The 141543-nt window shown below is 43.4% G+C and overlaps 1 protein-coding gene across 1 annotated transcript; it reads left to right on the forward strand.

Annotated features, from left to right (window-relative positions):
* Window positions 1-28290: 28290 nt before the first annotated feature.
* On the forward strand, window positions 28291-119907 carry DPYSL4 (dihydropyrimidinase like 4). Its single transcript, XM_082266720.1, has 14 exons — window positions 28291-28630; window positions 52782-52870; window positions 54858-55042; window positions 63624-63788; window positions 69570-69631; window positions 71084-71164; window positions 75615-75683; window positions 75767-75887; window positions 77302-77458; window positions 88879-89020; window positions 93279-93449; window positions 100297-100476; window positions 114585-114756; window positions 119405-119907. The coding sequence occupies exons 1-14, from the start codon at window positions 28592-28594 to the stop codon at window positions 119494-119496; spliced, it is 1725 nt and encodes a 574-aa protein (XP_082122846.1). The 5' UTR covers window positions 28291-28591; the 3' UTR covers window positions 119497-119907.
* Window positions 119908-141543: the final 21636 nt, after the last annotated feature.

Consider the following 141543-nt stretch of genomic DNA (forward strand, 5'->3'; position numbering starts at 1 on the left):
GGCTGGACAGTGCACCTGTGCCTCCTGCCTGCTCAAAAATGCCAGAATCTAATGCACTGGGGCTAAAGTGTGCATGCAGTGAGCATGAGGCCTAAGTAGAATGTGGAATGGTCATGATTTCAGTGCTCCCTGTATCCCTACTTGGGAAATTTACATGAATTTCCTGTCACACAGATGCAATAGAAAGTGATAGGAAATCTTTCCAATACAGGTGGCAATAAAAATCTGACTGAGGTTTTAAAGCAGTTGTAATCCTAAAATAAAAAAATAAAAAAAAGATCCTGTTCCTTTAAAGCATGAATAACATCACACTGTGCTGTGTAAATTGCCCCTTTAATCTAAAATACCTGATTGATCTTGTCTAGTGCTGCCCTCCCCTCTATAAACTGACCACGTTTATCATGGCTGTAGATCAATGATACCGTGGTCAGTTTACATGCCTCTGTCAGCCTGCTGTCTCTTCTCTCTCCCCCTCCCTCTTTGCCTGTCAGCTAGTCTCAGTGCTGATCTGCTTTCCGCCCTTCCTCTCCTGCTGCTTTAATACTAGATACTGCTAAAAAAAAACTTTCTTTTATTCCTAGAATCCCCTGTGTTAGATTAAGTTATGTGCTCCAGTGTATGCGCTTTAAAAAAATTCTAAAGCTTCAAACTTTATTACAGAGCGCCGCTCAACGGTCACGTGACCGCCCGCTGCTCTCCTCCACCTCCTCCCGGCTGACTTCAGCAGGGGATTCTCAGCCCCTCCCACTGTAGTTCTCCAATTGGGGGAGGAGATCGGTGGGCGGTCACGTGAGTACTGAGTGTCACTCTGTAATAAGGTATGAAGCTACACATACACTGGGGCACATAACTTAATCTAACACAGGGGATTCTAGCAATAAAACAAAGTGGTTTTACAACCACTTTAACCTTCCCCCACTTTATACAAAACTAAAAAAAAAAGTTTCAGAGTTACATTTTAGTAGGAGCATTCTAATTTCCCCTATAGTACTTGGAAGCGATCTGGAAAATATTTCCTGGTGGTAGCCAGCAAGGATCAGAATTGAAAAGCAGTGCCTCATATCATACAAAACATAAAGCCAAAAAGTAGGCCTACTTTATTTCATTTTATATCTTGATTGGTCACTAAAAACACCAATAATGTATGCAGTACATTTCTTCCTGCATCAGGGATCTTGTCAGCTAAGGTAACAGTAAAAAAAGGAGTGAAGTTATAAAGCATCTGTATGTATATAATGGATGAACAATATGTGGTCAGTCACCACTTAGATAGCATCAAATGAACATTTTCAGCTTCTTCTCATTATGTATTTCTGTGAATACCTGTCACATTGCTGGATCCAATGAAAGATGATTGCAGTCGGATGTTTTGGAAAAATCTAATGATCACTATTGACTGTTGCTTACAGAGACCCTATCAAGCACCAAAGAGCAAATGGAACTCCCTTGCAATAGAAAAGGTATTTTACTCCCTTTTCTGGTGGCCAGTATCTCTTACCATTACCATTACTGTACCTACCGTACAGTGTTTGTATTTTCTGACTTCTATATCAATACAGAGCCTAGGGGTCGAAGAAAGAACCTTTAGAACACAGTGAAGGACACAGACTTCCAAACTTCCCAGAAGTGTCAAAAGTCAAAGACTCTTATGTTAGCTACAGTGCTGAAATTTAGGAGAGGTAGGGGACACAACCCACCAGAAAGCTTAGTGCAATATGGAAGTTCCATTTTTTTTTTTTTTTTTTTTTGTTTAGGGACCTGACAGGGTTTTCCTAATACATTTGTTTTATAATAACACTTTCCTTTACCCCAAAGTCATACCAGCTAGTCAGATCACTCCATCATGATAACCACCCAGCCCCACTGAGACAAAAATCCCCTTGACTCGCATCTACCCTCACCCCACTTAAAATCAGTTCAGACATTTTTATATTGTAAAAAAGGAAAATAAGCGCTAGAAGATTGGAGGAAGGCATTAACATGACAATACCAACTTGTGATAACATGGTGTAAAAAAAACAAATAATGATTTAAATAAGTCCCATGTCAAAAAAATTTCCATACAGAAAGAAAAAAAGTCCCATGAGTGTGATGAATCTTGACGGTGAACACAATATATCTTTAAAATGAAAGAAGATATCCCATCACCAGATAAAACCAAATGAATTGGGTGCTCACCAGATCAAATGGGTCTACATTACCATATAGCAAGCAGACCAAATGGGCTTTTAAAGATGATCCAGATTCCTCCTAAGATACGACCATGGATGTAATTTCAGGCTCATGAAGTGGTTTGTAGAGGGATGTAGATCTCTCATAGCCAGGTTACATAAAAGCCAGAAAGAAGAGTGCACATAGCGTAATATTGCTAAAAAAACCTTTTAATAAAAAAAGACTTGCACTTACAATGTTCGCATGGTAACAGGCAATAAAACATGTAGATAAAAGTTCTTATGGTGAGCTCCTGACGCGTATCGTCCGCATAGACATCATCAGAGGAATTTTTATATTGTATCTGAGGGTGCTTCATAATTCATTCTTCATAATCTAATTGAAGAATATAGAATTATAAAATACATTTTTTTAGATATATTCCCTTTTAAGGAGATTTACCACTGGCCCTCCTCAGATAGAGAACAGGGCTTTGACCTAAACACGATGGACAGAGAGTAGAGCCATGATTGTAATGCTCCATACAGAGAGCGGAGGCCTCATCTCACTGCTCCAGACAGAACAGAGCCCCAAATACAATACTCAAGGACGAAAACAGAGCCCTAAGCTTACTGTACATTCCAGACAGGGAGCAGAGCCCTGAGCTCACACTCCAAACAGTGGAACCCTGAATTCAAAATTCAAAGGGGGGACCTTATCCTGATTTCCTCTCCTTTTTCATTTTATTCCCTGCCATTTAATTGAAATTGGAGTAACCCTAGGGCTACACCTAGAAGGGGACTGAGGCGGATGGTGACAGGATAAGGTCCCATAGTGACCAAACAAGCACTATTGACTCCTCTTGCTGTACAGTAAGGGGGCCACTGGCATCCGGTGAGTGCGGTGCATATCACGAGAGCAGGTGGTGGATACGCATCTTGGCATGTGTGTTTTTCAATACATCTATCCTCCTGGAAAGCCTAGGAAAAGTTTACTAAAGTAAGAGGTGAACTGCAGTGATCCTGTCTTAGGACACTGATAGCCTAAGGCAAGCCAGAGCCCTCTGGATGAGTACTAATAACCCAGGGAAGGAGAGAGACTGAGAAAAGGGACGATAGCATGATAGAGATGTGCTGTGTGCTGCTTTCACGTGTGGCTGCTGCAGATTGCCTACTGTATGTGATTGACAAAGTACTGTCAAGTGAACCCAGGATAGTATGTCTATGTAATGTGATTGCAAATGCCATCTTGAAGTAACATCAGTAAAGTGTAGCAACTCTGTCTTTTCATGTGGACATTCCTTTCTTTAGGATATCAAGTCTAATGGCCGGGAATGTTGTGGGAAAGCCTCTGGCATGGAGATGGATATATGGTGGAGGATTAAGGCTTTAGTACTATAGACAGAGTGCAGAACCCTACTCAATACTGCAGACAGAGAGCAGAACCCTGAGCTCAGTACTATAGACAGAGAGCAGAACCCTGAGGTCAATACTGCAGACAGAGTGCAGAACCTTGAGCTCAATACTATAGACAGAGTGCAGAACCCTGAGCTCAATACTATAGACAGAGTGCAGAACCCTGAGCTCAGTACGACAGAGTGCAGAACCCGGAGCTCAGTACTATAGACAGAGTGCAGAACCCTGAGCTCAGTACTATAGACAGAGTGCAGAACCCTGAGCTCAGTACTATAGACAGAGAGCAGAACCCTGAGCTCATGTAGCACTGCCCCCTTGGGGGTTGCTTGAAATTGCATGTTCTTCTGTGCTTTCTTGACCCTGTGAACCTTCCAGCCCCCCTGACACTCTCGGTTCAGGCATGTTGTGTATACCTTTAAAAAACACATTGACACAATGCAGATTGTTTTAGACCTCTCAGATTTACTTAATCAAAAGAAGAGATTTAAAAGAGTATTAGTCAGCCAAGTCCTGGATAAACAGCCAAGACTCGGTTGAAATAGTTCTTGAAGCAGTTAAATGACAATTAGCAATGACAAGTAAATGATACCAATGTACACAATAACAGACAGTAAGTAAATGGATCTCTCAAGCAGGCTATTGGTTGCTGTACGCAACACTACTAATAAAGGAGAACCCCAGGCCGGACTATAATACCTATATCCTAATGAGAGATGAAGTAATATAGATACCAATAGCATGTCCCCTTTAAAGAGGAAGTAAATGCACATAAAAAAACGAGAAAAAAAAGAACCTGTAAAGACAAAGGCATAATGAGCTAGTATGCATCGCATATTAGCTCATTATGAAATACTTACCTAAAAACGAAGCCCCCACAGTGTCGCCCACTCAGCAACAGGGCGACCGGCATTTCCGGCTGCCCTGCTTCCTTGTTCGCGTCCTCCGGCCATCTGATTGGCCGGAGGCGCGATTACATCACTCCCGTGCATGCGCGCGGGAGCCGCTGTTCACGGCATAGGTTTCTGAAGGAACGGCACGGGTGGCTGTTCCTTCAGAGCGCAAGCACCGATGACATCATCGGCTGCATGCACTGTAAATATCTCCTAAACGGTGCATGTTTAGGAGATATTCATAGCACCTATAGGTAAGCCTTAATATAGGCTTACCTATAGGCAAATGTCAAAAGCGTGGGTTTACAACCTCTTTAAGAGCAATAAAATAGCACTGTACAGAATGGCCTTGCAATTATCTTCACTTGCAGTTGGAGCTCAAAGAAACAAAGAATTCCTAAGTATGACAGAGTGATAAGCAATCAAGGCAGGGCAGCTTGTTCTGACTAGTGGCAATCCTTTTAGCAATCCAGATATAAGGTTTCTGTATACAGTGTTCAGAGCAATGTATTAGTGGCTTGTAACTGGATTTTGGACAAGTGCCCTTTCACCAATCCTAAGAACCTTTATTGCTTCTTGATGAATGATCCAAGTCACCTCTCCGTACTGCAAACTGGCTGAGATGTCTGTAGTCTGCTGATTCAGTGAGTCACCTCACTCTGATGCGATCAGCAATGTTGCTGGGGGTACCTCTGGTGTAGCGAGCGACGTCTGTCCCGCCTGGGCTGGAGCTGCAAATGCTGTAAGTCGCATGGTAGGCTGCGATCCTCTCACACAGGGGCAAACTGGTGCACACACAGGGGCAAACTGGTGCATACTGGATGGATCCCGGGAAGAAAGAGAACGTGGGTCTGGTCAGCAGATCCTTTTGTAGCCTCTCCCACAATTCAGCCCTAGAGCATATGGCTTTCTGGGAGGTGTAGTTCAGTGATGTCTGGTGAGGAGACTACAGTTCCCACAATGCTCTACTCTATGCTCAGGAGTATGATGCATGCAAACCGAGCCTAGCACTAGGGGAATATAGAGGCAGTCTGGGAAGGCAGAGGACAAGTCTGCAGTGTCAGATAATTGTAGTCCGCTCCTGGCTACACTCAATACTACAGACGAAGAGCAAAACCTTGAGCTCAATACTACAAACAGCAGAATGCTGAGCTCAGTACTATAGACAGAGTGCAGAACCCTGAGCTCACATTTCAGATAAAGGACTGAGCCCTAAGTTTACATTTTAGACAGAAATCAGAGTCCAGAGGACAATGATAAAGACAGAGAAGGGTGCCCTGAGCTCACACTCAAGACCTACAGAGCAGAGTACCAGTGCTCTACCCGAAAAGCACAGTGACCTGAGTTCAATGCTCCACTCTGGGAGCAGAACACTAAACGTAACACTTCAGAAAGCAGAATCCCAATTTCAAAACTCCAGCAAGAGAGCATAGGCCCAAGCTCAAAGCTCCAGGTGGAGTGCAGAACCCTGGACCAAACATGCACAACACTGCCAATAGTGTAAAATATGATGGCACACTATAAACTAAAAATAATCTGAACAGATTCCCTTCAGTGCTGCCCTTACAATAAAGACCCCAGGTATTTTGTCATGTGATCTGGCAATGTTTGACCATTCTACCAGAAGCGCATTTATGAGGTTAGGCACTGATGTGGACGAGCAGGCCTGACTCACAGTCTCCACTCTAATTCATCCCAAAGATGTTCTATCGGGTTGAGGTCAGGACTCTGTGCAGGACAGTCAAGTTCCTCCAGCTCAAATCTCGCTCATCCATGTCTTTATGGACCTTGCTTTGTGCACTGGTGCACAGTCATGTTGGAACAGGAAGGGGCCATCCCCAAACTGTTCCTACAAAGTTGGGAGCATGAAAGTGTCCAAAATGTCTTGGTATGCTGACGCCTTAAGAGTTCCCTTCACTGGAACTAAGGGGTCAAGCCCAACCCCTAATAAACAACCCCAGACCATAATCACCTCCATCAAATGATTTGGACCAGTGCACAAAGCAAGGTCCATAAAGACATGGATGAGCAACTTTGGGGTGGAGGAACTTGACTGGCCAGCACCAGTCCTGACCTCAACCCGATAGAACACCATCCCATATAGAGATTGGCCATAGAGGCCCCATATCTCCGGAGATAGCAGTCCCCGTCAAACATAAAAAAATTATGTGTCAACAAATATTTTAGGCCACACAAGATAAATTCCTGAAGGAGCAGGGAATACTCTCCCGATCTTTTAAGGAAAAAAGACACAGCTTGAAGGCCTAAATCATGGGGGATATCTGAATAAAGACTCACTACATCACAAGTAATCAATCTACATTCTTCATTCCACTCAAAATCTCTCAACTTTATCAAAAGCTGCTTTGTATCTCTATGAAAACCTTGTACATTTAAGACCAAGGGCTATAACTGGTAGTCAATCCATTCACCAAATTGCTCGTTGAGTGACACTATGCCCGCAACTATAGGTCTGCCCATAAGGGGGTCTAATCCCTTATGGACCTTAGGGAGGTGGTGGAACACAGGCATAATAGGGAACCCCGTGATAAAAATACTACTTCTGAGTGAAGATTCCTACTGATCCAACAAAGCAGATAATTCCTTTTTAAAGGATGATGTGGAGTTGCCCTTGAGTTTGACATACTTATTAATATCTGATAGCTGACGCAAATCCTTGCATGTGTAAGCTTCAGAGTCAAGGACCACCACGGAACCTCCCTTATCCGCATTCATTATGACTATACTTGCGTCACTACTAAGGTGCTGTGTCATTGACCCTACATTAGGGGTTAATCTTGATCATCTCTGATTGCTTTGGCAGCCTGGGTTTTTGTTCATCTGGAGTGCACCTGATCGGATTCAGGATGATTGTGCATACCATTTGGTATTTTACATCTATATATATCATGAGTTTGGCCATGTGCACTGTAGCTATGATTAAGCACTGACACAAGTGTGAAACGCGTCAGCTGTTTTTGTTCCTGTAACTCTGCTATGCTGTACGGATTTTATCCATCCCAATAAATAGGAATTGCATCGGAGTGCAGCCATCCAGACATCTTCTGTTTTCATATGTCATGCATGCAGAGCCAGCACCCTTTTTCTGTGCTCAGACAAGGCTAATTGGAGGAGCTTTCACCTTGAGCATTTTTCTCTCTGTTTGTTCCTGGATTCATGCATCGTTTACCTGCCCGGTTTTATCCATCCCAATAAACGTGAGTTGCATCAGAGTGCGGCCGTCTTCTGCTTTCCCCCTTTCAGTGTAAAGTTCTTCTACGATTCCAAAACAGTATGCGTTAAAAACAGGGGTTTAGGTAGCACACATTTGCAAATACATGTAAGCTGCAGAGGCCGTGACATTAGCACCCAATGAGTATCCGCAGTCCTAACTCTATACATTTTTGAGAGAAGCACATGCATCATAGTGGATAGGCAGAGGGCAGGTGAGCCTGAAGGAAGCCCACCCCTCCTTAATAACACAGGCATGCACTGGACACCCAGCACAAAGCACAATGGCAGCAAAGGTGTCCACTGCGCCCCTCACCAGTATTCCAACAGTACAAACAAATGGCCTCTGCTCTCACCCATAACTGGCAAGGAGCACATAGAAGGGCGACGCACGTCAAACAAAACCAAAGAAAATTCCCAGCTCAACTCGCCAGCCAGTTTATGTTAAAAACATGGGTTTAGTAAATAATAATAATATTAATAATGGGGTGCTTTGTCGTGGCCTCCGCAGCTTATGCAGCAATTTGCAAATGTGTGAAAACAGTGGCGGCTGGTGCTCCATGGGCCGGGGGGGGGCGGCAGACGGACCACACCCTACCCCCCCTTCCCGGACAACACCAGCCCGCACACCATACCCCCCCCAGTTGCCGGCTCACTCACCTGAACATGTGGAGGGCAGCAGCAGCAGCGGCAGCGGCTTCTCCTCAGACTCCTGCGTCTCCTCCCTCCTCCTTGGCCAATGGCATGGCTTTTCTTTTCAGCCAATCGGGAAATGGATCTCAAGACCCGCTTTCTGATTGGCCAGGAGGAGGATCGGTGTGACAATAGCAAATATTCATACGCTATTGTAACACAACTGGGTGAGCTCAAGGCGCAGTGCTCTGCGCCCCAAGCCCACCCTTTCTTGAAGCCTTTTAGAGCCTCTGGCTCTAATCACGTGCTTAAAAAAAAAAAAAACCCCATTGGAATCCATGCGTCCTGCGCCCCGCATATAGATTATGGGGCTGGACGCATGGATGGGGGGGGGGGCGGATGGACAAGCCGCCACTGTGAGAAAACGAAACCCCTGTTTCTAATGTATACTGTTAGACAGGATAATTCGTTTGGTAGCAGATTGGTTGGTGAGTTGAGCTGGGAATTTTCTTTGGTTTTGTTTGACATGCATCGCCCTTCCATGTGCTCCTTGCTGCGAAGGCCAGTTATACGAGGGGGCAGTGGCCATTTTTTTTTTTTGCTTCTACGATTCTACATGTAAAATTGAACATTTTTTGGCCTGAAGACTCCCTCTCCTCACCACCACCTTCCCCAGGATACCCCTACCTTGACATAGTGTAGATGGTTTGGGTGGTCAAATGGTCCTGAGATCTATATCAGCTGTCAGTAAGGCCACTAATGTTAAAAATGTCACTTGTCATCCCCTCCTTGTTATAAGAAGGAGAAGGTGATGCACTCGGCAGCATGTTTAAGAAAGGAGAACATGTCTCCAATACGTGTCATGTGACTAGGCTGTTCACACACTCCTTTTCTGTTATGTGATCATGTGAGTGCATTTATGTTCTGTGGTTATGTCAGCCAAATAAAAGGTTTTATTGCGCTAGGTTCTGGTAGTTTTGGTGCAGGGGGTAGTGCAGGTCCCATGGGGTTTCCTTAATTTGCAGGGATTTCCTCTCACTTCCTATTTTGAATATGGGACAGGAAGTAAAGATAAATCTCCCTAGTGGGGCACAGGTGGCTCTTGCTATAGGTATAGGCCATTTACAAACCTCATGAAGCCTGGCTGGAAAACCCCCAGGACATTGCTAAGATACTCCCAGCTGTTACTGTTTGTCGTTACCATCACAGGAGTAAGCTCTCAAACGCTGAGCTCAGAGATACTGCATCAGGGGAGGAAAAACGCAAGTGAGGGGGTTTACCTTAAAGAAAGTGTGCACTCCCGTGATGGTGAAGGTGAACAGTAACAGCCGGGCCTCTCTTATCAACATCCCTTAAGCAGCATTGTAGGAGTTTTCCAGTCAGGCTTCATAAGGTACATAAATATCCTACACCTATAGTAAGGGCATCATTAAATTGTGGTCAAAGTTGTACAGCTTGGTTTTACCTACAGACATCCCCTTATTTACCTAGGCAGTTTTTGGTAAGGGTGAACTATGCCTTTAACTCAAAAAGTCCCTTTCCTTTGCTCTCAGCCTACTGAAAATCTTCAAATTCCTTTTTCTTTTTTTGTTACTGTGATTCAACTTCCTGTTAGGCTAGAGCAGGGGTCTTCAAACTACGGCCCTCCAGTTGTCCAAGAACTACAATTCCCATCATGCCTAGTAATATATGTGTGTAGCGGACCCCCAGAACCCCCTAGGGCCTAGTGATGACCTTCAGAGGCAGAGAGGGGCTACATACCTCCTGTGGGTGTGGATTGTCAGGCATGGTGGGTAGTGATGCAGGTAAAATAAATGCTGGGCGCCAGTCACTTTTATGCTGAAGTAAAAGAATAGTTTATTTCTTCTCAACAGGACAAGAATAAACTGGGGGAGAGAGGGGTAGGGTCCAGGACACCCTTTAAGAACAGTCTATTAGGCAGACTCCTATTGCAAAAGACAGGTTATTCAGACAGCAGTACAGGATAGCAGACCTTGAGAATTATTAGGTATCCCTGAGCTTCAGATTGATCTGGGAGACATCTTCTCTCCACTAGACACAATCCCTTTTTTGTGGTCTGTACTGTCTGGACAGCTGTCCTCCATAAGAAACAAGCAGGTTACTCACACAGGTTGCTGGATGTCTGTGGATGATCTTTCCCATGTGGGTCGCTGGCTCTCCTCAGCAGAATCCCAGGTATCTGACCAGGCCTCAGGCTTCAGGCCTAGTCAGCAGCAAACAGCAGCACACACCCTCCCCCAAGGGGGGTCCGGGCGGGAAGAGACCGATCATTGGACCTCCCATCCTTTAAATAAGATCCCCCACAATGCCGTAGTGACACTGTGATTGGCTAAGGGACACATGAACATTAACAGTTTGTTTAACTGTAATTCTCACTCTAGTGCCAGAGGCTACAGTGCCACCTACTGACGGAAGGGAGAAACACAGTCAAACCAGGTCAAGAAGGGAAGTCCAATTAATCACAGAATAATTACAACCAAGCTAGTTAAGGCTCAGCAAACTAAATTTAACAGCAACCTTGCATAAAGACAAGGGTGCTACATGTGAATATCAGAGTTTTACAATGCCTCATGGGATGTGTAGTTCCACAACAGCTGGAGGGCCGTAGTTTGTGGATCCCTGGACTAGAGGCAGGGGCAGACTGTCAACTTTTGGCCCAGGGGGCAAATACAAGCCAGAGGCCCATGGTGCAGCGACTCGGCCCTCCTCCCACTTTCCCTCACCCCCCTTCCCACTCTCCAAATCCTCCTCCTGACCCCCATTCTAAGCTAAAGCTCTGCTCCAGATACTCTCCTATTTACTGGCTGAATCTTGGTTTCCCGACCTGGCCAGCAGGGGGTGGTTGGGGGAGCTGGGACAGTTTGGTTGAGACTGGCCAGGACAGAAGAGTCTCCAGTGGAGCATGGAACCGGCCTCTGCTCAGACACAGTTTACACCATCACTGCTGGGGGGGGGGGGGGGGTCTGCGCTTTGTCCTTGTCTTCAACCAGCACTCAGTAGGTCAGCAGTGGGGACTTCTCTTCACCAGGAATTCTTTAGGCATGTCTGTGGCAGAAGCAGTGCAGCCTTTTTATGGGGCATCAGAGCGGCCCAGGGGGCAATTGCCCCCCTGCCCCCTGGTCCAGTCCTCCCCTGACTAGAGGGTGGTTGTGCTCATTCTCCTTAGTCCCACTGTATGTAGGAATGTGGCCAACCTCTCTTACTCACTATAATGATGGACTATGGGATTTGTAGTGTTCATAGAGCAATGTGCGTAACCGCAACTGTTCTAAACCAACAGAAGTGAAGCGGAAACGGAGAGGTTTGGGAGCTTGAGGCAGAAATACACAGTAGAAAGCAGTTTTATGAAAAATACATTGCAGGGCCATTAAATAATGGTTGTATATGAAATTGTTTTGGAGAATAAGCATATCTTTTTTTTTTCTTTTATTATTCACTTGACCTCCGGAAGGTTTACCCCCCTTCCTATCCAGGCCATTTTTTTGCGATACGGCACTGCGTTACTTTAACTGACAATTGTGCAGTCATTTGCCCCCCTTAAAGCGGAGTTCCCTCGCAAGTTTGGCCCCCTCCTCCTTCCCCTGCCACCGAGCCAATCCGAATGCGCAGCACGCTTCGCGCATGCACAGTAGGGACCCGCCCGTGAAGCCGCAAGGCTTCACTGCCCGGTTCCCTTACCGACAATGTCGGCGGCAGCACCCATCACTGGACTCCAGGACAGGTAAGTGCCCTAATAAAAGTAATTATAAACAGTATGTGTAGCTGCTGACTTTTAATTTTTGGAGGGGGGGGGGGGCAGAGCTCGTTTTTTTTTTTTTTTTTGTGATTTGGCACTGCATTATTTAATGAAAAATTGCGCGGTCCTGTGACACTTCACCAAAATAAAATTGATGTCCTTTTTTTCCCCACAAATAGAGCTTTCTTTTGGTGGTATTTGATCACCTCTGTGATTTTTATTTTTTGCGCTATAAACAAAAAAAGAGCGACAATTGTGAAAAAAAAAAAACAATATTTTTCACATTCTGCTACAGTGCCTTGCGAAAGTATTCGGCCCCCTTGAACTTTGCAACCTTTTGCCACATTTCAGGCTTCAAACATAAAGATATAAAACTGTAATTTTTTGTGAAGAATCAACAACAAGTGGGACACAATCATGAAGTGGAACAAAATTTATTGGATATTTCTAACTTTCTTAACGAATAAAAAACTGAAAAATTGGGCGTGCAAAATTATTCAGCCCCTTTACTTTCAGTGCAGCAAACTCTCTCCAGAAGTTCAGTGAGGATCTCTGAATGATCCAATGTTGACCTAAATGACTAATGATGATAAATAGAATCCACCTGTGTGTAATCAAGTCTCCGTATAAATGCACCTGCACTGTGATAGTCTCAGAGGTCCGTTTAAAACGCAGAGAGCATCATGAAGAACAAGGAACACACCAGGCAGGTCCGAGATACTGTTGTGGAGAAGTTTAAAGCCGAATTTGGATACAAAAAGATTTCCCAAGCTTTAAACATCCCAAGGAGCACTCTGCAAGCGATAATATTGAAATGGAAGGAGTATCAGACCACTGAAAATCTACGAAGACCTGGCCGTCCCTCTAAACTTTCAGCTCATACAAGGAGAAGACTGATCAGAGATGCAGCCAAGAGGCCCATGATCACTCTGGATGAACTGCAGAGATCTAAAGCTGAGGTGGGAGACTCTGTCCATAGGACAACAATCAGTCGTATACTGCACAAATCTGGCCTTTATGGAAGAGTGGCAAGAAGAAAGCCATTTCTTAAAGATATCCATAAAAAGTGTCGTTTAAAGTTTGCCACAAGCCACCTGGGAGACACACCAAACATGTGGAAGAAGGTGCTCTGGTCAGATGAAACCAAAATCAAACTTTTTGGCAACAATGCAAAACGTTATGTTTGGCGTAAAAGCAACACAGCTCATCACCCTGAACACACCATCCCCACTGTCAAACATGGTGGTGGCAGCATCATGGGTTGGGCCTGTTTTTCTTCAGCAGGGACAGGGAAGATGGTTAAAATTGATGGGAAGATGGATGGAGCCAAATACAGGACCATTCTGGAAGAAAACCTGATGGAGTCTGCAAAAGACATGAGACTGGGGCGGAGATTTGTCTTCCAACAAGACAATGATCCAAAACATAAAGCAAAATCTACAATGGAATGGTTCACAAATAAACATATCCAGGTGTTAGAATGGCCAAGGCAAAGTCCAGACCTGAATCCAATCGAGAATCTGTGGAAAGAACTGAAAACTGCTGTTCACAAACGCTCTCCATCCAACCTCACTGAGCTTGAGCTGTTTTGCAAGGAGGAATGGGCAAAAATTTCAGTCTCTCGATGTGCAAATTGATAGAGACATACCCCAAGGGACTTACAGCTGTAATCGCAGCAAAAGGTGGCGCTACAAAGTATTAACTTAAGGGGGCTGAATAATTTTGCACGCCAAATTTTTCAGTTTTTTATTTGTTAAAAAAGTTTGAAATATCCAATAAATTTCGTCCCACTTCATGATTGTGTCCCACTTGTTGTTGATTCTTCACAAAAAATTACAGTCTTATATCTTTATGTTTGAAGCCTGAAATGTGGCAAAAGGTTGAAAAGTTCAAGGGGGCCGAATACTTTCGCAAGGCACTGTATATAACATTCCCCCCCCCCCCCCAAAAATATATATAAAAATTAAAAGTTTTCATCCTTTGGTAAAAAAAAATAGCAATAAGCGTATTTTGATTGGTTTGCGCAAAAGGTATCACGTCTACAAACCAGGGGAAAGATTTATGTCTTTTTTATTTATTTATTTTTTTACTAGTAATGGCGGCGATCAGCGATTTTTAGCGGGACTGCGACATTGCGGCGGACAGATTTTGGGGGGACCAGTGACATTACTACAGTAATCAGTGCTAAAAATATCGACTGTTACTGTAATAATGACACTGACAGGGAAGGGGTTAACCCAGGGGTGATCAAAGGGTTAAGTGTGAGCCTGGGGGAGTGTTTTCTAACTGTATGGGGGATGGACTTATGAAATGACCACAGTGACCCGTGTTCCTATATAGAAGGATCACAAGCGCTCTGTGATCATTTCAGAGAGAAGAACGGTCAGCTGTGTTTACAACAGCTGACCGTCCTTCTCTCTCAGTGGGGAGTGATCGCGGGTGCCCGGCACCACACGCGCGGCTGATGTAGGGCTACATCGTTTCGCGCAGCTGAGCCAGCCTGCCTCAGTAAAACTATGGCGGGCAGTCGGCAAGTGGTTAATATCAGTGTGTTTTGGCAGAAAATTACTTATAGCCCCAAAACATTATACACTGGGAAAAAATGGTGATCGTTGCAATTCTATATGTCATATGGTATTTGTATTTGCGCAGCGGTTTTGCAAACACTATTTATTTATTTTTTTTAATACACTTTAATTAATTAAAAAATATATATATATTTACCACAATTTTCTTTAGTAAAATGTAAAAGATGATGTTACGCTGAGTAAATAGATAGCTAACATGTCACACTATAAAATTGCACACGCTCATGAAATGGCGACAAACTTTAATATTTAAAAATCTCCATAGGCAAAGCTTTAAACACGTTTACAGGTTACCAGTTTAGGGTTACAGAGGAGGTCTAGCATTAGAATTATTGCTCTCCCTCTAATGTTCGCATCAACACCTCACATGTGTTGTGCGAATCCTGTTTACATATGCGTGCATGACTTATGTATGCATTCGCTTCTGCACACGAGCACGGAGGAATGATAGCGCTTTAAATTTTTCTTTCTTATTTATTTTTCTTTTTTATTTTACTTTATTTTTTTTACATTTTTTAAATCACTTTTATTTCTATTTAAAGGGATGTAAAAGTTCCTTGTAATAGAAAAAAGGATGACCGGTCCTCTTTATAGAGATATCTGGGGTCAAAAAAACCTCTTTAAAAGTAAAAGTTGAAAAGAAAAAAAAAAATGTAACTGTCGCTTAAAAAAAATAAATAAAAAAAAATTGCTTTCCAGCCTGGACCAGAAGTGATGTCGCTCCAGCCCTGCAAAGCCATAGAGTCGATCAAAGAGTATCTACATTTCTATTTCCTATGGGAGCAACCGGCCTCACCTTCAGATCTTTTCTCAGGCGAACTGGGGGAAACGGTAAGCCCAAGAAACATGGGCGAGCGATGGAGGGGGGGGCGCCCCCTCCCACCACTTCGAAAAGCATTCCAGCAGCTTATGAGCCGCTCTGAATGCTTTCATATGAAAGCCAACTACCAAAAAAAACTATACAAAAAAACTATACAGTAAAACCTTGGATTGCGAGCATAATTTGTTCGGGAAACATGCTTGTAATCCAAAGCACTCTTATATCAAAGCAAATTTTCCCATAAGAAATAATGGAAACTCAGATGATTCGTTCCACAACCATTTATTCATAAGTCTTTCAGTTTATATATACAAAGATTATATCAATGTGATAGGTTGTGTAACCATAAAATATCCATCCACAAATGGCGCCTCCACAAGGGGATTAGAAGCAAAATCCAGCAGGAGATACAGAGTATAAAAGAGAAGAGAGGAGCCTCTAAGTGTAGCAGTATGGGGACATTTAATGAAGGTACAACATTTAGCAACTCACATGGTTGATGAATAAACAGGCCCATCTAAGTATGCACGCATCCGGGGTAAAGCTGTCCACATAGACTATCTTCTGAGCCACTGGCTCTCACCGATGTCAGTCTGCAATTGTGATTGGGAAGACTACCCTGCAGTAGAGTGATCTGAAAGTGAGACTTTGAATCGCTGGTGGAGCGCAGCGTGGAAGGGTGTGATGAAGATGGCAGTGCGGAGGACAGTCTATGTGGACAGCTTTACCCCGGATGCCTGCATACTTAGATGTGCCTATTTTAATCATCAACCATGTGAGCTGCTAAATATTGAACCTTCATTAAATGTAACAATATTGCTACACTTAGAGGCGCCTCTCTTCTCTTTTATACTCAGTTGTGACATAATGCTACTTGTATATCAAGTCAAAGTTTATTTTAAAAATTTGCTTGTCTTGCAAAGCGCTCTCAAACCAAGTTACTCTCAAACCAAGGTTTTACTGTACTGGGAATATGGCTGATATCTTCAGCCATAATCCAGGTAAATCACTTCCAAACCGCAATTTGTTAGTCAAGTCCATCTAAATCTGCGAGTGCATCTAACACTACTTTCTCCCCAGACGGACAATGCTGTTGTCCAAGAATGGCTCCAGCACTCCTCCATCCGGAGTGGAAACACCCTAAGACAAGAAGTGTGTTACTGGTGGCTGGATCACCTGGTGTAAATAAAGAAAGGCAAAAAATAAATAAATAAAAATAAAACGAATGTAGCCTCCACATCTAAGGATTGGTAAAATACAATATATAAACTTGGGTTTATTATAGTTTTAAATAGAAGATCATTTTTTTCCATGAAAACAATTTTAGCACAGAAACCTAGGAGATGCATTTCTATTTTCCTAATGTTAAAGTATTAGAAAAACAATACTAACAAGGGGCGGAGCCGGCTAGCGAGGCTGATGGAAGCGTGAGCCAGAAGCTCCTCGCTAAACAGACACACCGGAGCAATTATAACACGGAGGGTCAACTCAAAACCATTCAGCTATACACCGGACATTCCCGGGCATCACCTGGACATGCCACCGAAGCGCAAGGACCGCTGCAAACCCGGTAAGATGATAAACTTCTTCTCACCTCATACCAGACCGCTCGGCCAAGATGGAGCCGGCCCGCCACGAGCACCCAGCACTCAGTCACAGAAGCCTTCTGGCTCGGCACAGAGGGGATCCTCCCCGAGCTCCCTGGCTGACCCCGTGAACCTTTCACAGCATTCGGCTGCAGAATCACAGTCCAACAGTCCTGTGAAGTCTAAACAAAAGACCTTCCATGAACTGTCTCCCCCTCACCGCAGTATCTCTTTGGATGACACCCTGGAGTTTCAGGACACACTAGCAACCATCCCTGCTGGGGATCATCCTGTGATGGCATCAATGTTTAAAGATGTAATGCTGTCTTTGAGGTCAGCTATCCATTCGGATATGCTGCAACTAGTGTCACAATGCAGCTCAGCAGTCACAGCAGTAACTGACAGGGTCTCCACCATAGAAAACAAGATGGGGGAATTTGCAGACACTTTTAATAATATGGTGGACGCTCACAATGAACATGATGATGATCTGGTCTGGCTCAAATCAAAGGTGGCTGATCTTGAGGACCGTTCCCGAAGGAATAATGTCAAGATCAGAGGCATCCCTGAGACAGTTAAACCACCAGACCTGGCAGCATTCCTTACATCTATTATGCAGGAACTTCTTCCTAACACTGCTTTGGGTGATCTGGCCATTGACAGGATCCACAGGCTGCCGAAGCCCAAGCACATCCCAGACAAATATCCTAGAGATGCCATAGCTAGGATTCATTTCTACACAGTTAAGGAGCAACTTATGGCGAAAGTGCGGAAAGCGGTGGATCTCCCACCTAGTATGCAGGGCCTGTCTTTTTATGCAGACCTTTCAGCTCACACTATGAACCGGAGGAGAAATCTAGTGACTATCACCAAACCCCTTAGAAATCATCATATCCAGTATCGCTGGAACTACCCTGCAACCCTCATTATTACTAGAGGGGATAAGGAATTTAAAGTTTCTACCCTGGAACGGGGCATTGAGCTCCTTCGACAGTGGGACATTCTGGAAACAACAGACCCTCCGGGGGCTCAAACGTCTACCTGGGATCCTGAGCTACCTGCTTCAAATGGATTTAAATAATTTTTCTGGAACCTCACTGATCCCTTGGAGTTGACCCTCCATATGACCCAACACTCGGCCCTACCGTCTCCGACAGTTCTGTTCGGCTACTCTCTTGTTTGTGTTCTATAAAGTTCCCCGGATTAGCAGTACCAACACTGCTCAGATTTCCATTTGGATATCGCCTCATTTTTAATAGTTGGCGCGGTCCACATACCTGTGCCTATATACGGTTATTTACCGTTTGTTGGCAGGGCTCTGCATACACAGGGATCTACGTTAGACTGTTGATAAATTTACCCCTGCTGTTTCTTTTTATCTTTCTCTTGTTTTTGACCCACGGCAGTATCTCTCCAGTCCTACAGTGTTCCACCAAGCCATCCTGAACTCTACAGCTTCACGGCAGGACCTCCTGGACTACCAGAGTCACCGCCACTACCGTAACAACGGATTGGGGTAGGATCTCTTGGACATTGTTATTTGTTCCACACTGGGACCTTGTTTTTTTATTTCTTTCCCACATTTTTGTCTTCTTGATCGAACTCTCACTGCTCATACCACACCATGGCATTTAAGCTGACTTCCCTCAATGTTCATGGGTTGAACAGCCCGTTTAAACGACACATGCTCTGGAGAGAAATAAAGTCTCAAAAATGTGATATTATGCTACTTCAGGAGACTCATTTTTGTGCCACAGATCCTCCTAGACTCACTAATAAGCAATTTCCACACATATACTACGCAAATGGCCCCAAAAAGAAGGGAGGTGTGGCCATTATCATCAAAGATTCTGTGCCTTACCGATACCATGCCCATATCTCGGACCCGGACGGTCGCTATATACTCTTACACTGTGAACTTAACAATGTTGAATATACCATCCTCAACATATATGCCCCAAATGTGAGGCAAATTTCATACCTTACTAAATTGTGGAAACACCTCCAACCGAGCATTAGGGGATATGTGATCCTGGGAGGTGACATGAACTTAGTGGCGAACATTCGCCAGGACATCTCTAGCGGTGCCCGAACATGCCCCCGTAGATCGGATCTCTCTAACCTTTTGAAATCTACGGGCCTACAGGATGTATGGCGGTGTCATCACTCTACGGAGCGAGATTACTCCTTTTTCTCAAAAGTTCATGCCTCATACTCGAGGATAGACATGTTCTTTACGGACAAATTTCTGCTACAAAAAATTGTGGATTCTTCCATTGGACAGATCACATGGTCAGACCACGCCCCCGTGTCCATTACGGTTGGCCCACGGGTGTTTTCCACGAGGGCTAATAGGTGGAGAAATGACACAAGTGTATTCTGCGATTCGGGGTCTTCATCTGAGGTCCGTGAGGCCTTGGAGGAATTCTTCCGAACAAATGAAAAGGGGGACGTTTGCCCACTGATTGTATGGAATGCTCATAAGGCTTTTATGCGTGGTTTTCTTATATCTAAGAGTGCTGCATTGAGGAGGCAGAGGAGGCAGCGCCTGGATGATCTTTTGAAAAAGATCCAAAATTTAGAAACACTAAATAAACGCACTCCCCTTCCAGACATTTGCGACCAATTATCGAATGCACAACATGAGCTCCGATCTCTGCTGATTGGGCAGCACCAGGCCCATGTACGCAGACTGAAGGCCACCTCTTTTGCGCATGGCAACAAGGCTGGCAAATTATTAGCGAATCAATTAAAGGACAAACAGACCCGGCAACGTATATCTAATTTGACGCACCACTCCACGAAACAGAACTTGACCAACCCTAAAGATATTGCCGACGCCTTTAGCCACTACTATGGTGAGCTATATAACTTACAGGATGACGTGTCCACCCCGCAACCATCACCAGAAGACATTGACAAATTTCTCGCCTCAATTTCCTTACCCAAATTATGTCCCACAGACTTAACGAAACTGAACCTTCCTATAACAGACCTTGAAATCAGTAAAGTCATTCAGTCTCTGCCCCTTAATAAAGCTCCTGGCCCTGATGGGTTCTCTTCGGAGTACTACAAGCAGTATACGCACATTCTAACCCCAAAACTCCGGGGGGTATTCCAAAAGGCTGCCACCTCTGCCTCCTTCCCTCCTGAGATGTTGGAGGCCACTGTGGTTACACTACCTAAACCGGGGAAACCCCCGGATTGCGCAAAGAACTTCAGGCCCATTTCTTTGTTAAACGTGGACCTGAAGGTCTACGCAAAAATCCTGGCAAACAGAATCTCAAAATTCCTGCCTGGCCTTATCAAACAGGATCAGGTAGGGTTTGTAATGGGCCGTCAGGCCACCGATGCTACGAGAAGAATGCTGAATCTCATCCACCATGCCGAGTCCACTCGTACTCCCACTGTGTTCCTGTCCCTTGATGCCGAAAAGGCCTTTGACAGGATACACTGGGGTTACCTTCATAAAGTCCTGCAACGATTCGGCATGGAGGGTGAGATTTTAGACGCAGTGCTAGCACTATACACGGCACCTTCAGCCTATGTATACACAGAAGGACTGTTCTCCACTAAATTTAACATAACAAATGGCACTCGCCAGGGGTGCCCATTATCCCCATTGATGTTTGTTTTATTAATGGAACCCTTTGCAGAAAAGATTAGAAGCCACCCGGGAATTAGGGGACTAGATATTAAGAGATTCAACAACAAGATTTCGTTGTTTGCAGACGACGTCATCTTATCCGTGACATCTCCCCGGTCCTCTTTAGTGGCAGTCCAGGAGGTGCTCAAAGAATTTAGCTCGGTTTCATATTACAAGGTAAATGACACCAAGTCAAACATGCTGGGCATAGCAATTCCCGAACACCTGGCGAAAGAGATTCAAAGCAGGGTCCCTTTTCAATGGGGCATTGGACATATCGACTACTTAGGCATCAAGCTTACTAGCAAGGCTGGGGACCTTTTCAAGACAAACTTTGCACCATTTCTTAACATCCTCACACAGGAGTTATCTAGACTAGGCAAATTCTGCCTGACTTGGTCAGGCAGGAATGCAGCGTTTAAAATGCTGACATTCCCAAAGCTCCTATATCTGTTTAGAGCACTCGCCATCAAGATTCCCTTAGCGTTTTATAGATCAGTACAATCTCTGATATCTAAATTTCTATGGGGTGGTAAAAAACCTCGCTGCTCTCATATGCATCTGATTAAACACCCCCTCATGGGGGGTATGGGTGTCCCGGATGTGCGGGACTATCATATGGCTGCTATACTTACCCAATCCGTCCACTGGCTGAAGCATACCCAGTCGCCTAGCTGGAAGTCCATTGAGCAGGCGGTAGTAACACAAGGCACTCTAGCGGACCTCATTCTCAGTATTCCATTATCTAATGGCAACTATCCGATGGCGCACCCCACTATCATGCCCACAATACAGGCATGGCGTTATTTTTACGCTCACAGTGCCAAACGTTCTAAAAGAGTGGATGTCCCTATTCCCTTGACTGCGCTCTCTTTCATCTCCCCAGACCTACATTTAGTGCACTGGTCCACTTATGGTCTCCACACGCTTAGAGATATCACGCACAATCCGGGAGGTTTTTCCTTCTCTGGATGGTGTGGCCGCTACCCATTGTTTGCTAAGGAATTTTTCACGTACTCCAGAGTGTCCCACTTGATTTCCAAGGTATCCTCAGTTGACATCCCTTTTCCTGAATCGATTCACATGTTGTGCTTCGGAGACAATCATCACACGAAGGGAATAGGTAAATTTTATGTTTCCCTACATGACAAGAAGTCATTTGTGAAACACACCTATCATATAAAGTGGGAGGGGGACCTAGGCCAGGAATTTACAGAAGTTCAGTGGCTGCGTTCATATACCCATACAGCTACCCATACTAGATGTCAGGGCCGCTGATAGGGCAGTACAACCAGCCCTGTTGTACCGGGCCCGGGCTCCATCAGCTCTACAAGGGGCCCGGGCAGCATCACAGTTAATGTCTGCATGTTCAAAAAAAAATCGTTTTTTCTAAACCTTTTCCTAATTTGTAATTTCTTGGGGTGTAATTACATTTTCCTGGGCCCTATAATGACAGCAGAAGGGCCCAGGAGGTGAGTGCAGTGGCGGGACTTTTTTTCCATTTTCGGGTCGCATGTATACATGGGATTTAGTTCCATGGTGATTTGCTGCCATATAGTCCTGGCTGCTGCTGTCCACTGCCTTGCCTGGCGGAGGGATACAATAATTCTCTGCTCAGCCCCGCCTCCCCTTACTCAAGTGCAGAGTGTGATCATGTACGGAGGCAGATTGCTCAGCAGCTGACAGGGAACAGCAGGAGGACAGCGTGGCTGGATTGGACACAGTGAGTGAAGAACAGATAGAGTCCTCACTGTGTCCTATGATCTCAGCATAAAAATCACACAGGCTGCTGGTGCCCTGTCACATTGTCACATGAATTCTGGGGATGCTGACTTTAAGCTATGACTGTAGTGAGTGTTACTGCATAACAAAGTCAGCATCCCCAGCATCCATGTGACACTGTGACAGGGCACCTGTAGCCTGTGTGATTTTCATGCTGGTGATCATAGGACACAGTGAGATGCTACTTTAAACTTGTGTTTGGGGGACAGTAAACATGTGCAGTCAAACCACTCCCCTTTAACCTCTTCCCGCCCATCGATGTATCAGTGTTCTGTCAGAATAGCGCTACCTATCAGATTCTGCTAGCAGAAGTGGCATTCGGAAAGAACAACTTACTGCGCATGCACCATGTGTTCCAACATGGCGACTATGCGTTCCAATAGGTTTCCTAATGTGACAGAACACGGAGCAGAGGCGGACATCTTCTTACACCCACACAAGTCTTGAATTTTACATTTATTTTAGCAGTAAACTCACCTTATATACTGAAATAGACTATTTCACCGCAACCGAGTGGAACAGTCTATTTCACTATAGAATCAGTTTGTCGCTGAGCAGTGCGGGGTGTACCAAGGTGGCCGTCACCACATTGGCCGCAGGTTTCTCGCTATATTTACTAGAATACAATAATAATACAAATGTAATACTGTGATTTATTCTATAAGGTCAGTTTACTGATAAAATAAATGTAAAATTGAAGACTTGCGTGGGTGTAAGAAGATGTCCGCTGCTGCTTCGTGTTCTGTCACATTAGGAAAGCTATTGGTACGCATAGCAGCCATGTTGGAATGCATGACGCATGCGCAGTAAGTTGTTCTCGTCTGTATATTACTTCCGGTAGCAGAATCTGATAGGTAGCGCTATTCTGACAGAACACCGGCACGTCCCTGGATTGGAAGGGTGATATCTTGGTCATCCCTGCAGCATGATAGCCCCAGCAACTTTGCACAAAGTAACATAAATAATAAAATAAAATGTAAAACCTTTTTAAAGCCCCCATTCCCCCTTGCTCATGCGTAATTGCAAACATGCATGTTGGTCCCGCACATATACGTAAACGGTGACAAACCTGCATTTTGTTTTGAGGCAGGGCCAGGGATGGGGTTGAAGGGGGCCCCATCAGGTAGGCTGTACGGGGCCCCATCATTCCTAACAGCAGCCCTGCTAGATGTTCCAATTTCAGGGAAGGTCTTTTGAAAATACATCAGCGGTGGTATAAAACCCCGTACTCCATTGCCAAGTACTACCCGGGCGTCTCCAACTTGTGCTGGAGACAGTGCGGGCAAGTTGGAACTATACTCCACGTTCTGTGGTCCTGTGTCTCCTTGCGAAGTTTCTGGGCCTCTGTCTCTAAACTGATTGCGGAGGTGACGGGAGTGCTTAACAAGGTTACAGTTGAACAAGCATTACTGGGCATAAATATTGACAGGTACCCTCCCCAATTGAGAACAGTGGTTCAGAACATTCTTTTTGCTGCACGGCTGTCCATAGCCCGTAAGTGGAAATGTGAGGACATCCCTACCAGGAGGGAGGTGGTACAAATAGTAGGAGAATCGTATGCACACGAAAAAACTCTAGCTATCTCTGCCTTTAAAATGCAACAATTTCGGACCAGATGGTCCGCCTGGACTGAATATGTTGGACAGCGTGGTGCCTGATAAACTAATCTCTTCTTAACATGTATGTGATTGCTACTGTGGACGTTGTGCTGGGGGCCATGGGCGAGGGGGGTGGGGAGGGGGTTAAGAGAGGGGACACAGCAGGATCCCTTTGGGGTGTCCCCCCTAGAGTGGCTTTTGCGCTACATTGCCTTCTCCCGCGCCCTCCCCCATGGGTCGCAGCGTGCGCTTGATTTCATTGTGTGTTGGGGTGCTAAGTTGTCCATGACGTTTATATCATTTGTTACTGCTGTGGGTCATACCTTCATACCTCCATACCCTTATAACTTGTAACTCTGTTCAGTCATTTCAAATGTAATTCTCAGTTGTTCAATTACTCGTATGTCATGTTATAATGCAGTTGTTCCAAACTTATACTTCCATTTGTTATGTATGTAACTCATTTTCTCTGCAAAAAACCAAATAAAAAGATTTTTAAAAAAAAAAAAAAAAAAAGAAAAACAATACTAACTGTAACATTTAAAGAGTCACGTCAAAAAGTCAATCTAATTGAATAAATAGGATGTAAAAAATAACAATTTTAATGATCTGATAAAAATACACAATATCTGTGCAGTCCTATCACGCAGGGACAACACAGGCAGCTCCAGGGTGTCATTCTCACCAGTTCAGCACCACACCCATTGGACAGCTCAGTCATCCCTAAATGGAGCTGCCAGCTGGGGTAATGTAACCTCAGGGGGTTATGTGACACATTGTAGACACAGGCCCTTCCTCAAATTGAGCCTGGCAGACCAGGAGCACACTTCACTTCAGATTATCATAGGGGACAACCTGCAGAGAACCAGCAAGCCAGCAGACATGGCAGACAGGAGGAAAATAGAGAAAGTCCAGGAAGAGGCGCCTACTTACTTCTCCAAGCTGGGCTCAGGAAGTCCCAAACCCAGGCAGAAGTATGGGGGCATGTTCTGCAATGTGGAGGGGGCATTTGAGAATAAGACCATCAATTTCGAGGCATTGAGTGTTGGCAAAAAGAATGGCATCAGGAAGATGGATGGGGGCAGTCCTGGTCCTGGTTCTAATGGGCTCAGTGAGTCCAGCAGCGAGAGCAGCAGCCTGGGCAGTGTGGATGGACTGGGAGCTGCTGAGAAGGTGGACCTACAGGGACCTGTACCTGTCCCAGTGGAGGAACCAGCCAAGCATAGCCAGGTAATGGCAGCATCACACCCTCTGTACTGGGGGCTTCATGTCACTCATTACCAGTACTGGTGGGGTCCCATTATTGGTAACATTTTATTATAAGCACTAATGGTGAAAAGTGTTATTTGGCCTATATTTCTATTATTATCATTTTGTTTTTATTGGCAATAATAGTGGAAGATTTTTAATTACTATTGATAGCAGTGTACTTAGTCGTATATTATTATTATTATCAGTAAATGGTATCTAAAATGTATTATTTGTATTATTAGCATTAGTGATGGAAGATTGTTTATTATTATTGGTAGCAGTGTAGTTAGTGATATATTATTATTATCAGTGAATGGTATCTATTTTTTTTTTTAATTGTTTGTATTATTAGCATCAGTGGTAGAAGATTGTTCATTTGTATTGGTAGCAGTGTAAATAATTATATATTATTATCAGTGAATCATATTATATTTTTATTTGTATTATTATTAGCACTAGTGGTGGAAGATGTATAATTATTATTAATGGTAGTGTTAGTAGGGGTATATTATTAGGGGTATATTAATAATATTACTGTTATTATTATTATAACCTATTTTTATTATTATGGTTATTATTTTGAGCAGTTTTGATGGAAGGTTGTTAACTATTATCATTTGTAGTGGTGTAATATTATTACTAGTAAATTGTAGCACTTTTTTGTTGTTATTAGCAGTGGATTGTGTCTCTTTTTTTATTATTTGTAATAATTATAGCACTAGAGGTGAAAGATTATTAATTAAAGTTGGTAGCAGTTTTAGTAGTGGTAAATTATTAATATTATTATTACTATTATTATTAGTGGTAGTAGTAGTAGTACTGCTAGATGATATCTCTTTTTTATTAACATTGGCAGGAGTGTTGTTTAACTGTATTTTTGTTATTATTATTGTTATTATTATTATTATCAGTACTGAAGGTGGATTATAGATTAGTAAAAGAGGAAGTAATTTACCATAATTTGGAGGAGTATACAATCTCTTTCTGTGTGTGTGTATATATATATATATATATATATATATATATATATATATATATATATATATATATATATAAATAAATAAATAAATATATATATATATATATATATATATATAAATAAATAAATAAATATATATATAAATATATATATATATATATATATATATATATACACATACGGTATATGTATATATATATATATATATATATATATATATATATATATATATATATATATATTTACACATAATAATTTGGGTATATATATATATATATATATATATATATATATATATATATACTTTGTGGGGGGTATTAAACTTTGTGGGAGGTATGTATATATAATACTTTGTGGGAGGTATGTATATATATATAATACTTTGTGGGAGGTATGTATATATAATAAATGTGGGAGGAGGTGTATATAATATACTTTGGGGGAAGGGTAACCAGCAGAAAGTTAACTTGGGCTGATGTACTTCTTATATAACAATTTTACATAATTCCAAATTGTTCTAGTTTCATAAATAGTCCAGGTAATATTATATATATATATATATATATATATATATATATAGAGTAAAGAATATCACAGGAGGAAGTAATTGGTTCTTAAACTGGCTATACATAATACAATCAGATTGCACAATCTCTCTATTTACCAAAACTATGTATGTATTATTGATATTATTAATATTATTATAATAATACAGGATTTATATAGCGCCAACAGCTTGCGCAGCACTTGGAGAGGCCTAAACAATCCATTCAATTTCTAACAAATCAAGCAGGCCATTGAGCTACATGGTTGCTAGTAGATCTAAAGAAGATTGGGCAATGGGATTGTAGCGTGTATGGCCACCTTTAATGTGCATTGATTATTAGTAGTAATATCTTGGTGTATGTTCACTTGGAACCAAAGTTGCCAATACATCTGCCACGAGCCCTTGCAAGTATATGGCACCTGCCTGGGCTGTAGCGGGGTATACAGGCAGGAGTCATAGTGCAGCTCTCTATAGACATTGGTGTAATGTATGGTGTAATAGATGTGATATCCATGGATTTTATGTTGGGTACAGTAGATGTGATCTAGAAGAAGGATGATGGGCTGCTGGGCTGTGGCTGTGTATGGCGCCTGCCAGGGCTGTAGCGGAGTACACAGGCAGCTCTCCATAGACTTGGATCTATTGTCGGGTATAATAAATGTGAACTTCATAGACTTGGATGTATTGTCGGGTATAGTAGATCTGATAGGGAAGGATAGCGATGAGTTGCTTTGGGGGATTATGGCGCCCGCTAGGGCTGTAGCAGAGTACACAGGCAGCACTGTATAAATCTGGATGTATTGGGTATATAATAGAAGTAATTTGATGATGTACACCGATACAGCCCTTGCAGGAGCCATATTTAGGTCTCTGGCTGTATATGGCTCCTGCAAGGGCTGTAGATGTGTAGGCAGGCAGTATATAGATGGAGGGATGATGGTGGGTTGCTGGGCTCTGGCTGTGTATGGCTCCTGCATGGGCTGTAGCAGTGTACAGAGGCAGGCAGTATAGGGATGGAGGGATGATGGTGGGTTGCTGGGCTCTGGCTGTGTATGGCTGCCACAAGGGCTGTAGCAGTGTACAAAGGCAGGCAGTATATAGATGGAGGGATGATGGTGGGTTGCTGGGCTCTGGCTGTGCATGGCTGCCCCCTGGGCTGTAGCAGTGTACAAAGGCAGGCAGTATATAGATGGAGGGATGATGGTGGGTTGCTGGGCTCTGGCTGTGTATGGCTGCCACAAGGGCTGTAGCAGTGTACAAAGGCAGGCAGTATATAGATGGAGGGATGATGGTGGGTTGCTGGGCTCTGGCTGTGCATGGCTGCCCCCTGGGCTGTAGCAGTGTACAAAGGCAGGCAGTATATAGATGGAAGGATGATGGTGGGTATGCTGGGCTTTGGCTGTGTATGGCTCCAGGCACTGACTGGCATCCTATGTCTCTCCTCTCTGTCTATTGTCTGTGCTGGGGGGTGGGGGTGGGGTGGGCTGGATCGTGGCCCTAGGAGAGGCCCCTGGCTGGAGCTTGCAGGATGAGGCTGGCATTGTAATGAAGGAGTCGGGCTGACAGCTTCTTCCAGTGCAGGGGGAGCCACCGAGCCTGTGACAACAAAAAGAGAGGAGGGCACCTCCCCCACCCCCATCCACACAATAACACAGGGAGCCTCGGAGCCCAGGACCCCCCGATCTGCTGGACACAGGGGCCCCCACACCCTGACAACATGTCCTACCAGGGCAAGAAGAACATCCCCAGGATCACAGTAAGACACAGGGGGGAGGGGGGCAGGGATCCATTGCAGACAGCCATGATAGTTCTGGGATCTTCTATGCACTAATGCAAGAGATCTAGGGGGTCTGTGGGGGAGGGGGGGGGGGTGCTCTGTGTACTAAGGGGGGACCCTTATTTGTATCTCAGCCAGGGGTTCCTATAACTAGGGAGCCTGTACACCCTGTATACTCGATGGTGTCTGTGGGTGACATTGATCTGCAAGGACACTACAATCTTTCTAAATGTAAATATTCTGTTTTGCAATAATGTCGTTTTCATCCGGTTTTATAATTGCATGTTTTAAGCTGCATCCAGGCCACCACTAAAAGCCATCACATCCACAACAATGTCACTTGGTTGTCACTAGCAGGAAAATAATATTGAAACTGGGTCAAGCATTTTCCTGCGCCAAAGATCCCAATAAATCTGTTCATTCGGCTTCATTACAAGAAATATGACTGTTTGTTAGCAATTATGTGACATGCATGGTATTACTAGATCATTAAACTAGAATGGTCCTGAGGAAAGGGAGGCTCAAATATATCACACCAGGCAAGAATCCTTATTTTCCAACAAAAAGTGATAGTTGTTTTCAGCAGGGTCCAATGAGATCTGAAAATAACAATCATATGGCTAAAATAAAGATAATCTTAGTGCTACAACTTTGGGAATTGTGCCTGATTAATAATATTTTTTTTCTACTTATTATTAAATATGTATATATATATATTGTATTGTATTATATATATATATAAAACAATAATTTTCTACTACTGTATTATATATATATAAAAAAATAATTTTCTACTACTGTATTATATATATATATACATATTTAATAATAAGTAGAAAAAAAATATTATTAATCAGGCACAATTCCACAATTCCAGTAGTAGCAATATATATATATATATATATATATATATATATATATATATAAAATTTGCTACTACTGTATTATATATATTGCATTGTTATATATATATATATATATATATATATATATATATTACATTGACATTTGTGGTATATATATATATATATGATAATTACATATATATATATGTGTGTATAGATGTATATATAGTATATATTTAATACATAATAATGACACACTTATATATATAAATATATTTATATATATATATATTTTTTATAGAGAGAGATATAGATATTAAGTGATAATTGCATTAATATATATATATATATGTATATACAGTATATATTTATTACATAATGACACACACATATATATATCTATATAAATATATAGATAAATATATATTAGAGAATATGCATTTAAGCATTGCTATGATCTGGCATTAAAAAAAAAAAAAAAAAAAACATTAATGGGCGGACTTATTCAATAATGCAGGACAGATTTACTGAAGACATCCTGCCTATAGCAACCAATCAGAAGGCAGTTTGTTTTACTACAGTCACTGAAAGATGTTTTTTAGTTAGTTGCTATGGGTGACTGCCCTTGCATTTGTATTTTTATTCTATTGATTTATTCATTTTTAAGCTATGCATTGATTATTTTATTTCACATTATTTTTATTTAAGTACAGGTGAGGTTCTCCTGTAGTTCATTTGGTGAGATGGTCGCTCCTAGCCCATAGGCTGATGCTGCTTTTCGTCATCTGTTTTGCTGTTACACATAGGAGATTCTGATTCTGAGACATCTCCTGGATGAGAACTAAACAATATCCACTGCTAGACCAATCTGCATGTGTGAATTGATTTGTCCCTATTTAATAATGTATTGCATATGGCTGTGATTACAGGCAAAGTGCAGGAGCTTACAGCAACAGTGCAGTAACCAATCCGGTTTCACCTTTAGGCCTCATACACATAGACATGACTCAGCATAAAGCGTAAAAGCGTAAAAAAAAAAGCATTAAGCGTAAAATAGCCAGCACTTATCCGTGCCCAGAAAACCATAGACGGTGGATATAGCTGGTTATATAAGTGACTGGCTGTATGTGGCCATACTCATGAACAAGCCAATGCCCCTGTGCATCAGTGTTTAGCCACGCATGCGCATACAGCCTATATCCCAAACAGGTGAGTCTTGCATTTAGAAAAATATATTGATGCACAGTAGCATCAATATTTACACAACTGCAGGCACATATAGCCATTCACTTATATGGCCAGCTATAAGCGATGCCCGCGGTTCCCCAAGTGTGGGAAAGTACAGGGAATTTTACACTTGAGCACTTTTGAACCTTATCCATGTGCATGAGGCCTAAAGATGAAACCTGATTGGATGCTGAGGGTTAGCAATGTCGTACGCTTTGCACTAAGGCTCACCATACACATTAAAATCTGAGCAGACAATTTCTGCACAATCAACCTTACAGTGGTCACACACTTTGATTGTATTATCTGATTGGTGTGCGATTCGATCCAAACAAATGAATCAGCAAACAATCAAATAAACAGAACTTGCCTTCTGAATTAGATTGGATTCAGGCAAGCTGTGTTGATCTGCATGGGTGGAATATTTTTGTTACATGTTACATTCATGAATTTGATCCTATTTTGATCAATTCGTTTGAGAGGTTGCATGGTGAAAACAGAGATGTGATCAATAATTTATGATCTTCCAACTATAGATTGAAATCCACTTCCCTGTGTGTGATATATCCATCAAATGGGCTATTGACCATAGACTGATTATTACTATCAGGAGAAATCAATCAGAAAAAAAAAATGATCGTTTATCAAAGCATGTATGATCTATCAAAGCTATATTACATACCTTTGATAGATCATACATGCTTTGATAAACAATCAGTTTTTTTTTATGATTGATTTCTCCTGATAGTAAAAATCAGGACTTACCTAAACTATCCAATCAATTTGTATCAGGCAGGGCCTTGGTCTACAAACTTTTTGGTGGATCTAGAGGAGATCGTACAATCAAATTGTAACATATCTTGTAATGGAGGTACTCAGAAAAGAGGAGGAGCCAAGATCGCTGGCGGGGGACCCCAGAGCAGGAGGTTCAGGCTGCTCTGTGCAAAACCATTGCACAGAGCAGGTAAGTATAACTTGTTTAATATTTACAGGGAAAAAAGGCTTTTTATTTATTATTATTTTTATTTGTTTTAAATAATTTTAAGGCAACTGTGCGGCAAATAGGATGTAAAAACAGACGGTTGATCTATGATTTTACCAACTCCTGACTGCCTACTGGTAAGTTACATAGCCAGCAGCCATGTTTGCACACATTGCCATGGTGGCTTTGCAGTGCAGAAAGTTACCTACAGTGGTGGGACTTACCAACCATGCACTTTTCAAGTCAAAGGTACCATGCTAAGGCACATGTGCCAAACACAAGGCTCGCAAGTCAAATCCGGCCCACCAGGCCATTTCATGTGGCCCTCGCACCCTTCTGCAGCACCTACTTGTCTCTACCCCCACCTTGTCTCAGCAGTCGGCAGCAGAGAAGAAGATAGGACTCCTCTGCCAGATCCTGTGCTTCTCTGTGCAGCAATGGAGAGGTTCGTCTCTGAAACCCCCCCCCCCCCCACCACATCTTAGCAGTGGGCAGCAAAGAGGAGGACAGGTCTCCTCCTACAGATCCTGAGTCTCTTTGTACAGCCGCAGCCCCCCCTCGTCTCTGCCCCTACCTTTTCCCGGCAGTCAGCAGCAGAGAGGAAGAAAAAACTCCTTGGCCAGATCCTGTGCTTCTCTGTGCAGCCATGGAGAGGTTAGTCTCTGCCACCCCCACCCCATCTTAGCAGTGAGCAGCAAAGAGGAGGACAGGTCTCCTCCTACAGATCCTGAGTCTCTTTGTGCAACCGCGGCACCCCCTCGTCTCTGCCCCCACCTTGTCCCAGCAGTCAGAGTCGCAGCAAAGAGGAAGACAGAACCCCACCACTAGGTCCTGCACTTTTCTGTGCAGCCACGGAGAGGCTTGTCTCTGCCCCCACCCATCTTAGCAGTGGGCAGCAAAGCGAAGGACAGGTCTCCTCCTACAGATCCTGAGTCTCTTTGTGCAGCCACGGCACCCCCTCGTCTCTGCCCCCACCTTGTCCCAGCAGTCGGAGTTGGCGGCAGAGAGGAAGACAGAACCCCACCACTAGATCCTGCGCTTTTCTGTGCAGCCACAGGGAGGCTTGTCTCTGACCCCCACCCCATTTTAGCAGTGGGCAGCAAAGAGGAGGACAGGTCTCCTCCTACAGATCCTGTGTCTCTTTGTGCAGCCACAGCACCCTCTTGTCTCTTTCCCTACCTCTGTCTCAACAGTCAACAGCAGAGAAGGAGACAGAAGTCCTCCGCCAGATCCTGTGCTTCTCTGTGCAGCCACGAAGAGGCTCATCCCACCCATCTCAGCAGTTGGTAGCAAAGGGGTGGACATATCTCCTCCTACAGATCCTGAGCCTCTCTGTGCAGTCCCAGCACCGCCTTGTCTCTGCCTTCCGTGTTCTCAGCATGCAGCAGACTCTGGCAACTGATTCCAGCCCTCCTCTGGTCCTCCTCCAGACAATGTACTTCCTGATTTCCATCGTCGACACAACTTCTTCTTCTTAGCAGCACATGGTAAGGAAGGTGCACTGTGATGTAATGGAGGGTGGGGGGCTCTTGATATCTGATGAATGGGAAGGTGGCATGCTCTGGAAATCTAGTCTTACAGATACAACTGGCCCAATGAGGGCAACCATAATGCTGATGCACCCGTGATAACATTTAGTTTGACACCCCTGGTCTAAGGTATGCAGTTGCAGCACAGTCCAGCCTCAATGTAAAATCCCACCCAAGGATAATAAAAAAACACGGGCATTCAGAAGGCAGCATATAACCTCCTGATCCTCCTGTCAGCTGGCTCTAAACTGCTTCTAAAAAATGATCCACCACAGATCGCTTTTCAGAAGTGTTTACAATCCTGACGCACCCGTACAGGAGACCTAATAGCAATACATAACTGTGTGGCTGATATATATTTTTCCATAAGGTTTGACATTTTATTACTTATTCAGGGAAAGCGCTCAGTAAATATCTTCTCCTTCCGGGTATGAAGGAGCAGATTGGCTCCAAGGATGCAGTGCTCAGGCCTGAGGAACCAATCACCAGGCTCAGAACACTGTCACATGAGGAAGAGGAGGAGGAAGAAGCAGCGGTGTGTCAAAGTTCTGTGTAAGCTCCATGCTTAATGGTGTTAATGGGTTAATTTGATTTGGATTCAACACTGTGACAGAGCAATGGAGTGATGGGAAAGGTTAAAGTGCTTCTAAAATCAAAACATTTTCTACTTTAATTCTTTGCATTAAGCTAAAACCCTCCCCACTACTTGACCCCCTCCTTAACCACTTTAAGACCGGAAGGATTTGTCCCCTTAATGACCAGGCCCTATTTTGCAATTCAGCACTGCGTTACTTTAACAAACAATTGCGCGGTCGTGCGACGCTGTACCCAAATAAAATTTACGTCTTTTTTCCCACTAATAAAGCTTTCTTTTGGTGGTATTTGATCACCTGTGCGATTTTTATTTTTTGCGCTATAAACAAAAAAAAGCGACAATTTAGAAAAACAATATATATATATATTTCACATTCTGCTATATGACATTCTCAAAAAAAAATAAAAAAATTAAAATTTTTGAACATTTTAGGCCAATTTGTTTTCTGCTACATAATTTTGGTAAAAAAAAATAGCAATAAGCGTATTTTGATTGGTTTGTGCAAAAGTTATCGCGTCTACTAACTACGGGAAAGATTTATGTCATTTTTATTGTTTTTTTTTTTTTTTTACTAGTAATGGCGGCGATCTGCGATTTTTTGTGGGACTGCGACATTGCGGCGGACAGATCGGACCCCTAACTGACATTTTTGACACTTTTGGGGGGGGACCAGTGACATTACTACAGTAATCAGTGCTAAAAATATGCACTGTTACTGTACTAATAACACTGGCAGGGAAGGGGTAACATTATGGGTGATGAAGGGGTTAAATGTGAGCCTAGGGGAGTGATTCTAACTGTGGAGGGGCGTGACTTCTGAGATGACCATAGAGACCTGTGTTCCTATATAGAAGGATCACAGGGGCTCTGATCATTCCAGGGAGAAGAACGGTCGGACTGACCGTACTTCTCTCTCAGCGGGGAGCGATCGTCGGTGTCAGGCGGCAATCGGAGCCGCCTGACCTGTGCATCGGCTTCCTCGCTGCTGAGTGGGGGTGGGAGCGTGCTCGCCCCCTAGATTCCCGCGCGCGACCGATGTACTACGTCGGTTTGGGCAGGAGAGCCACCCTGCCGCAGTAAATAGGCGGCGGGTGGTCGGGAAGTGGTTAAAAATGTAACTGGGCCCTGTTACGATCCAGCAGTGTTTCGGCTACAGCACCGCTCCTCTTAATTCTTTGTGGCATCGATTCTACAAGATGTTGGAAAAATTCCTCAGAGATTTTGGTCCATATTGACATGATGCAGTTGCTGCAGATTTGCTGGCTGCACATCCATGATGCAAATCTCCTGTTCCACCACATCCCAAAGATGCTCTATTGGATTGAGATCTGGTGAGTGTGGAGGCCATTGGAGTACAGTGACCTCATTGTCATGTTGAAGAAACCAGTGGTGAGATGATTTGAGCTTTGTGACATGGTGCATTATTCTGGTGGAAGTAGCCATCAGACGATGGGTACACTGTAGTCATAAAGGGATGGGCATGGTCAGCAACAATACTCAGGTAGGCCATGGCATGTAAACAAAGCTCAGTTGGTACTAAGGGGCCCAAAGTGTGCCAAGAAAATATTCCCCACACCATTACATCACCAGCCTGGGCCATTGATACAAGGCAGGATGGATCCATGCTTTCATGTTTATGCCAAATTCTGACCCTACCATCTGAGTGTCATCGCTGAAATCGAGAATCAGACCAGGCAATGGTTTTCCAATCTTCTATTATCCAATTTTGGTGATCCAGTGGGAATTGTAGCCTCAGTTTCCAGTTCTTAGCTGACGGGAGTGGCACCCAGTGTGGTTTTTTGCTGCTGTAGCTAATCTGCTTCAAGGTTCTATGTATTGTGCATTCAGTGATGGTATTCTGCATAGCTTGCTTGTAAGGAGTGGTTATTTGAGTTACTGTTGTCTTTCTATCATCTCTGCCCTTTCTCCTCTGACATCAACAAGGCATTTTTGTCCACACAACTGCCGCTCACTGGATAGTTTCTCTGTTTCGGACCATTTTATGTAAGCCCGAGAGATGGTTGTGCATGAAATTCCCTGTATATCAGCAGTTTTTGAAATACTCAGACCAGCCCCTCTGCCACCAACAACCATGTCATGTTCAAAGTCACTTAAAACGGATTTCCGGCCACAAAAAAAAAAAATTTTCAATAAACATACCCCTGGGACAGTCAGGGCTAGTGATCTGTCTCGGTTCGCACTTACCTGCAAGAAGAAATACTCACTTTTAAAATTTCTTCTCCAGCGTTGCCATCTCTGTTGTGGGCAGCTGAAGCCAGCGCGATCCTCTTCTGCGTCCTCTTCCGCGTCTTCTTCTCCCAGAATGCGCCTTCACTGGCCCCTCTCAATTACCTTGTAATTGTAGAAAGAAATACTCACCTTTCTTCCACTTCCTCCCTCGGCGGCCGTGGCCCGCGCCGTCACTTCCGGTTTGCAATGATTCCTGGGAGCTGAATGTCATCGCTCCCAGGAATCAATGCAACGGCACCGGCCCCTCTCGTCACTTCCGGTGCGGCGCCGCATTCCTCCACAACTTCTGGGCATGCCCAGAAGCTGTTTAGCAGGGAATGCGGCGTCGCACCGGAAGTGACGAGCGGGGCCGGTGCCGTTGCATTGATTCCTGGGAGCGATGACATTCAGCTCCCAGGAATCATTGCAAACCGGAAGTGACGGCGCGGGCCACGGCCACCGAGGGAGGAAGTGGAAGACAGGTGAGTATTTCTTTCTACAATTACAAGGTAAGTAAAAAAAAAAAATCCTAACTATCCAATTCTGTTTCAGGTGAGGAAAAGCAAGCGGATGGCCACAAAATCGATTATGTCGATTTTGTGGCCAGAACTCCGCTTTAAATCCCCTTTCTTCCCCATTTTGATGCTCGGTTTGAACTTCAGCAAGTCATCTTCACCATGTCTAGGTGCCTAAATGCATAGAGTTGCTGCCAGGTGATTGGCTGATTAGCAATTTGTGTTACCAAGCATTTGATCAGGTGTACCTAATGAAGTGTCTGGTGAGTGTATATAAATGTGCAACAGGCTGATCCTGGGGATTGTTTTTTTCCATTAAGCACAGAGTGTGGGTAATGTTTGATTATTTACTGTATATGCAGCCCCACAGAAGTATTCCTCTGTATATGTGTACATGTGTTTGTGCTGGGAGCGTTCTTCACTGCACGCTCCCAGCACAGGGCGTGGACTCTCAACCTGAACCCTGGGTCCCGTGCTAACAACCGGGAACTGGAAAGCCCGGTTCCTCACCTGATCATTGTGATAGCCTCTGATTGGCTATCACAATGATCAATCACTGTGCAGCCCAGCCCCCTTTTTTTGTTTTCTAAACCTTACTAAAACTGGTATACACAAAATCTCGAGCAGCTATGCATAGTAACCAGTCAGCTTCTAACTTCAATTAGGCTTCAACAATAAAACCTAGAAGCTGATTGGTTACTCTGCGCAGCTGCATGAGATTCTGTGTGCTCCAGTTTTAGTAAATCTCCCCCATTGCATCTTTTTCTTCTGCTAGAGGAGAAAAAAGTAATATACATACACTATATTACCAAAAGTATTGGGATGACTGCCTTTACACGCAAATTAACTTTAACCGCTTGCCGACCGCCGCACGACTATTTACTGCGGCGGTCAGCCCCTCACAGGCAAAGCGACGTAGTACTACGTCGCTAGCCTGTGAGGGTCTAGGGAGCGAGCGCGCGCCGACGCAGGCGCGCTCCCGCGCGGTCACGAACCCCCCCCCCCCCCCCGCGTTTGTGTGTGACCGGCAGACCCAATGTCCGCCGGTCACTCGCAATCGTCCGTTAGAGCAGGAGAAAGGCAGGCGGCTAATGTAAACAAGCCGCCTGTCATTCTCCCCCGGGTAAGAATGGTGATCAGACGGTTCTGCTATGTAGGACCGTTGATCACTGTTCCTACACCTCAAGCCACAGCCAATCACAGTTAGAATCACGCCCCTAGGAACACACACAGCCCCTCCCTCTCAAACAAAGTTAACCCCTTCACTGCCAGTGTCATTTTACAGTAACAGTGCATATGTATAGCACTGATTACTGTAGTAATGTCACTGGTAACCCCAAAAGTGTCAAAAATGTCAGTCAAGGGTCCAATCTGTCCGCCGCAATGTCGCAGTACCGCAAAAAAATCGCAGATCGCCGCCATTACGCGTTAAAAAAAACCCAACAAAAATGACAAAAATCTTTCCCTTAGTTAGTAAACGCAATAACTTTTGCGCAAACCAATCAAAATACGCTTTTTGCGGTTTTTTTTTTTACCAAACATATGTAGCAGAAAACAAATTGGCCTAAAATGTTAAAAAATTTGATTTCTACGTTTTTTTTTTTTTTTTTGGGGAATTTCATATAAAAAAAATTTGAAAAATATTGTTATTTTTGCAAAATTGTCGCTCTTTTTTTGTTTATAGCGCAAAAAGTAAAAATCGCACAGGTGATCAAATACCACCAAAAGAAAGCTCTGTTTGTGGGAAAAAAAGAACGTCAAATTCGTTTAGGTACAGCATCGCACGACCGCCCAATTGTACATTAAAGTCACGCAGTGCCGAATCGCAAAATAGGCCCTGGTCAGGAAGGGGGTAAAATCTTCCGGGGGTTAAGTGGTTAATGGCATCCCAGTCTTAGTCCGTGCCTGTAATATCGTTCAGCATGATTGCTTTGGTGGTGGGTCAGTGATGGTCTAGGGAGGCATATCCATGGAGGGACACACAGACCTCTACAGACTAGACAATGGCACCCTGACTATCATTAGGTATCAGGATGAAATCCTTGGACCCATTGTCAGACCCTACTCTGGTGCAGTGAGTCCTGGGTTCCTCCTGGTGCACAACAATGCCCGGCCTCATGTGGAGAGAGTAGGCAGCCAGTTCCTGGAGGATGAAGGAATTGATACCATTGAATGGTCCCAACGCTCGCCTGGCCTAAATCCAATAGAACACCTGTGGGACATTATGTTTTGGTCCATTGGACATCGCCAGGTTGCACCTCAGTCTGTTCAGGAGCTCAGTGATGCCCTGCTCTAGATCTGAGAGGAAATATAACAGGACACCAGACATCCGTCATCTCATTAGGAGCATGCCCCAACGTTGTCAGGCATGCATTCAAGCACATGGGTGCCATACAAACTACTGAGTACCATTTTGAGTTGCTGCGGTAAAATTTCAGCAAAATGGACTTCCCTGCTGCATCATTTTTTCACTTTGATTTTTGGGGGGTCTTTAAATTCAGCCCTCTGTAGGTTGATAATTTTTATTTCCATCAAACAATGTGACATCCTTTTGTTCCCAACACATTACCCAGTCCATATCAGTATAGATATCCAGCATGAGATTTTTCCCCATTGAAATCTGATGTGTTTTTAAAGTGTTCTTTTAATTTTTTGGAGCGGTGTATAAACTCACTATCCACTTTATTAGGTACACCTTGCTAGTACCGGGTTGGACCCCCTTTTGCCTTCAGAACTACCTTAATTCTTCATGGCATAGATTCTACAAGGTGTTGGAAACATTCCCTCAGAGATTTTGCCCCATATTGACATGATAGCATCATGCAGTTGCTGCAGATTTGTTGGCGGCACATCCATGATGCGAATCTCCATTCCACCCCATCCCAAAGGAGCTCTATTGGATTGAGATCTGGTGACTATAGAGACCATTGGAGTACAGTGACCTCATTGTCATGTTGAAGAAACCAGTGGTGAGATGATTTGAGCTTTGTGATATGGTGCATTATTCTGGTGGAAGTAGCCATCAGACGATGGGTACACTGTAGTCATAAAGGGATGGGCATGGTCATCAACAATACTCAGGTAGGCCGTGGCATTTTACAATGCTCAATTAGTACTAAGGGGCCCAAAGTGTGCCAAAAATATATCCCCCACACAATTACACCACCAGCCTGAGCCATTGATACAAGGCAGGATGGATCCATGCTTTCATGTTGTTTATGCCAAATTTTTACCCTACCATCTGAATGTCGCAGCTAAAAATGGAGACTCATCAGACCAAGCAACTTTTTTCCAATCTTCTATTGTCCAATTTTGGTGAGCCTGTGTGAAATGTAGCCTCAGTTTCCAGTTCTTAGCTGACTGGAGTGACACCTGGTGTGGTCTTCTGCTGCTGTAGCCCATCTATTTCAAAGTTTGATGTGTTGTGCATTCAGAGATGGTATTCTGCATACCTTGGTTGTACCAAGTGGTTATTTTAGTTACTTTTGCCTTTCTATCATCTCTAACCAGTCTGGCCTTTCTCCTCTGACATTAACAAGGCATCCTAGAGATGGTTGTGTGTGAAAATCCCAGTAGATCAGCAGTTTTTGAAATACTCATACCAGCCCGTCTGGTGCCAACAACCATGCCACGTTCAAAGTCACTTAAATCCCCTTTCTTTCCCATTCTGATGCTCGATTGAACTTTAGCAAGTCATCTTCACCACATCTAGATGCCTAAATACATTGAGTTGCTGCCATGTAATTGGCTGATTAGCAATTTTTAGTTACCAAGCAATTGAACAGGTGTACTTAATAAAGTGGCCAGGGAGTGTGTGTGTGTGTATATATATGTATATTAGGGATCAACCGATTATCGGCAGCACGGATATATCGGGGGCCGATATGCACTTTCCCTGATATATCGGAATCGGCCCCGGAGGTTACCGATATTGTCGATATTTCGGGAAAGTGCATATACCGGAGTGTTGCCTGCAGCTAGAGGCATCACCCCCGTACCGGTGTCCATAGCCAACGGTTGGCTGTCTTGTAATGACAACCGATGCGGCTGAGAAGCCGCTTGGCTGTCATTACAAGGAGTGGGAGGGGATGTCTCCCCACTCCCGCCGCCTTCCGCAGCTCGCCCGGGTCTCCCGTCCCACCGGGAGACCCAGGCATCCTACCTGCACTGCCGCCGAACAGAAGACCCGATCAAAGTCTCATTCGGCTCTGATCGGGTCTCCATGTAAACAACCCGGTCATGACATCACTTCCGGGTACTCGGCTCCACATTCAAAAAACTGACAGCATTCAAAACAGCCAAACTTGGTGTTTTGAAGGCTTTTCAGTGCCGAGGAGAGGTTTGGGGTCGTTTTTCCTCAGTAGAAGTCCACGTGACGAAACGCGTCAGGATGCATGTACGTTGCTGCCTTGGAGACTGGGGGTTACTAGCTGGCGTTCCGGAACTTGCTGCAGCCGCGGTCTGTCACATCCCGTTTCAGCACGAGGAGGTGATTCATCTCGCAGACGGCGAGCAGCGGTACACCCGGTCCCAATTTGTTTTGAGCCAATATAATTTCTTGCAGATGTAAGCAGATTGATTGAGGGGGGTTCGGGGAGATGTATATGTGACATAATAAAGTTAAGCAATATTACACTAGCCTCTGTCCCCGTTTGTCTGCTTGCATTTATTGCTGCTACACGGTTCCTGACCCTGGCTTTGGAGGAAGCTGATGAGGTGTCCTGGCTTGTAAACCATTGAGATTGGCTGGATATCCAGGGACAAGGGCTCATGCAGCCGATGCATACAGGCTCATAGTGAATTGAAATTTGGTGAGTGTCCATTGCTAAGGGGAGCACAGAAGGTGTGGTGAAGGCTATTGAGCATCTGTTTGAGAAACACTGGTGACCTTTAGCTAGAGAGACTGCGTTTCCATACTATCACCGTTTATACATTGGACATTCTGGACAGTGGTTCATAATATTTGGACAGTATATCATTATATAGACTAATGTTATGCAATCTTACAGTTTGATTTAAGCGCTGCTGAATGTGATTTATGATTTTAACCACTTTACCACCGGAGCATTTTGCTGTCTTACGTCTGGGCCACTTTTTGCGATTCGGCGCTGTGCGAATTTAACTGACAATTGCGCGGTCGTGCGACGCCATACCCAAACTAAATTTACGTCCTTTTTTTCCCACAAACAGAGCTTTCTTTTGGTGGTATTTGATCACCTGTGCGATTTTTACTTTTTGCGCTATAAACAAAAAAAGAGCGTAAATTTTGAAAAAACAACAATATTTTTCACATTTTTTTATATGAAATTCCCCCCCAAAAAAATGTAAAAATCTAAATTTTTTTACATTTTTGGCCAATTTGTTTTCTGCTACATATGTTTGGTAAAAAAAATCACAATAAGCGTATTTTGATTGGTTTGCGCAAAATTTATTGCGTTTACTAACAAAGGGAAAGATTTCTGTCATTTTTTGTGGTTTTTTTTTAACGCGTAATGGCGGCGATCTGCGATTTTTTTTGCGGGACTGCGACATTGCGGCGGACAGATCGGACCCTTGACTGACATTTTTGACACTTTTGGGGGTACCAGTGACATTACTGCAGTAATCAGTGCTATATATATGCACTGTTACTGTAAAAATGACACTGGCAGGGAAGGGGTTAATTTTATTGGAGAGGGAGGGGTTAATGTATGCCTGGTGCTTACTGACGTGTGGGGGGGGGAGGTGACTGTGTGAGACAGGGACAGATCGGATGTCCAGCTATGCTGAACACTCCGATCTGTCACTCCCTGTCACTTAGGAGATCCGCCCGCTCTGTATACACAGGCGGGCGGATCTCCAAACTGGATTCCCCGACGATCGGGGCAGAGCAGCGGCGATCGCCGCCGCTCCTCCCCTGGCCCGACTCCCACTGTGAATGAAAACAGCGGGAGCGCGCCTCCGGCGGCGCGCGAGCGCCGCCTACAGGGGGAGGAGTCTGGCGACGTAGGTCTACGTCGTCAGACGATAACGAGCCACTTTGCCGCAGTAGTACTACGGTACTCAGCGGTAAAGTGGTTAAATTGCGACTACGAAAATTGCACTTTGCATGTTTTACATTTATTTATGAACTTTTTTTACATGCCTAAAAATATTGGCCGATATCGGCCAATACCGATATCCGATGACCAAAATATCGGTATCGGCATTAAAAAAACGATATTGGTCGATCACTAATGTATATATATGTAGATCACGGTTTGATCTAAAGCATTTTTTAAATTAGTATCAGTGCCAGTTAGTGTTAGAGTTTGTTAGGTAGTTAAAAATAAAAAGCAAAATGCACACCATTGTCACTGGGCCCTACTACGGGTACATGCAACAAAGATTATACACATATGTGTATCGCTGTGATCACCAGGAGCAGGAGTATTTATTTTGGATTTTTGTTTGATGGTGGATCATTATAATAGCAAGAAATATACAACGAAATAAAAAAGAAAATGATAGTAGTTACAATGTTATGTACAGCTTTACTAAAATATGTCAAAGTTGCGAAACTGTGTTCAGGCATTAGGCTTTGTTTTACCCTCATCATAAAGGAGGTAATATTAGTGGGTGGGGTGTTGTTCTTTTAAGACGTTTCATAAAGCAGGGAAATCGGATGCGTCAGACCAAGAGCGCCCTCTTTATACAAATCCTTATATGTAACAATATAACAAAAATATGGAATAGAAAGCATGTAAAACTATGAAGGTCACATTAAGGGCTCTTTCACACGGCCGCTCCGCTTGTCCGCAAATCATCCTATTTTTTTGCGGATGATTTGCGGACATAATGTATGTCAATGGCACTGTGGATGTCAGCGGAATACCATCCGCTGACATCCGATTTTCTCCCTTTCAGTTCTGTTCCGTTTATTGGAACGGAACAGAATCCTATTTTTTCATCCGTTCAAAAAAACGGAAAGGAAGGAAAATTGGATGTCAGCGGTGTCATTCGCTGACATCCGCAATGCCATAGACTTACATTATGTCCGTATATCATCCGCAAACGGATGGGATGATATGCGGGCATACGGAGCGGATGACACAAATGTCATCCGCTCCGTGAAAAAAAAAAAAAAAAAAGTCCCGCAGCGGACACAAACAGCGGAGCTGCCGTCTGAAAGAGCCCTAAGAATGTATTTTAAGTAACACTGCAAGAAGGACCTATCAGAAATAAACTATTTAAGAACCTTGAGGGCATTGGGGGTTATGTTAGATCAGCCTTCTCAACAGTGACAAGAATGCCCCTTACATTGGTGGACAGTGGGAAGAATGCCCTTTACATTGGTGGACAGTGGGAAGAATGCCCTCTTACGTTGGTGAACAGTGGGAAGAATGCCTCCTACATTGGTGGTCAGTGGGAAGAATGCCCCTAAACATTTGTGGACAGTGGGAAGATTACTCCCCTTAAATTTGTGGACAGTGGGAAGAATGTCCCCTTACATTGGTGGAAAGTGGAAAGAATACCCGTTTACATTGGTGGACAGTGGGAAGAAAGCCCTCTTATGTTTGTAGCACTGCCCCCTAGAGGGCTGATGAGAATTACACTTCTTGGGTCCCCTGGGCTACCATTAGCAACTGACAGTAGATAAACAACATTAAAAGTTCTTGGCTCCGTCAATGATCAGTCCAGGGATTTGGTTTTTGTGTTTTATTTAGAACTGGGATGGGAGAAGAGATGAGTGGGATGCTACAACTAGTAACTATGCACAATTCTGAGGACAACTGACTCTAGAATGCGGCAAGGCCGCTGCTTCACCTTGCCACTGAAGTGAAGATAAGATTACTGTTCCCGCCTGAATGCTCTCTTCAGGGTTAATAACTTGGCACCCCCTTTACTATCACTGCCTGTGTGCTGACACCTGTCCGCTGACTCTAGCCACTGAAGTGGTCCCCTTCCTAGGCAGACCCCATGGCAAGCTCCCCTGTACTCAAGGACACTTTTTTCCAGAGTTGCTCTACCTTCACATCCACAGTCAGCTTCCACTGGACCTCTGGGTTCAGCCACACTTTCTGGTCCACACTGCCTGTGACCACCATCCACAGCAAACAGGAGGAGAGACAGCTGTCACCCTCCTGGGACCTGGCTTCCTGTCCAAAGACCCCCTGCCACATGTTCCCTTGGCTTTTATAACATATCCCAGGATGCACCACTGTTTGTGCCAACCCACTTAGATAGTTACAAAAGCCTGTGTGTCCCTGGCTGGGTTTCCTCCACTGTCCAACAGGCTCCCCTATTGGATACAGTGGGGACACTCCCTCAGTCCAGACGAATCACACCCTGGACATATGTAACAGGCCTAACTACTAATCAGGCTCCCCTGATAAGAAGACAGAGCAACTAGACTTTCCCTGCCTAACACCTACCTAGGAGGGTGCTACATGTTGGTGAACAGTGGGTAAAATGGCCCTTACATTGGAGGCCAGTGGGAAGAATGCCCCCATTATTTTGGTAGACAGTAGGAAAAAGCTTGTTTACATTGGGGGCCAGCGGAAAGAATGCCCCTTACATTGGTAGTCAGTGGGAAACAATGCCCCTTACATTGGTGGCCAGTGGGAAGAATGCCCCTTACATTGGTGGACAGTGGGAAGAATACCCCTTACATTGGTGAACAGAGTGAAGAATGCTCCTTTACATTGGAAGCTAGTGGAAAGAATGCCCCCATTATTTTGGTAGACAGTAGGAAGAAGCTTGTTTACATAGGTGGTCAGTGGGAAGAATGCCCCTTACATTGGTGGACAGTGGGAAGAATGCCCCTTACATTGGTGGACAGTGGGAAGAATGCCCCTTACATTGGTGGACAGTGGGAAGAATGCCCCTTACATTGGTGGACAGTGGGAAGAATGCCCCTTACAGTGGTGGACAGTGGGAAGAATGCCCCTTACATTGGTGGACAGTGGGAAGAATGCCTCTTACATTGGTGGACAGTGGGAAGAATGCCCCTTACATTGGTGGATAGTGGGAAGAATGCCTCTTACATTGGTGGTCAGTTGGAATAATGCCCTCTTTGTATTGGTGGCCAATGGGCAGTTTGCCTCCTTACAATAGTGGTCGGAATGCCACCCTTATAGACGGCTGTAAAGATCATTGGTGTCACAATGTCGACTCACTAAGTGGCGTTGGAACCAGAATAATGCGGACACCATGTTAATGGGAGGTCAAATAGCCACATCTTATGGAACCTCTAGCAACATCTGGAGGAACCCAGGTTGCAAAGCAAGCTTACCATTTCAGATTATATTGGAAGACAACACAACAGCAGCGTTGGAGCAAATATTTGTTGGTAAATGTCCATGTACTGAATATTTGCAGTATATTTATTTGTTATCAGCCTTAAATATATCCTGTTTATATTGAGATAACATATGAACACCTTGAAGCAGATCTATCATCTTGTCACTTTGCGTTATTAAAAGTCCCACTGATTTTATCTGTACAGATCACAATCCCTGGAAAGACAATATTATTTAGAACCTAAATATATATATAAGTGTCACTTTTTCAGTATACCATTATAAGAATATGTCATGTTTATTACATTGCATTCCATGTGCACAGAAGGAACCGGTGTAGACATGGTTAATGTAGAGCTACAGCGTTGGGGGATGGGTATAAGATAATGCATGAAAAGTGGAACAGGAGATAAAATATAATTAGTCGTGTTGAATATTAAATAGAATTGTATGTCCCTTCCTAAGCAAGTCCTCGTTATTTGAATATTTATTGAAAAAACACGCACTCATTAATGTGAATTGCCCTGCATTTTTAGATGAGTTGCATTGCAATTTTGAAGGTCCCCATTCCATTGGCTTGAATGGAAAAGAGGAACCAAAAGTGCCTCACACAGGATTTTCTATTTTTTTTTTTCCACTTTAAATTTTTTATTAAAGTATCAAAAGTATAACAAATTATTCATTGCATTCCCAATTGGATTTTCTATTTTATTATACTGGGAACAATCTCTGCTGAAAACAATGGATTTTCTCATGTTCATGCATTGTGTCTGTGATGACAAATGTAGAAAAATGCCTGACAAAGTATCTGGTGGTGGGAAGAAACCTTTATATGAATATATTTGTACACCTCCTGTTATGGCCTGGTGTATCAGGCTTCAATAGACCCTGCTAGAGAAAGCTTCTATTGATTAAGTCTTACCATTACCGGCAGTGAGTTATTCATAGCCCAAAGCGTCATGAATGGCATTATCTGCAAATGTATTTTCCCATCACCTTCTGGAATTGTGGGCATCCGACTTCCCACAATTCCTCATTCCACACTGAAAAACAAATGTTGACTGCCTCCTTTGATCCTTCATCATTCCCCTTGTTTGTACATTTAGTTGTGCAGGAATGATATTTATCAGACGTTAAGCTGTAATATATGTAACAGGAAAATCAATGATTCTACATTTTGTATTTTGTAGCTTCAACCGGTTGCCGACCGCCGCAAGTACATATACTGCGGCGGTCAGCCCCGGCCAGGCAAAGTGACGTACCAGTACGTCACTAGCCTGTCACTAGCTTGTGAGCCAATAGCGGGCGAGCGCGCGCCCGCCCGCCCCAGCTCGTTCCCTAACAAGTCAGTGCGTGTGACCGGCGGACCCGATGTCCGCCGGTCACTCGCGATCGTTCGCCGTGAAGGGAGAAAGGCAGGCGGCTAATGTAAACAAAGCCGCCTGTCATTCTCCCCTGTGTAAGAATGGAGATCACTCGGTTCTACTATGTAGGACCGTTGATCTCTGTTCTTACACCAGTAGCCATGTCCAATCACAGTTAGAAACACGCCCCTAGGGATATACTTAACCCCTCCTTCCCCAATAAAGTTAACCCCTTCCCTGCCAGTGTCATTTTTACAGTAACAGTGCATATTTATAGCACTGATTACTGTAGTAATGTCACTGGTACCCCCAAAAGTGTCAAAAATGTCAGTCAAGGGTCCGATCTGTCCGCCACAATGTCGCAGTCCCGCAAAAAAAATCGCAGATCGCCGCCATTACTCGTTAAAAAAAAAAATGACAAAAATCTTTCCCTTAGTTAGTAAACGCAATAACTTTTGCGCAAACCAATCAAAATACGCTTATTGTGATTTTTTTTACCAAACATAGGTAGCAGAAAACAAATTGGCCAAAAATGTAAAAAAATTTTGATTTTTACATTTTTTTGGGGGGGGAATTTCATATAAAAAAATGTGAAAAATATTGTTATTTTTGCAAAATTGTCGCTCTTTTTTTGTTTATAGCGCATGATCAAAAAATCGCACAGGTGATCAAATACCACCAAAAGAAAGCTCTTTTTGTGGGAAAAAAAAGGACGTCAAATTTGTTTAGGTACAGCGTCGCACGACCGCGCAATTGTCCATTAAAGTCACGCAGTGCCGAATCGCAAAATACCCCCTGGTCAGGAAGGGGGTAAAATCTTCCGGGGCTTAAGTGGTTAAGGTAGATCTACATTTGATTTCCTCAGAGTTGCTGGAGAACGTGAAATTTTATTTCTGCTCCAAAACTGTACAGTCTTATTATGACTTATGGTCTATTCAAACTGTTAGCCTCCATTACGATCAGCAGAGAATCCATGAACAGATCCCCTCCTTACACATGAAACAGATGTCACTTATTTCAGTTTTATTCCTCCAGCTTGTGACTGTAGACAAACGGATCAGTGTTGGATCTATGAGAAAGCAGATGTAAACTAATGTCCATCTGTTTACATTCTTTTACCTCCAATCCATCTACTTTAGGTCCAAAAAAATAAATGAAAAAGGATGCAAACTTTTTCCTTTTTTTAAACAAAGACAGATTCAGATTTTATCAATGTAAACAGATTAATGTCTGTTTACATCCGCTTACCCATATACTAACATTGAGCTTCCAACCAGATCCATGTGTAAACCTGACTTGTGGATCATATTGGGTCGCCCATGTGAAAGGAACCTAATTCATTAAAATGAATCCAGGGAAAATATAAAGACAACTTACAGTTGGTTACATGTGTAGCACTGCCCCCTAGAGGACTGCTGAGAATTACACTTTCTGGATTCCCCTGGGTTACCCTTAGCAACGGACAGCAGATAACAGCATTAAAAGTTCTTGGCTCAGTCAATAATCAATCCAGGGGATGTTGGGTTTTTTGTGGTTTTATTGAGAACTTGGATAGGAGAAGGGATGAGTGGGATACTCCAACTATTAACTATTCACAGTCTGAGGGACAGATTACTAGAATGCGGCAATGCTGCTGCCTCACTTTTCTACGAAGTGAATATACTTTAAATGTTCCTTTGTAAGTATTCTCTTCAGGGTTTTGAAACTGGCACCCCCTTTTCTCTCACTACTGGTGTGCTGACACCCGTCCGCTGACCCTAGCTTCTGGAGTGGTCCCCTTCCTGGCAGACCCCTGGGCAAGTTCCTCTGTACTCACAGACACTGTTTTTCCATAGTCACTGTTGCCTCCAAACTCCACTTGTCAGCATCCACTGGAGCTCTGCATTCAGCAACACCTTCAGGTTCACCAAGCTGACTGCCTGTGACCGCCTTTCACAACTGCAGAAAGAGAAACAGTCGTGCCCTCCTTCTGGGACTTGGCTTCCCGCCCAAAGACACTCTGCCACATGTGCCCTTGGCTTTTATGGCCTATACCCACCACTGTGTGTGCCAACCCACTGGGATAGATACAAAAGCCTGTGTGTCACTGGCTGGGTTTACTCCACTGTCCAACAGGGTTCCCCTATTGCAGTGATGGTAAACCTTGGCACCCCAGATGTTTTGGAACTACATTTCCCATGATGCTCATGCATTCTGCATTGTATTGGAGCATCAGGGGAAATGTAGTTCCAAAACATCTGGGGTGCCAAGGTTCGCCATCACTGCCCTATTGGATACAGTGGGGACACTCCCTCAGCCCAGATGAATCACACCCTGGACACATGCAGCATGCCTGACTAGAAATCTTGATCCCCGATAATCAGAAGAGCAACTAGGTTTTACCTGCCACTCTCCTGATAAGCAGGCAGAGCAAATACACTCCCTATCTAGCACCTATCTAGGAGGGTGCTACACATAGTACAGCAGTTGAGCCAGCAACTGTATGCCAAAGTGGGATGCTGAATGCTCTAGTACTGTCAAAGGCAACAAACTGTACATAGAAAAATACATATGTGATGGCCTTACAAGAAATGGATGGAGTTGGTGTCACCAGGAAAAGAAGGCACAGATGACAATTAACAATTAAGTCCTGACTCTCCCTATTCTATTGAAAATGCATTAATGTTTTTGTCCCTAATGGGGGAGGGGGAGTTCCCATTATTCCCTGGGAATAAGGACACAAGAAAAAAGTCCTAAGAGAGGCTAGTATTTCTGTCCAAAACAAAATATAACATTTCGGATGAAGAATATCTTTTTCCACTTAAACCCTACAAATATTACAAGGTTGGAAGGGGAATTCTTCTCTTGAAGCACATTGAGGAACATCATAGAGCAACCGTTCTCAACCTAGGTTCCATGGAACTCTAGGGTACCTCCAGAGGTTGCTAGGAGTTCCTTCACCAATGAGAATAGGTTTCCCTCTTGGATAAATTATCACTGACACCAATGAGTTTTTCGGCCATCTGTAAGGAGTCATTCTCCCCACTGACCACCACCAATGTAATTGGATCTTTCCACCACAGATCATCAATCTAAGAGGACCCTTCTCTTCAGACCACCAATGTATCAAGACCCTCGCTGATCAACAGTGTAAAAGGACTGCTACTGTAAATGGGCACTTCAATATATGGGGAACATTTTTAAGCTGACCACCAATGTGAGGGAGCACAATTTTTACAGACTTGTTTCTGGTCATTAGCATTATTTATTTCATTTTATTATTATTTCTGAATAATTTTGTCATATAGAGGAACCCTGGGTGTCATCTACTTTAAGTATACCACATTCCAAATTATTATTATTTTTTTATTCTTACAAATTACTGTTTATGATAATGCCTCCTGAGCAGTAGATGTAATCATTATTAGCAAGGCTTCCCTGAAACCTACAAGTTATCCCATAGGGTTCCTCTGTGTTAGAAAGACTGGGATAGGCTGTCATAGACTTTACTAAGCAGATATTTCCAAATTACTGATTGTATTGAAATAACCTCACAATCAGACCTGTCTATATGTGTGGTTATAAGAAGTCCACTAACATATTGGGGGACTACTGTATCTAGCTTTTGTTGAAGTCCACGTTGGACTGACTGGATTGGTCACTGGTCCTAAATGGGTATTCGTGTGGGCAAAAAGGAAGCAATGCCTTCCGATGGATAGTGCCAAGTGTTGGATGATGGTATTGGGCCTTCTCAGGGATTGGGCTGCTGCCTTTTCTGTACAACCTTATGGTTGTTTCAGCATGTAGACACAGTTAAAAAGAAAGGAATGCCCGGTGTCCAGAGAAATGTTACTTCTAAAGTATGGTTCATGGACCTTTATAAAAAAAAGTTGTAACGTGTACATAAACCCGACGCCTTCTTCAGGGCTGTTGATGCGTGTTATTTGGTGGGAACAATTCTCATGAGTGGTAATGTTGGATCAAGTTTTCTGAATGGCAGGATCCTGGCTTTAGTTCGCTGCTTATACAACCACAGGTGTCAAACTGCGGCCATCCAGCTGTTTCCAAACTACAAGTCCCATAAAGCATTGCACAGCTGACAGTTACAAGCATGACTCCCAAAGGCAGAAGCATGATGGGACTTGTAGTTCTGTAACATCTGGAGGGCCACAGTTTAAACCTTAATTCATGGGAATTGTTCCCACCAAACAGTACACAGCAACAGCCCTGACGAAGGAAGAGTCTTTTCTCCTGAAACACATTAGCTTGATGTACATATTGCTAATTTTTAATAAAGGTCCATGAACCATATTTTAGAAGTCACATTTCTCTGGACACCAGGAGCTCCTTTCTTTTTATCTAAGACTAACATATTGGGGGAAATTTACTAAAATTTGAGCCATGCAAAATCTGGTGCAGCTCTACATAGAAACCAATCAGCTTCCAGGTTTTATTGTCAAAGTTTAAAGGGGATGTAAACCCTCACATATATCCAGTGAAGTGAACTGCCTCAGATGATACATAGAGATGAAACAAATCTCCCTACATACGTTTTACATGCTTATCTGCTGTCTTCAGCTTTATATATTCTTTAAAAAGTGCACACATAGTGTTAAAGATTTTCTCTTCCTGTTCAGCACTGGGAGTGTAGGGAAGCCTTACACTGTGTGACTGCTGATTGGAGGAAAGGCACACACCCCCACCTCCACATAGGCGGAGGAAGGAAGAGCTGTGCTGTGACAAGACCAGCTGTCTGCTAATCTATATATAGCAACCTCCCAGACAGTCAGAGGAAGAGAAAGCCACTCTGGGCTTTGGAGAGAGATAAGAAAACACTGCAGATAGATGCGCTTAGGTCAAATTTCATGAATCAGGTTTACATCCACTTTATTTGAAAAAGCTGAAGTTAGAAGGTGATTGGCTACCATGCGCAACTGCACCAGATTCAGTTCTAGTAAATCAACCCCAATGTGCCTAGTCATTACCGGACCCCACCAAGGGATCCCCGTACAAGGGCAGACCTGTCAGCAAGAGCAAAGGTCAGTGTGAGATTTGCCTGTCCTTCCTTGAATTACACTCCATGGAGATCTAGCGCAGTCGTTTGCACCAGTTTTCCTCTTGTGTGAAGTGGTGAAAGTTCATTTTCTGAGGAGAAGAAGAGACCTTCACAGTTGGCTGCAGAGATTGTCAAATATGATATAAAATCTCTAAATATTTATATATTTAACCTTTGTACAGGTTATAGCAAGAGATGCTCAAATATTGGAAATGTGGCCATGTATGGCCATAGTAAATGCCTCAGTAAACAAAATGTTCTCCTACTTTGGCCTTCTGGAATCATGGAAGCATCAACATAGGTCACTATAAAAATGTAGTATAGCCAATAAAGGTTTGCACTTTATTTTCTTTGCTGCTTGGTTCTGTCAGCAAGTTTCACAGCAGAGTGCTTTTTATTTATTAGATGCAATTATCTAATTGGATTAGCTCCAACATTTTGTTTGATTCTCTTCAGCATTCACCCAGTCACTTGTCCTCCATCACCAGTTCATGGCTTAGAGTTGACATTGTGCTGTATACTCCATATATCTAATCTTTTTTATTCCAGAGCGACAGACTTCATATCAAAGGAGGGAAAATTGTGAACGACGATCAGTCATTCTGTGCAGACATATACATTGAAGATGGCTTAATAAAGTAAGTGAGGGGCAATAAATTACAATTGATTGCATAGAGAGCTGCAATAAAGACACATTTCATTTTCAATATTTATACTTTTTCTTATTATTTAATATTGTTTCACGGGTGATGTGATAATTATCTGTGTCCATTTACAAGGATTAATTAATCTGTTCTAGGACAATTTAATTGTTGAGACTTTACTTTAGCAAATGTTTTATATTTGTTGATTTTGTTTTTTTACTTTACCACTATTCACATGTGTGTTTAGTGCAGCTTTTTATGCAATCAAATTTTCTTTTTTTTTTACTGTGCCTATCTCACAGCTGAGTTGCTGCTTTTAGGTTATGTTGTTTATTATTTTAGCGCAGTTTTTTCTCTTTTCACATAATAAATGACAAATTATTGTATGATTCTAGTAGTAAACAATACATATTGTGAGATGTGTACCTATGAGACCCCGTTCACACTGGGGCGATCCGCCTTGCCGGGGTGACCTCACAGGTCGCAGTGCGCAGCTCGCACCGCGACCTCGGAGCAGCCGGCACGGACTTCATAACATTGAAGTCAATGCAGGTCGCTCCAGGTCGCCCCAAAGAAGCTCCGGACCCTTTTTCTAAGTCGGAGCGACTTGTGTCGCTCCTATTAGAACGGGTCCACAGCTTCTCTATGGCAGATGACCTACGGCGACCTGTCAGGCGACCAGGTCGCCTGACAGGTCGCCCCAGTGTGAACGGGGTCTTAAGGTGCACTTGTGTTATTACTGGTCGTATACAGAACACTGAAGCAAGAAAAAAAATTACATGTTAAATTGAAACATAGTGCTTAAGAAAGAATTCCAGATATGGATATTTAATACATAGGTAGAATGGTCCAACTTGAACCAATTTATATATATATATATATATATATATATATATACACACAGGGCTTTTTTTTTCTCAGACAATAGGTGCAGGAACTCAACCACGACCGTACTGTAGGTGGCTCCGACTCTCTCACTTGCAGGGAGATTATCCAGTGAGGGTATCGGCATCAGCATGGCACCTGCATCCCCCCTGTCCCCATCCTGCACTAAGAGCCGCTCAGGAGATTGTATCTGTGGGAGCCATTGGGAGACAAGCTGTCACTTGTAAACCCAGAAGCTGAACTTCTGGGTTTTCAAGCGATAGTGGTGAGCAGGGAACAGAGGGCCTGAGCCAGAGGTGTTGGAACTGAGTTCCACCAAGTTCCAGCTGTAAAAAAAGCCATATATATATATATATATATATATATATATATATATATATATATATATATAAAACATACCTGGCTTTTGCCCCTGGAAGCTGGAAGTCACTGAAGTAGACACTGCTACTCCAGTGATCTCCACTAACTTCCAGGTCTTGTGTTGAACGGCTGGTCTGATGCATTGTGAACACAGGACTGCCGCTTGCCATGGGCACCATTCAGAGAATTCTTTGCATTTTCTGAATGAATGCAAAGTGTTCTCTGGATGAAGCGGACAGTCCAATGTTACCGCCCTGCCTCTCCACCTGGTCCAATCAGAGGATGCTTTGCATTCATTCAGAAAACTGAATACCCATACTTGGAGGCACCAGGTACTGTCGCTGGCTGCAATGGAGGAAGATGTTATTAGGGAGCGCTGGCCAGGTGAGTATACATGGGTGGGTGGGGGAAGGGGCATTTTCAGATTCACTGTATCTTTTGACAGCATCTCTTTATTCTTGACTTGTTGCTTGTATTGTGTTTTTTTGAGGACAAGCAACTGCCGGGCCTTTTGCAGGTTGGATATTATAACCTCCTTCCATTGTAGGCTTCTTGCTCATATGGGAGAGCCCCAGAAACAAATTTTCCATACATTATTTAAAACTTTATTTGGGTATAAACTGGCAGCATTATTTGCCCTTCAAAACGGAATAATATTAGCTATGTGGTGCATGATATGACATGTTGCTCTTAAAAAAAAAGAAAAAAAAAATTCTTCTTCATTGTATTGTTTTAGACAAATTGGGGAAAACCTGATTGTTCCTGGTGGTGTTAAGACCATTGATGCCCATGGCTTGCTGGTGATACCTGGAGGAATAGATGTCCACACGAGACTACAGATGCCTGTGATGGGAATGATAGGCGCAGATGACTTCTTCCAGGGAACTAAAGCCGCATTGGCTGGAGGCACTACGATGATCAGTAAGTAAACCAATGCGGGACTTTACCCTAAAGTCTATGTAAATTTGAGGATGATCTCCTCTTACTTTTTTTTGGTCTGTTAAATAAATCATTGAAATAGTTTGGTTATATCTGTTCAGTAAGTACAAACAAATACCTGATAATACTGCCCCAAATCCAGTGAGCCCATACGTTTCTGTTTGGCTTTGTAACCCTTGTGATAATGAACATGTTTGTTATCTACAAGTATCTTAAATTGATTCTAAATCTAAAACATTGTTTTACCTTAATGCAGTTCCTGCATTAAGGTAAAACAAAAATGTTTTACAGCTTGCTTTGCTCCCCTACCTCCCCACATACTGTACTTACCCGAGTCCTCAATCAATCCAGTGCTGTGTCCATCTTCTGCAGCTCTCTCCTCTCTCTCTGCTCACAGAGGCAGCAGCAGGAGTCATTAGCTCGCAATGCTGTCAGTCAAATGCTGTGAGGATAGGGTGGAGCCAAACCATGCTGCGTGTGTCAATAGATGCACACAGCCCAGCTCGGGATCGAGCCTACATGTCTGCCCCCATAGCAAGCGGCTTTCTATGGGAGGAGACAGAGAAGAGGAGGAGCCAAGAATGCCAGGGGGACCCGAGAAGAGGAAGCTCGGGCCACTCTCAAATACCATTACACAGAGCAAGTAAATATAACAGCTTTAACCACTTGCCGCCCACCCGCCGTCAAATGACGGCGGGACAGTGCGGCCATTGTTCTGGGCGGACGTCATATGATGTGATCCCATTCAGGCAGGGCAGGCGCGTGATCGTGTGCGCGTCGCCCTGCACTGCCGGTGTCGGCGTGCCCCCGGGACACAGCCGGTCACCGGCAGGGGGGAAACAGCCAATGGGCATGGCTGTTTCCCACGTGATCGGCTGTGTTCCAATGACACAGCCGATAACAATGGGAAAGCCCGGAAGAAGACCGCGCATGCGCGATCAGGAGCGCGCAGCGCGGTCATGTCGGTGGCTCTATGTTCCCTAGGAACACAGCTAGTCACCGGCAGTAGTAAACAGTCACTGACAGTGACTGTTTACTATGTGATCGGCTGTGAATCCATTCACAGCCGATCACAAAATGTAAACACAGAGCAGTAACTCACTGTTACTAGCTCTTCTCCCCTCACACAGTTTCCAGTATGAGGAGAGCAGAGCTAGAAACAGTGAGTTACTGCTCTGTGTACCTGTCACAATGTAAAATCACAAAAATAAAGGTCCCCACACAGTCCTCAGCCCCCCCCCCCCCCCAATGTCACCTGTCACCCAACAGTCACCTCATCAGTGCCCAGAAATTGACACCCATAAGGCTACGTTCACATGTAAGCGTAGCGATCGTGGGCAGAATCACCGCGATTCTGCCCGCGATCCGGAAATCATTCCAAATCACGGGCAACGCAATAGCACCCCAAACGCTGTGCGATGTTGCCACCATTTCCGCCTGCCGAATCGAATGTTACCTCGATTCGGCAGGCGGAAATCGCTGCAACATCGCACAGCGTTTGGGGTGCTATTGCAAATCACAGGCAACGCACAGGCGTCCCGCGATTTGCAATGATTTCCAGATCGCGGGCAGAATCGCAGTGATTCTGCCCGCGATCGCTACGCTCACATGTGAACGTAGCCTAAAATTCACCGGTCACCAGAGACTGCCATCAGTACCGCCGAGCACCATCGCCTGTCACCTGTCACCCATCGGTGACCATCACCCGTCACCTGTCACCCCATCAATCACCGTCACCTGTCACCCCATCAGTCATCGTCATCTGTCACCCTATCAATCATTGCCACTTGTCACCCCATCAGTGATCGTCACTTGTCACCCCATCAATCATCGTCACTTGTCACCCCGTCAGTGATTGTCATCTGTCACCCCATCAATCATCGTCACTTGTCACCTCATCAATCATCGTCATCTGTCACCCCATCAATCATCGTCACCTGTCACCCCTTCAGTCATTGTCACCTGTCACCCCATCAGTCATTGTCACCTGTCACCCCATCAGTCATCGTCACCTGTCACCCCATCAGTCATCGTCACCTGTCACCCCATCAGTCATCGTCACCTGTTTGCTATATACATGCAACCACTTACCAACCGCCTAACGACTATATACGTCGGCCATTAAAAGCTAAATACTGGGGTTATGGCAGCAGATAGCCCCCATAACCCTGGTATTTTTTGAAAAGGCGGGCGGTCGGCTTTCAGATAAGGGTGGTCCCAGTGGCGGATTTGCTGCGGAATTACCCTTACGGTGCAGGGGAAGAGGTGCCCCCCCCCTCCCGCCGCGTCCAAGACGTTTTCCCAGCTTACCGGACCCGCCGGCAGCGGGGAAAACTATTCGGTCCCGGATCCTCAGAGACAGGAAGTCGAGTGAGGGCAAGATGGCCCTCACTCGACTCTATGGTCTTGGAGGACCGGAGCTACATCAAAAGTCATTGCCTAGCAACCGGTTTAAAGGGCCGCCTTTTTTTTTTTCCTTTTTCAACAATTTTTTTTTTTTTTTTCTTTTTTAGTGTAGTTGTGAGGTGTGAGGTCTTTTTGACCCCAGATCTCACAATAAAGAGGACCTGTCTATTTCTATTACAAGGGATGTTTACATTCCTTGTAATAGGAATAAAAATGATCAAAACATTTTTTTTTTAAACTGTGTAAAAATAAAAAAATAATAAATAAAATAAACAGGTAAAAAAAAAAAAATTAAAGCGCCCTGTCCCCGTTAGCTCGCGCGCAGAAGCAAACGCATACGCGAGTCCCGCCCACATATGTAAACGGTGTTCAAACCATACATGTGAGGTATTTCCGCGATCGTTAGAGCAAGAGCAATAATTTGAGCCCTAGACCTCCTCTGTAACTCTAAGCTGGTAACCTGCAGAAATTTTTAAAATGTTGCCTATGGGGATTTTTAAGTACCAATGTTTGGCGCCATTCTGTGAGCATGCACAATTTTGAAGCATAACATGTTGGGTATCTAATTACTCGGCGTAACATTATCTTTCACATTATGGAAAAAAATTGGGCTAAATTTACAGTTTTCTTATTTTTTAGTTCAAAAAAGTGAATTTTTTTCAAAAAAATTGCATTTGGAAGACTGCTGCGCAAATATGGTGTGATAAAAAATATTGAAACGATCTCCATTTTATTCTCTAGGGTCTCTGCTAAAAAAAATATATAATGTTTGGGGGTTCTAAGTAGTTTTCTAGCAAAAAAAAAAAATGATTTTAGCTTGTAAACACCAAGTGTCAAAAATAGGCCCAGTCTTAAAGTGGATAAATGGACAACTTTGTGTAAAGTGCTACTTGGATGTTAGGCCTCTGTATGTGGCTAGGCTGTGTAAAAGTGTTACACATGTGGTATCGCCATACTCAGGAGGAATAGCAGAATGTATTTTGGGGTGCAATTTTTGCTATGTACATGCTATGTGTTAGAAATATTGCATAAATTGAAAGCTTTGTGTAAAAAAAATGCGTTTTCATTTTCTTTCCACATTTTCCAAAAACTTGTGGAAAAAAATGACATATTCAAAAGACTTATTATGCCTCAAAAATTATAAGTTGGGCTGTTTGTTTTCCAAAATGGGGTCATTTTATGGGGGTTTCCATTGTCCTGGTGCTCCAGGGCCTTCAAAAGTGCGATAGGTTGTCAGGAAATTATATGTGTAATTTATGCTCCTAGAATGCTGGACGGTGCTACTTGGATGTTAGGCTGTGAAAAAGTCTCACACATGTGGTATCGCCTTACTCAGGAGGAGTAGTAGAATGTGTTTTGGGGTGTAGTTGCAAGTATACATATGCTGTGTGAGAGAAATAACCTGTTAATACGTCAATTTGTTAAAAAAAAAAAAAAAAATCTTCATTTTGCAAAGAGTTGTGGGAAAAAAATTACAACTTCAAAAAACTCACCATGCCCCTTATTAAATACCTTGGAATGTCTACTTTCCAAAAAGGGGTCATTTGGTGGGTATTTGTACTTTTCTAACTTTTTAGTGTCTCAAGAAATGAGATAGGCCTTCAGTACATAAGGTGTGATCAAGTGTGATAAATTTTCAATGATTAGCACCATAACTTGTGGACTCTATAACTTTCACAAAGACCAAATAATATATATATATATTTATTTGGGTTATTTTTACCAAAGATAAGTAGCAGTATAAATTTTTGCCAAAATTTGTGAAGAAAAATGACTTATTTGCTAAATTTTATGACAGAAACAAAGAAAAATGCGTTTTTTCACAATATTTTCAGTCTTTTTTTATTAATAGCACAAAAAATAAAAAAACGTAGTGATTAAATACCATCAAAAGAAAACTCTATTTGTGTGAAAAAAAGGACACACATTTTTTATGGGTACAGTGTTGCATGACTGAGTAATTGTCATTCAAAGTGTGAGAGCGCTGAAAGCTGAAAATCAGTCTGGGCAGGAAGGGGGTGAAAGTGCACTGTAGGCAAGTAGTTAATATTTTAATTTTTTTTTAAATTTATTTTAGAGACACTTTAAAACTGAGCTGTGGTAGGAAATTGAGCATTGCATAGTATATTGTGTTTTCTCTGATTTAATATATTATATTGTGTCTGAATCAGTATATTATACTTTGCCTGGGTCTGGTATTAACGGGCTCATTTACACAAAATATGGGTGGGATGATTAATTTGAGCCTTGTGCTGTAATGCAGATCTCAAGGTTGATCACAACCAGGATAGAAGAGAAGTAGGAAGCAATATTAATATCCTAATGATTATCCTGGCCTGTAATATTTAAGTCAGTGGTTCTTAACCTGGGTTCGATCGAACCCCAGGGGTTCGGTGAGTCAGTCTCCGGTGTTCGGCGGGGGGGGGGGACAAAGGGGCAATTGCTCCCCCCGAGAAAATATTACTGATTGTGAGGCCGAGCGCACCCCGAGAAATCAGAGCTGCAGTCGGGACAACTCACAGCCATTACACATAGACACTTGACACTCCGCCCTCTGTACCTCCCCCAGCAGGTTTCCAGCCTATCTCCTGCAGGCTGCTTGCTGCGTGAGTGGGCGGGATGGGGATGTACCTGACCACGGAGATCGCGCCCGCCTGGAAGAGGGAAGTGTGAGCACCTGAGCAGAGGGAGCCGAGTGAATGTTCCTGGAGGTAGGCTCAGCTAGCTGTACATGGTGGATTCGTTTACAAGGACCTCTATGCTACATCTGCTGAGCTACTACAGCTTAGCATAGAGGTGCTGTTAGCTGACAGATGGAAATGCATGTCCTTTTCATTTAGCTCAATAAAGCATTGTGAATACCCCCTGGTGTGTGCCCTCCTGATACCCCATGGAATGCTCTCCCAACACTTCCCCCCAATGTGTGCCCTCCTGATACCCCATGGTATGCCCTCCCACCAAACCCCCCCCCCCCCAGTGTATGTCCTCCTGATACCCCATGGAATGCCCTCCCAACACCTCCCCCCAGTGTGTTCCCTCCTGACACCCCATGGTATGTCTTCCCAGCCCCCCCAGTGTGTGCCCTCCTGATACCCCATAGTATGCCCTCCCAACACCTCCCCCCTCAGTGTGTTCTCTCCTGACACCCCATGGTATGCCCTCCCAACCCCCCCACCCCAGTGTGTGCCCTCCTGACACCCCATGTTTTAATGGTTTTGTTCTTTGTTCTTAATGGTTTTGTTTCTTGAGATACAGTCGCCAACACGTGCAGGGAGGCCCCAGCGAGATTTGAACTCGCGACCCCTGGTTTACAAGACCAGTGCTCTAACCCCTGAGCTATGGAACCTTTTTTTTTTTTTTGTTTTGAATTTGAAAAAATCATATTTTATTTTTTTCAATTAACCACTTAAGCCCCGGAAGATTTTACCCCCTTCCTGACCATGGGGTATTTTGCGATTCGGCACTGCGTGACTTTAACGGACAATTGCGCGGTCGTGCGACGCTGTACCTAAACGAATTTGACGTCCTTTTTTTCCCACAAACAGAGCTTTCTTTTGGCGGTATTTGATCACCTGTGCGATTTTTTGATCACGCGCTATAAACAAAAAAAGAGCGTAAATTTTGCAAAAATAACAATATTTTTCACATTTTTTTATATGAAATTCCCCCCCCAAAAAAAAGTAAAAATCAAAATTTTTTTAAATTTTCAGCCAATTTGTTTTATGCTACATATATTTGGTAAAAAAAATCACAAAAAGCGTATTTTGATTGGTTTGCGCAAAAGTTATCGCGTTTACTAACAAAGGGAAAGATTTTTGTTGTTTTTTTTTAACGCGAAATGGCGGCGATCTGCGATTTTTTTTGCGGTACTGCGACATTGCGGCAGACAGATCGGACCCTTGACTGACATTTTTGACACTTTTGGGGGTACCAGTGACATTTCTACAGTAATCAGTGCTATATATATGCACTGTTACTGTAAAAATACACTGGCAGTGAAGGGGTTAACTTTATTTGAGAGGGAGGGGCTGTGTGTGTCCCTAGGGGTGTGATTCTAACTGTGATTGGCTGTGGCTTGAGGTGTAGTTACACTGATCAACGGTTCTACATAGTAGAACCGTATGATAAGTGTTTCTACACAGGGAGAACTGACAGGCAGCTTGTTTACACAAGCTGCATGCCTTTCTCCCTCTCCCCCGCCGATCGCCGAGTGACCAGCGGACATCGGGTCCGCCGGTCACACGCGCGGGGGGGGTCCGTGACCGCGCGGGAGCGGGAGCGCGCCACCGGCGGCGCGCGCTCGCTCCCCAGACCCTCCCAGGCTAGTGACGTACCGATACGTCACTCTGCCTGTGAGGGGCTGACCGCCGTAGTATATGTTCGTGCGGCGGTCGGCAAGCGGTTAAGAAGGGTTCGGTGAATGCGCATATGAAACTGGTGGGGTTCAGTACCTCCAACAAGGTTAAGAACCACTGATTTAAGTAGTATCAGGCAGAGAGAACCTGCTTCAATGTCTGCCTGATTAGTAAATATGTAGTAGTTAGTATTAGTATTAGTAATATTATTATTATATTAGTATTAGTATTATTATTATTATTATATTAGTATTAGTAATTAGTAAATGTGCAGAATACCTTTTCTATTATTTTGTGATGTGTTGTGTTCTGGACGAAGGGATTTGTTCACCATATGACCACAGTTACATACTGTATTATGAAGCATGAGAAGATTGAAGACACTATAGAGTCTACTCTTCATGTCTGTCTATCTATCTATCTATCTATCTATCTATCTATCTATCTATCTATCTATCTATCTATCTATCTATCTATCTATCTATCTATCTATCTATCTATCTATCTATCTATCTATCTATCTATCTATCTATCCAGAAACTCAACCACGACCCCCTCAAAACCCCCTCCCCCTGACACATACATCCGCCAAACTGCATCAAACAGTGGTTATGGTCAAAATTTCAATAACAGTGGGAGGGTCGTAAAGGGGCATTAAATACCAGAAGTGCATTATGTACAGAGTGCAGAATTTGGTAGGGTTAAACACAGAGTGCAGAGTTCAGGGATGCTCTATATGCCGAGTTCGGCAGTGCGCTACACAAAAAGTGCAGAGCTCAGGGGTGCACTACACACAGAGTGCAGAGCTCAGCCTTCTTCCACAGCTGCTTACCTCTGCATCCCCCATCCACATCTCACTTCCACCCCTCTTCTTCTCTAGTACCTCTCTGCACACTGTGGGTGGCTCTGCCTCTCTCACTTGCAGGGAGATCATCCAGTAGGAGTGTCAGCATCCCCACTGCACCTTGGGCCCCTGCATCTCGCTTGTCCTCATCCTGCACTCAGTGGGAACCGCTCAGGAGATCAGATTTATGGAAGCCGTTGGGAGACAAGCTGTCACTTGTAAACACAGAAGCCAGACCCCTGTGTTTACATGTGATAGTGGTGAGCAGGGAACAGAGGGCCTGAGCCAAAAGGTGGTGGAACTGTGTTCCAGCTGAAAAAAAGCCCTGTATCTATGTATCTATCTATCTATCTATCTATCTATCTATCTATCTATCTATCTATCTATCTATCTATCTATCTATCTATCTATCTATCTATCTATCTATCTATCCATATCCAATTAAATGGGTGGCACACTGGCCACGTGGTTAACACTTCTGCCTACAGCACTGTGGTACTCGGTCTGAATCCGAACCAGGACACTATCTGCTTGGAGTTTGCATGCTTTCCCTGTGCTTGCATGGGTTTCCTCTCATACTCCTAAGACATACTGGTTGGATAATTGGCTACTGTCTAAATTGGCCTCAGTGTGTGTATGTATGAATGTGAGACAGGTTCCTTGAGGCTAGGGGCTGATGTAAATGTGCAAAGACTGTTAAATGCTATATAAAAACCTAAAATGAATTAATAGTAACTGTTTGTACTCAGGTCTCTGATTAACTGGGAAGCTAAAAATGGTTCTCAGACAGGGGCCTTTTGCTGACCGCATCTGCCAGTTGCACAAGTTGTCCATTATGTGTCATGTATAATGTACATTTGTAAACTATGCACACAGGTATCCATAAAACGGCAGTATATACTATAAAGTAGCATTTTGAGTTTTCTTTTAGTCACCGATCCTTTTCTTTCTCTTTCAGTTGACCATGTCTTTCCTGAGGCTGGAATGAGCCTGACTGCTGCATATGACCAATGGAGAGAGTGGGCTGATGGGAAAGTCTGCTGTGATTACTCATTACATGTGGACATCACACACTGGCATGAGAGCCTGAAAGAAGAGATGGAGGCTCTGGTAAAGGACAAGGGTGAGATCCCACCACACTTACATTTATATTTTTTTGGGGGGATTTTTCAAATCTGAAATATTTGTATGATTGCATTTCGTTCTTGCTAATGAGGGGTATGGGAAGTTATGTCAAAGCTGGTACATTCTTATAATGATCAGTCGATATTGGATCTGGTACTTTGTACTTACTGAATAAACCCAGCGGTCTACCACATATATACCTGTAGCACCCTCCTAGGTAGGTGCTAGAAAAAAGCATATATTGGCCCTGTCTGCTTATCAGGAGGGCCTGATCTATTAGTTTAGCCTGTTACATGTTTCCAAGTGTGATTCACTGGGTCTGAGGGAGTGTCTCCACTGCAGTCAATGAGGGAGCTCATTGGACAGTGGAGGAAACCTTGCCAGTGGCCCACTCTGGTTTATGTTAGTTCCAGTGGGAGGGCATTCCTGCAATGAATCCTGGGATTGCACATAAATTGGAGGGGAGCATGTGACAGGGTGTCTTTTGGCGGGAACATCAGTCCCAGGATGAGGTGATGGCTGTCTCTCTTCCTGTAAAAGTGAGAAGGTGGTCCAGGCAGTTGGCCTAGGGACCGGAGGTTGAGCTGGGCTGCAAGGGATCCAGAGTTGTTGACCGAGTGGAGCTGCTGGGCAGAGATCTTCAGGAAAAACAGTGTTGTGAGTACTCAAGATCGGCCTGGGGGTTTGCCTAGGAGAGGGGACCACTCCAGAGAGGTCAAGAGGCATCCAGGAGCCAGCTAACCAGGAGTGCACAGTAAAGGGGGTGTCAAGTAGTAGAGCCCTGAAGTTTGGGGAGTAAAGGGGGTGCCAGGAAGGACCCTGAAGTGTTCAGCAGTACAGTTTGCATTAAAGTCAGCTACCCCAGGGAATAGTACTTTGGGGAGCTTAAAAGGACTTTTCCAAAGTCAGAAGTGAAGTTCTAGTCACTGGCCTAGCCGAGGCCAGCATCAGTCAACGTTAAACAGCGGCACTGAAGCATTAATCAGTGTCAGCGAAGCGTTAATCAGTGTCAAGCAGCATTTTTCAGTGTCTCTGCCTAATTGTGCATAGTTCAGTTGCTGGAGTATCCCAATTCTCCCTTCTCCCATCCAGGGGCGGACTGACAACTCATGGGGCCCCCGGGCAATAAGAGATCATGGGCCCCCTGTGTCCCTGCCCACACTCAAGCCACACCCACACAAACCCCGCCTACATCTTGCACTGCCCACATTACATTTGTTCGTCACAGAATTTCTCTACACTATGTTCAAATAAATGTTTATTATAGAAAAAAAGAAAAATAAACTTACATTAAATAAGTGCAACAATGGTACATTTCCAAAAATAAGGTTTTCATGAATTAACACAATATAACAGGTGTAACAAATGTGTTCTTAGCTGAACAGTTTAATAAAAAAAGATACAAAAAAAATAAAAAGCGCTGACCAGCATGTTACAAAATTATGGCCCTAGAATTGCTCTCACTCCGACGTTCCTGACGATACCATACATATGTGCCGCCATTATTGTTTTCATGCGCGTGCTCGTCCTACATAACACCCTACCTGAATGTTCTTTACAGTCTTTTTTAACAATTTTTATTTATTTTATATAATTTCCACTGACCACCAATGTAAGGGGGCCATTCCTCCCATCGACCACCATTGTAAGGAATATTCTTACCACTGACCACCAATGTAAGGAGCATTCTTCTCACTGACCACCAATGTAAGGGGCATTCTTCCCACTGACCACCAATGTAGGGGACATTCTTCCCACTGACCACCAATCTAAGGGACATTCTTACCACTGACCACCAATGTAAGGGACATTCTTACCACTGACCACCAATGTAAGGGACATTCTTCCCACTGACCCTCAATGGAAGGAACATTCTTCCTACTGTCCACCAATGTAAGGAGCATTCTTCCCGCTGACCACCAATGTAAGGGCCATTCTTCCCACTGACCACCAATCTAAGGGCCATTCTTCCCACTGACCACCAATGTAAGGAGCATTCTTCTCACTGACCACCAATATAAGGAGCATTCCTCTCACTGACCACCAATATAAGGAACATTCTTCCTACTGTCCACCAATGTAAGGAGCATTCTTCCCGCTGACCACCAATGTAAGGAGCATTCTTCCCACTGACCACCAATGTAAGGAGCATTCTTCCCACTGACCACCAATGTAAGGAGCATTCTTCTCACTGACCACCAATATAAGGAGCATTCCTCTCACTGACCACCAATATAAGGAACATTCTTCCTACTGTCCACCAATGTAAGGAGCATTCTTCCCGCTGACCACCAATGTAAGGGCCATTCTTCCCACTGACCACCAATCTAAGGGCCATTCTTCCCACTGACCACCAATGTAAGGAGCATTCTTCCCACTGACCTCCAATGTAAGGGACATTCTTTCCACTGTGGCCATGAGTGGCACTGGGCAAGAAGGAACACTCATTCAGCCTGGCTGGTAATTATAGACACACACTAAACTGTGTGATCAGGCCAGCCTTCAGACATTTTGAGGGCCCTTACACAGCTTTAGGCCTGCCCCCTGGGCCTGACCGCCGACTTTCCCTAGGGCCTGCCCACTTGCCATTCCCCTAAATTCACCCACTGGCCAGAGGTATACACAACATTTGCAGTTTGGGGGCAGTAAAACCCCATATTTGATCCCTATTTTAACTCCCCCACCACACCCTCTTTAACTTCAGTGGCCAGGAGTGTACATATGTTGCAGTCGCAGCAGGGATTATACACACTGTCACACAGGTGTAGCGCCTGCCAAGTGTGACCTAATCAAGTGAATGGGGCCACTCTGCAAAGGCCCTGCAACTGTGTGCAATGCATGCAGTTTCTGCATGCTAGCGTTGGATCCAAAGAGGTAAAGCAGTTGGTGTGGAGGTGATAAAACTCCTCCTCACCACCTCCTTTACCCTCTCTTTCACTGTACTGCACAAGGTTGCAGAGCGCTTGCAGAGCAGCCCCACTCACTATAATGGGTCACACTTTGCAGGTGCTACACCTGTTAAGTGTGACAGGGCGAATAATTCCTGCTGTGGCATGTGTACACCCCTGGCCACTGCAGTTAAAGGGGGGTGCGGTTGGGGGTGGTAAAAACAGGGCTGAACTATGGGGTTTTACCGACTCCAATCTGCAAATGTAATCAAGTCCTTACTGTGTGAGATGGAGGGTGAGAGAGAGAGAGAAAGAAAGAAAAAGGGATGGAGGAAGAGAAAAATAAAAAAAGAATGGAGAGAGAGAACGAGAAAAAAAAAGGGATGAAGGAAGAGGGATGGAGGGAGATACAAAGAAAGAGGGATGGAGGGCAAGAGAAAAAAAAGATGAAGAAAGAGGGATGGAGGGAGAGAACAATATAGGCATTAGGCACAGCTCTTGAATCTAGTGTTAGGATTTTATGTTGTGCAATTTGAAGAAGAGAGAGAGAGAGAAAGAGGGAAGGAGAGAGAGAGAGAGAAGGAGGGGGTAGAAAGAAAGAGGGAAGGAGAGAAAGAGGGGTGGAAAGAAAGGGGGAGGGGGGAGAGAGAGAGAGGAGGGGTGGAAAGAAAGAGGGAAGGAGAGAGAGAGAAGGGGGGGTGGAAAGAAAGAGGGAACGAGAGAGAGAGAGAAGGAGGGGTGGAAAGAAAGAGGGACAGGGGAGAGAGAGAGAGAGAGAGAGAAGGAGGGGGTGGAAAGAAAGAGGGAAGGAGAGAGAGGGGGGTGGAAATAAAGAGGGACGTGGGAGAGAGAAAAGGAGGGGGTGGAAAGAAAGAGGGAAGGAGAGAGAGAAGGAGGGGTGGAAAGAAAGAGGGAAGGAGAGAGAGAGAAGGAGGGGTGGAAAGAAAGAGGGAACGAGAGAGAGAGAAGGAGGGGTGGAAAGAAAGAGGGACAGGGGAGAGAGAGAGAGAGAGAGAGAGAAAGAGGGGGTGGAAAGAAAGAGGGAAGGATAGAGAGAGAGAGTGGGTGGAAAGAAAGAGGGACAGGGGAGAGAGAAAAGGAGGGGGTGGAAAGAAAGGGGGAAGGAGAGAGAGAAGGAGGGGTGGAAAGAAAGAGGGAAGGAGAGAGAGAGAAGGAGGGGTGGAAAGAAAGAGGGAAGGAGAGAGAGAGAGAGAAGGAGGGGTGGAAAGAAAGAGAGAAAGAGGGAAGGAGAGAAAAAAAAAGGGAATGAGAGAAAGAAAGAGGGAAGGAGAGAGAGAGAGAGAGAGGGAGGGGGTGGAAAGAAAGAGGGAAGGAGAGAGAGAAAGAAGGAGGGGTGGAAAGAATGAGAGAAAGAGGGAAGGAGAGAAAGAGAGAGAAGGAGGGCTGGGAAGAAAGAGGGAAGGAGAGAGAGAGAGAGAGAGAGAGAGGGGGGGGGGTGGAAAGAAAGAGGGAAGGAGAGAGAGAGAGGGGGGGGGTGGAAAGAAAGAAGGAAGGAGAGAGAGAGAGAGAGAGAGAGAGAGAGAGGGGGGTGGGAAGGAAGGAGGGAGGGGGAGAGATAGATCTAGTGGCTCATCTACAAATCTCTGCAATTAATACATTGGCACAATTGTGGAAATGCAAGCATATCAAATTGTGAAGGTCACATTAAAAATGAAACATTACAAAAATAATTCAACATACTGTACTGTATATGGTTCACTGAAAATACACTTCTTGCCCTCTAGGTAAAAAACGAAGTGTCTGTTAGAAAGCAAAGTAGTTTTTGGGAAAAAAAAAAAAAGCAAAGTAGTTGAAGAACTTTTGTCACATTGTTGTATATGAATATTTTAGAAATATAGAAATCTTATTCTAGCCATACACAGTGTAGTTTTTTGTGAACACTGAACAGTGCCATCTCTGACATTTGCTGTGGGGATGGGGAATGATAAGGCTGTGCACGTGTGATAGAACAGTCATAGTAAGTAGATGTAAACATGTCCCTTCTTATCTCAGAGGGAAGATGTTTGTCTTTAGATAAAATACAATCGTTTTGCTACATGCATTTTGGAACACAGCCACATTTACCTCAGAGAGAAGTATAAGCAAGATATAGAATGACAGATTATATCACCTCATGCAGCAGTTTGCCTCGGTCCTGCTCTGAGGTCTCCTGATGGCAGTCAGGCAGTTTCTCTCGGCCCGTCGGCCGCACAGTGAAGAGTAAGGGAGGGAGGTGGGTGGAGCCACACATTCCATATTAGGCACAGAGCAGAACGAGGAAGATCCTCCTCGCTCTGCATTCTGGGTCCTCTCCTCGCACGTCACTGGTTGCTAGATGCTAGGCGGCTGGCCAGCCTAGCAACCAGTCTAGCACACACTAAAGTTGCTACTGCAGCGTCCTGAGGGATCAGATGGGGAAAATTGCTACCCTGCGTGGGGCCCCCTGGACAACTTCCCAGCATGCCCATGCAGAAAGACAGCTCTGCCGGGCCCCCCCTGACCGCGGGCCCTCGGGCAGTGACCGAAATGCCCGAATGGTCAGTCCGCCCCTGCTCCCATCCAAGTTCTCCAATAAACCCTAAAAATCAAAGAAACTGGACTGGTTCTTGTCTGAGGTGCTCACACTTGAAAAACATGCTTAAAGGTACTGTTGTTGCTAGCGGTAACCCAGGGGACCCACACTCAGCAGCTCCCTTGGGAGTAGTGCTATATACCCAATATGGCAGACTCATCAGTAATTTACAACCATGAAGCATTGCCAGATGTAGATATGGAGCATATGCAACTGACAACCATATAACCACCATATAACCTTTCCCACCCAGAGGAACCAGAGCCAATCTAAAATGACTAACCATGTTTCTCCATCTCTTGCCTTTTTTATTTTTCAGGTGTGAACTCATTTCTTCTATTTATGGCATACAAAGACAAATACCAATGTTCTGATGCCGAGGTAAAATAAATAAAACCTATGCAGATCAAATAATGACCAGCTAAATCAATTATAATCGGCTATGGTTGTCATTTATTAGCTTAATTGACCTGCTATGTCATGCTTGGTAATTTACTGATATTTCTATAAAAAGGCAAAAAGGGTATTAGCCCCAGACAAGCCATCCACCAAGAGAAATCTGAACTATGATCAGCTTAAGAGTGCATATTTCAGTCCTCTTGTTCTCTAGGTAGCCAAAGCTCCCATTGTATAAGAGCTCAACACCAGGCAACCAGATACATTCACTATTGAAATACTCATGTAGGCTGTTTTATCTGTTAAAGGATTTGTATTTCTTTCTCTTCATTGCTGAGACTAAAGCCGGCCATAGATGAATCAAATTGTGGCAGGTTCCGCAGGGACTGGCCGAGATTCGATCCATCTATAGGCAGGTTGGTTGTACCAAAGTCAATCCATCGATCAACCTCAGTTAAACCAGCCTGTCAAATTTTTATATGTGATTATTTTGCTTAATGTGTTGATTTTCTATCATTGTTTGCGCCATCCATGCAATAGTTCTTTCTGAAAGACCTCAGTCAGTAAAATACAGTATTATGGCCAATAGATGGAGTAGATGATCTTAGGAAATCAACATCTGACCATAATTGGCAATTATGGTCAGAATTTGCTAGAACTTGGCAAATACTTGTGATATTCATCCTGTACACCTTTTATAAACTGAACCCTTAATGATTTTTTTTTAACAAACATATGCATGCATGAAACTGTGTTTTATCTGCCAGGAGTTCAGCTTTGAAGAGGAAGATCTCCTCTTTTATGATGAGTTTTATCCCACAAATACGTTGTAGAAAAAAAAATGTAATATAATAACTTATGCCTTCCTCACAGGTTTTGTGATAAAACAATTCGCTCAAGACCTAAAAAAATTCTACAAAGGCTCCAAAGTGTTCTTCCCCATTCCTATAACAGTAGAATCTCTCAGGCTGTGCCATTTGTATTCATAAGCATCATATATTTTTCCTTTGTCTTTCAGTAACATGCTCTACATACAAATTTACACAATGGGAGGGGAGATTTGCTGTCAGTTGATTATCTTATTGCAACCTTCAGTCCCGGTTCACACGGATGTGGTGTGGAATTCACAGCGAGTTCTGTGCGGATTCCGCACTCCATGCAAATCGATACGGGTGTGTATGTTAAGTTAACGACACCCTAAAATTAGTTTGCAAAATGCATTGTGATTTGCAGAAAAAAGGGTCCTGCGTGTTTTTGGTGCAAATTCAATGTGATTTGAGCTATATAGAATAATGGTTCAAATCGCACTGCTGTAGATTTGCATGTGATTTGAACAGAAATGTGGTGCGATTCCTGCTCAAAATCACATGCGCATAGTGTGAACCGGGGTTGAATGCTACTCAAGCGACTGTTCTCATCTCCGTCTTCTTTTCACAGATGTTTGAAATCTTCAGCATTATTCGGGAGCTGGGTGCCATAGCACAGGTTCATGCGGAAAATGGGGACATCATTCAAGAGGTACCGTCATCCTCACCCTCTCTCATCTGCAGCAATGGTTGCTGTTAATGTGTAGCTAAACCCAAAACCAAACATTTCATATATTGCAGCTTACCAGTCCTTAGATGTGGTGTCTGCATTTGTTTTCTTTTTTAAGGTAGTTGTTTTATGTAGTTCACCTTTTTATCCTGCCACACTTCTTGTTCTAAGGAAGCCTTTCTCAACTTTTTTACCCTATTAAAACCCTTGAAATAATATTCAGGTCTCAGGGAACCCCTTCTTGGGGTCAGGGGGAAGAATACCCCTTACATTAGTGGTCAGTAATTATGAGCTATGGTTTGGCATAAACCCATGGGAAGCTCTCACATGGCTGCTGTCCAATTTAGCTGCAGCTTTCTAATAAAGGGATGAGTATGCTGATGACTTCATTGACCTATTATGGGCACATAGATACATTTCTTTAATGATATTGTCAAAATATGGCCATATTAGGTCAATGATGTTATCTGCATTCCAGAGGCGTAACTAGAACCTTCAGGGCCCCGGTGCAAGAAACCATGAAGGGCCCCGCCGGACCCCTGGCCGGGGCCCTTCCCTTCAAGCCTGGGGCTCTTCCCACTGATCCTGGGGCCCTTTACTCTTGTTGTGGGGCCCTTTATCACGGTCCCGCAGCGGGACCCTTTCACAAGTTCTGCAGTGGGCCCCCTTTCCTGCCATCTTGGGGACTCCCCATGGTGGTGGAATGCCAGGGCTCTGTTGCAAGTGTGACCTTTGCGGTCCTGGAAGTTCACCCACTGGTGTCAGTTGTTTTTATTTTTTGGTATTTTAATTGTATTATTTTTTATCATTTTTTTTTTTTTTTTTTACAATGTCACTGACTATGACTCTGTCCATTCAGAAAAGGAAGGAGCTGGTAAATTACATATTTACAGCCCCCCTTCCTGGTTCTCTATTGTGACACATCCCCTGCAGCAACTGACAGGAGAGGGAAGGGAGAATAGTGGGGCAGGGGCAGCACAGTAGGGGGTGGGGACCAGGGGAGCACACATGGGCCCAGAGACAGCAGAACACAAGTGAACTGGATAGGAGGAGTGGCGGGGGCAGCCTACAGAGGAACCAATGTCCTCCATTTTCCTCCTGCAGCTAAAGAAGGAAAAAGGAGGATAGTGATTTCTCTATATGCTGACCCCGCCGCCCCTCCCCTTCAGGTGTACAGGGGAGCTGCATGGGCCCCCTGGAGCATGGGGCCCGGTTGCAATTGCAACCCCTGCAACCCCTGTAGTTACGCCCCTGCTGCATTCCAGTCCTTGTGTTATGTGTGGTTGTGGGGCAGAGAATTTCCTGGCTGCAGCTGATTGGTATTTGGGCCTGCTGACAGTTTCCAGCAGGTTTGGGCTGAACTGAATTTGGCCTGAAACTTATCCTAAAGGCCCGTACACACGTACCGATTGTCGGCCGTAAATATTTCGGCCGACGACCGATCGGGCGATTGTAGGCTTGTTAGTATGATGCTTCCGACAGCCGACAGCGCATTTTCGGCCGAACAGAATCTGTCGTGCAAGCATTAAAATTTTTGTTGGCCAACACCAGAACGGCCGATTGTTCGCCAGTCAGTACAGATTTCAGCCGACAGACAGCAGATTAGCAAGACTGGGCATGCTCAGAAAAGAAAAAAGACAAGGAAAGTTAACCATCACATGACATCACTTCTGCAGTCGGCTGTTGTTGGCCGACAAAATTCGTGTGCAGTCTTTTGCAGTTTTCAACAGACAAGACAGCCCTCGGACAAAATACGGCCGATCGTTCGGCGACGATCGGTACGTGTGTACGGGGCTTTACTGACCACCAAAGTAAGGAACATTTTTCCACTAACCCCCAGGAAGGGGTTCTTAGAAATCTGAAAATTATTTCAAGGGTTCCCATAGAGCATCCTCAACCAGGGTTCCATTGAACCCTAGGGCTCATTAAGAAGTTGCTAGGGGTTCCTTGAGCAAAAAACAATGTATTCCTCTCAGGTAAGTTACCAATGACATCAGTGATCGTTTTAGATCTGTAACGGGGGGGGATTCTCTCCAATGGCCATCAATGTAGTGAACAATCTTCCTATTTATTACCACACTAAAGTACTGCCAGCAGGAGGTATATTAACTATTGTCAGGGTTGTCCTGGGACCCAAAAGTTGCTTCAATTATTCCACTGTGCGTAAAAGGTTGAGAAACATTGCTCCAGAGCAGGGGTATTGAATTAAAATTCATGAAGGTCCAGTAGGTAAAATTTTCTTCCAACCGAGGTCCTAATCATATGTTTGGCTCTCAATGGCACCTCTGCACAATGCGCAAACATGGCGCGTCTTTACAAGCGCCACATCACATGGTGCCACAGTACCATGCAGCTTGGTATGGCGCAATTAAAAAGGTCAGGGACTTATTTTTCTGCGTTTCTGCTTATAAGGTAGCCCACTGAAATAAATGGGTTGCCTACACACGTTACGCAATAATGTGAACCTAGTCAACGATCCTTCACATCACAATCCTTTTTTTTAAATCAGTGTTCTCAGTCCCCCTGCACATCATCCCCCCTTCACATTACAGTCCTCAGCCCTTCAAATTTTTGTCTGCTGCCCCCCTTTATATCACACCCTACTTTAAATTGCAATTCCCAGCCCCTTTCATATCACCCACCCTTCACATTCCTGTTCTCACCCCCTTTATAGAACCCCTCCTTCACATTGCAGTCCCCAGCCCCCCTTCATATTCCTGTCCTCACCCCCTGTACAGCACCCTCCTTCACATTCCTGTCCTCACCCTCTTTATAGCACCCCTCTTCACATAACTGTCCTCCCCCCTTTATAGCACCCCTCTTCACATAACTGTCCTCCCCCCTTTATAGCACCCCCCTTCACATAACTGCCCCCCCTTTATAACACCCCCCCCTTCACATAACTGTCCTCACCCCCTTCATAGCACCCCCCCTTCGCATAACTGTCCTCCCCCATTTTATTGCTCCCCTCCTTCACACTGCAGTCCTCAGCCCCCCATTAACATTCCTGTCCTCACCCCCTTTATAGCACCCCCCGACATTCCTGTGCTCATCCCCTTTTTTTAAAACCCCCCTTCACACTGCAGTCTTCAGCCCCCCTTCACATTTGAGTCTATACCCCCTTTGTAGAACACCCATCCCCTTTCATATCACTCCCTTTACATCTCACCCCTCTTTCTCCCTTTACATTAGCAGTGCCCTCTGGTAAGCTGTAATGATGATGGGATGATTAGGGACTATATACAAGATTTTAGTAATAAAAATGGTATCATTAGTAGTAATCAGCATAGAATGAAGAATCGTTCTTGCCAGACCAATCTATTAACCTTCTATGAAGAAGTGAGCTGCCATCTAGATAAAGGAAGGCCTGTGGATGTGGTGTATCTGGACTTTGCAAAGGCATTTGATACAGTGTCCCCACAAACGTTTACTGTACAAACTCATGTGCGTAGGTATGGGCCATATGGTACCTGGGTTGAAAACTGGCTCCAGGGGTGAGTCCAAAGGGTGGTGATAAATGGCGAGTACTCGAAATGATCTGGTGTGGAAAGTGGGGTCCTCCAAGGATCTGTCCTGGGACCAAGCCTGTTTAATTTACTCATAAACTAACTAGATGATGGGATACATAGCCCAATCTCAGTATTTGCAGACGATACTAAGCTAAGCAGAGCAATAACTTCTACGTAGGATGTGGAAACCTTACAAGAAGACCTGAATAAAATAATGGGGTGGGCATCTCCATGGCAAATGAGGTTTAATGTTAAAAAATGTAAGGTAATGCATTTGGGTGCCAAAAATACGAACGCAAGTTACTCACTAGGGGGAGAACCTCTGGGGGAATTTAAGATGGAAAAGGACCTGGGGGTCCTAGTAAATGACAAGCTCAGCAATGGCATGGAATGCCAAGCTGCTGCAAGCAAAGCCAACAGAAAATTGGCATGTAATAAAAACGGGATTCACTCCAGAGATAAAACGATAATTCTCTCACTCTACAAGAAACGTAAGTATGCCGTCCAGTTGTGGGCACCAATCCTCAGGAAGGATGTGCTGGACATGGAGAGAGTCCAGAGAAGGGCAACATTGCTAACAAAGGGACTGGAGGACTTCAGCTATGAGGAAAGACTACAAGCATTGAACCCATTCTCTCTGGAGAAGAGACGCTTGAGAGGTGATATGATATCAATGTATAAACACCGTACTAGCGATCCTAGCATAGGGAACAAACTTTTCAGTGAAAGGGAATTTAAAAAATACACTTTCAAGCCAGGCTTATGAAAGGTCCCTATTTAATGCTCACATATATTTTGTTATAACAGCAGTTCAGCAATCCTTCTCTGTAGCTTAATGGATAAACAGTGCAATCACATTGCTGAACCCTTCTCCTCCCACCTCCCAAGCAATTTACTTGTGTTTCATAATTCATGTTGTACAGGAACAGAAACGTCTGCTAGAACTTGGCATCACTGGACCTGAAGGCCATGTCCTCAGCCACCCGGAGGAGGTAATGAGCTGCTTTCATTCATTCACATATGAGGTGCCTGATGGCTCCAGCTGCTGTATGTAATGTGATTTCTGTTCTGCTAGGTTGAGGCCGAGGCAGTTTACCGTGCCATAACCATCGCCAAACAAGCCAACTGCCCCCTGTACATCACTAAAGTCATGGGCAAGGGGGCTGCCGACGTGATCGCCCAAGCAAAGAGGAAAGGTAAAATATTAGCTTGTCAGTCGTCTGCTGGGGCCATTTTTTGAAAGAATTTTAATGGGAATATTTTCTCTGCTCGTTCTTGCAGCAAATCTCATTTTGTGTTAGACAAAAAGCCAATTGTCATTCATTATAAGAAATCACACCTGTACTACCATCTCCTGACCCATGGAGAACTGGGACCATTAATAACTGCACTGAGGGACTGATGTGTGAACACATTTCTCATTGCTCATACAATCCATTCGGGATTACTGATTTATTTCTAAACCTGGGCTGTAAGATTAACAGTTGGAGGCTGTTTACTCTTAGCACGCATTTCATATATCAGCACCCTTATACCCTTCAAGTAAGCTCACAAAAGAAAGGAAAAATATGAAGGACTGCCACTGTTGACCTCATTATAAAAGGGCTGCTAACTCACATTAATCACCTGTTCAGATTGGGCCAATTTGTAAAATCGCATGCCAAATCGCAGCCTAATGCCGGCAACGGCACCGCCCGAATCGGTGCAACGCCGACTTTGCGCGCGATGCACTGATTTCCTCACAGATGTCTTTTAAATTGCCCCAAACGCACAATGGAAGCTCTGAACTGCCACGATTTCAAACCCGCCTTCAATGTGAACAAGGGTTAACAATAAAAACAGCATGAAATTTTTAACAATCAACACTGGTGTTGACTTACCAAAGGCAAATAGGCTGTTCACTTTGCAAGGAAATTTTGACATGGCAAGTGAATTTTCCTTTAGCTTAGTGAATGGGCTAACGCTATGATGACTTCCATTATCCAGTCCAATGTAAGCAAAATTACAATTTTTTTTTATTTTGTTATTTTCCGTGCAAGTCATTGGAAAAGTTATTCTTTAACCCACTTCCTGTTCCGATCTGTACCGCAATTGACTTCCCTCATCACATTATGCCATTTAAAGAGGTTGTAAACCCCCAAATTGTTTTATTTTTTTTTTTCAACCTGAAAGAGAAACACTCGTTATGAAATACTTACCTTAGAACGAGCCCCCGCCGAGCCACCCGCTTACTTCTATGACGGGCGACATGTTCAGTTGCTCGTCTTCTGGGATCTCGCGCGGGAGCCGACGGTCACGGCACGGGGCTATGAAGGAACGGCACCAGCGGCTGTTCCTTCAGAGCGCATGCGCCAGTGATGTCACTGGCTGCATGTAAGGTAAATATCTCCTAAAAGGTACATGTTTAGGAGATATTTACAGTACCTATAGGCTTACCTATAGGTAAAAGTTGCAGAGGAGGGTTTACTTCCTCTTTAAAGGGTAACAGCAGCACAACCCCTTAATTATTATTTAATTAGAGAAATTATTATTATTAAAATTATTATTATTGTTGTTAAAATGGCCCTATATGCTTTATTGATTTTTAAGTGTCAGCCTTGTCCTTGTCAGGTACGGTGGTGTATGGTGAGGCACTGGCAGCTGGACTGGGCACTGATGGAACTCACTACTGGAGTAAGAACTGGGCAAAGGCTGCAGCTTTTGTTACCTCACCACCTCTGAGCACTGACCAGTCAACCCCAGAATATCTCTGTTCATTGCTGTCCTGGTATGTATAGAGTGCTATTATGGTATAAAATGCCATGATCATAAGTGGGTGGATCTATTCAGACATTTCATTACATCATTAAATTAACTGTTTCAAATGCATTTATATATATATATATATATATATATATATATATATATATATATATATATATATATATATATATATATATATATATATATATATATATTGTCAAAAGTATTAGGACGCCTGCCTTTACATGGACAGGAACTCTAATGGCATCCCAGTTTAAGTCTGTAGGGTTCAATATTGAGTCGGCCTACCCTTTGCAGCTATAACAGCTTCAACTCTTCTGGGAAGTCTGTCCACAAGGTTTAGGAGTTTGTCTATGGGAATGTTTGACCATTCTTCCAGAAGCGCATTTGTGAGGTCAGGCACTGATGATGTATGAGAAGGCCTGGCTCGCAGTCTCCACTCGAATTCATCCCAAAGGTGTTCTATTGGTTAAGGTCAGGACTCTGTGCAGACCAGTCAAGTTCCTCTACTCCAAACTCGCGCTCATCCATGTCTTTATGAACCTTGCTTAGTGCACTGGTGTGCAGTCATGTTGGAACAGGAAGGGGCCATCCCCAAACTGTTCCCACAAAGTTGGGAGCATGAAATTGTCCAAAATGTCTTGGTCTGCTGATGCCTTAAGAGTTCCCTTCACCCTGCCCCAGGGTGCCCCACGGGCCTCCCCCGACGACAAGGCCGCATATGTGTCGACGACCGCCCTCCCATCCATGCCTGCTGAAGCAATATCGGACCTAGAAGTACCGATCTCAGCTGACGAGGTTATAGCGGCGATTGCATCCTCCCCTACCGGTAAAAGTCCTGGCCCCGATGGCTTTACTGCTAAGTTTTATAAGGTGTTTGGCCCCCTTCTGGCCCCTTTTCTAGCCCGGGTATTTAACTAGATTCCAGACGGCTCTGCATTTCCCCCTCAGACATTAGAGGCCCACATATCTCTAATTCCAAAACCGGGGAAAGACCCCGCCTCATGTGCCAATTACAGGCCTATCTCTTTGATTGGAATTGACCTTAAACTCTATGCTAAGATCCTAGCAACCCGACTGAAGCCTTTATTGCCGGACCTTATCCATAAGGACCAAGTGGGCTTTGTCCAGGGCCGAGAGGCTAGGGACAACACCCTGAAGACCCTCTTGCTTACTGACTATGCCCGCTCCCAAGCTATACCCCTGTGCCTGCTGACGGTGGACGCGGAGAAGGCCTTTGATCGCGTGGACTGGCATTTTTTACGTCTTACCCTGGAGCAAATCGGTGTAGGCCCGCTGATGCTAGCTAGAATTATGGCGCTCTATAAGTCGCCTTCCGCTAGGCTCCGAATTAACGGTTCCCTGTCCCCTGCTTTCAGCATACACAACGGCACGCGCCAGGGTTGCCCCCTGTCTCCACTCCTCTATGTTCTGGTTATGGAACATTTGGCCGTTGCACTTCGCAACAACCCCAATGTTTGCGGACTGACCATTGGCCCCATACATTCTAAGCTGGCACTATTTGCCGATGACCTACTGCTCTACATCACTTCTCCTCAAAAGTCCCTCCCTGCGATCCTGAATGAGTTCCGCAAATTTGGCCTTATGAGCAACTTTAAAGTTAATCACTCTAAATCGGAGATACTAAATATCTCCCTGCCTAACTCAACTCTCCAGCGTATCTCGGATGCTTATCCCTTTAAGACGGGATCATCCTCCGTTCGCTACTTGGGTGTTAAGCTACCCTCTGATCCGACACGACTTTTTGCTGACAATTTTGCCCCTCTCTTCACTAAAACCCTATCTGACCTATCTACCTACTCCACAAAACGCTTGTCCTGGTTTGGGAGGATCAATGTTCTGAAAATGGACGTTCTACCTCGTTTTTTATACCTCTTTCAAGCGCTTCCTATCCACATACCTGCCTCCTTCTTTGACAAGCTACGCAAAGCACTCTCGAGATTTGTATGGCTTCATAACCGACCCCGCTTAAAATATGCGACTCTCACCCTTCCAAAGTCTAGAGGGGGCACTGGTATCCCAGATTTCGCTCTCTACCACCGAGCGGCGACCTTGACGCGCTTAGTGGATTGGTTTCACAATGCCCCAACTAAACTGTGGGTGCAACTTGAACATCTTCTGACCCCCTTCGATCTCAGGGCACTCCCCTGGACCCCGGTACATCTCCGTGGCCACACTTCTTCTTTCGGCGCTTTAACGCGTCAGACCTTACGGGTCTGGGATTGCCTGAATAAATCGGGACGTCTGTCAAGTCCTCAGGGCCCCATGACGCCATTCTTTGGATCACCAGCGTTCCCTCCGGCGGCCTCGTGTTCCAGATTTGGCTCCTGGAACGCGACGGACCATCGACTGGTATCCCAAATTCTCCGAGCTGACCCGTCCCTGTTGATGTCTCCTGCATCCGCCACCCCCAGTGGTGATCTTGTGAACTGGCTGCAGTGCCGCCAGGCCCTCTCCTATATACACACTCTACCCTCGTTGACTGATGTTAGGGGAGACCCTTCGGAGTTGGACTCTATCCTGCTCCAGGATGTTCCCCCCACGCACACGGTGTCTCTCTTATATTCCTTGTTATTGCGTGCCCTCCGCCCTGACCTGCCGACATATACTGCTGTCTGGGACAGGGACCTAGGCCGAACCCTTTCATCTACCGACTGGCACAAATGTTTTGCGATGACCCACTCGCTGTCTCCTGCTACCCAAGTTCAGGAGAAGGGGTTCAAACTCTTGAGCAGATGGTACAGGTGCCCTTCCTCGATCGCCTACATTGACCCACTCCAGTCGGACCAATGTTGGCGGTGCACGTCCTCTAGGGGAACGCTTATTCACATCTGGTGGGAATGTCCTCAGATCCATGAATTGTGGACTGGAATTATAGCTTTGTATTGCAGGCTCCAGGCAACAAATGTTCCTGCGACACCGGAACTGGCCCTGTTGTCTTTGTTACCCGGCTCCTTCCGGTCGATCAAGAGAGACGTTTTGAGGTTTTTCTTGGCGGCTGTTCGGACGGTGAAACCCAGACACTGGAGGTCCAAGCAGGTACCCTCTAAACTTGAGTGGGCTCTGGAACTGGACCGGCTTAGAGACATGGAAAACCTGTTGGCGCGAGAGGGGGGCAGGGAGGACCAATTCTCTGCTGCTTGGAGGTCCTGGGACATGTTTCGGTGTTCGGACGCCTTTCAGTCCTGGCTCGAGACGTCTGTGCTACCTGGTGATGGGGGGCAGTAGTGGGACGTGGGCGGCCCATCCTGATTTCTTCCACCTTCTTTGCCCCCTTGACATCCCTCTTTACATTCTCCTGCTTTATCCCATCCTCTTACCTTTATTCCCCTCTTTGGCTGTACCGTTGACACCATAAGGCAATCCTCCTTTACTTATTTGTTGTTTTTAGGCGCTCCTCAATGGAAAGCCGGGATATTTATCAATGCCTAATTTATCAATGCCTACCACACTTCCCACAATCTCCTCAAGTGACGCCAGCCATGAAAGTGTTTATACTGGTGTTGGCCTTTCCTTGACTTTTCTCTTAAATTATGTTACCACCTGACACCCCAAGTTGCTGTTTTCTTGACCTTGTGCTGCTGCCAGGATCTGATGGACCTGGCGGTTTGAGTTCCTTATTTGCACTTATCGATATTGATTGTTGTATGCATTTTCTCACAGTTTACCATATGTCATACCTGAACAATTTATTTGTTTCATACCCCCTTGCTTCTCCCCTAACTCTGTAAAACCCTTCTCTTTCAATAAAATAAGATTGAACTAAGAGTTCCCTTCACTGGAACTAAGGGGCCAAGCCCAACCCCAGAACAACAACCCCCACACCATAATCCCCCTTCCACCTAATGATTTGGACCCATGCACAAAGCAAGGATGAGTGAGTTTGGGGTGAAGGAAATTGACTGGCCTGCACAGAGTCCTGACCTCAACCTGATAGTGTACTTGATACTGCACACCAATTAAGTAGCTGTACTTAAAAGCAACTTTGGTATCAGTCCAAGTTTAGAATAAAGAAAGTCTACAAGGGAGAAAACAGGGAAAAAGAGGGACTTTATGATGCCCACACAATGGTTGAATTCTCTATTGTGTCTATTGTGTCTTGTCCGACATCAGTGCCTGAGATAACAAATGCGCTGCTGGAAGAACAGTCAAACATTCCCAAAGATTCATTCCTAAACCTTGTGGACAGCCTTACCAGAAGAGTTGAAGCTGTTTTAGCTGCAAAGGGTCCAACTCAATATTGAACTCTACAGACTAAGACTGGGATGCCATTATGTGTGTGTAAAGGCAGACGTCCCAATACTTTTGACAATATAGTGTATATGTATATACACATGTGACAACCCTGAAGAAATTACACTTTGCTACAATGTAAAGTAGTGAGTGTACAGCTTGTATAACAGTGTACATTTACTGCCCCCTGAAAATAGCTCAACCCACAGCCATTATTGTCTAAACCACTGGCAACAAAAGTGGGTACACCCCTAAGTGAAAATGTCCAAATTGGGCCCGAAGTCTCAATATTTTGTGTGGCCACCATTATTTTCCAACACTGCCTTAACACTCTTGGGCATGGAGTTCACCAGAGCTTCACAGGTTGCCACTGGAGTCCTCTTCCACTCCTCCATGACAACATCACAGATCTGGTGGATGTTAGAGACCTTGCGCTCCTCCACCTTCCGTTTGTGGATGCCCCACAGATGCTCAATAGGGTTTAGCTATACAGACATGCCTGGCCGTCCATTACCTTTACCCTCCGCTTCTTTAGCAAGGCAGTGGTCCTCTTGGAGGTGTTTTGGGTCGTTATCAGGTTGAAATACTGCCCTGCGGCCCAGTCTCCAAAGGGAGGAGATGCCCTGCTTTAGTATGTCACAGTACATGTTGGCTTTCATGGTTCCCTCAATGAACTGTAGCTCCCCAGTGCCGGACCATGACACTCCCACCACCATGCTTGACTGTAGGCAAGACACACTTGTCTTTGTACTCTCATTTGGCTGCCACCACACACGCTTGACAGCATCTGAACCAAATAAGTTTATCTTGGTCTCATCAGACCACAGGACATGGTTCCAGTAATCCATGTCCTTAGTCTGTTTGTCTTCAGCAAACTGTTTGCGGGCTTTCTTGTGCATCATCTTTAGAAGAGGCTTCCTTCTAGGTTGATAGCCATGCAGACCAATTTGATGCAGTGTGCTGCGTATGGTCTGAGCACTGACAGGCTGACCCCCCCACCCATTCAACCTCTGCAGCAATGTTGGCAGCACTCATACGTCTATTTCCCAAAGAAAACCTTAGGTTATGACGCTGAGCATGTGAACTCAGCTGCTTTGGTCGACCATTAAGAGGTCTGTTCGGAGTGGAACCTGTCCTGTTAAACTGCTGTATGGTCTTGACCACTGTGCTGCAGCTCAGTGTCAGGGTCTTGGGAATCTTCTTATAGCCTAGGCCATCTTTATGTAGAGCAACAATTTTTTTCAGATCCTCAGAGAGTTCTTTGCCATGAGGTGCTATGTTAAACTTCCAGTGACCAGTATGAGAGAGTGAGAGCGATAACACCAAATGTAACACACCTGCTCCCTATTCACACCTGAGACCTTGTAACACTAATGAGTCACATGACAACAGGGAGGGGAAATGGCTTATTGTGCCCAATTTGGACATTTTCACATAGGGGTGTACTCACTTTTGTTGCTAGCAGTTTAGATATTAATGGCTGTGTTGAGTTATTTTGAGGGGACAGCAAATTTACACTGTTATACAAGCTGTACACTTACTACTTTACATTGTAGCAAAGTGTCATTTCTTCAGTGTTGTTGATGGGGTGAAAAAAACTAGAAGGGGTGGTAATTGTGAATTGCTTCTCAGAAAACGAGAAGTTCAATGGATTCACTTTTTGGATACATTACAGCCTAAAGGGTTAAACTCAGAACTAGATTTATATTTATTTGTATTAAAAGTTTTTTTGTATGTATTTTCTAGATGTACATTTCTTAATATATTTTATATATATGTTTGTTTGTATATACTTTCCTGAACATTTTCCCTTGTGTATGTATGTATATATATTGTTTATAGTTATATATTTTTGCATAAATACTTCCTTTCTGCAACCTAGTATTATGTAGGATTATGATGTTAGATATGGGAGGATATTATGAGACAAATTATTAGTAATTGTTCTCATATTTATGATTATAAAGATATGTTCTATTAACCGCCTTAGCGGTATCCCCGAGCGTGACTCGGGGTAGGAATTTTCTGCTATTAGCGGTATCCCCGAGTTACGCTCGGGGTGAATGGCAGAGCTATGCAGACAGCGCAGCGGAGCTTCTCTTACCTTATCCTGGCGATCCAGCGATGAGCTCTCATTGCTGTGACCGCCAGTGAGATCTCCGCCGCTCGTCTGTCGGTAGGAGGACTTCCTAGTTCCGTTCCCTGCAGCAGCAATGCTGCATGGGAGCGGAACTAGGGAGGGAAATTCAAAAAAAAAAAAAAAAAAACGTTGCACAAAACACATAACACATTTTATATTATATATATGCATATATATATATATATATGTATATATATATATATATATGTATATATATATATATATATATATATATATATATATATATATACCTATATACACACACACATACACACACACACACACATATATATATATATATATATATATATATATATATATATATATATATAAAATTATATTATTGATTCGATTATAATTCATGCATTATATATTATATATATATGTGTGTATATAGATATATATATCTATATACACACACATATATATATATATATATATATATATATATATATATATATATATACACACATATATATATAATATATAACGCATGAATTATAATCTATTCAATAATATAATTTTATTATATATATTATATATTAAATAATAAAATAATATTATTGATTCGATTATAATTCACTTGTTTGTGTTTCAAATTTATCACATCTGGGATGTCTACTAGAGATTTGTTTTGGTCAGGTTTAAGTCAGTAATTACTAAGAATTGTATGCCTATAATACATAACGCCAAATTTCCATGAAAAGAATTGTACCGCTTTTGGAACAGAATTCCTGACAGAATCATACCGCCAGGGAGGTTAATAGGTTAATCATTGGATACTACTGACAATTTGTTGAGGAATGGACTCCCTATATGTAGCCACATCCTAGCCTTTTGAATAATGGATTGAAAAAGTCTGGGTTGCCTTATGCCTCGTTTCCACTGAGTGGTACAGTACAGTTCGGTTTAGTACGGTACGGTTCGGAACGGTACACATTGCGTTTCCACTGCCAATAGTACCCTTTCATGATAGGCGTGGTGTAGCAGGAAAGCTGTGATAGACGATTCTCTGTCAACCAATCAAAGTTCTGCAGAGTGTAGCTCCTCCCTGTTGGTATGGTACTAATGTGCTTGGTACCCCAACGAAAGGGTACCAAAAAGCGGTACGGTACGGTTCGGAATTAGGCTAACATTCATAATGGAAACTGCATAAATAGCGTACCGTACCGAACCGAACCGTACCAGAAAGCTCAGTGGAAACGAACCATTAATTGCTAATTGATGGCTGAATGGGTTCCTAATCACTATTGAAACCTATATGTGTGTGTATATAGCTAACATGCATTAGCACCCTTCTTCAGATAGAAATACATCTATCATACCAGCCCGATACTGTTATGCGAAATACTTCTGAGATGTACTGAATTGTACTTTATGGAATTTTTTCCAATACGTTTTATGTGCAGCAATCCCTGTGGACTTTTTCTATATAAATATATATATATATATATATATATATATATATTAATATATATATATATATATATATATATATATATTTATTTTTTTTTGCCCCGACATGCACTTTACTTTACACATACATACCCTCCAAAAAAAAAACCACTTAGAGCCCATTTAAATTGTTGTTTAAATTGTTGGGTTTAAAGGCCCAACTCCAGGGCTGCAAAAAAATGATCTCTTGCAGTGGAGCTATGCCTGCACTGTAAGGGTTAATTACTCGTTCATGTCTAGGAGGACAATAAAAGGAGATATATTTACCCTCTCCTCCTGCATCCCCATGCTCTAGCAGTCATCAAGGCCAGGGCAAGGTCCACAGCCCTGCTCTGGAATCGAGGATGCCAAGGAACAGGCCACTGACAGATTGCGGGGGAGCACCATCTCCCAGGGGGAGTAGAGGGTCAGGTAAGACTGGCCATACATTATACAATTTTCTGTACAATTTTCTTAAAATTTACCATCAACTATGTAGTACAAAAGCCTGCCTAATTGGATACAAGTGAAAGTGTTGTTTAGTTTTAAACTCATATTATGTGGTTTTTGGTAAATCTTAACAGAAAATTGTACATGTATGGCCAGCCTAAGTATAACTGTTTCTCCTCTGATGGTCAGCCTAAGTATAACTGTTTCTCCTCTGATGGTCAGCCTAAGTATAACTGTCTCTCCTCTGATGGCCGGCCTAAGTATAACTGTTTCTCCTCTGATGGTCAGCCTAAGTATAACTGTCTCTTCTCTGATGGCCGGCCTAAGTATAACTGTTTCTCCTCTGATGGCCAGCCTAAGTATAACTGTCTCTCCTCTGATGGCCGGCCTAAGTATAACTGTTTCTCCTCTGATGGTCAGCCTAAGTATAACTGTCTCTCCTCTGATGGCTGGCCTAAGTATAACTGTTTCTCCTCTGATGGCCAGCCTAAGTATAACTGTCTCTCCTCTGATGGCCGGCCTAAGTATAACTGTTTCTCCTCTGATGGTCAGCCTAAGTATAACTGTTTCTCCTCTGATGGCCAGCCTAAGTATAACTGTCTCTCCTCTGATGGCCGGCCTAAGTATAACTGTTTCTCCTCTGATGGCCAGCCTAAGTATAACTGTCTCTCCTCTGATGGCTGGCCTAAGTATAACTGTGTCTCCTCTGATGGCCAGCCTAAATATAACTGTTTCTCCTCTGATGGCCAGCCTAAATATAACTGTTTCTCCTCTGATGGCCAGCCTAAATATAACTGTTTCTCCTCTGATGGCCAGCCTAAAAATAACGGTTTCTCCTCTGATGGCCAGCCTAAAAATAACGGTTTCTCCTCTGATGGTCAGCCTAAATATAACTGTTTCTCCTCTGATGGCCAGCCTAAAAATAACGGTTTCTCCTCTGATGGCCAGCCTAAATATAACTGTTTCTCCTCTGATGGTCAGCCTAAGTATAACTGTTTCTCCTCTGATGGTCAGCCTAAGTATAACTGTGTCTCCTCTGATGGTCAGCCTAAGTATAACTGTGTCTCCTCTGATGGTCAGCCTAAGTATAACAGTTTCTCCTCTGATGGCCAGCCTAAATATAACTGTTTCTCCTCTGATGGCCAGCCTAAATATAACTGTTTCTCCTCTGATGGCCAGCCTAAATAGAACTGTTTCTCCTCTGATGGCCAGCCTAAGTATAACTGTTTCTCCTCTGCCCTAGAGAAAACCAATTATTAACCCTTTCAATGTGGGCACAGCCCCACTGCAAGAGCGATTTATTTTGTGCCCAGAGTTGGGCTTTATTCATCTTCATTGTTTTGGCCTTCTTCCCATTAATAACAAAAGGGCATGTTCCCCCCGTAGTGCTGATCTGCAAATTGGTGTGTTGGGGGGGGGGGGGGGGGCTATAGAAGTCAATGGCAGCACAGCAAAGTGCATATAACATGCGTTTTGATGCACTGTCAACAGATCCTACCAAGCCTTGATCAATGGCTATTAACTCTATCCACTCTAATTTTCTAAAATCGAAAGTGATTTGAAAACATGCGTCAAAACTTTGTCAATGCACAAAATAAACACACAGGCATAGCGCTAAATGGGCCTTTGATGTTTTTAAAAGTAATTTCACCTAATCCTCATGGAATAAACCTACTGATTCTCCTCTAGCAGGTTGGGCTCATCAACCAATCACATCCTTCCTTTATTATACTTTGGTCATTCAGTTAATAAAAGGATTTAAATGTATATTGAAAGAGTTATGATTAAGTCTGTGTTGCTTTGCTGTTTACCTGTTTTCAGGACTAGTAGGATATCCTATGGAAGCATAACATGTGTAGAGCTTAAATGTCATTCAGCATCTCACATACCTGTGACATCAAAATCCTCCATAATCTAATCTGCTTGCAGTAGAGGTTACTGATGAAGGAGGTTTATTTGTTCACTGGGTAGGATTTCATTAGTGCTTGAGGTGGGGCTAAATGTATATTATGCTGATCACACTGGGAACTCCCTCCTCTTTCATCGGGATTTAATGGGGGTTGATTTGCTAAAGGCAAACGGCTGTTCACTTGCCAAGGAAAGTTGCACATTACAAGGGAATTTTTCCCCAGAACTTAGAAAATGTGATGAAATTTCACTTTAAGAATACCCAATCCCATGCAAAAACAGGACTTTTGCTTCTTGATGATTGGATGATGGGAGTCAGCAGAGCTTCACCTCATTCACTAAGGTCTGGGGAAAATTCCCTTGCAGAGTGAACAGCCTATTTACCTTTAGTAAAAAAGCCCTATTGAATTAGAATAAAACTGAATTAAATTAAAGGGAATCTGGGAGAAGCCTTTGAAAGAATTTACTAAAAATGCATAGAAGTCATAGTTAATAGTATCACCCTCCAAAATACCCTAAAACCAATACAGATTAACAAACTTTACGGGGGGAATTGCAGCAATTTATTAAATGTTTTGTTTTTAGAACCCCCCCCCCCCCCGTATAATTCCACTCTAGGCACTATGACATATACCTGGTCCTGCAGCCTCTTGGATTACTTCCATCATATCCCCAAGGAGGTTGCAGAATCGTCACACAGAGTGGATGGGGAAGTGGGCTGGAGATGGGTCTGGCATGTAAGTGGTAGCTCCAGCCAGGCAGAGGCAGCCAGCCAAAGAGGACCAAGATGGTGGCATGGGACTCACTGTGTGACACCCAGTGGATTGCAATGGACCAGTACTGGATTTGTTGTGCAAGAGCACTACAGATAATTGAGAACAAAACATTGGTGGTGGTGGGGGGGGGGTAAAGAGGGAGTTGAGTACCAGATTACTTTAATAATGGCATGCATTCTTTGGGTTGAGAATTGCAGATGAATGCTTCCAAAGTAGGGATATCATATAACTCACATATGGCAGTAGAAGACAATCAGCCAAAGACAAAAGGTTCATAGTATTGAATGACACTAGAAGGTTTTTCCTACATAGCCTGATGGGAGAAAGTGACTTTTAGCTAAGAAAGGTACAAATGACTTTTAATGGCAGTGATGGGCAACTGGGTGGGAACCTCAGCTTAGGTACAAAACATGATAAATGCTGTTTCTGGGCTGACAGTCTAATGACAATTCTCTCCTGCAGTTCTGACCTCCAGGTAACGGGCAGCGCACACTGCGCCTTCACCACAGCGCAGAAAGCCGTAGGGAAGGACAATTTCACCTTAATACCAGAAGGCACCAATGGGGTGGAGGAACGAATGTCAATAATCTGGGAAAAATGCGTGGTAAGGAAAATAGGATTTTTGTATTACAACAATGTTGGTAAATACCTCAAAAATAATGTTAAAGGAGAAATGTAAAAGGAAGAAAAGCCGACACTTATTTTAATTCCTAGTAATCTGATATATTATCAGTATATGGGCATTGTCATTATAACAAAAACCTCCAATTTTTTAAAGACATTTTTCAGACCTTTCTCTGTGTGCCTAACTTTCCCATGGCCTCCCGGTGGGTCTTATAGTGGGTGTTAACACCAGAAGGCAGAGGAGGCTTCCCAATCTTGTGATTGCTGTGATTGGCTGTCACATTGGTTACATGATCGGGAGCCCATTCAATCACAGTGCATGGGAGTTGTTGGTGACAGCTCAGTCAGTATCCTGGGTGCATGCAGTGAGCGTGCTCTCAGCACAGAACTTCAGAGCCCCATTGACACATATGTGCGGCATCTGAGCATTAAGGCTCACCCGTCCTGCTGCTGCATATATGTGTTACACAATTAGCAAGAGGTTAAGGCTGCCTGTACACATCTACAAATAGTGGTCAGATATCAGATTTTTTCCAGGTTTCGATTTTTGTCTTTTGCCCCATTGGGAAGATTTGTACTAACTTCCTGTTTCTGTAACACCTGTACCAGAAATGTCTGGGTGCTATTGTCACCACCAAGACAGGCACACACAACAATAAAACAGAGGTTCTAACGCTCCCTTATTCTGCTAAACTACGTTTTATTTTTGTTCCCATTGAAAGTTTTAAGAGATTTCCATCACTTCCTGTCCTGACAGGAAGTGACCAAAAATTCCCAATAGGAAAATAGCAATAAAAACCTATCAGCGGCTCCTAAGCTTTCATACTGTCATATAATGTCTGGAGTTAGGCTTTTAAACAATATACTGCTTTCCAACTAATCTGGAGATTTTACCAAAACCTGACACCAGGCACGCTGCTAAATTTTACACATCCAAGTCTGAGATTTACACAGCTCTGCCACATAGCACAGCTCTATATGGGAAGGCAGAAGACCCGATTTTCTCATCTGCTACTAAAGCTGGATACACACTATACAATTTTCTGTAGACTTTTTCCTTTTGATTTACCAAAACCATATAATATGAGGTCAAACCTAAACACTTTCAATGTGTATGCAATCAGGCAGGCCCTTGTACTACATAGTTGAAGGTAAATCTAAAGGAAATCAAACAACAAAAGTTGTATAGTGTGTATCCAGCTTAAGTGACGCATACAGATCTTGTCTCACCCCCAATCTATGACTGAACAATGAAAGAGAAGCAGCAGACCAATGAGCTATAAACCTCATCTACAATCTCATGTGCTGCCACTACCCCATGTCACAACTAATTTAAATATAAATCTGCTACAGACACCGACAATGTGTTCCCACATCAAATAATAAATAAAGAATAATAAAATGAAATGAGTGCCACGCTGCTTCCACTCACACTTGTATTACTTACCTCAAAAAGCAACTAAAAAAAGAAAAGGTATAGTGATGACAATATCATAATTAAAGGGACATTTCCTAAATAACACCATATAAATCAATGTGATCATCGTTATGTGCATACACTTCATGCAAAAAAAATAAATATATGTAATAGTCCCAAAATGTGCCATGGCAATATTGCTGTTGAATGTGATCAATCACAAATGTCCAAACACTTGGAGGTTGATTTACTAAAAGTATGCAAAATCCGGTGCAGCTCTGCATAGAAACCAATCAGCTTCCAGATTTTATTGTCAAAACCTAATTTAACAAGCTGAAGTTAGAAGGTGATTGGCATATGCACCAGATTTTGCACTCTCCAGTTTTAGGAAATCAACCCATGTGATTCTTTTAATTCCGTGCTCATTCAGCTATAATGTGAATCTTGCTCGTGATATGCTGAGCTCAAATTCCACAGTGCTCCACCACCATGCAGATTGCTTACTCACCTGAAAAAATAGACCCATACATACAGTATGTAAAGGTCTAACTGTGCATTATGGCTTCTCCTCCAAGGAATCTTGTCCCTAGGGTAAAAACATACAGGTCCCTTTAAATCACCATAATCCTTCTGCTGCTTATTACTATGAGTGGTGCTCAAAGAAGAAAATGCCCCAATAGTGTAATCATTTAAAACAATTAAAAACATGCACTCAGATGGGACTGTACCTCAGCACTCAGATCTGCAACGAATACCAGCTTCCGGTTTCCTCTCCAGACTGGAAGTGACATCACTAAGCTCTGCCCGATGCGTTGCGTCACTGCACACGTGATTTCTTCAGGGATAGCTCTACAGATCTTGTTCCACTCCCAGCCTGTGTTGGACAGTGAAAGGAGATGCAGCAGACTAATAAGCATGTCTATGTGTCACTCTGCTCCTCTCCCTGTCAGCATGCTCCTTGTTAGCGCATGAGAACTGCAATACACCTGATTGTACTGCTTCTCTCTCCCACTCTGAGCTCTGCTGTACAGGGGTTTGCAATAGGCTATTTCCAAGCAACATTCAGGGACTTATACTGCTTGCATTGAAAAATCCATATAAAACGCAGTTCCACCCCAAAAGTGGAACTTCCTTTGTTAGTATTCCTGACCCCTTGAAATACCACATTTGGCATGTCATTTTTTTGAGGGGGGAGCGGGCACCTAGTTTTAACAGGTACCCGCTCCCATTTCCGCTCGGGCCGCCTAGGCAGCTCGAGCAGAAGTTTTCCTCTCCCCCTCCCTCCCTTCTATCTTCTGGGACACGTCAGAAGTCCCAGAAGCTTGCCCGGCCATCGGCCATTTAGGACGCACAGAGCGATTTGCGCATGCAAATCGCAAATCGTGAATTTGTGATGCCGCAAGCTGTCACAGCCGAGTGCCCACATTAGTGATACTGGCACCACCGAGGGGAGAGGGAGAGGAGTGAGGCTTCATTGCTGGATCCTGGGACAGGTGAGTGTGTGTTTATTAAAAGCCAGCAGCTACACTTTTTGTAACTGATGACTTTTAATAAACACAAACGGCTGGAAATCCGCTTTAAGGATGTATTGGGGTTGATCTACTAAAACTGGAGAGTGCAAAATGTGGTGCAGCTGAGCATAGTAGCCAATCATCTTCTACCTTCAGCTTGTTCAATTAGGCTTTGACAAAAAAAAACCTAGAAGCTGATTGGTTTCTATGCACAGCTGCACCACATTTTGCATCTTCCGGTTTTAGCAAATCAACCACATTGCATAATACAAAGTTGCACCCATTTCTGTGTGTTATATTTACTGGAGTTTAGTTTTAGGCCCCTTTTACACAGGCGGACCGCTCAGATCCGCCTGTCCGTTTTTTTTGCGGATCTGAACGGTCCCCCCATGCATTCCTATGGGGCATCGGATGTCAGCGGAGACATGTCCGCTGACATCCGACCCGATCCGTCAAATCTGGACGGATGGAAACCCTATTTTCCATCCGTCCAGCGGATCGGATCGGATGGCATCGGGTGAGAACGGACTGATGGTCCGTTGACATCCAATTTCCCCCATAGAGATGCATGGGGAACTGTCAGCTGTGTCTCCGCACAGAGCGCGGAGACACAGCTGTCATCCTGCTGCTCAGCGGGGGATCGGCGGCTCGATCCCCCGCTGAGAAAAACGGACTCCGTCCAACGGACGGAGTGTGTGAAAGGAGCCTAAATTGTTAAAATAGAGGATGTAGATAAAAAAGGAGACCACAAAGTGAATACAGAGTTTGTCATACACATAGTGATAATTTGATTGTGCATTGCAAAAGTTAAAATTGTATTTTAATTGCAAAGCTTATTCAACACAGTAAAAAAGTTTGATTTGGTGAAATGCATTGTTTCTTTGGGGCTGATAATTTCCCTCAATGAAAACAACCGCACATTGATTGGAGATCATTCTTAAACAATTGCATCATTATATGCATGGCATTATGCATTAGGTGTATTTTTCCAGTACAGCAACATGCATGGACAAGACAGTATCCATTGCTCTCATTGGTATCTGTTCCCTCCAATGCATGACACTGCAGTGTACAGAGATAGAGTCCTAAATACTGCGCTTTGTGCCATGGCCTATATTTTGCCAAGTCAAGTAATTGCTTTACTTTAGTAAATAGAGAGTACATTTTCCAAAAACCTTTTGCAGCATCAATATTATTGCATTTAATTTTGGGGTGAATGAAGTTGAGGGGAGAATAACATGGTCATTTTTTTTTTTTTTTAATTAGGGATTATCTCCTTTTTTTCTTATTCTTCTTCTTCTCTTCTTTAGATCTCTGGCAGGATGGATGAGAATGAGTTTGTAGCCGTGACCAGTACAAACGCAGCCAAAATTTTCAACTTGTATCCCCGGAAGGGAAGAATCGCCACGGGCTCAGATGCTGACCTAGTTATCTGGAATCCAAAAACATTAAAAATAGTTTCTGCCAAGACACATCATTCAGTAAATATCGGTTTCACTTTTTCTTTTAGTAATTTTTTTCTTAGTCAATCATGTTTGTTTATGACAGAAAATGAAGGAGAGATTTACTAAAACTGAAAAGTGCAAAATCTGGTGCAGCTCTACATGGTAGCCAATCGGCTTGTTCAATTAAGCTTTGACAAAAAACTTTGAAAGCTGATTGGTTTCTTTGCAGTGCTGCACCAGATTTTGCACTCTCCAGTAGTGTTGGGCGAACGGTTGGGGCTGAGCAAAAGTCCGGCCCGAACATCACCTGTTCACCCATTCGGCGAACACCCAAACTTGCGGAGCACCCCACATTGCACTGCGCACTGCACAGTGCATTCTAAGTGCTGATTGGGCAAAGCTTTGCCCAATCAGGGCACAGTGAATAGCCAAACTCATTTGGGTGTGTATGTGCTCCTGCTTTTTTGTTTGTATACACAGTGAATAGCTGTTTGTTAAGGAGCGGGGTCCAAAGCCGGCCACAGCATCCTCAACAATGGATGAGTCATCAGCTGTCAATGGGCTTGCCCACTGTTAGCTGAATGAAAAAAAAATAATTAACAGCAATAGAAAAAGTGAAAGAAAAAAAAAAAGTGGCACCCCCCACCAATCCATACCATGCCCGCAGACTCCCACAACCACAGCCCAAGGTTGTTGGGAAGAGGCCTTTGCCCCCATCAGCATAAGGTGCAAAATTAAAAATAGCCGCTCCAGGTGAGTTCAAAAGAAACAACTTGCGAGAGTGGTTCAAGGGTGCCAGCACAGCCCGTCTATAGATGCACATCAAAGAAAAGTTCCAGAACCGCTGCACTCCTCATAATCAAGAGCACCCCCAGCCCCAAAGCACCCTCCCAATGTTGAGCGCATGTGGCGTGGTATGGTTCAGTAGGGGGGCTGCACGCTCGTCCCCCCCTTTCCTGACCTGCCAGGCTGGATGCTCGGATAAGGATCTGGTATGGAGTTTGGGAGGGGGGACCCCACGCCATTTTGTTTCCACTTTGGCATAGGGTTCTTCTTAAAATCCATACCAAATCTGAAGGGCCTGGTATTGATTGGGGGAGAACCCATGCCATTTTTTGAATTGCCGGAAATGGTATTGTATTGCCGGCAGTTTAAATGTAATTTTTTTCCTTTATAAATGTTAGTTTCGCTGCAGCAGGTTCTATACACTGTATAGATGTTCCACTTTACAGACAGACCAAGGGAATATTTAAAGGAATTTTTCATTTTTATTGTTTCACTTTAAGCATTATTAAAATCACTGCTCCTTTTTTTTTTTGCATTGATACATGTCCCCCAGGGCAGTAGCCAGGCTCCTATACCCTTTATTGTGACCAATAACTTGCATAAAAGCCTTCAAAATGGGGACTTTTGATTTTTCACGTTCGGGTCCCATAGACTTCAATGGGGTTTGCTGGTAGAGCCTGAATTTTGTTCGAGAGTTGTGGCACAAACCGAACTGGGGTGTGTTCGGCCCATCTCTACTCTCCAGTTTTAGTAAATCAACCCTATTGTGTAGTAGCCCATAAAGATCAATGGTAGTGGCATAAATGAATAGTAGTGATGTGTTTTTTTTTTTTTTTTAAGTAATTTTTATTGGAATTTTAAGTTAACAATTTCAACAATAACATTTACAATTATTTGTTACTTCTGACTCATTGCTTGTGTTTTAGTACATCTTGTGCTATCCAAAACAAAAAATTTCAGTAAGTGACAAGATGCGCAACTGACTGGATTGCGATACAGAATTATGGATACCAATAACAACTGTGTCGTCTTTGTTTAATTCAACAAGTATCTTTTTATAGGTACATTTGGTTAAAATTGACCTATCACTTTGCCCATTTAGGTCAAAGTAACAGGTTCTTTATAGTCCACATCCTCTGCTACTAATCATTTTCTTTCCCAGTGCTGCCTTGCAGCCAGCATCATATTTAGACCTTATGGGGCATGGGGCACTTTGGGTTTAGTGAGCCTCTTACTGAATATAATACATGGCAAATTTGCACATCAAAGTTAGTTTATTGCATGTCATCGGAACGGACAATTTATAGATTTAAATACGCGCAAAGCTCCAAGTAGAATTTTTGTTAGGACAAAATGCAAAGAACATAGTGATGCTGCTATTTACTCTTTAGTGTCCATAGGTAACAATGGCTAACTTAACATTGTACACAAGAGAATTAAACTCTGAACGCGTTAATACAAAAGTTTTAAAAGAGAAGTATGGCTAAAGCTTTTTTGGTCATACTTCTCTTTTGGGTCACAGGAATAAAGAAAAAGGAACGGCTGCACTCCAGATGAGGTCAAAATCCAGGTTTATTGACTGGACATCCCAATGTGACAATAGTGACAAGGTAGACGCGTTTCACACACTACATTAGGTTAATGATTAAGCACACATTGTAGTGTGTGAAACGCATCTACCTTGTCACTATTGTCACATTGGGATGTCCAGTCAATAAACCTGGATTTTGACCTCATCTGGAGTGCAGCCGTTCCTTTTGCTTTATTGATTATCCACGGAGGCGAGCCGGGGCGTGCACCGGTGTGTGTCATCAGGCTTTCATACCACCTTGAGCAGTGAGTCTCTTCCTTTGATGGGTCACAGGAATGCACTTACTTTTGCTCTCCTGTGACCCAGAGTCAGCTTATAGTGGGCTATTGCCCACTGTCAGCTGCTTGTCACAGAGCTGCTTCAGGCTTCAGGCTCTGGAAAAATCCCCAACAAATGCCTTATTGCTCTGGTTCTCAGTTAACAGATGAGAGCTGAAGCCACTCGCGCCCATTCCGTTCTCCTGCCTGGCACTCCAGTGAGAGTTGGAGAAGCAGAGTGGAGAGCGGTGACTGACAGTCACTGTTCTCTGCTCCAAGCTGACCAAGAACTCCGCAATCAGCAGTCATGTTATCACTCAGTTATTCATCTGAGAGCTGACGTGGGACAGCTGCAGTATTGGGTGGATGTTGCAGCATGGAGGTGTGTACGTATGTTTGTTTTTTATATAACTCAAACGTCTCCTTTATGTTTATCTAAGCTAAGTACATTAAGTTTTGCTTTCTCAATGAAAGTCACACATTTAAAAATGTGAGGCACAACAACATCATGCTGTGTACTCACACACATGTGCAATTGTAGCCTACCTTTTTAAAAGGGCGTAAACTATCTAAACATGCACCGCATGAGTCACAAAATCTGGTTTAGAAACTGATACAAAATACTAGAATAGAAACTTTAACAGATGGTTACATGCAAAATAGTGCTTCCCAAGAAAAAAAATAACAAAATGTTTATATTTAATATATTTTCACATGCAGAGTTACCCTTCTGGTGGGGAAATAATTACTCCTTTTGCTCCCTGGAATTGCCTGCAGGCCTGTTCATCTGCTGCAGCCCAGACTAGAAATAGATTACACATGGTTAAGGACTTCCCCCACCCCACATGACAGTGATGGGCTTGGCTCCTCAAGTTCCGTACATTGCATTGTGGGTGTAAGAATGGTGGGGGAGATGCCAGCTCATCCCTCTGGAATAATGTTCAAGCTCTCCTGATGAACAAGAGGGGCAGAGTAGCTCAGGGAAGGTAAGTATTAAAATGGTAGAGGAGGTAGGTTATAAAGAGCAATTTTACTGTAAGTGGAAAGTTGTACGATGACATCAGCCTGAACACCCTTGTGATAATAGCAGCCCCAGGCCTCCCAGCACTGGAAACAACATTAATAGAGTTTAAATTGTTACTAAACCCACTGCAGTAAAATCAGTGTGTATATGCAGTAAAGCATGCTTGTTATACTCACTGTGGAACCTAATGGGTTAATCCTCTGCACTGTGTAAAAAGGTTGTTTTGATCCTGTCTTTTCTGATCCTCCCCTACTTTTACTGTCCCCAATCTATCTATTGAAAGAACAGTCCCTTGGGGGCACTCTGTATGTGTTCAGTTTGGTGTGTATTGCTTGGGAGGGTGCATGTGATTAGTACAGGGCCAATCAGCACTGGCCAGACAGAGGGTCAGGGGTCCTGCAGCCTCATAGGGTGATCAGAGGAGAATGAAAACTCCTACACGCTTTAACCAGACACTGACAGAACTCATCAGACTGCTAAATACTGCTGATGAGAAAAAGTATTTAGCCGTTTATATTTACTAAAATTATTATTATTATTATACAGGATTTATATAGCACCAACAGTTTGCGCAGCGCTTAACAAAATGAGGGCAGACATTACAGTTACACTACAATTTGGAACAAAAGGAATCAGAGAGCCCTGCTCGTTAGAGCTTACAATCTAAAATGATTGCATTTCCATGTTCTGTGTACTGTGGGAGACTAGTGAATGTAGGGTCCAGGGTGTAGTAGCATGTTAAGCATTCAAATTTTTATGTGTCAAGTAAATATAGTGGTGGGAAAAGGGATCTCAGACTCTGAAAATGTTATAGTATTCAAAGGACATTATCCATGCTGGGTCTTCCTGGATTCCTAGGATCTCCACTACCTCCAGGATTTCCAGAGCTCCCAGTAACAACTCTGGGCATGTTCTCTAACCAGGAAGGGTTTTTAGGGCATCATCCTTTAAAGTGACTGGTGCTGTGTCTTATTACCAGCTACCTGAGAGCTAAAGAGTTATAAAACTCGCCTGCCAGTTGCCTGTTTGTTGCCCAACTGGATTATTCGACTACTCTCTTGCTTGCTGCCTGCCTAAACCTCTGCTCAGGCCTGACTATGCTTTTCCTTGCTGCCTGCCTAGACCTCTGCTTGAACCTGATTACTCTCTAGCCTGCTGCCTCCTTCGACCTCTGCTTGGACACAACTCCTCTGTTGACTGCAGCCTTGTGGACATTCTCTGCACTGTAGCCTCTCAGTTCGAACCAACCCCTTGATTGGGCAATCCTGTGAGCTATGACCTGGTGTCAGTTCACAGCAAAGTAAACCAGGACCACTAGAGTTCCCGGCCCATCTCTACTATCTGGAACTCTGGTGAAGACAATCACTTAGGTGCTGTGCCTCGGGTGAGCCTGCGTCACCTGCAAGGGGGCACCATAACAGAAAATTATTTAATCAGATGTTTCTCATTTGGTCTATTGACCTACATAATGACGTATTGTCTAATCTGTACATATTTATTATTGTAACTAAAAAAAAGTACAATTTAATATAATCTGTGTTCAAACATGTTGACAATTTAAAAGTCCTGCTGTGGTTCATAACTATTTCCAGCTATACCAAGACATGAATAATGGAAAACATATTAAAGGGATGTTATAAACCTAATTCCTCTTTTTAAAAACACTTTTTTGTGTGTAATAACTGTTATCCAAGTAATAGCAGTGTTAACTCCAATGGATTACAGTGTTCTCTATATCAGCTGCCAGTTGTGTATAATTTAAAGGTTTCTTTTTTACATTTTAAGCAGAATAAAATATAAAACAGAAAATTGCAGGCAAACACAATTCCAGGCAGTGACTCATTGTTCTCTGCTGAGCAGTAGTCAGGTAAACCATAAATAATATTTTTATTAGTGGTGTCGCAGAGTAAGGTATTTTGGAGGCATTTCAGTTCAGAAAAATGAAGACCTAATGCAGAAGGATTTAAGGGTCAGTCCAGCCAAAAATGAAATTTTAGTTGAATGGAGCCCAGTGGGCTAAAGAAATTCCAAGTTTGAGACCGCACTCAGGGTATATAATGAAATCAAAAGGTTTCTTTATTCCTCATAAATAAAATAGACAGACAGTGTACAATCAGACGTGTCGGGTTGACGCGTTTCACGATGCTGGAGATCGCTTACTCATAACCACTGGTTATGAGTAAGCGATCTCCAGCATCGTGAAACGCGTCAACCCGACACGTCTGATTGTACACTGTCTACTTTATTTATGAGGAATAAAGAAACCTTTTGATTTCATCATATACCCTGAGTGCGGTCTCAAACTTGGAATTTCTCTACTCTTGGATGACGGATCTGACCTGCACCGGTTTTGGAACATACACCTGAGCGGCTTTTCTCCCATTGTTTCATTAGCCCAGTGGGCTAAGCCAGGCTCTGGAATTGTACATGTGCTGTATACTACAACTTTCCACCAATATTTATGTGTCTCAGCTCCTCCTATTGCATTCTCCATAACATGAAAAAAGTAAATCCAACACAGAGTGTGGGACTCCATATAATAGATGCAGCTTCCTCAGGATTCGTATACAGTATGTCTAGAAAACTCTACAAAGATCTCCCTTCCATATTTCTGTCTTGTAATGGGAAATGTAGATGTTTATGCCAACCTGCTCCAGCTCCTCCTGTGACATTTTCTGTATAAAAAAAGTCCAGCAGGAAGAGTGTGAGCCCTTTACAATGGCCACAACATGTGTCCAATTCCAGGAACTCAACCACAGAGATCTTACCAATAGATTTCTTGAGAGATATAAGAAAATATTAGGGGGTTTATATCGAGCAGCATCTACCAAAACTAAAATATCAGTTTTGGTTGGACTTAAGCCGGCATAGAAAGTGTGATTTTCTTAGCTGCAACCGTGAGTTGCAGGAAAGAAAATCGCTCAATTTCCGATGCGGAGAGCTGTTCCTGCTGGGAGAACACACAGTAATTATTGCTAGCGGCTATAGACGCTGGCAATAGTCGCATGAAAAATCTGACAGGCTGGTTGTAGCCAAGTTAATCAATTGATCAGCTTGGGTGCAATCAGCCTACCCATACATTGTTTGAAACTCGGCTGGTCCCTGCTGAACCGGCTGAGATCTGAACTGTCTATGGTCGGCTTAACCCATGAGTTCAAATTGTGAGATTATAAAAGAAATACTTACAACCATATTGTTATACATGCTTTTTTCTACCTCTGCCAGGTTGTGGAGATGAATATATTTGAAGGGATGGAATGTCATGGAGCACCAGAGGTTGTTATTAGCCAAGGACGGATTGTTCTAGAAGGTGGAACTCTTCACGTCAGCCAAGGGTCAGGCCGCTTCGTTCAAAGGAAGACATTCCCTGATTTTGTCTACAAGCGGATTAAAGCGAGGAATAGAGTGAGTACTGTTCAAGTACATTCCGGTCTCAGCAATGCCCTTAACCTGATTTTGTTCTTCCCCTTTCCCCCTACTTTTCTTTAGAGCAGATCATTTGGCAAAGAAGGTTAACCCTTTCCTGCTGTCAGGGTATATCTATTGAGATGGAGAACTTCTCCAGAGCTGGCAGTGTATGAAAGTGTCAGGAGGTAATATGAAATAATTTTACTGTATCCAGTCACTGGAGAAAACAGATGGTTAGGGCACAGAGGAGATTCCACGACTCTCTACAAGGGAGATCAATTATTTTCATTCTATCATTTCAGGAAAACCAACAATATAATTTATATAGACATATATATACCAGCCTTTCTTATCCAGGGATTCTTGAAACCCTAAGGTTTCTCCAGAGGTTGCTAGAGGTTTCTTGAATTTCAGAATAACTTGTACCTGCAGAATTCTAGGGCCAGTGCTACTACTACTGCAAAACCGGTCGCATGACACCAAAAAACTTTATAGCTGTCCTTAAGGGTTGCATTCTTCCTACTGACCACCAATGGGAGAGATATTTTCCCATTGCCCCTGTGATTTGTAATAGTAAGGGTTCCCAGGAAGTTTTTTCGAGGTTTCTCGGAGATAAAAAGATTGAGAATACCTGGGGCTTCCTAGTTTTATCCATAATATAGGGATTCTAGAAGGCCAGTTACTAATGTTTGGCGAAGTACATGACAATATAGAGTACTGTATATTCTCCATATAATATAACTGCTTCCAAAAGTCAGCCCTCTCAATCCTCTTAAATATTAGCTTTTAGTGGATGTCGGAAAGTTGAATCAATGGATTGTCATTTCTGTCAGGAACTATGGTGGAGAGGTCTCTGTGTTTTGAATAGGCCCCTACTGTCCCTGTTGATTTTAAAATAATTTTTTTCATTGAACGAGAAAATTATAAACACCCAATTTGTAATAAGATAAATGTCCAAATTGAACTAGGATCTATGCTGGATAGATATCGCCAATGTAGTCCCCAAGTAATAAAAGATGCTAATGAGTGATTCAGTCCAATGGTACACCTATAACTGACTCCAAATTATTACGTTTAGGTGTTTCCCGTGAAGGTTACCTTTAATGTTGCAGAATACAAAGACATTTTAGATATTTACAGTATGTGCTTCCAACCTTGTAGGAACTGTTTGGGGAGAGAACTGAAGCCAACTGTAAAAAGGCATGGTTTAATGAGTGTCATGTAGAGGAACTTCAGGGTCCTGTGTATAAGAACTTTAGTTTGGAATAAACTGGAGCGCTGATTGCACACTAGGTCTTCTTGTCCAACATCAGTAACTCACTTCACGAATGCTTTTTTGGCTTTAAAGGCTCAAACTCCCATGGACACACTGGAAATTCTTGTGGAAAGCCTACCAGAACAGGTTGAAACCCTTCTCTCATATAGGCATTATGGTGTGGTGTCCACAAACTTTTGGCCATATAGGTATTATGGTGTGGTGTCCACAAACTTTTGGCCATATAGGCATTATGGTGTGGTGTCCACAAACTTTTGGCCATATAGGCATTATGGTGTGGTGTCCACAAACTTTTGGCCATATAGGCATTATGGTGTGGTGTCCACAAACTTTTGGCCATATAGGCATTATGGTGTGGTTTCCACAAACTTTTGGCCATATAGGCATTATGGTGTGGTTTCCACAAACTTTTGGCCATATAGGCATTATGGTGTGGTGTTCACAAACCTTTGGCCATATAGGCATTATGGTGTGGTGTCCACAAACTTTTGGCCATATAGTATTTAAGGATTATCTTCTAGAGGACAACACAAGTGTTTGTCAGATTTTCTAAGCCAGCAGTTCTCAACCAGGGTACCATCGGGGGTTTGTCAGGGATGCTGTCACCAACACCAAAGAAATGCATGAGGCTTATCCAGAGTGCACACTATTTAAGGCAGCCACAGCATTTATAAGGATAGGTAAGTCCAACTCAAATTAGACCTGCTCCACTCCTTACCCAGTGCCATCTTGCCATGTGATAAAGTATGGAGGGTAGGGCTGTTACGCTCCATTTACATGGACATTTACCCACGCTGCAATATCCCGCAAAAATATTCTGATTCCTGAAGATGGGGTTGACAGCTGTGTGCAGATAGCTGCAGCCACCAAGCATGTGCAATGCAGTGACAGGCTGTTGGAGGCTACAGCTATTCATGCGTGCGTCCAGCCTCCACTGGCTGTGCCAACAATCGTGAATGGCTGCGGCCTGCATTATGTAAAAGGTGGGGGTAACCTAGGACTGTGATGTGAGAAGGAGCGGTGGAACTGAGGACTCTTATGTAAAGGGGATGGAGGAAGGGATGGGGACTCTGATGTGCAGGAGAAGGGAACTGAGTACTCCAATGTGAATGAGGGGGAACTGAGGACTTTGCATACTTTCAAAGGGTGCCGTGACTGACAAAAGGGGGACACACTGTTCTAGGCTCCCTCTGTACAAAGAGGTAGATGTGAAAGTAATTATTCTTGGCTAATTAGGTAAAATAGAAATTGTCTATTTAAATGTTACTGATAAAAAACACACTTCAAATTTTAAAGACCTCTTTAAGAAAGTTTTTTAATTGTTTTAAAGGTTAAAAATCTCCTAATTATCCTAGGAGATGCATCTTTTTTTGTATGATATATGTACTTGTAGCAGTGTTTTATATTTTTACTATCTTTGTAGCACATTACTAGATTACTGAACAGCTTATTCAGTTTGTATAAATGAGGTCACACAGCTCTACCAGAAGCCTCGCACCCACTTGAAAGCGTTCCCTGCATGACGGATTCAATGTGATGGCTACTGCGGCCCTGCAGCGCTGCTCGTCTAGAAAAATCACTGTGGATTAACGTTATCTTGGGAGCTGGGAACGTTTAAATCTTATTTTTCTTATAAAGTCCAGCCCCAGTTATCCTCACATAAGGGCAAGACTGATAGGGAAACGTATGGAGGCCTCTGGGTGTCCTCCACACCTGTCATCCTGGAAATACATTTCTGCCTTTTTGATTTGCAGAGCTCAGAATGCAGAAAATAATGATGTCATTATCCCCCAGCAACCTACGCCTTTGCAGGCATTTAGCCGTGGTAATGAAAGATGATTTTTGATTGGTTTGCATGAATCACGGCACTTTACACATTGCTTTATAAAATATAGTATATGGTGTCTAAAGTATTACCGTATCTACTCATAAGAGCAGTGCGAAATTGGTGTAAGAGCACAAAAACTGGGAGCAATAAAACACATTTTACCACTTCTGGACCAGAAGGATTTGCCCCCTTAATGACCAGGCCATATTTTGTGATTCAGCACTGCGTTACCTTAACGGACAATTGCGCGGTCGTGCGATGCTGTACCTAAATAAAATTGATGTCCTTTTTTTCCTACAAATAGAACTTTCTTTTGGTGGTATTTGATCACCTGTGTGATTTTTATTTTTTGCGCTATAAATAAAAAAGGAACTACAATTCTAAAAAAAAAAAACAACAATATTTTTCATTTTCTGCTTTAAAACATCCCCCAAAAAAATTTAAAAATCAAAATTTTTTAACATTTTAGGCCAATTTGTTTTCTGCTACATATTTTTGGTAAAAAAAATTGCATTAAGCGTATTTTGATTGGTTTGCGCAAAAGTTATTGCGTCTACTAACTAGTAATGGGGGGATCTGCGATTTATTGCGGGACTGCAACATTGCGGCAGACAGATCGGACCCCTGACTAACATTTTTGACACTTTTGGGGGACCAGTGACATTACTACAGTAATCAGTGCTAAAAATATGCACGGTTACTGTAATAATGACACTGGCAGGGAAGAGGTTAACACAGTAAGTGATCAAGGGGTTAAATGTGTACCTAGGGGCGTGTTTCTAACTGTATGGGGGCGGGGCTTGTGAAATGATCACAGAGACCTGTGATCCTACATAGAAGGATCACAGGAGGTCTGTGATCATTCCAGAGGGAAGAACAATCCGCTGACCGTACTTCTCTCACAGCGGGGAGCGATCGCAGGTGTCAGGCGGCAATCGGAGCCACCTGCCCCATACATCGGAGTCCCCGCTGCCGCAGGCGCGTGACCGATGTATAACTGCGGCGGGCGGTCCGGAAGTAGGTAAAGTGTACACTGGAGATGAAAATTAGAGAACAGTTTATGAACACTTGATTTTTCAGAAATAATGTAATCTATTGCTCAACATTTGATGGAATTTTCATTGTGGCGTTACCTTGCTAACAGAACAGTGTTTTTCAAAATAACCAAGGCACTTCAACAAAAAACCTTTATTTTGTAGAAAACACAATGATGAAAATTAGAGAACAGCAATGACTGTAGCATGGAGAAAGATTACAACTAAAATTTCTGAAGGTTACAACAATGAACAATTAGCAGGAAGCGTACAGGCCCTTGCTTTGAATGACTCCAGCACATCTGCTTTGCACAGGACATCACTAGTCTCTCACATTGCCCTGGTGTGATTTTGTTCCACTCTTCTTCCAATCTCTTCCACAGTTCGGTGACTGTAGTGGGTTACTTGGCCATAACTTTGGCGCCAAGGATTTTCCATAGGTTTTATTATAAGTTTAGATCAGGACTTTCTATCAGGTTTAGATCAGAACTGGTCATTTCTAGTTCGGCCAGAACACCTGAACTTCCCAAAAGTTCGGGTCCGAATTCCAGAACCCCATTGAAATCAATGGGACCCTAACTTCGGTAATCAAAAAACACCATTTTGAAGCCCTAAAACCCAATAAATGCCCCTAAAAAGTGCCTAGGGTTCTGGGTTATGCCCCAGGGACTATGAATCAGGCAAAAAAAAGTTCTTAAAAATTGTCATTTTAAGAAAGCCAATTATTGAAAAAATTATTGGAAAAAAAAATGAGATTTCTTTGGATTTAGTGTCTGGGGGGTCTAAAAAGTGTACCTGTGAAGTTTCAGCTCTGTAGCATGTCCAGAACCAGAAAAAATATATAATTTTTCTTAGAATTTCAATAGCGCAGGGATGGGGCTACGCTCCTTTCACACCTGGGCGTCTTTGTTGCAAGCGTTTATTGGGCATTTTTTGGGCGTCTTTGGAGGCAGGCATGACATTTGAACTTCTGTATAGGGGTATATATATATAGATATATATATATGTGTGTGTGTGTGTATATATATATATATATATATATAAATATATGTGAGTATATATATATATATATAAAATCAAAAAACACCATTTTGAAGCCCTAACACCCAATAAATGCCCCTAAAAAGTGCCTAGGGTTCTGGGTCATGCCCCAGGGACTATTAGTCACACAAAAAAAGTTCTTAAAAATTGTTGTTTTTGATAGAGAGCCAATTATTGAAAAGAAATATTGAAAAAAGAAAAAAGAGATTTCTTTGGTTTTGGTGTCTGGGGGTCTACAAAGTGTACCTGTGAAGTTTCAGCTCTGTAGCATGTCCAGAACCAGAAAAAAAATATAATTTTTCTTAGAATTTTTATTAGCGCAGGGATGGGGTTCCGCTCCTTTCACACCTGGGGGTTTTTGTTTCAGGCGTTTATTGGGCATTTTTTGGACGTCTTTGGAGGCAGGTATGACATCTTCTGTATAGGGGTATATATACACAAACATATAGGTGTGAAAAGAGCGGAACCCCATCCCTGCAAATAATTTCATTAGCGCAGGGATGGGGTTCCGCTCCTTTCACACCTATATGTGTGTATGTGTATATATACATATATATGTGTGTGTGTGTGTGTATATATACCCCTACACAGAAGTTCAGATGTCATGCCTGCCTCCAAAGATGCCCAAAAAATGCCCAATAAATGCCTGCAACAACACACCTGGGCGTTTTTGTTTCAGGCGTTTATTGGGCATTTTTTGGGGGCAGGCATGACATCTGAACTTCTGTATAAGGGTATATATACACACATACATATATGTAAATATACACATACACACATATAGGTGTGAAAGGAGCGGAACCCCATCCCTGCGCTAATGAAATTATTTGCAGGGATGGGGTTCCGCTCCCTTCACACCTATATATGTGTGTGTGTGTATATATGTATGTATGTATGTATGTATGTGTGTGTGTGTGTGTGTGTGTGTGTGTGTGTATATGTATACCCCTATACAGAAGATGTCATGCCTGCCTCCAAAGACGTCCAAAAAATGCCCAATAAACCCCATCCCTGCAAATAATTTCATTAGCGCACTGATGGGGTTCCGCTCCTTTCACACCTATATGTGTTTTATGTGTATATATACATATATGTGTGTGTGTATATATACCCCTACACAGAAGTTCAGATGTCATGCCTGCCTCCAAAGACGTCCACAAAAAAGCCCAATAAACGCCTGAAACAAAAAAACGCCCAAGTGTGAAAGGAGCGGAACCCCTTGCAGATGCACAGGGGTACCATTAACAATAAATTGCCCTACCACACATCTGCTAAAAGGCAACACATTTCTGTGCATTTCAGTAAAGCATGTGATTCTGCACACTTTTCCCACATACATAGATGTAAACCTAGCCTTAAAGTGTTTTGTGGTAAGGTGACAATGCTGTTCCCCCATAGATACAGTGAGTGAGCATTGTTACCCTAAGGCATGAAGTGTATTACTGGCAGAATCTACCAGGTGAAAATAAAGTAAATAAAAATCTGAAAAAAAAAAGAAAAGAAAATTAAAGCAGCCACCTCATCTATAGACTAGTATGCTACAATATGTTAGTTTTGTTCTTGGGTTTGGATACTTTTTAAAGCAGACCCCCCACCCCCAAAATTTAAAAGGCCAGGTGCTTTCAGATCGTTAATCATCCTTAATTCATATGTACAGTACATCCAAAATGTTACATGCTTACTTACAGTTCTTTTTTTCACTTCTGGGCACTAGTGATATAGCTACACCCTCACAGGTGCCCCTGGGAAGGCTACATCCACCAGTCCAGGGAGATAACGCTTGCAAATTGCAAGATGTGGCAAAATCTGGCAAGATCTTGGGGTAAAAGTCTTTTTTAGAAGCACGATGTGTATTGTCACATATCAAAGAAGGCAGATATAGAGCTATGAAAGAATAAAAGAAATCATGGGAGATTTTGTTAATTCATTCAAATAATTTTTATGGCTCCTGCTCACAAACTATGCCAGCTGTCACACTAGGATTGCGTGCGATCTGGCACAAACATCATCACATTGTTAAAAAATGGCGGCAGAGGAAGCAGAGCATAGGCAGGATGAACTAGTGACTGTGTGCAAAGGTATTAGGAATAGCAGCCTGCTACCATATGTTAGTCTAAAGCTGTCCATGGATGGTCCAGGCTTTTTTTTTTTGTTCAGAAAGTGAGATGGATGGAGGAATGCCCTCCACCAGCTAATTGTATTTTGAAGGGGACCGTGAGCAGGACTCTCCAGCAGCCATTGATTGATCCCTGTTGAACTGACTGAAGTGTGATCCGTCTTTTTCCAGCTTAACTGTTTCGCTGTTGAGTTTTCATTAGTGCTGATGGTGGGTAGGTCCACTTTGGGTTTAGGGTTTGTTGTGCGGACATATGCAAATTTGGAACAGATAAAAAACACATGGAGCAAATGGAGCAAAAAAAAATTGCTCAAAGCCGATGAAACCAACTGGTCACAAATTGGTAAAACGCAGACAAGAAATTGATGTGAACAAACTGTACCATATGCCAATCTGTGTCGGGAATGTTCGGGGCTAAGGTGGTAAATAAGCCCACCAAGTATGATGTAAGGTTTGCATCACTGACTGATTCTGGAACACCCCGAATATGCAGATCTTGGTGTCTTTCTCTGTTTTCCAGATCTTTCTTCTGTTACTGAGTTTAGGAAACATTATGCTGTAATGATAAATTATCTTCCTTGAGGACATGGACATACTGGACTAAGTCATCAAATTTAGTTTCTAGGTGATCTGTGCTTTCTTTCATCTGGGCGATTTCTCCCCCTAATTCCCCTACAGTTTTGCCCCCTTCTAGAGATATACTGTGATTAATATTATGCAAAATACCTGGAGTTTCTCAGAATGTCTTTTGTGAGATAAGGCGCTGAGTGAAGCAAAGATTGCAGGAATAAAGCACTGTCCTCTTCCTCCATGGCCGCAAGCAGGTCTGGAGGATCTGCTGGGCACAGAAGAGAAGAAGGGAGAGGGGGGAAATGAGAGAGCCTCACGAATCAGTGGGGTCTCTCGGCCCCTCTAATACTTTGGGACTTTGTAGGCAACTAGCAAGTGCTGATCTCAGTGGACACCTTTAGATTTAATTATAACAATAATTGTATTGTTATTTTAAAAAAGAAGAAAGATTTCATAAAGACAAATATCAAAAGTATATAGATCATTAAATTCCTCTTGTGACCCAAAAAAAAAAAAAAAAAAACCAGGGAGGGAAGGTTGGGGCTAACTAGGGTGCCTCAACCTGTTACCCAGGCCTTATATAGGGGGAGAGGGGGATAGGGCCGTAATAGGCCAAACCAAAGACGTGGACTCCTCCACATACTTTTAGGCCTTACTCTGTGTGTCTAAGATGTATATAATGTGTAATATACCATACAATAAGTATGTATCTGATGAGAAAGGGATATATACGTATATATGAATACATATATGTGGAGAGGAGAGGTGATCCTGATATTCCACATGTTGTAATGTCCTAAGAAGTTAGGTGAGCATTATTATAGATATTATAATTGGCATGTTTAGGATCCGTGTATTTATGATTCTAAAGTCTCCCGGGTCAGAGAACATCCACCCTATTTTAATTTATTTAGATATTTTCGTATAAGAAAAGCAGGCAAACCAAAATGACTTACTTGTCTAAAGACGGACAGTTTTTGTTAACCCCTTAATCAGAATAGGGTGTCCAAGATAGTATGCAAGCATGTCTCATATGGCTCCACCGTTTTGTCCTTTATTGACCCCGAAAAGAACGCTGATGATTACAAGCATGGTCATAAGGAACATCCACTTGTTACAGAGGAGTCGGATTATCCAAGGCTCCCTTCACTGTACATAAAAAATATATATGTATGATACAGTGTGTTCATAGATTATATAGAATATAGTGTGTTCATATATATATATACTCATTCCTTACTTAAGGATCTGCTGGGCAGTCGAGATTAATCAAGACTGGGGATGCAGGCCTACCTCATGAGGAGGTAGGGATGAGGTCTTCTGCCACCCAATTTTCCCCAAAGTATATGCGGGTGAATCTAGTGGTAAGAACGGGTGCCCCCAGGCTAATAATCACGGCTAGAAGTGCAGCAGGAGCTATGGAAACCTGAGATGCGGTGAAGCTCCTGTGTTAAGCATCCGCCATGTCTGGCTGCTGCGCATGCACTGTACTGTACCTTACTGTAATTAGATGAATGAAAGATAATTTTTGATTGGTTGCTCTGGGTTACTGTACTTTTCTGTTTTATTGTTTATTGGTTTTGAGAATAAACACAAAAGTACAAAGGTAAACATGTAAATGCAGGGGCTAGATAATGGGTAGACATTACAATTTGAGCAATAAAGATCTCAATTATGATAACCAAAATTACACTCTATAATTTTGGGATGATACTGGAAAATGAAAACTGCAAAAAAATCATGTCCCCAAAATCTACATGCAGCTACTGGGGGGCTCTTCTCCTGCAGCCCACCCCATGGGCCACGTCAGCATGAACAGGAACAGAGAGGAACTCGAAAATAAGTGGGGAAAACAAGAAAGGAGGGTCGGTTATTGTTCTTTTCATACCATCTCTTGTTGTATTGCCTTTTGAAGTTAACGCAATACAAAGTACCTGAAATCTTTGATGTTAGCTGCAATAAGTCCTGGACTGAATTCTAATTGTGGGGCAGAGAAGCTTTAACCAAACCATTCTCAACCAGGGTTTCCTTGAGCCATTGCTGTTTACCCATCATTTGATGGTACCTGCATAGTTCCGGGGCCGACACCACTTGGCAAAGTCAGCAAATGACACCAATCTTTTTAGTCATCTCTGGATGGCATTATGAACATCATGGTATAGAGGGAGCATTATTTCTACTGGGGGTTCCTTAAGTCCTAATAATTATTTTAGTGGTTCCTCAGGGGAAAAGGTTGGGAAAGGCCGCTCTAACCATTCAGCTTCCCTGCTAGAAATATGACTCCTTATCTTACATGCAGTTCAGGAGTCTGAGAATGGCCACCCTATCTGAGTCTTCTCGCACAGATGTTTTAAGTCTTGTCAGGTCCTCTTTAACTAAAAAAAAAAAACAGCGTGAAAAGCAATGTAGAGAAAGAACTTTTAATTCTCTGTAATACTTCCCAAGTGAACTTTCTCTATATTTATCCGTAATGTTGAAGGAGGTCCTATACAAACAATGTTGTGAGCATTGGGAACATTTCTTCTTTGTGATCCCTTGATACATACATCTGATAAAAATAATAAAAACAAAAATAAATTAGCTCATATTCACTTTCCCCTTTAAAAACTCCTAATGTAATATAATGTAGAGTATGATATAAGGGGCTCCTAGGCACTTGAGATAAAACTCGGGAAAATAGGACGTGGCAGTTCTCTCTGAAGAATTGGCTTTGATGGTTACAAAGGCTCTGGCAGCTCCTCTGGGGGTTAAATTACAGAATGCAGGGGATAAGTGCTCTCTAAGCATCGCAGCTAATGTTGGTTACAATATTATGTTATATCGAGATACCAGGCAAGAGAAAATTAGGTCAGTTCATTTGTGCTGTAATCATTACATATTCTAACACGTTCCTATGGGGACTGTAATCCTATAATTGTGTCCTGCATGCCAACAGCCTACCGCACAAATTATTAATCATGTCGAATTGTCTTCATTTTTCAGATGTTAGACATTTCGGATGCTGTTTTAGAATAAATTTAGCTCATTTTATATAATGGAAAGAGCAAATGGCACTGATCAATCAGAAATCAGCCTTTCTAGTATAACTAAAGGCAAAACAATTTTCTAGATTTGGATAAAATAGGAAGGAGTTAGAAGCACTGTCATGTGTGTATATATTTATATATATGTACAGTGCAGACTAGATGGGCCAAATGGTTCTTATCTGCCGACACTTTCTATGTGCATTGTGAAAGTATTTGGCCCCCTTGAACTTTTCGACCTTTTGTCACATTTCAGGCTTCAAACATAAAAACGATAAAAAAAAGATATAAAACTGTAATTTTTTGTGAAGAATCAATAACAAGTGGGACACAATCATGAAGTGGAACGAAATTTATTGGATATTTCAAACTTTGTTAACAAATAAAAAACTGAAAAATTGGGCGTGCAAAATTATTCAGCCCCTTTACTTTCAGTGCAGCAAACTCTCTCCAGAAGTTCAGTGAGGATCTCTAAGAGTCCATTCAGACTAGCGCGACTTGTCAGCCTGACAAGTCGCGCTCGGTCGCTCGCCATTGATTAGCACAGGACCCGTTCTAATAGGAGCGACACAAGTCGCTCCGACTTAGAAACAGGGTCCTGTACTACTTTGGGGTGACCTGGGAGCGACTTGCATAGACTTCCATTATGTGAAGTCCCTGCAAGTCGCGCCGAAGTCGCGGTGCACGCTGTGCACCGCGACTTCACAGGTCGCCCCTCGAAGTCGGATTGCGCCAGTCTGAATGGGCTGTGAATGATCCAATGTTGACCTAAATGACTAATGATGATAAATAGAATCCACCTGTGTGTAATCAAGTCTCCGTATAAATGTACCTGCACTGTGATAGTCTCAGAGGTCAGTTTAAAGCGCAGAGAGCATCATGAAGAACAAGGAACACACCAGGCAGGTCCGAGATACTGTTGTAGAGAAGTTTAAAGCCGGATTTGGATACAAAAAGATTTCCCAAGCTTTAAACATCCCAAGGAGCACTGTGCAAGCGATAATATTGAAATGGAAGGAGTATCAGACCACTGCAAATCTACGAAGACCTGGCCGTCCCTCTAAACTTTCAGCTCATACAAGGAGAAGACTGATCAGAGATGCAGCCAAGAGGCCCATGATCACTCTGGATGAACTGCAGAGATCTACAGCTGAGGTGGGAGACTCTGTCCATAGGACAACAATCAGTCGTATACTGCACAAATCTTGCCTTTATGGAAGAGTGGCAAGAAGAAAACCTTTTCTTAAAGATATCCATAAAAAGTGTTGTTTAAAGTTTGCCACAAGCCACCTGGGAGTCACACCAACCATGTGGAAGAAGGTGCTCTGGTCAGATGAAACCAAAATCGAACTTTTTGGCAACAATGCAAAACGTTATGTTTGACGTAAAAGCAACACAGCTCATCACCCTGAACACACCATCCCCACTGTCAAACATGGTGGTGGTAGCATCATGGTTTGGGCCTGCTTTTCTTCAGCAGGGACAGGGAAGATGGTTAAAATTGATGGGAAGATGGATGGAGCCAAATACAGGACCATTCTGGAAGAAAACCTGATGGAGTCTGCAAAAGACCTGAGACTGGGACGGAGATTTGTCTTCCAACAAGACAATGATCCAAAACATAAAGCAAAATCTACAATGGAATGGTTCACAAATAAACATATCCAGGTGTTAGAATGGCCAAGTCAAAGTCCAGACCTGAATCCAATCGAGAATCTGTGGAAAGAACTGAAAACTGCTGTTCACAAACGCTCTCCATCCAACCTCACTGAGCTCGAGCTGTTTAGAGAAACTGATAGAGACATACCCCAAGCGACTTACAGCTGTAATCGCAGCAAAAGGTGGCGCTACAAAGTATTAACTTAAGGGGGCTGAATAATTTTGCACGCCCAATTTTTCAGTTTTTTATTTGTTAACAAAGTTTGAAATATCCAATAAATTTCGTTCCACTTCATGATTGTGTCCCATTTGTTGTTGATTCTTCAATTCGCATACCCGTTACATTAAAAAAAACATTGTTTGGGTTTGGGAAAAGAAGCTTCATTCAATGTCATACCTGTAGGCTCTGCATCTAGGGCCACTGATAGAAATCATGGGGCCCCCTACAGCCTACCTTCTTCAGCCCCACCCTCAACGCCACCCCTGGCCCCACCCCGGGCACATCCCCAAACCCCACCTTGAAACAATGTGCAGGTTTGTCTTCAAGTAATACCATGCCATCCATAGTAAATATGTGCAGAGTGCAGAGAAACGTAGTACAATCACCACACCATGCCATCCATAGTAAATATGTGCAGAGTGCAGGGCAATGTAGTACAATCACCACACCATGCCATCCATAGTAAATATGTGCAGAGTGCAGGGCAACGCAGTACAATCACCACACCATGCCATCCATAGTAAATATGTGCAGAGTGCAGGGCAATGTAGTACAATCACCACACCATGCCATCCATAGTAAATATGTGCAGAGTGCAGGGCAACGCAGTACAATCACCATGCCATCCATAGTAAATATGTGCAGAGTGCAGGTCAACGCAGTACAATCACCACACCATGCCATCCATAGTAAATATGTGCAGAGTGCAGGTCAACGCAGTACAATCACCACACCATGCCATTCATAGTAAATATGTGCAGAGTGCAGAACAATGTAGTACAATCACCACACCATGCCATCCATAGTAAATATGTGCAGAGTGCCCTGATTATCATTGTAGATGACCCTTACACACAAGCCGGTTATCGTCTCTCTTCTCCTGTCTTCATGCTGTCAGCCTGAGGAAAGAAAAGCCGATCAAGTGGTAAAGGGCCACTGTGATTGGCCCCTTACCCTGATCTGTGATCAGCTGAGTCCAAATGACTCAGTGATCGCAGCGCGTGCTACCCACGCACCGCAGGGAGTGCACAGGCAGCGCGATGATGGGAGGACGTCCATGTACGCCTTCTGGGAAAAGTAAGCCCGCACTGTAGCTGTCTTTTAGCTATAGCACGGGTGGAAAGTGGTTAAGCTGCTCCCCGGCCCCGTCAGTTATGTAAAAGGTTATGTAGTGAGGAAAAGCATGGTGGAGCTGGGCCAGCACAGAGTAGTTGGATACTCCCGAAAGAGGAGAGGGCTATGATATGCAAAACAATTCTGATTACAATGGGTCAGCATGTGTAGTGTACCCTGAAAATGAGAATTTCTAAATCCTTGTTTCTGTGTCTCCTGATATAGTTGGCAGAGGTCCGTGGAGTTCCCAGGGGGTTATATGATGGACCTGTTCATGATGTCACAGTGGTCACTAAGTCTGTAGCACCCACGCCAACCTCCCGGATAGCACCGTGTGCTGGAAAAGTGCAGATGGCGCCCGTTCGAAATCTTCATCAGTCTGGGTTCAGTTTATCAGGTAAGATAATTACACCAAGATTGTGAGCTCAGAGTCAACTTATAGATGTTACAAGGCTTTTATACTAACACTGCTTTAAAGAGACCCGGTCTTCAGACCATTCATTTCAGCAACAATCTTCCCGTAAGATTATTTGTACACATAACATATTTTATGCATAATATCTACCTGTAAAAGCCTCTCCTTATGTAGATATGGGAAAGCCCTAAGACTGCTGTTGGGCGCCACTATTTTGGATATGAAATCAGTAGCCCCAGCAGACTCTGCTATAGAGCTGTCCCTCTTTAACCACTTACCTACTGGGAACTTTTACCCCCTTCCTTCCTAGGCCAATTTTTAGCTTTCAGCGCTGTCACATTTTGAATGACAATTGCGCAGAAATGCAACACTGTACCCATATGACATTTTTATCATTTTTTTTCACACAAATAGAGCTTTCTTTTGGTGGTAATTAATCACCACTGGGTTTTTTATTTTTTGCTAAATAAACAAAAAAGACCAAAAATTAAAAAAAAAAAATTTTTTCATAGTTTGTTATAAAATTTTGCAAACAGGTAATTTTTCTCCTTCACTGATGTGCGCTAATAAGGCTGCACTGATGAGTCAGCACTGATGGACGCCGATAGGGGCACTGATGAGGCAGCACTAATGGCCACTGATAGGCGGCACTAAATGGTACTGATAAGGCAGCACAGATGATGCAGCAGTGATGGCCACTGATAGTTGGGACTGATGGGTACTGATAAGGCTGCACTGATGAGGCGGCAGTGATGGCCACTGATAGGCAGCACTGATGGGTACTAATAAGGCAGCACTAATGGGCGCTGATAATGCCGCACTAATGAGGCAGCAATAATGGCCACTGATAGGTGGCACTGATGGGTACTGATAAGGCTGCACTGATGAGGCGGCAGTGATGGCCACTGATAGGCGGCACTGATGGGTACTGATAAGGCAGCACTGGTGGGCACTGATAATGCTGCACTGATGAGGCAGCAGTGATGGCCACTGATAGGTGGCACTGATGGGTACTGATAAGGCAGCACTGGTGGGCACTGATAAGGCTGCACTAATGAGGCGGCAGTGATGGCCACTGATAGGCAGCACTGATGGGTACTGATAAGGCAGCACTGGTGGGCACTGATAAGGCTGCACTGATGAGGCGGCAGTGATGGCCACTGGTAGGTGGCACTGATGGGTACTGATAAGGCAGCACTGGTGGGCACTGATAAGGCTGCACTAATGAGGCGGCAGTGATGGCCACTGATAGGCAGCACTGATGGGTACTGATAAGGCAGCACTGGTGGGCACTAATAAGGCTGCACTGATGAGGCGGCAGTGATGGGCACTGATAGGTAGCACTGATAGGCGGCATTGATAGGTGGTTCTGATGGGCACTGATAGGCAACACTGATGATGATTATCAGTTTAGATGTCCCTTTAACACAAGCTGGTTATCAGGTCTCTTCTCCTCTCCTCACACTGTCTGCCTGAGGAAAGAAAAGCCAATCAATTAGTAGAGGGCCATTTTGATTGCAGAGCGTGCCACCCGCGTGCTGCAGAGAGCGCACGGGCAAAATGATTATGAGAGGACGTCCATGTACACCCTCTGGGCAAAGTAAGCCCATGCTGTAGCCGTCTTTTGGCTATAGCATGGGCGGAAAGTGGTTAAGTTGCTCTCCAGCCCCGTCAGTTATGTAAAAGATTACGTAGCGAGGAAAAGGGTGGTGGAGCTGGGCCAGCACAGAGTAATTAGATACTCCCAAAAGAGAAGAGGGCTATGATATGCAAGGAGGGAGGAGTTGTGTTAGTGAATTGACTCTTCTAGAAGAAGCCACATTTGCTAGCAGGTTTAAAAGCACATCGCAAGTGAATAGAAAAAAGTTTATGAAAAGGAAATACAGTGCAGTAAGCTTTACAAAATACCCAATCTTTCTGTGCTTTTGCATGCATTTTTTAAGTTGACGACATAGTCACTTTGTAAAAGGCTTTCAGGGACCTTTACCAGTCACTGTTGTCTAAAGCCTCGTACACACGCAACGATTATCGGCCGACCGATCGGCCGTCTTTTGTCCAGTGTTGTTGTGTTGGTTGGAATGTGCTCTAGACTGCACACAAATTTTCTCAGGTCAACAAAAACCAACTTCAGAAGTGATGTCATGTGCTGGTTTACTTTCCGTGTGTTTTTTCTTCTCTGAGCATGCCCAGTCTTGCTCATCTGAATTTTGTCTGCCGAAATCTGTACTGACTGACGGAAAATCAGCCGTTCTGTTGACGGCCAACAAAAATTTTATAGTCTTCACAGCAGATTTTGTTCGGCCAAAAAGTCGGAGTCCGTTGTCGGAAGCATCATACTAACAAGCCGACAATCGGCCGAATAGACGTTGGCCGAAAATTCACAGCCAACAATCGTTGCGTGTGTACGAGGCTTTAGATCTCTGAACAATTTCAACAGTACATAAATGTATTATTTTTGTTATATGATTGAGGTTTGTCCTTGGCCATCAGCCCTAACATTATGACCACTGACAGGTAAAGTGAATAACATTGATTATCATGGTACACTGGCACCTGAACGTGGGTGGGATATATTAGACAACAAGTGAACATGTTGTCCCTGAAGTTGATGTGGTAAAAGCAGAAAAAAATGAGCGAGTGTAAGGATTTGAATGACTTTGACAGGGGCCAAATTGTAATGGCTAGATGACTAGGTCAGGGCAACTTTAAAACTGCAGCTTTTGTGGGATGTTCCCAGTCTTCAGTGGTCAGGACTGACCCAAAGTGGTCCAAGGAAGGTAAACCAGCTAACCAGCAACAGAGTCATGGGCAGCCAGGGCTCATTGATGCACTGTGTAGTCTGATCCAAAAGAAGAGCTGGGGTAGTTCAAATGGAACTCCCTACCCCAATCTGTCCAGCTGTCTCCTACTCTGTCCACTTTTAGGCAATCTCTGAATACCCTCCTCTTCAGAGGAGCCTATCCCACCTCCACTGTATTTCCACTTTCACCATCAGCTCATCCCCCAGTTATTACCTTTTGTATCACTTGACCCTCCCGTTTAGATTGTAAGCTCCAATGATCAGGGCCCTCTGATTCCTCCTGTATTGAACAAACTGCTGGCATTATATAAATCCTGTATAATAATAATAATACTGATGGCTTGGTGCCAGATACCACAGCATACCTTCAGAGGTATAGTGGAGTCCATGCCTCGACGGGTCAGGGTTGTTTTGGCAGCAAAACGGGGACCTATTCAATATTAGTCATAATATTACGGTGGGTGGTCATATTGTTATGGCTGATCGGTATATCTACACCATATTGTCAAAGTATTGGGACACCTGCCTATACACACACATAGTCAGTAGGGTTTAATATTGAGGTGGCTTAACCTTTGCAGCTATAACAGCTTCAACTCTTCTGGGAAGGCTGTCCACAAGGTTTAGGAATGTGTCTATGGGAATGTTTGACCATTCTTCCAGAAGCACATTTATGAGGTCAGGCATTGATGTTGGACGACTCCAGAAACGAAAATAGTGATGCTGAGCACCCTGCTCCTGCGCTCAGAACCAGGTCCTCAGGCTGCCTCTATCCCGGAACTCACACTTGGCATCCACTATGGCTAAGCTTTGCTACCCTCTACGACCGGGGTGGTCAACAAAACACTGCAAATAAAAACAAAGAAAAGGGCGCACCAGCCTAGCGCATTATCCTCAGCAGGCTTTTAATAACATACGTTTTAAAATCAGCTACTCACAAACATGCGTAATATTCCAGCATATCAATTCCATAGAGCAGCATCTTTTTGAAAGTCCAATATCTCGTGAAGACGGAGGGCTGACGTGTTTCGAGGCCGTGCCTCTTCCTCAGAGCCTAATGTTGGACGAGAAGACCTTGTTTGCAGTCTCCGCACTAATTCATCCCAAAGGTGTGCTATTGGGTTGAGGTCAGGACTCTGTGCAGACCAGTCAATTTCCTCCACCCCAAACTCAGTCATCCACATCTTTATGGACCTTGCTTTGTGCACTGATGCGCAGTAATGTTGGAACAAGAAGAGGCCATCCCCAAACTGTTCCTACAGAGTTGGGAGCATGAAATTGACAAAAATGTCTTGGTATGCTGACACCTTAGGAGTTCCCTTTATTGAACTTATGATGGGCCAAGCACAACCCCTGAAAAAGAAGGGTCCATGAAGACATGGATGAGTGAGTTTGGGGTGGAAGAACTTAAATGGCTGCATAGGGCCCAGAACTCAACCCGATAGAACACCTTTGGGGTGAATTTGTGCGGAGACTGCGAGCCAGGCCCTATCCTCCAACATCAGTGCCTGACCTCACAAATGCGCTTCTGGAAGAATGGTCAAACATTCCCATAGACACACTCCTAAACCTTGTGGACAGCCTTCCCAGAAGAGTTGAAGCTGTTATAGCTCAATATTGAACCCTACGGACTAAGACTGGGATGCCATTCAAGTCCATGTGCATGAAAAGGCAGGTGACCCAATACTTTTGACAATATAGTGTATTTACAGTTATTTCAGTATACACATATATGCACATATGCATACATATACAGTATACACAATGTGTATAACCCAATAGCAGGATTAACAGAATAATAAATATATCTGCCCTCATATTCTTTTGCAGGATCCCAAGCAGATGACCATATCCCGAGACGCAATACTCAGAAAATTGTAGAACCCCCTGGTGGTCGTTCTAATATTACTTCACTTTCATAGTACTGGATACAAGTGGATTTCACAGCCATTTACAAGTGGAGAGGAGATCACATGAATCTGCATGATGATTTTGTGAACAATTACCCTTGAGGCAAAGATCCCCACTGGCCCTGATCCACATTTGTGTATGGTGTCTAATAGGGGAGAAGGTTAGCATTGTAGAAGGACATGAGCACTGTTTTGTTTTGCGACTATGTGATATAATCAAATGTTGGCTTTAAAGTGCCCCCTTTCCTGCTCACAATGGAGGCAGCCAAGTTGCTGGTAAAAGAAAACCTTGTGACAATGTATTTTACACTTTCACTGGGAACCTTGTGACATCAATGCATGCCTAGCCTGGGTCAACTACTAACTCTGACATTGCCAGTTGGGGTGGTGTGTCTGAGAAAATGTTTGGGTCCACAATGACCTCTGTGGGACTCATCATCTCTACTAAGTTGTCTTTTTTGTTATATCAACTGATCTAGGACTTGGCAAACTTTTAGCATGCACCTAAATAAATAAGAAGCCAAGGCTACTTTTAGTGCCAGTCTGGGCCATCACTATGTAGACAGACATGGCTACCTACACTCAGTTTCATTGGTATTTTTTTACATCAATGAGGCAGAGTTTTTTCCATCAATGAGGCAGATGTTCTCTTGTGAAGACATCCTCTTATGAGTATTATTTCAGTATTGTTTCAGTCTTGTTAACTACTAACACTCAGTTGATGTTACAGTATGGCTGTGGTATAGCTCAGCACAACATTTTCACTTGTTCCCTTCCACATCACTGGAATACAATTTTGCTTTACCTACCAGGACTAAGTGATTTTCTCATAGGGTCCATCCTATAGGTGATAGATATCACCTGACAATAGGTTGCCTTTAGTTTCATACCCATTTTATCTCTAAGACACAAAGCAAATGGCCAGCTATTGAGCTGCTATTGGGGCAGTAAGGCTGTTACTATTGAGTCATTGACCCTATTGACCCTGAAACTAGTAGGTCTTCTGTATGTTAAAGAATATTAGCTTTAATCAAAAAATAATTTTGATAGACTCCCTTTTAGTTGTTCACATATGGCCGCCTTCCCATGGATAAGGGAAATATGGGTCCCTCTTTTGAGTTTAATGGGGAAACTGAAAATCATTGCAAAAGTTCCTACTAAGAGCTCCAATCCCACAATGGCCTGGTCCACAATATGGCTGACTCCATTGCGTAATTGACGGGTGCACTCTAAAGCAAACATATTGAATAATTTCACTTTAAGAAAGCCAAAATTGCTGCCAACAAGCAGCAATCCTCTTGTAATGATTGGATTGTTTGTTGCACAAGAAATGTTTTAAACACATTCCAAGGGAACACTTATTTCAGGTAATACGTATGGTGGTTGTATCCTGTAACCAAAGCCCAGTTCTGGAAGATGGTAAATATATTCCATACAGATTTCTTTATATCACTCTAACATAAGTGCTAAGTCAAGTCAACCATGCATGTGTATAACCCAATGACAAGAAACAACTGTACTGTATTAATTATATATCTATATGCAAGTATTTTTTTCTTTGGCTAAGTTTGCAAGGTACATAAGTAACCATATATGAGGATTGGCAAGTGTTGCTTAAAAATTAGCCAGATACAAGATTGCCCAATGTGAAAATGTTATTGATAAACGTACAAGGCTGTGACTGTTAATACTGGGGATGTACTGCTACAGGGTATTGTGTAGATTTTTGGGTACCTATAACCTTACTACAACAGTTGGCAGTTGGCTGACTTATCAGGAACACTATGCATACTATGAGACATCAGCAGACCCCCTTGAAAATAGATCCTGATAGATGATGGCTATAACCGCTAGCAATCTGAAAGTGTGCATATTAAAAGTAATTGTGTGATGACCAAAATATTCCAAATATCTTAATTTTATAACTGCTTCTGACAATGTAGCCTTAATGTCTGATTCTCAACAGACACAAGAATTACTTCCAAAGAGACACTGCAATTCCAGTAGGGTAATGACATATTGATCACATCTGGTCACTGATGATGAATGGCTTTGTTTATCGACAACGCCATGTTATCACCATGTTAGTGTTGAGATGGCAATCATGTGGCCTTGCTTATAAACAAAGGGTTAGCATTAGTATTACTAGGGTACCATTAAGGTTTGCATTAGGGTTAGTGTTTTTGGTACAAGAACATGTCCAGAATAGTTGGGAGGAGCTTCCCTAACACTCAAAATCTATTTAAAGCCCATTGCATCTTTAAAAAAAACCCACCAAAAACCATCTTATTTTAACTTTTCGGATAGGCTCCAGTGTATTTTTCCAAAGGGTTAGCATTAGAAGTAACAAAGGTTTAGCATTAGTATTACTAGGGTACCATTAAGGTTTGCATTAGGGTTAGTGTTTTTGGTACAATAACATGGCCAGAATAGTTGGGAGGAGCTTCCCTAACACTCAAAATCTATTTAAAGCCCATTGCATCTTTAAAAAAACACCAACAACCATCTTATTTTAACTTTTCGGATAGGCTCCAGTGTATTTTTCCAAAGGTCCAAATTTTTGGTAAAATTTCACTAAGGCAGACTCCAAATTTAACTCATCCCTACCTGCCAGTGATAGTTTTGTTGGCAGTCCATTGTCTCATCTTAAGGCTATACTTGTGGCTACAATAAAAATAAAAATTCAGCGCTTAAAATCAAATGGATGGGTAAGCAGCTGTACACCAGGATTGGTCAAACCTACCAAAACCTATAATATGCAGTAAAAGAAAATAAAGTGCTGCGCTATAAAATTACAAATAGTGCATGAAATCATTCACATTAAAATGTATAAAATGCACAATAAAAAGCATGTGGATCATAAATCATAAAGTCCTTAAAAGCTGATTTCCAAAGTGAAAAGCAGGAATAATTAACCGCTTGCCGACTGCTCACAGTATATTTACTGCGGCAGTCAGCCCCTTATAGGCAGAGTGACGTAGGTCTACGTCGCTCGCCTGTGAGGCTCTGGGGAGCGAGCACGCGCCCGCGGAGGCGCGCTCCCGCGCGGTCACGGACCCCCGCGCGTGTGACCAGCGGACCCAATGTCCGCCGGTCACTCGGCGATCGGCGGGGGAGAGGGAGAATGTCAGGCAGCTTGTGTAAACAAGCCACCTGTCATTCTCCTCGCTGTAAAGACACTGATCACACGGATCTAGTATGTAGATCCGTTGATCAGTGTCCTTACAGCTCAAGCCACAGCCAATCACAGTAGAAAGCACGCCCCTAGGGATACACACAGCCCCTCCCTCCCAAATAAAGTTAACCCCTTCACTACCAGTGTATTTTTACAGTAACAGAGCATATGTATAGCACTGATTACTGTAGAAATGTCACTGGTAACCCCAAAAGTGTCAAAAATGTCAGTCAAGGGTCCAATCTGTCCGCCGCAATGTCGCAGTACCGCAAAAAAATCGCAGATCGCCGCCATTACACGTTAAAAAAAAACAACAAAAATGACAAAAATCTTTCCCTTTGTTAGTAAACGCGATAACTTTTGCGCAAACCAATCAAAATAAGCTTTTTGCGATTTTTTTTTACCAAACATAGGTAGCATAAAACAAATTGGCCGAAAATGTTAAAAAATTTTGATTTTTACATTTTTTTGGGGGGGAATTTCCTATAAAAAAATGTGAAAAATATTGTTATTTTTGCAAAATGTACGCTCTTTTTTTGTTTATAGCGCAAAAAGTAAAAATCGCATGGGTGATCAAATACCACCAAAAGAAAGCTCTGTTTGTGGGAAAAAAAGGACGTCAAATTCGTTTAGGTACAGCGTCGCACGACCGCGCAATTGTCCGTTAAAGTCACGCAGTGCCGAATCGCAAAATACCCCCTGGTCGTTTAGCAGGAAAATCCTCCGGGGCTTAAGTGGTTAAAACGACACTGCAAACGTGACTCCTCCACCACAGATAATACAGCCTCTCACCTCCTGTATTCGACCACTAGGGGTCACAACACTTTATATCAGTAAGCCAGAGACAGCCAGAAGATCTGTATATCCAGGATCCAACAGGTTCACAGAAACTCGTGTATGGCAATCCGGAAAAGATAAATAAAACGATCTAATGCTCTCCGCTTAATTAAGGACATTTATTTTCTTTTACTGTATACTTGTGGCCAGTTATCTCCATTTGACTACTATAAAGCAAAATAATCAAATGGGTAGCACAGTGACACAATGGCACAGTGACTTATTGGTTAGCCCCCTTGTGCCTAGTACACACGATCAGAAAATCGTACGAAAAAAAAATATCATTTTCATAGCGATTTTACGATAATCTGATCGTTAATACAGAGCTTTCGAGAGCCGATCACAACAGTTCATTCTAAATTATTCGGGACCAACACAAACATTTTTCTCGTATGATACCATATCATATGATTTTCATTTAATCAGTACAGTTTTCACCTGAAAATACAATACAATATATATATATATATATATATATATATATATATATATATATATATATATATATATACATCACTTCCGAAGTTGTATTCTGTCGTACAAGAATTTTTAAAAATGTAGTAACCTCTTCATTTTTATTATGAGACTAGAATGCAAAAAAAAAAAAATAGGCGATCATTTGCCCGATATTTTCATCAAGTGTAAGACCCCTGCAGAAGTTTTAAAAAATTCTAAACTAAGGTTCTATCGTAACCTGTGCATGCTGTTAATTGCTATGTAAAGAAAATAAATCAGCCTAAATAATGTAAACATTTTTCCTTGATCAATATGGTTTATCTACAACCTGAAACATATAACTTTTTTTTACCATTTGGCAATCTTGTATAATAAGTGTGGATGGGTTATCAACATGTATTCACCTTAACATTCAAAAAGCTAAATCATGTACATATTCTAGAACTGTAGGGATGAGATGTGATATGGATTATGAGAACTATACTGGTGCTTTAATATTTTAGCTGCAAATGGAAATCAGGACTTAATATCATGGGTGTATTTTGTTTTTTCTTTTCTTTTTGGATAGCTATGTTTAATATTTGCTAAAAGTCTTCAGTTTTTCTAATTGCAGATACAGATATTTAATCTTTTTCTAAAATAAAAAAAATCATAGCTGTATATATCTGTGGGATTGGAAAAAGTGGTGGGCAACAAGGAGTCCAGAGACAATATGTATGCAGTCCTTAACCCTGTGTCATGCAGCCTTAACAGTCCAGGCGCTACAATTTGTGGTTGGTTAAAGTCTATGTCCAAGCATTACCCAAATTTACCTCAGATCTCCATTTTACCTTCCAGAACCGCTGTTCTCAACCAGGCATCTGTGAAACGTTAGGGCTACTCCAGATGTTGTTATGGGTTCCTTGAGCAATAAGCAAATAGGCACTGACACCTTTGATCTTGTAAGCACTGACACCTTTGATCTTATAAGCTATCTGTAACGCGTGGGGTGGTATTCCACCAATTTAAAGAGCATTCTTCCCACTAACCTTCATGCTAATGTACTATCAGTTGTAGATATTTATTGGTGGGGGTTCCCTATGTAATGCACAGCCTGATTGCCTAGGTCGGGAAATATAGCTGGCTGGTGTTTCTTTTGCCTATATCAACCCCTATTCCCTTACGTCAGGTAGGTCTACCAGTGTTTGGTTGCCCCCAGGTTTTAGAACACGATGCTATAGTTGCTGGCCATATGGCACTGGGACTGAGACAAGGAAGCAAGTGTAGTCCAAAAATAGTTCCAAAGTCAGGGCTGGTAGCAAACAAGCGTAGTCCAGTAAGCAATCCGAGGCCAAGTTCAGGCAGCAATCTAAAGAGTAATCTGGGTGCAAGGCAAAAGTTGGCAAACAAGGGAATCCAAGATGATAGCAATGGTCAGGCAGGGAAACAAACAAGGAGCCAGAAACCGAATGCTATCACAAGCACAGTGACACAGTCTGATATGGGTTAAATAAGGCGCCTCCTGCGCTGAGGACTAATCCAGCTTAGGGGTGTGTGGCCAGACCCATTTCCCCACAAACTAATGGGAGCAGCTTGGAGTCAGTGAAGAATCTTTAACCCTTAGCTGATGGAAAAAAAAAGTTGGAAGGCTGCCTAACACCCTGTATAAGAAAAAAAGTATTTTAAGGGTTTCATGCTAAAAAAGTTGAGAAAGGCTGCCCTAGAACAGTGGTCGCCAACCTTTCACGGACCACTAAAGTCACAATTTTGAATCCTGCGGACCACTAACATGAATGTTACATGCTTTCTACACACAATTTTCCAGCTCTATGCCCCCCCCCCCCCCGGATCACACTGCTGCTTTATACACACAATGCTCTGGCTCTCTGCCCCCCCCCCCATCACACTGCTGCATTACATAGACTCTCTACACTACTCCTGGCATCTCCCTCTGGGTTCACAAGAGCCAGAAATACAGAGGAGGCTCGGGGTATCAATGCCCGCTGACATTATTGACTGTCAGCGTGCATTGAGAACAACACTGGAAACAACATTGGGTGGTATACATTAGACACAATGTTGATATGTGGCAGAACCCCTGGGGACCACTAAAATTTTCTTGTAGACTATCAGTGGTCCACAGACCACTGGTTGGCGACCCCTGCTCTAGAACATGTCCTAGCGTTGTTTTTTGTTTTGCCTTGCTCCTGTACTCCCTGTACTGTTATCACCACGCTTGTAATATTTTGCAAGATCAGCTGCTGGGAGCTCAGTTCATATTTATGTAGGCAGGCCCATATAGTTACCACTCCCAAGAGCTATTTGTCTAGACACAGTGTGGGCAAGGTTCTGGAAGCCCAGTCAGCAACCTAATTTTGCTGGAAAAGTAATTTATAAATGCATGTGGAGATGGGTGGGTAGAGGCTGAGTTCTATAGTGCAGCAAGGCTGGGCTGATGAAATTTAGTGCAGAAAAGGCACTGTGTTGTCAACCCAAATAGGAACCATAAACCATGGGGAAATGTCTATATATGTATGAGTATGTTTTCTTTTCCTGACATACACTTGAAATTGTTGATGGGGAACATATTGCAGATGGCTGCTAATAGCGTTGTATGCTAGATCTTTTAGGCCTCAACAGCTGAGGGCGGAAGGGTCACCATAAAATAGCTAGTAATAAATCTGGATTTCAGGCTGTTCATTCTTTTTTGGAGTTTTTGGAGAGCCCTTCGAGGCTTTCCACTGGTTTAAACCAGCCACAATTCCATCTCAAACAGATCATTGTAAATGACCATCGTCATATAGAGTTTATGGTCTAGATTTTACTTGTGGCCATACATTTGTAATTTTCCTACAGAGCAGCAGAGTTATAGATAACATTCTTGATTATTTTCTTAGCCTTGTTTTACATTTTACTAGGGCAATGCAGTTCCTTTTGATCTCACAATCTAAAACATTTAGTTCCAACAGAGCACATTCCACTGGATATCTAGCACTGTTAGCAGTTAGGTACCGTTCGTCATGAATATTGTTTATATGAATATTGTTTATATTATTGTCAAGCTATGCATGTTTCTATATGACACATTTTTTCTTATTTGTTATGAATAAAGTTTGTTGAAAGCGGTCTGCATTCTGATTGGCATATGTGGATGACTGAACAGATATAACTGCAGAGGAATTATAAGTTCCTATGAACTTTTAAAACAGTTGATAGTACAATGACTTCAGTTGCCTTTAACTGGCTAATGTATGGAAGTAAAAACCCCAAATAGCATTTACCTGATAACATTATACTATGTACCTTCCTTAAAGCTGAACCCCAACTTTTGTTTCACTAGAACTGAATGGAATGATCAGTCCCAGCATAGATCATACCTCTGTACCATGTTGCTCTGTTGTCTGCAAATCCTCTGATATTCTGGGTTTAGTTGTTGCTTTGTACCATGTGACACTCTGTATATTCTGCTGATAGACTCTGCCCCTGCCACAGCCACTTCCTGCTGCATCTCTAGCCTAAAACACAACCCTCTGTAGTTGAAGAGGAAGTAAACTTCCCTCTAATGTTTGTACCTATAGGTAAGCCTATAAAAAGGCTTACCAGTAGGTACTGTAAATATCTCCTAAACTTTAGGAGATATTTACTGTATACTGCGCCAATGACATTGACGCATGCGCTCTGAAGGAACGGTCGCCGGTGCCGTTTCTTTAGAGCCCTGTGCCGTGACAGGCGGCTCCCGCACGCATGCGCATACAGGCGAAGATGGATGCGGCCTCCAGCGGAGACGACGAGGGTGTTATTTGTAGGTAAGTGTCACACATACATGCATTCTAGCACATTATGCCTTTACTTTGCAGGTAAGAAAAAAGAACAAAAAAACCCAGAGAACCCGAATCCGCTCTGTAAATGTATTATATAATGTCCAGTGTGGTAACATTGTAGAAAATACCTTTTTTACAGCGCCACTGGGCGCTCACATGACCCGCCGGAGCTCTTCTTTCCCGCTCTGAACACTGCTGAGGGAGATGCCGAGATCCCTGCTGATGTCAGCCCCCCTTCCAAGCACTGCTGAGGGAGATGCCGAGATCCCGGCTGACGTCAGCCCCCCTCCGAGCACTGCCGAGGGAGATGCAAAGATCCCTGCTGACGTCAGCCCCCCTTCCAAGCACTGCTGAGAGAGATGCCGAGATCCCCGCTGACATCAGCCCCCCTCGGAGCACTGCAAAGGGAGATGCCGAGATCCCCGCTGATGTCAGCCCCCATCCGAGCACTGCAGAGGGAGATGCAGAGATCCCCGCTGACGTCAGCCCCGTTCCGAGCACTGCTGAGGGAGATGCCAAGATCCCCGCTGACATCAGCCCCCCTCTGAGCACTGCAGAGGGAGATGCCAAGATCCCCGCTGATGCCAGCCCCCCTCTGAGCACTTTAGAGGGAGATGTCAAGAACCCCGCTGACGTCAGCCCCGCTCCGAGCACTGCTGGGTGAGATGCTGAGATCCCCGCTGACCTCAGCCCCGCTCCGAGCACTGCAGAGAGAGGGGCTGCTGATATCGGCCGGGAGGAGAGCTCCGGCGGGTCACATGAGTGCCCAGCGGCGCTGTAAGGTATTTTCTACAATAATGTTACATAAAGACACACTGGACACTATTTAGTCCTTTTACAGCGTGAATGACATGATTTTACAAGGACTTTAACTAGGGCTTATTTTCGGGGTAGGGCTTATGTTGCAGCCATCTTAGAAAACCAAGATAGGTCTTACTTTTGGGGAAACATGGTAGCTGCGCTCCTGCTTGACAGGATTGAATGGATCAAAATGGGAATTCAATCCTGCTCAGTTTAATATGCCGACCAGTGTGAATTCTACCCCTCAGATCACACCCTCCCAGAGCCCTGCTCTCTGTGATGTGATTCCTTTACATATGAAGAAAGCACCTTCATAATACCCTCCCATAGCCCTTCCTCTGTAGTCTTGCAGTAGGCCATTATTCTTTGGCATGTTGCAAGATAGGAATGACACAGGAGGAGGTATGACACATTTACACCTGCTTTGCAGACTGAAGAGTGATCTGCATTCGGAACCACCCACATCAACTCCCAGAACTTCTACAAGTTACTCCCATAGCCCACCCTGAAACTACAGAGGCTCAAAGGATCATGGGACATGTAGTATCAGAACTGGTAAAGGAAGGAAACAGGAAGTCAGAGAACTTTGAAATTCAGCCAAGAGGAGTGACATCACAGACACAGAAACTTGCATTTAACAGCTAAAGTTGGTAAGATACAGATAAAATGACAGTGAGGTTGTAATTAATTTACATGCACAATGCATCTGTTGTTTTGGGGAGTAAAAGCGTGAGTTCTGCTTTAAGTTAAAGTGACACTAAACTCAATTTTTTTATAACATGAAATAAATATATGTTTAAATATAAGTAGAATGTACCTTCCAGCCATCCCTTCCTTTGTTGCGTCTCTCAAATGCAATTTTTTTCTGCTATTCTTGGACTTCCTGTTCTAGGATGACTACATTTGTTCTCCGTGCTTCCCTTGTGTATGTGAATGTAGCCACCCTTTACTCCTGAGATGGACTACACATCTATGTGCAGATGCATTCAGTGGTATGGGAATTGTAGAGCATAGAGCGGAGCATCTGACCAGAAATAACAGGCACTGCTCCTGCTACACTAGTAGTGGTAAGTTGCATCAGCAGAGGATGGAGAGTGCGCACGGACAACATAGAAGCTTGAAATCAACGGTAAGAGACCTTAAATAAAAAAAATTAAAAAAAAGGCCATGGAATACTTGTTATTTTAGAAGGATTGATGTGAGTTTTGCATCACTTTAATAAAGAAAAAAATCTGAGATGAATCAGTTCAATAACAGGCGCTTTCACCCCCTTCCTGTGCAGTCCAATTTCAGCTTTCACACTTTGAATGACAATTGCGCGGTCATGCAACACTGTACCCATACAACATTTTAATAATTGTTTTCACACAAATAGAGCTTTCTTCGGTGGTATTTAATTTTTTTTTTTTTGCTAAATAAATGAAAAAAGACTGAAAAGTTTTCAAAAAAGTGTTTTCTTTGTTTCTGTTATAACATTTTGAAAATAAATAATCTTTCTTCATAAATTTAGGCCAAAATGTATTCAGCTACATTTCTTTGGAGAAAATAACCCAAATCAGTGTATATTATTTAGTCTGTAGAAAAGTTACGAAGTTCGCAAACTATGGTATATACGGTATATCTGAAAATCGATCAATCCTGATGTACTGACACCTGATCTCATTTCTTGAGGCCCAAAAATGCCAGGACAGAACAAATATCCCCCAAATGACCCCTAAAAAGGTCCATGGTATTTAGTAGGAGGCATGGCAAGTTTTTAAAGTTGTAGGTTTTTGTCACCATTTTTTGGAAAAGGAAGAAAAATAAAAAGAATGTTTTTTTCACTTTTTTTTTTCAAATTATTTACATGCTGTCACCAGTGCAGTACAGCCTCATCATATAACTGGTGTGGCGGTTATCAGGGATACTGACTGGTGATGTAAAAAAACAAAAAATACTGTATAATTCTTTTTTTATTTTTCCTTTTTATTACATCTTTTTTATATGTTTTTTCTTTTTTTAAATACAGTAACCAGAGCAATACAGTGTTACCATAGTAATACTGTACTACTCTGGGGAGGTGATCAGTTTTTTTTTTTTTTTTCTTACACACTCATGATTGCTTATATCTCTGAATTTTACATTTATAAGCAACACTTTTTCTGAATGAAAATGTTTCATTCAGTGTTTAGGTGTGATTGGCCACAGCTAATCACATGGTACAGATGGGCTGTGATATGCCTTGTCTGTATCATGTGATCACTGTGACCAATCACAGCGCTTATCACGATAGTACACAATGAATGGCATGAATCAAAGCCATTCATTGTGTACAATTGCCATGTGATCTGCTGTGATTGGTCACAGTGATCACATGGTACTAGCAGTGGGCCGGTACAGTGATCTGTCTTCGGCTGTGTCCAGTGAACACAACAGGTGACAGATCACGTGGAGCATGCGATCCTGGGAGGATGTAATTTGCCAGTCCTCCCAGGATAACTGGGTTCCTACTTGCCCATCATATCACAATAGGCTAGGCAGGAAGGGGTTAAAATGTCATGCTGGCAATTATTGCACAACCCACAGTTTGCTTCACAGGTTGCGTTGCATCGACCAATGATGAAATTCATTTTTTAGTGCATATTACTACAATGCAAAGTAATGTACAAACAATGGGGTGATGCCTTTATTTTTGATTAGTACCCCAACACACTGTTACAGAAGCAGACAATGCACCTGCTCTGCAGCGCACACATGCTAAGGAGTCATGTCTGATTTTTTTATGCGTTAAAGTGGGCTGCTAGCCCAGTATATGGAGGGCTGATTCACACTGGTATGGTGGTAACACATATTTTACTGCATGTTACCACAGCACCTTCTAACACGCAAACCCGTGGTTGCATGTGTTACAATGTGTGCACAGATGGAACCCCAATGCCAGTTAGAGAAGTGGGCAATGTATGCGCACTGCAGCACACCTTCTAAAATCTAGCAGGCAATAGTGAGAATAAGAAGCCAGCCCACGATGCCTTTACCGGACTTTGCTCCTCTAAGTTGTTTTCAGGTCAACATACTTTTGGTTCACTCCAGAGCCTCCTGTCTGGTTCAGCTCCCAAAGGGGACATCCACATAAGATGCAAGAAGATTGTAAAATTTTATTAAACACAAAATTTTCATATAAGAAATCCAAGCCTTAAAGCAGTATTAAACCCAAAAACAAAATGTAATATATTGCAGTTTACCAATCCTTAAATGTGATGGTGGTTGCACTCGTTTCTTTTTTTTACTGTAAAAATATTTCCAGTGTATGGTGCCCTAATGTATATATTATCTGAAAAATGTGGCTGCCCCTTTATAAAAGTGAAGAATACACCTCAAACCATAAATTGCAAACATGAAGTATGGCGCTCACATATTACATGCTAAATCACCACAATATCAAACCAACATATGGAATTTATTGGGGAGGATTGAAGTCCATCAACAAACAATCATAAAAATGGTGAACATATAATGTAAAATAATATCAAATGAATAAATAAAAGTCCAGTGTGACTGTAGTCTAACACCCATAAAGTGCTTATAGAGATGTCCTTTTATCTTCACCACTAGTGCTCAAGTAATAGGTGTGAACTTACTAGAGGTGTCTGACCCCTTTTTACAGGAAGGTCAAATAACTATTAGGAGCTCAAAGCTGGAAATTCCTCTGCTGTAATCACTCCACCTATTTTCTACAGCTTGGGGTAAAGATGAGGGAAGTAACTTCACAGGAGACATAATTAAAGGGTTCCATAGTGTTTGTTTATTTATTGATGTTATCCGGCACTGGTCTGTACAGCTTTTGCAGATGAATAATTGTTTCCGCTGTCGCTGGTGCGCAGGCCAAGCCTTGTTCTCACCACCGATAGTGACGAATCCCTGCTCCAACGTACGTTTCACTGTAATTGGCGTCTTCATGAAGTCTTTTTTTTACACTTTTTAAATTTATTTTTACCTGGTGACACAGCTAATCTGGCGTACCGTGGGTTGTCCACGGTGGGACAAGGCAAGTAATTTGCCCCCCCCCCAAAGCAGGGACTTTTAGCTCAGGTCTGGTCACATAACACCCTGTGTCAGGCAGCAGTGGTTGCAGCGGAGAGGAGAGAGCACTTGACAATAGCCAGTAAAGCCTGGAGTGGTGACGTCACCCATAGGTTCCCATGTCCCATCTGTTGTTGGCGGTCACATATCTCGGAACTCCTAAACATTGGGTGCTCCATTATGCAACTCTTGACCACTTGATTGTTGTAGAATGCTTGAGCCTGCCCTCTCCACCCTGCTTTTTATTTAGGCCATCCATTAAAGTTATGAACCAATATCAACCATTGCAGCCCGATCACTTCCTCTTTCTGGTCTAGATCTGTATATGATAGAGTTCTTGGAGACTAAGACTCCTGAATTTTCCACCAGGTAGGTAAGTAGAATGCAGCACCTAGAGGGCCTCTTTTAATGCCCTGAGATTGTTTGGAAGGCTTAAAGGGTAAGTTCACCTTTTCACAAAAAATAAAAAACTGAACTAACTCCAAGTATCCTGATCACACCTCTGAACCTCACTGTTCATAGTGCCCATGAGGCCCCATGTATCCGGTGTAGAGGTCCATGGTCTTTACACAATGCATGACAATGGAGGAGGAGGGAGAGGACAGAGGAAGGGGAGTAGAGAGGATGAGGCAAAGGGTAAAGAGGGAGTGAAGGAGAGGAAAGGGAGGGGGGAGAGAGGACAGAGAGAGGGAAGAGGGAGTGAGGAAAGAGAGAGGGAGGAAGAGAGGACAGGGAGTGGACAGAGAGAGGGGGGAGGACAGATGGAGGGTAAGAGAGGACGAGGGGGGAGAGGACAGAGAGAGGGAGGAAGAGAGGACAGAGGGGGTGGAAGAGAGGACAGGGGGGGTAAAGGACAGATAGAGGAAGGGGGGAAGAGAGAGGACAGAAGCAGGGAGAGGACAGAGAGGGAAAGGACAGAGGGGGGAGAAAGACAGAACAGAGGGGGGAAAGGGACAGAGGAAGGGAGAGGACAGGGGGGAGGGAGAAGATGGTAGGGAGAACAGAGAGAAGGAGGAAGAGAGGACAGAAGGGGGGAGAGGATAGAGAGAGGGAGGAAGAGAGGACGGGGGGAGGGAGAGAACAACGGGGGGAGGAAGAAAGGAGTGGGGGGGGAGAGGATAAAAGGGGGGGGGGCAGATAGAGGGGGAAGAGAGGACGGCAGGAGGGGAGAGGATAGGGAGGAAGAGAGGATAGATGGGGGGAGAGGACAGAGAGAGGGATGTGGGAGAGGAAGGAGAGAGGGACGGTGGGAGAGGAGAGAGTTGATAGAGGTAGGGGGAAAGAGAGGGGGGAGAAGATAAGGGGGGAAGAGTGGACGGAGGGAGGGGGTAGAGAAAACAGGGGGGGAGGGGGAAGGGAGGAGAGAAGAGAAATGGAGGGGTAATTAGAATAATCGGGGGAAGGGGAGTAGGGAGAGAGGAGGGTTAGAGGGTGGAGAGAGAGGTGGGATGGAGGGAGCAGAGAGGGAGAGAGGAGAAGCAAGAGGGTAGGTAGAAGGGGGAGGGGCTGACATGTGATAATTGGGATATGTGGGTGGTGGTGTACCTCTGTAGGGTCGCAGATATATATCAGGGTGTTCAGAGCTGCTTCTACTCACACTGCAAAGCCATCCAGACACATATTATCTCACCTACACTGGAAGTGGTACTGATACACCATGCTTCCACCTCCAGCATCACACTAAGTACTCCTCCTCCATAGACATGCTGGGCATTGTAGTCCCTCTACAATGGGGCACACAGCAAACCCGCCCAGCCTACACCTCTATCACACACAGCCCGCCACTCACCAAGCATGTACTTCTTCCGGGGCTACTCATGCTACACCCGCCCGCAGGTCCTGTTCTTCTGTATCAGCACTTGATGTGATGTGTTGGGTGGAGAGGATTCAACCTGACAAACTATAATAAAATAGTGCTGAGTGCAGAAAAAAATTGGGCAGCCCTCTGCAGCGGGGAACAAAGGAACCATGCCCTGCATCTGTGTCTCTCCCTCCAGCAGCTGAAAGCCCCCGGGGTAAAGATATGTATACTGTTCAGTACAGGCAGTGCTGTCCGTAAAGTCTCATTGGACCCATGGAAGGTGCGAATATTTCTGTGCCCCTCAAAATGTTAAGCCCAGGGCGAACACACCTGTCTGGAACGCATAGACATCACCAGACGCTGGGTTGCTCTGATTACCAGCACAGACCCCCTCCCTGTGAGGAGAGCTGCGGATTGGCTCTCCTCTACTCGTGCCTGTCAGGCACGAACTGAGGAAAGCCGATCAACGGCTTTTCCTATTTACTATGTGACCAGCTGTGATTGGACACAGCTGGTCACATGATAAAGAGCCTACTTTAGTAGGCTCTTTACCAAGATCAGAGATGCGGTTTGTCAGAGTGACACACCGCAGCACAGATCGCCACTCTGCACGCCCCCTGAGCGCATTATCCTGCACGACGTCATATGACGGCGGCTCAGGATAATACAACCACCTTCCCGCGGTCATTTGCCTATAGGGTGGGCGGGAAGTGGTTAACAAATTAAAGCTGAACTCCAGCTAACACTTACGTAATTGAACTAAAAACTCTTTTATTTTCTTTTGAAATAAAGGTTTTACATTAATGAATAAAAGCTGACCTCTGTAAGCACTCCTGTCAGTGGTAAATGGTTTGTCTCAACCCCCTAACTGACACTTTCGCTGAACCGCTTGGTCTGTTAAAGTAAGTTGTTAAATGACAGACTTACCAACTTGATCACAAGGTGAAAATAAAAGAAAAAAAAAGCCAAAAAAAGGAAATGAATGCAGCTGTCAGATCTAAGAATTGGTAAGAATTGGCTCTACTGTATACACCAAACCTTTTACCTAAGCCGACTATTCCAGTACTGTACCCTAAAGTATGCCATCTGCACACTGACTCTGCACTTCAGTGAATGCACAAAGTGAATGAACACCGGAATGGCTAAGATAAGCACCACACAGACTACAGATGACCTTGCTTACCCTTCAGCTCTTTCTCCTTGTAACATGCACTCTCTACCACTCCTTCTGACAGCCGTGTCCTCTATCCTTAAACTCTCTCTCCTTCACCCCTCTTCTCCACCCCACCACTTATATATATACATCACTAGTGATGTCGCGAACATAAAATTTGCTGTTCGCGAACGGCGAACGCGAACATCGGCGAATGTTCGCGAACCGGCGAACATTGCGAACCGCCATAGACTTTAACCACTTGCCGACCGCCGCACGCCGATCTACGTCGGCGGTCAGCCCCTCACAGGCAAAGTGACGTAGGGCTACGTCACTAGCTTGTGAGGGTCTAGGGAGCGAGCGCGCGCCGCCGGAGGCGCGCTCCCGCTCCCGCGTGGTCACGGACCCCCCCGCGTGTGTGACCGGCGGACCCGATGTCCGCCGGCCACTCTGCGATCGGCGGGGGAGAGGGAGAAAGTCAGGCAGCTTGTGTAAACAAGCTACCTGTCATTCTCCCCTCTGTATGAGAGCTGATCATATGGATCTACTATGTAGATCCGTTGATCACTCTGCATACAGCTGAAGCCACAGCCAATCACAGTAAGAATCACGCCCCTAGGGACACACACAGCCCCTCCCTCTCAAATAAAGTTAACCCCTTCACTACCAGTGTATTTTTACAGTAACAGTGCATATATATATAGCACTGATTACTGTAGAAATGTCACTGGTAACCCCAAAAGTGTCAAAAATGTCAGTCAAGGGTCCGATCTGTCCGCCCCAATGTCGCAGTACCGCAAAAAAAATCGCAGATCGCCGCCATTACGCGTTAAAAAAAAAAAAACACCAAAAATGACAAAAATCTTTCCCTTTGTTAGTAAACGCAATAACTTTTGCGCAAACCAATCAAAATACGCTTTTTGCGATTTTTTTACCAAACATAGGTAGCATAAAACAAATTGGCCGAAAATGTTAAAAAATTTTGATTTTTACATTTTTTTTGGGGGTAATTTCCTATAAAAAAAAGGGAAAAATATTGCTATTTTTGCAAAATTGACGCTCTTTTTTTGTTTATAGCGCGTGATCAAAAAATCGCACAGGTAATCAAATACCGCCAAAAGAAAGCTCTGTTTGTGGGAAAAAAAGGACGCCAAATTCGTTTAGGTACAGCGTCGCACGACCGCGCAATTGTCCGTTAAAGTCACGCAGTGCCGAATCGCAAAATAGCCCCTGGTCGTTTAGCAGCCAAATCCTCCGGGGCTTAAGTGGTTAATAGGCAGGCGAATTTTAAAACCCACAGGGACTCTTTCTGGCCACAATAGTAATGGAAAAGTTGTTTCAAGGGGACAAACACCTGGACTGTGGCATGCCGGAGAGGGATCACACAAAAAAAGTTCTTAAAAATTGTAATTTTTTGATAGAGAGCCAATTATTGGAAAAATTAAAAAAAAAATAAAAATAAAAAATTTCTTTGGATTTAGCATCTGGGGGGTATAAAAAGTGTACCTGTGAAGTTTCAGCTCTGTAGCATGTCCGGAACCAGAAAAAATTACGAATTAGGGTTAGGGCTAGGGTTAGGGCTAGGGTTAGGGTTAGGGCTAGGGTTAGGGTTAGGGTTAGGGTTAGGGTTAGGTTTAGGGTTAGGGTTATTTTTATGGCTAGGCTTAGAGGGTTAAGGTTAAGGTTAAGGTTAGAGGGTTAGGGTTATGGTTAGAGGGTTAGGGTTAGGTTTAGTGTTAGGGGCTAGGGTTAGGGTTACGGTGAGATACTTAGGGTTAGAGTTAGTAGCCCTACCCCTACCCCTCTAACTCTAACCCTAAGCACTAAAAATAACCCTAACCTTAGCCCTGACCCTGACCCTAACCCTAACCCTAACCCTAGCCCTAACCCTGATTCTATTTTTTTTCTGGTTCTGGACATGCTACAGAGCTGAAACTTCACAGGTACACTTTTTAGACCCCCCAGACAATAAATCCAAAGAAATTTTTTTTTTGTTAAGTTTTTTTTTTTTTTCCAATAATTGGCTCTCTATCAAAAATGACAATTTTTAAGAACTTTTTTGTGTGATTTAGTGTCTAGGGGGTCTAAAAAGTGTACCTGTGAAGTTTCAGCTCTGTAGCATGTCCAGAACCAGAAAAAAAGATAATTTTTCAGTAGAGCAGCGATGGTGGGAACCCCTTTTACACCTATATGATCTTTTTTCCTGGTTCTGGACATGCTGCAGAGCTGAAACTTCACAGGTACACCTTTTAGACCCCCCAAACAATAAATCCAAAGAAATTTTTTTTTGTTAAGTTTTTTTTTTTTCCCAATAATTGGCTCTCTATCAAAAATGACAATTTTTAAGAACTTACACCTATATGATCTTTTTTTTTCTGGTTCTGGACATGCTACATATATGTATATATATTAAAAAAAATACTCAAATACCAACCCTCAAAGGGGCTTTTGGGGACAATATATATATATATATATATATATATATATATATATATATATATATATATATATATATATATATATATCACAGAACAAAAAAAATTACACAAATACCAGCCCTCAAAAGGGCTTTTGGGGACAATATATATATATATATATATATATATATATATAGTTACATAGTTACATAGTAGGTGAGGTTGAATAAAGACAATAGTCCACCCAGTTCAACCTGTGTAGGTGTGTGTGGCTGTACTCATCTCACATATATATCACAGAACAAAAAAAATTACACAAATACCAGCCCTCAAAAGGGCTTTTGGGGACAATATATATATATATATATATATATATATATATATATATATATACAAAAAAAAACTAAAATACCAGCCCTAGGAAGGGCTTTTTGGGGTGCTGTCCTTACAGCAGGAGTGTACCAAGAACACTGACTAACAAGACCGGGAACTGTCCCCAGCTATAACAGCAGCAGCAGCAGCAGCACTTTCCCTGCTCTCAGTAACACAGAAATGATCTAAGATGGATGCTGCCCTTGCTTATTTATAGGAGGTGGGAGGGTGTGGGAGGGAGGTATGCTGATTGGCCTGGAATGTGTCTGCTGACTGTGATGTTCAGGGTCAAAGTTTGCCTCAATGATGATGTATAGGAGGCGGACCGAACATCGCATATGTTCGCCCGCAGTGGCGAACGCGAACGTTCGAAGTTCGCCGGGAACTGTTCGGTACATCTCTATACATCACCCTTAACTTCTGTCCTCTCCTAATTACTGCACTCACCATCTCCTACAATTTCTAAATCCACACGCACACAAAACATCCAGGACACTGGGGCATGTCCCTTCATATAAATCACACTCTCATATTACCACCCTCACCTTTCTCCTTCTCCTATCCTCTGGAGACATATCCTCAAACCCCGGGCCTCCATCATTTACCTGTACTCAACACACCCATTACCCTGCACCCTCTGGCTGCAGGCGCAATCAGCACAATTTAGTTCCCATCTCTATTCTTCCCAAGACCAGACTCCCTCTCTCGTGCGCCCTTTGGAATGCCCGCTCTGTCTGTAATAAACTCACCTCTCTCCATGACCTTTTTATCGTGAACTCATTTAATCTACTCACCATTACCGAAACCTGGCTTCATGAATCCAACACTGCGTCTTTTGCTGCCCTATCCCAAGGTGTTCTTCTCTGGACTCACTCCCCTAGACCCAGTGGACGCAAGGGAGGGGGTATCGGGATCCTTCTAGCCCTGCATAGCACCTTTCAGGTACTTCACCCACCTCCCTCTCTGTCGCTCTCCTCATTTGAGGCACACTGCATTCGTCTTTTCTCTCCTGTTTCTCTAAGGATAGCTGTGATCTATCGTCCCCATGGACCAGTATCGACCTTTCTTGACGACTTCTCTGCCTGGCTACCCAACTTTCTCTCTTCCAAAATCCCCACAATCATTCTCGGTGACTTCAACATCCCTGTTAATTCTAACACTCCTGCCACTTCCAAACTTCTCAGTCTAACCTCCTCCTTTGACCTGAAGCAATGGATACATGCTTTTACTCACTCTGAAGGCAATATCCTTGACCTTGTTTTTTTTCTCACCTATGCACTCCGTACAACCTCTCATACTGTCTTACAGTTACCCATAGAAACCAACGCCATCTCAACCCCATCGCCAACGCCATCTCAACCCTTTTCTTCTCTACTCTGCTACCGACCACCTCTATGACAAAATCGCACCCTTGTCCTGCACCAACCTGACCACTTCTGTCTACAAAGCTTCACTTTTAGCCTCCCTGGACACACTGGCTCCCCTCGCTACACCCTTGGCAAACTGATAACACTAGAAGTCTGAAAAAGTATAGCCGTGCTCTTGAGCGCCTATGGCGTAAGACTAGGTCTCAGAAAGATTTCAACCAATATAAATCTGCCCTCCAAAAATACAATTCCAATCTCCACACTGCCAAGCAGACCTATTTTATCACTCTCATTAACAACTTGTCATCCCGCCCCCGGCAACTCTTCGCTACCTTTAATTCTCTACTTCGTCCTCCACTGCCTCCACCCACTGACTCACTCACTGCCCATGAGATCGCCAACCACTTCAAACAGAAGATTGATACAATTCGTGAGGAGATCACTGCTGTTCAGATACCTTCCATGCTTTACGCTTCATGCCCACAGGTGCAATCACTACTTCCCTCATTCAACAACACCACTATAGACAAGGTTGCTAAACTACTTGCTAACGTCCACTTAACCACCTGCCCTCTGGATTCTGTTCCTTCGCAAATGCTACGTTCACCCTCTGGCTCAATTCTACCCTCTCTAACCCACATCTTCAATCTCTCCCTCTCTTCTGGCATCTTCCCCAACTCTCTAAAACATGCATTAGTCAGCCCCATACTTAAAAAGCCCTCACTGGACCCAACCAATCTTAAAGCGGAATTCCGGGCACAAAAACATTTTTTCAATGAAGATACCCCCGGGACAGTCAGGGCTAGTACATTCCACAATGGCTAGCCTCTGATCTGTCCCGGTTCGCACTTACCTGCAAGAAGAAATACTCACTTATAAAATTTCTTCCACAGCGTTGCCATCTCTGTTGTGGGCAGCTGAAGCCAGCGCGATCCTCTTCTGTGTCCTCTTCCACGTCTTCTTCTCCCAGAATGCGCCTTCACCGGCCCCTCTCGTCACTTCCGGCGCGGCGCCGCATTCCTACACAGCTTCTGGGCATGCCCAGAAGCTGTTTAGCAGGGAATGCGGCGTCGCACCGGAAGTGACGAGCGGGGCCGGTGCCGTTGCATTGATTCCTGGGAGCGATGATGTTCAGCTCCCAGGAATCATTGCAAACCGGAAGTGACGGCACGGGCCGCGGCCACAGAGGGAGGAAGTGACAAAAGGTGAGTATTTCTTTCTACAATTACAAGGTAAGTAAAAAAAAAAAAAAAATCCTAACTATCCAATTCCTTTTCAGGTGAAGCAAAGCAAGCGGATGGGCACAAAATCGATTAGGTCGATTTTGTGCCCGGAACTCCGCTTTAACAACCTACGCCCTATTTCCTTGCTCCCCTTTTTATCCAAACTCCTTGAACGTCTGGTCTACAACCGACTGTGCGACCACCTTGCCGAGTATAGCCTTCTTGATCCCCTTCAGTCTGGATTTCGCCTTAACACTCCACAGAAACTTCTCTCCTAAAACTCATGAACAATCTACTAATGGCCAAAACCAATGGACACTATTCTGTACTCCTCCTCCTGGACCTTTCTGCTGCCTTTGATATGGTTGACCATCCCCTCCTCCTCAAAAAACTCCATGCCTTTGGCCTCCGTGACTGCACTGTTCACTGGTTTTCTTCCTACTTATCCAACCACATCGTTAGCGTTACTTACAATTCTACTTGCTCCTCTCCTCTTCCTTTCTCTGTTGGGGTCCCCCAAGGTTCTATTCTTGGACCTCTCCTATTTTCAATCTACACCTCCTCTCTGGGTCAGCTGATAGCCTCCCACGGCTTCCAA

The sequence above is a fragment of the Pelophylax lessonae genome (genome assembly GCF_965119305.1).
Source record: "Pelophylax lessonae genome assembly, chromosome: 9".
In the NCBI taxonomy this organism is placed as follows: Eukaryota; Metazoa; Chordata; class Amphibia; order Anura; family Ranidae; genus Pelophylax; species Pelophylax lessonae.

Bases quoted from the DNA above. Each gene is read 5' to 3' on its own strand.
- DPYSL4 (XM_082266720.1), top strand. From the start codon at position 28,592: ATGTCCTACCAGGGCAAGAAGAACATCCCCAGGATCACA. The intron at 75,888-77,301 runs GTAAAATATTAG...TGTCCTTGTCAG, and splicing joins CGCCCAAGCAAAGAGGAAAG to GTACGGTGGTGTATGGTGAG. The intron at 93,450-100,296 runs GTAAATATCGGT...TACCTCTGCCAG, and splicing joins CTGCCAAGACACATCATTCA to GTTGTGGAGATGAATATATT.